The 144,179-nt window shown below is 46.2% G+C and overlaps 3 protein-coding genes across 3 annotated transcripts; all 3 read right to left on the bottom strand.

Moving 5' to 3' along the window:
* Positions 1-9,778: 9,778 nt before the first annotated feature.
* LOC137525335 (tripartite motif-containing protein 60-like) lies at positions 9,779-11,338 on the bottom strand. Its single transcript, XM_068246389.1, has one exon. The coding sequence runs from the start codon at positions 11,336-11,338 to the stop codon at positions 9,779-9,781; it is 1,560 nt and encodes a 519-aa protein (XP_068102490.1).
* Positions 11,339-31,461: 20,123 nt separating this feature from the next.
* LOC137525334 (E3 ubiquitin/ISG15 ligase TRIM25-like) lies at positions 31,462-32,820 on the bottom strand. The gene has a single exon (XM_068246388.1). The coding sequence runs from the start codon at positions 32,818-32,820 to the stop codon at positions 31,462-31,464; it is 1,359 nt and encodes a 452-aa protein (XP_068102489.1).
* Positions 32,821-59,789: 26,969 nt separating this feature from the next.
* Positions 59,790-126,692, bottom strand: LOC137525373 (NXPE family member 2-like). Its single transcript, XM_068246436.1, has 5 exons — positions 126,612-126,692; positions 86,509-87,227; positions 74,792-74,853; positions 65,526-65,744; positions 59,790-60,359 (listed from the first exon to the last, which is right to left on the bottom strand). Exons 1-5 carry the CDS (start codon positions 126,687-126,689, stop codon positions 59,812-59,814), a joined length of 1,626 nt encoding a protein of 541 aa, XP_068102537.1. The 5' UTR covers positions 126,690-126,692; the 3' UTR covers positions 59,790-59,811.
* Positions 126,693-144,179: the final 17,487 nt, after the last annotated feature.

Below are 144,179 nucleotides of genomic sequence, written 5' to 3'. Positions count from 1 at the left end.
GCCTGCGTTGCCGTGTCCTCGATCCCGCTGATGTCATCAAGAGCGCACAGCACAGGCCCAGTATGGTCTGTGTCTGCGCAGTACACTCCTAGTGACATCAGCGGGAGCGAGGACACGGGCATGCAGGCGCAGTGGTTTTCAGACTTTAAAGTCAGAAATTCCAGAAGTGAACCGGAGGCGGGGCCGGAGCATCGGTGAGCGGCTGCGCCAACACAGGATGTCTGCGGGGACCATTAGAAGCCCCGGGTAAGTTCAGCTCATTTTCCCCCGACCCCCCCCCTACAGTATCCCTTTAATATGGTGAGTGATTTTTTCAAGAGCAAAGGAGTGTCCGCAACACTACACTATGATAATGATGATAAGAGTGTGCAAGGGCTCAAAAAACATGTAAAAATTTGCAAGAACAGAAAGCCCATAAACAGCACCACTCTAATGAAATGGTAACATTTATTCAAAAAATATATGTATAATATTGATACAAAATGACATCTTATAGTTCCAAACAAAAAAATAAAAACAATTAAAACCGACCAATTGGTCCAAAATGGTTACAGCTGCCTACAATCATGTCTAATGAATATAAAGAAATACAATTCACCACATGAATAAAATTGCAAATGTGGCACAGAATAATATCTGTATTATGACCGCCTCAGTGTGCATCTAAACAGAGCACACTCAAGGTTGAACCCGGGTTCAGTAAAACACACAATAAATGTACATATCCACATACAAGTGCAAGGGGAATAATATAACGGTTAATCCCTATTGAAAAATATAAATATGAACCAGTGCCAACTGCTATATATATATACACTCTAGGAGCAGCCTATGGAAAAGTGCATAGTGAAAATGATAAAAAGGAGAAAGAGGAAGATACTTAGCCCGGGCAGACCAAGGGGGGCGAAGACAGCGCAGCTGAGATGAATAAGGTCCCTTCAGAACAGTCCCGCAAGCTCCGCGGGCGTCACCCCGCTTTTAAAGGAGAGGAGAGGAACACAACAACAACTCGGTGTTCCTCTCCTCTCCTTTAAAAGCGGGGTGACGCCCGCGGAGCTTGCGGGATTGTTCTGAAGGGACCTTATTCATCTCAGCTGCGCTGTCTTCGCCCCCCTTGGTCTGCCCGGGCTAAGTATCTTCCTCTTTCTCCTTTTTATCATTTTCACTATGCACTTTTCCATAGGCTGCTCCTAGAGTGTATATATATATAGCAGTCTGCACTGGTTCATATTTATATTTTTCAATAGGGATTAACCGTTATATTATTCCCCTTGCACTTGTATGTGGATATGTACATTTATTGTGTGTTTTACTGAACCCGGGTTCAACCTTGAGTGTGCTCTGTTTAGATGCACACTGAGGCGGTCATAATACAGATATTATTCTGTGCCACATTTGCAATTTTATTCATGTGGTGAATTGTATTTCTTTATATTCATTAGACATGATTGTAGGCAGCTGTAACCATTTTGGACCAATTGGTCGGTTTTAATTGTTTTTATTTTTTTGTTTGGAACTATAAGATGTCATTTTGTATCAATATTATACATATATTTTTTGAATAAATGTTACCATTTCATTAGAGTGGTGCTGTTTATGGGCTTTCTGTTCTTGCAAATTTTTACATGGTGAGTGATTTTTATTAACCAGCAGGAACATTGGGGCTCAAATCACTTTAAAGGTGGTCACACACCATACTATTTAAAAAAAAAAAAATTATTTTCAATTCAAAAATTACAATAATTTTTTTCTGATTGTTTGTAACATTTAAGAAATATGACCAATGTACCACACACGTGTTTTCAATTATTCGACAATTATGAAAAAAAAAAACAGGAAAACTCTGAAAAAAATTGCTTAGGTCCAGATATTAATACGTTGGCAATCTACCCTACACAATTCAGTTTTTCTAAAAACTAGAAAAATCCACCACTCCTGATCGATTTACATCGGAAAAAAAGAGGGAAATCTGATCAGGTTTCTCGCTCGATTGAAAAATAAGCTTTCAAATTTTTGGGGGACAACTGATCATTTTTATTGAGTTGCCGTAAAATCGGATAATTGTATTGTATGGTGTGTAGACTTAAAGGACAGCTGAAGCGAGAGGGATATGGAGGCTGCCATATTTGTTTCCTTTTAAAGAAACACTGAAGTCTCTGAAAATGCAGCTTTTTATTGCAAAAAGCTGTTCAACATTATTGCGGTAACTAAAACATCGCATCCCCGCGGCTGAAATCTAACTAAATCCCCCCAAACTCCCCTCGCAAAATCCACGGCTTTCTTGGTCGTGGATTTTGCTGCCCCGGGAGGCAGAGCTTTCAGCTGTAGCTCTGCCTCTGTGCGCGTCTATCAGCGGCGGATCTCCGCCTCTCCCCGCCCCTCTCAGTGAAGGAAGACAGAGGGGCGGGGAGAGGCTGCAATCCGCTCTGAGGGACGCATGTAGAGGCAGAGCTACAGCTGAAAGCTCTGCCTCTTCACGGAAGCACTCCCTGCAGTGTGCCCTGGGGAGTTTGGGGGGATTTAGTTAGATTTCAGCCACGGAGATCAGCGTTTTAGTTACCGCAATAATGTTGAAAAGCTTTTTGCAATAAAAACTTGAATTTTCAGAGATTTCATAGTCTCTTTAAACAATACCAGTTGTCTGGCTCTCCTGCTGATCCTCTGCCTCTAATACTTTCAGCCATAGCCCCTGAACAAGCATGCAGCATTTTAGGTGTTTATGGCATTATTGTCAGATCTGACCAGATTAGCTCCATGCTTGTTTCAGGTGTGTGATTCAGACACTACGGCAGCCATACAGATCTGCATGACAGCCAGGCAACTGGTATGGTTTTAAAGGAAAAAAATATGGCAGCCTCCATATCTCTCTCACTTCCTTTGCCCTTTAAAGAGAACCCGAGGTGGGTTTGAAGAATGTTATCTGCATACAGAGGCTGGATCTGCCTATACAGCCCAGCCTCTGTTGCTATCCCAAACCCCCCTAAGGTCCCCCTGCACTCTGCAATCCCTCATAAATCACAGCCACGCTGCTGACAAACAGCTTGTCAGAGCTGGCTGTGTTTATCTCTATAGTGTCAGTCTGCTGCTCTCCCCGCCTCCTGCAGAACTCCAGTCCCCGCCTGCATCCCTTCCCTCCCTGCTGATTGGAGGGAAGGGACGGGGGCAGGGACCGGAGCTATGCAGGAGGCGGGGGAGCAGCTGAGACTGACACTACAGATGTAAACACAGCCTCACAGCACGGCTGTGATTTATGAGGGATTGCAGAGTGCAGGGGGACCTTAGTGGGGTTTGGGATAGCAACAGAGGCTGGGCTGTATAGGCAGATCCAGCCTCTGTATGCAGATAACATTTTTTAAACACACCTCGGGTTCTCTTTAACTTCACTTTTTTCTTTATTTACTTGCTGCAGTTCTCTACAACTGCCAGCATCTCTGGAACTACCGAATGTTTCGCAGTTTTCACCACAAACAAGCCTTTGTCGCGCTTTTCTTCACTTGCTCAGTTCCTGTTGTCGATTTTCCCATCTGATTTCAATCGAATGGAAAAAATGGATGCGTTTATGGCCAACTTTAAGGAAACGTTTCAATAAGACATGGACCCATTTATAAACAAAGCTAGAAGATGTTAGTAGTAGGTATTGCTTCGCTTCTGTCATCTCTCTGTATTCACCTGCAAGAGATGGCAGAAAAATCAATATGGCCACTTGTCTGTGGCAGGGATGACCGCAAAGAGGTATCGGCGGCTGTTGTACTCTTTCCATTGTCACACAATGTCCAGCAGAACTATAAACAAGACGTTGTTATTCTGCATTGTCAGTAAGGTATGAGCAGCAAGCGGGCACCGCTAGGGATTATGGGAAGTGTAGTCTTGTCAGGCAGTCAGTAAGGTATGAGCAGCTAACCGGCACCGCTAAGGATTATAGGAAGTCTTGTCAGCCAGCCAGTCAGTAAGGTATGAGCAGCTAACCAGCACTGCTAAGGATTATGGGAAATGTAGTCTTGTGTCAGGCAGTCGGTAAGGTATGAGCAGCTAACCAGCACTGCTAAGGATTATGGGAAATGTAGTCTTGTGTCAGGCAGCCAACTGATACAGGAAGCCCCATTAAGTCCTTCCAGAAGCTCTGCTGTCCGTATAAGTCGCTGGGACTTGAGCGCTTATGTCATCAGGGTGTTCACAACTATTTTAAGGTATTTGCAGGTTTGATCTCTTAAAGCAGACCTGAAATATGAAACAGGAAGGAATCGGTGGTCGGCGTTGTTGCGAGCAGTGACAGCTCTCCGTGGGCTCCAGCGTCCTTACCCCCCCACTCCGGCACCCTGATTATCCTGGCGCACACACATCATTTCCCTCCCGTTCCAGCACCCTGATTATCCGGGCGCATGCGCGTCATCCTCTCGCATGAGCGATTCCTGCAAATTTGTGCATTTGCATCCACTGGGCATGCTCAGTTTGTGAACTCGTGTGCATGCCCAGTCCGTAGGCACTCCTTCACGGTCGTGTGGGCACTTCCTGTTTAGAGCATTCGACTGTTTGGTGGGGGAGGGACACTGGAGCCCACAGAGAGCTGTTAGCGCTTGCGATAACTTTTAGGAATGCTGCCCATTATTTAATTTTCAGTTAAAATTGTAATTCGGACTTAACCCGAATATAGGAAGTTTAGCAATGCTCATGGGAGATTTGCATGGACCCCGGAGTAGCTGTTTGGGGTGGGGCGGTGACTGGCATGTTGGGAAAATGGACAGAACCTGTGTTTGGGTGCCAGGCTCACAAGACAGGCGCCTTAGTTTTGACTGTGTGCGTGGGGGTCACTCATACAGATTGTTGTGGGGGAAATATCTGTGTTGGGAGGAGTTAATGGGGATGGGGGTAGAGGGGGGTGTTGATAAAAAGTTGTAGCTGCAGTATAAGGAAGCTATATAAAAGCAAATGATCAAAGTGCAGCTGATTCTTAGTTTTTTTTATATATACAGTTGCTGCTGAGTCTCCTTTTTGCACCCCTAGCCCTTCCCCTGCCAGCTAGTTGTAAGGATTCTAACCGGCACCCAAACATTCGATTTAGTACTGGTCAGAGGCTGACCAGAAACTCCCGATGGTAATTTTGTTTCCTTTCCAAACACCAGGAACTCAGTACAGGCTGCTGTGTCCTCGGGGGAAAGAATCTGAGGGTAATATCAGTAAATCACGTGGGCTTTTCGCCTGAGCCCGTCATAAGTTAAACTGGTCACTTCTTCATCAAATTCAAGAAGTGTTTGATGTCCTCAGAGTAGACCTGAGACTTGTACGCATTTTAGACTGTTTTTCATCTGGCAGGGACGGGGGCACAATCCCTCAGGGGATGGTTTGTGGCTGGTGCTTTATAAACCTGTTGCTAACCTGCAGACTAGCGACATGGGCTGTCACTAAGAAAGGGGGCGGAGCAGTGTGAGGCATACAACGGAAAGGAGTAGAGTGAGGGCGGGAACAATAGCGTCAGGCTGCGCTCAGGGGAGAGAATCTCATTGACCTATCACGACGGCCGTACACATGACAGTTTCTCACCCAAGGCAGTCTTTAGTGATTATCTTGGCCGAGTTTAATGTAAAGTGTGTATGCCTTTACTGCACTCTGCAATGTGCTTCTTAAAGGGAACCTAAACTGAGAAGGATATGGATTTTTCCTTATAAAATAATACCAGTTGCCTGACTCTCCTGCGGATCCTGTGTCTCTAATACTTTCAGCCACAGCCCCTGAACAAGCATGCAGATCAGGTGCTCTGACTGAAGTCAGACTGGATTAGCTGCCTGCTTGTTTCAGGTGTGTCATTCAGCCACTACTGCAGCCAAAGATCAGCAGGACAGCCAGGCAACTGGTATTGTTTCAAAGGAAACATCCATATCCCTCTTAGTTGAGGTTCCCTTTAATGGCTCAAAATCGAGCCGTGTGTTCCCAGCATTACACAACTGTATGGAAAGATATAGGAATCTCCATCTCATTCCCCCTTCCAGGTGTGAATCAGTTAGTGTTAGGGTTATTTCAATTCCTACTGTTTTCTATACAGTACGGTATTCCTATCGATCCCCATTAGGAGTGGTCAACTCCTGGCAAATGCTTCTGAGTTGTTGCAGGATTGTGCAAATTGATGCAGCTTGACAATGGACCAATTGAATGAAGCCGAGATGCAATTCGATTGGTCCGATTTCAAACTGCGTAAATTTTGCATGTAAAATTTGCATAATCCAGCATTAAAGGACCACTATTGCGACAATTGTAAAATTTAAAATACATGTAAACATACAAAAAAAAGAAGTCCGTTTCTTCCGGAGTAAAATGAGCCATAAATCACTTTTTTCCCATGTTGCCGTCACTTACAGTAGGTAGTAGAAATCTGACAGAACGACAGGTTTTGGACTAGCCCATCTCCTCATGGGGGATTCTCAGGGTTTTGTTTCGTTTCAAAAGCACTTAGTGAATGGCAGTTGCTCCATCCAACTAGTAAAAAAAGTGTGCAGCGAGCAGGGAAGCTGGCCAGCATCATTGTATAAATCTTTTTCAGGGAATGTCTTTTTAAAGAATAAAAGCTTTGCTGAGAATCCCCCATGTGGTGATAGACCAAAACCTGTCTGTTCTGTCAGATTTCTACTACTTACTGTAAGTGACAGCAACATAGGAGAAAAGTCATTTATGGCTCATTTTACTCTGGAAGAAACTTACTTCTTATTTGTATTTGAGATGTATTTTACATTTTACAATTTTTGCTATAGTGGTCCTTTAACTCAGAACTATTTGGATTGTCACTGACCGTCCCCGCTCCCCAGCATCCACCCGATACAGTCAGTGTCAGCTAGACGTGTCTTTCAGTTTGTGCCTCGATCTATTAACCTTTCCTGTTACTTTCCTGTTACTTCTGATTTGTTTTTAAGTGCAGGGTTTCACCCAGGATGTGGGTTTGTACAGGGGTTTAATGATACCTCATTGTAAGCTGGCTCTGCTGTCTTAGCAGGATCCACGAAGGCATTACTGATGACTTGGCTGCAGTGTTTTATACTTTGTATTTATTGTGGGCGGCCCTGCGGCCATTTTGTAACCACAACTCCTCAGGTACTGTATGTTGTGCTCCAGTCCCAATGTTATATCCGCATGTACAGGGTGTATAGAATTGTTAATACAGAGCTGATGTGTACACCAGTCCTGCCGTCCTGTCTTTCTTTATATACGATGATTGGGTAATAAGTGGTACTGCTTTTTAGGCTGTAATAATCTGAGTAGCCAAGCATCAGGAGATGATGGGAAAATGCAACCAAGAGACCAATCCCTCTCTGATCCAGTCTGATTAGAGAGAGATCTGTCAGCTGCCCATACACAGCAGGCTGATTACCGACCAATTCTCTCGAAAATCCGCCGCCTCAACGCTGTTCCCCTAATGGAGTGATCTGCAAACTTGGCTCTCCAGCTTTTAAGGAACTACAAGTCCCACAATTGTGGGAATGACAGCCACAATCGTGATTAATAAAGGCAAATGCATTGTGGGACTTGTAGTTTCTTAAAGGGACACTATGGCGAAAAATGTAAAATATGTGCAAACATAGACAAATAAGAAGTACATTTTTTCCAGAGTAAAATGAGCCATAAATTACTTTTCTCCTATGTTGCTGTCACTTACAGTAGGTAGTAGAAATCTGACAGAAGCGACAGGTTTTGGACTAGCCCATCTCTATATAGGGGGTTCTCAGCAAGGCTTTTACACTTTACTTTATATAAAATAAAAAAAAAAATAAAAAATGCAAACACACACATTAACATAAAACATGACCTAAAGCGCAGATTTTCATGTTATATTATGTGTGTACCTACCTTCAGACAAGTTTTTATCATCCTTGTTGTAGGAGAAAAAGTACACAATGTGGAAATATATATTATATTTCAAAAACAAATATCCTCCCCAACGAGACATTGTAACAAAAACACAATTTAAGTTTTATAATAAATGGCCAAATAGAAGAATTTGTGTTTTTAATCTACAATAGAACTGTTTATTTTACAATATTAATACCTAAAAGCTGAGAAAGGCTCCCTGCGCACTGCATGGGTTTCCCATTCTGATTTTTAATCGGTTTTTACATCCGATTCTGATTTTTAATCGTTACTGCATGCTGCGTTTTTTCCTGTTGATTGCATTCAGGGAAAATCGGAATTGAAAATCGGAAACAATCGCAAAACTGATTTACAGTGTGCAGGGAGCCAAACTGTAATATTTTTACCCATATTTTTCTTCTATTCGGATTTCACATGCATAGGTAATGAAATAATTCCTGGGGAAGGGAAAGCACCCAAAGAAAGTCTACTCTGTCCTTGGAAAAAAAAAATGTATATCACGGTGTCCAAAGTAGTGATAAGATCAAATAAGGGCATGGCTAAAATGTCAAAACTGCTCTAGTCCATAAGGAGAAAACAGGGCTAGGTGTTAAAGAGAACCCAAGGTGGGGTTCTGACAATGCTATCTACACACAGAGGCTGGATCTGCCTATAAAGCCCAGCCTCTGTTGCTATCCCAATCCCCCCTAAGTTCCCCCTGCGCTCACCCATAAATCACAGCCGCGCTGTGCGGGCTTTGTTTACATCTGTACTGTCAGTCTGCTGCTCCCTCCTCCTCCTGCAAAGCTCCAGTCCCCGCCCACGTCCCTTCCCTCTAATCAGTGTGGAGGGAAGGGACGGGGGCAGGGACCGGAGCTATGCAGGAGGCAGAGGGAGCAGCAGACTGACACTATAAAGGTGAACACAGCCCGCTGCGTGTCGACAGCGCGGCTTTGATTTATGGGGGATAGCAGAGCGCAGGGGGGTTTAGGAGGGATTGGGATAGCAACAGAGGCTGGGCTGTATAGGCAGACCCAGCCTCTGTGCAGCTAGCATCGTCAGAACCCCACCTCTGGTTATCTTTAAGCAGCTACCATACAGATTTCAGCATGCATGTGTGTTGCTAATTTTTTCTGAAGTAAATCGGGGCATTCGATTCCCACAATTACAATCTGATTCTCTGTGAAACATAAAAAATAAAATCTGCATTTCAGTGCAATTGCATTTCCATTCCATGTCATTGAATGGAATCTGGAAATGCACTACAAGAACACGTAAAAACCACAGTAGAAAACAAATCACTCCCTCCAAGAATGAGTGGAACGAAGCGACAGGTCCTCTTCACTCCTCTATCAAAAGTTAACCCGAGGTGAGAGTTATATGGAAGCTGCCATAATTGTTTCCTTTTACACAGTATCAGTTGCTTGGCTGTCCTGCTGGTCTTTTTGGCTGGAGTAGTGTTTGAATCACACCAGAAACGAGCATGAAGATAAACTTGTCAGATCTGACAATAATGTCAAACACCTGCTCTGCTGCATGCTTGTCCAGGGGGTGTGGCTAACAGTATTAGAGGCAGAGGATCAGCAGGACAGCCAGGCAACTGGTATTGCTTCATAGTCAAGAAATATGGCGGCCTCCATATACCTCTTACTTCAGTTTCAGTCCTTTAAACCGTTATAACTGTTGCTCTAAAATAATGTCCTGAACCAATACGTTACAAAATAATGCTGCTCTTTGAATCAACCCCATTCTTCCTTGTCTAGAAGTTTTCCTTCAATGCAAGGGCACTTATTGGATTATGTGATTATTTGGGAAAGGGAATAGTCCTGGATTTTCAGAACTTTTTCCAGTAAAGTAAGTTTTTCATTGAAGTGACTATTAGCACTCCTAGCCAATCATTGCAAAAGATTCTTAGTATTACAGCCTGCCAAGTTTGGACATACCAGGTCTACGTTTTGATCCTAATGCTGGAATTTTCAAAAACATAGAAGGCGGCATGAAGGGGTTCCGTGAAAGCAGTGAGAAAGGAGTACAGGTGTCTCATTGGTTGCAGCTGATAAAAGGACAGACGTCCAGCTTCATAATCCAGATACAGACCAAGACTTTCCAAAGGATGATCAATCTCGATCTTTTCGGGAGTTCTGTTGTACAGAGCATAGAGGCCGCTACGGAAAGACAATCCCCACGACTTTTTGTTGTAACCAATGTAGGAACCGTCTCCATCAGTTTTCCTCTCTATGCTGTGATAGGCCACGCCAATAATCCAACACTTCGCTTCGCTCACATCCACTTCCCAGTAATGTTTGCCGCGTGAGAAGGAAGACTTGCTTAAGATTTGCCGAGATTTAAACCTCTTTGGTCCGTCGGGGTACTTTTTTGGGGGTTGGGAAGAAGATACGTTTTTTAAGTCCCTGGAAACGTGAATCTTATGGTGTGCCGTGTTTGGGTCCAGTAATATGTCGGAGGATTGCAACTTTTGTGGAAACATCTGCTTGGCTTTGTTGCACAAAATGTTCTCAATGTTCAGAAGACCTCGGTGCAAGACCAACGACACTGGCACTTCATCTAGAGAGCCTGTTTGTGGCAATGACTGGTTGTTTCTGCTGTTATAAGTTGGACATTCTCTCTTCAGGACAGTCAGTGGATCAACGATGGCACAGAATTCTTCAACTTGAAGGATCCTCTTAGACAACTCGTCCTTTTGTATTTCCAGCTCTTGCGTTAAGTGAGAGATCCCCAGTGATATGAGACTCTCCTGCTTACAGATTTCACTTAAGACTTCATCCTCCAAAGCCTTCACTTGCTCTGTGATCTCCTTGAACAAAGAAATGACCTGTTGAGAGAGGGCAAACACCTTATCATGCAGCTTTTTTTGACGTTCTTCAAGAATCTGGAGGTTTTTTTCAGTCCTCTCTTTTTTGGTTGACAGCTGATCAATGGCATGTCTCAGGTCCTCTTTCTTCTTCTCAGAAGCCTCATTCAGAGACTCCACCGGGTGTTCCCTGTGTTCACCTTCCAGCCGGCAATGCACACAAATACATGATCCATCTATGGAACAGTAATACTCCAGTATCTTCTTGTGCAGGGTACATTTTCTGTCCTGGCAGAAAACTATGGGTTCTGTTAAGACATGGTCCAGGGAGGTGTTGTGGACACCCAAGTGAATCTCACACAGAGAAGCCTCGCACTGCAGACAGGTCTTAATGGCTGGAACTAGTGTGTGGATGCAGTAGGTGCACAGGATGCCATTGTCCTCCGGCTGCTGCTGGGTTGACCGGAAATGTTCTACGATGTTCCTCAGCCTCATGTTCCTCTGGAGTTTTGGGTGGTTTGGAAACTGCTCTCGGCATTCAGGACAGGTGTAGAAACCACACTCTTCTTGGGTGACAAAAGTATCTTGGATGCATTCCTGGCAAAAGCTGTGTCCACACGTCAGAGTGACCGGCTCGGTGTACATCTCCAAACAAATACTGCAGTTCAGTTCATTCCTCCAGTCAAACAGCGCCATTTTACGTACAAGAACTGCAGTCTTAGAAGAAGCTAGGCAAAATGTTGTTTGCAGAGAAAAAGCAACTCTTGCTCTCCTGAGAAGAATCTCACTCTACCGGCTTTGAAGCATTTACTATCACGTGATTGTGACTGGGGCTTGTGTGTTTTTACATAGTTACAAGGCTATCTAAGTTGAAAAACTGTGTCCATCAAGTTCCACCTCCTAAATCCCCTCCCTGACTGAGTGAAGGTATCCTCTTCGCAGTGGCGTATAGGCAAGACAGCGCCCATTTCAAATACAAAAATAACTTTAGTCGGTTAACTCTTTGGTGCCCCAGCACCGTGCATACAATCATGCGTACCATGTGCTCTGTCACTGTGCCTGTCCCCTCCCCAGCCTACACCTCTCTGACACTGCGTCTGTCCCCTAGAGATGCTCTGAACAGTTTGCCGGTGAGCAGTATTCTGCAAACATCGGCTGTTCTCATGAGCGGCGAACATTTGGTGTGTTCGATTTGCCCCTATACATTATTGAGCTAAACTTTCACCCCTTACCTCACAGCAGACATATTGCAGCCAATCAGCTAGCACCCCCTCCTGGACCCCCCCACCCCCCTATCAAAAAGCAGTTGCAGTGCCATATTGGATTCATTCTCTGCTGGCTGCTGACTGTTAGTGAGAGAGGGACAGACTCGCTGCAGATAGGTAGGGAAAGCATTCTCTAGGCCTGTTCTCTTGTTCCTCACTTCCTGTGAAAGCAAACAGCCCTTTTGAGAGCTAGCACATCCGCCTCCTGTGTTTTTTTTTGTTTTTTTGTTTTGTTTCATTTTTTTGTTGTTGTGTGCGACACTCTACAGCCCACTGACACACAGAGCTGTGTGCACACTACTGCTGTTGTTGTTGTTGCCTCATTAAGTTGCAGGCACCGAACCACTCCAATGCATTATTGTTATTTCACTGTATTCTGATACTAGTATTGCATTTCTCTGTGTGAGACACTCCACAGCCCACTGACACCCAGAGCTGTGCATAATGTGATTTCTGCCCATTAGGATTTAAAACCCGATTTTGCGTCAACTCCATAATTTTGAGTGAGACTTTTGGCATTGATCCCCCTCTGGCATGCCCCTATCCAGGTGTTAGACCCCTTGAAACAACTTTTTCATCACTTTTGTGGCCAGAAAAGTTTTTGTAAGGGTTTTTTTATTTTTAAATTCGCCTGCCCATTGAAGTCTATGGCGGTTCGCCAGATTCGCCTGTTCACAAACATTTTGCAGAAGTTTGCTGTTCGCGAACAGACAATTCTGTGTTTGCGACATCTCTACTGTCCCCTTCCCTGCTTACACCTCTCTGACTCTGTGGCTGTCCCCTCTCCTGCTTACACCTCTCTGACACTGTAGCTGTCCCCTCCCCTGCTTGCACCTCTCTGACACTGAAGCTGTCCCCTCCCCTGCTTGCACCTCTCTGACACTGTAGCTGTCCCCTCCCCTGCTTGCACCTCTCTGACACTGCAGCTGTCCTCTCCCCTGCTTGCACCTCTCTGACACTGCAGCTGTCCCCTCCCCTGCTTACACCTCTCTGATGCTGTGGCGGTCCCCTCCCCTGCTTACACTTCTCTGACACTGCAGCTGTCCCCTCCCCTGCTTACACCTCTCTGATACTGTGGCTGTCCCCTCCCCTGCTTACACCTCTCTGACACTGCAGCTGTCCCCTCCCCTGATTACACCTCTCTGATACTGTGGCTGTCCCCTCCCCTGCTCACACCTCTCTGACACTGCAGCTGTCCCCTCCCCTGCTTACACCTCTCTGACACTGCGGCTGTCCCCTCCCCTGCTTGCACCTCTCTGACACTGCAGCTGTCACCTCCCCTGCTTACACCTCTCTGATACTGCGGCTGTCCCCTCCCCTTCTTACACCTCTCTGATACTGCAGCTGTCCCCTCCTATGCTTACACCGCTCTGACACTGCAGCCGTCCCCTCCCCTGCTTACACCTCTGACACTGCGGCTGTCCCCTCCCCTGCTTACACCTCTCTGACACTGCGGCTGTCCCCTAGAGATGCCCTGAACAGTTCGCTGGTGAGCAGTATTCTGCAAATATCGGCTGTTCTCAGTAGCGGTGAACAGCGAACTTTTGGTGTGTTCTATTCGCCTCCTATACATCATTGAGCTAAACTTTCACCCCTTACCTCAGTCAGCAGACACATAGCAGCCAATTAGCTAGCACCCCATCCTGGACCCCCCCACCCATCTATCAAAAAGCAGTTGCGGTGGCCATCTTGGATTCATTCTCTGCTGGCTGCTGACTGTTAGTGAGAGCAGGGTCAGACTTGCTGCAGATAGGTAGGGAAAGCATTAGCTAGGCCTGTCCTCTTGTTCCTCACTTCCTGTGAAAGCAAACACCCCTTTTAAGAGCTAGCACATCGGCCTCCTGTGGTTTTTTTGTTGTTGTTGTTTCGATTTTTTGCCCACTGACACACAGAGCTGTGTGCGCACTGCTGCTGTTGTTGCCTCATTAAGTTGCAGGCACCGAACCACTCCAATGCATTATTATTTCACTGTATTCTGATAGTACTATTGTATCTCTCTGCGTGAGACACTCCACAGCCCACTGACACCCAGAGCTGTGCATAATGTGATTTCTGCCCATTAGGGTTTAAAACCAGATTTTGCGTCAACTCCATAATTTTAGGTGAGACTTTTGGCATGGATCCCCCTCTGGCATGCCCCTATCTAGGTGTTAGACCCCTTGAAACAACTTTTTCATCACTTTTGTGGCCAGAAATAGTTTTTGTAAGTTTTTTTTTTTTTTTTTTTTTTTACCTCCTGAGCGATAATCCCGAGCTGAGCTCGGGGTATATCGCGCAGGAGGATTTCTCAGGCCCTGGTGGGCCGATTTGCATAATTTTTTTTTTGTTACACGCAGCTAGCACTTTGCTAGCTGCGTGTAACTTCCGATCGCCGCCGCTCGCCGCCGATCCGCCGCCGCTCGCCGCGCCGTGCAGTCCCCCCCCCTCCCCGACCCCTTGCGCAGCCTGGCCAATCAGTGCCAGGCAGCGCTGAGGGGTGGATCTGGACTCCCTCCGACGTCACGACGTCCATGACGTCGGTGACGTCATCCCGCCCCGTCGCCATGGCGACCGGGTAAGCCCAGCAGGAAATCCCGTTCTAAACGGGATTTCCTGCTTACTCTGATCGCCGAAGGCGATCGGAGTGGGTGGGGGGATGCCGCTGCGCTGCGGCTATCATGTAGCGAGCCCTGGGCTCGCTACATGATTTAAAAAATAAAAAATTTAAAAAAATAGTGCTGCGCCACCTCCTGGGCGATATAATTGTATCGCCCAGAGGGTTAATCCGCTTGCCCATTGAAGTCTATGGCGGTTTGCCAGATTCGCCTGTTCGCAAACATTTTGCAGAAGTTTGCTGTTAGCGAACAGAAAATTCTGTGTTTGCAACATCTCTATTGTCCCCTTCCCTGATTACACCTCTCTGACTCCGTGGCTGTCCCCTCTCCTGCTTACACCTCTCTGATGCTGTGGCTGTCCCCTCCCCTGCTTACACCTCTCTGACACTGCAGCTGTCCCCTCCCCTGCTTACACCTCTCTGATGCTGTGGCTGTCCCCTCCCCTGCTTACACCTCTCTGATGCTGTGGCTGTCCCCTCCCCTGCTTGCACCTCTCTGATGCTGTGGCTGTCCCCTCCCCTGCTTACACCTCTCTGATACTGTGGCTGTCCCCTCCCCTGCTTACACCTCTCTGATACTGCAGCTGTCCCCTCCCCTGCTTACACCTCTCTGATACTGTGGCTGTCCCCTCCCCTGCTTACTCCTCTGATACTGTGGCTGTCCCCTCCCCTGCTTACACCTCTGATACTGTGGCTGTCCCCTCCCCTGCTTACACCTCCCTGACACTGCAGCTGTCCCCTCCCCTGCTTTTACACCTCTCTGATACTGTGGCTGTCCCCTCCCCTGCTTACACCTCTCTGATACTGTGGCTGTCCCCTCCCCTGCTTACACCTCTCTAACACTGCAGCTGTCCCTGCCCCTGCTTACACCTGCCCCTCCCCTGCTTACACCTCTGCGGATACTGCGGCTGCCCCTCCCCTGCTTACACCTCTGACACTGTGGCTGTCCCCTCCCCTGCTTGCACCTCCCTGATACTGTGGCTGTCCCCTCCCCTGCTTACACCTCCCTGATACTGCGGCTGTCCCCTCCCCTGCTTACACCGCTCTGACACTGCAGCTGTCCCCTCCCCTGCTTACATTCTCTGACACTGCAGCTGCCCCCTCCCCTGCTTACACCTCTCTGACACTGCAGCTGTCCCCTCCCCTGCTTACACCTCTCTGACACTGCAGCTGTCCCCTCCTCAGCTTACACCTCTCTGATACTGTGGCTGTCCCCTCCCCTGCTTACAAATCTCTGAACCTGCGGCTTTCCCGTCTCATACCTCTCCTGAAGAATTAGGCCAGTACAACTGGAAAAAAGTGCCCTGGGTCTTGAAAAACCTCGAAAAAGGCTGGTGAATGAGAGAGGTGAAAGGTGAGTAGCACGCATGATCCGCAGCAATAGAAGGGTAACAACATGACAAATTCCAGCAGGTGCAGCACAAAGCATTTCCAAATGCACAACAAGAAGCTTGCAATAAACCATGTACAGTTAGTCATTAAATGTATCACCGGAATCAACGTTTATTGGTTTAAAGAGGAGCTGTCAGCCATACTACCTCAGAAAAAAAACACAAATATTAGTAAATACTTGCTCTGCTTACATAACGGATGTATTGCACTGACCATGTTTTGATTTCAGTGAGTTTTATAAAGTAATAAAGAGAATTCTGTTTCTATTTTGGAATGCCTGTGTCTGAAGCCAATCCTGATGTCATTTCCTCCCTTACTCTTTCCTCTCCTCTTTCTGATTTAGTATGCATTGCCCGCCCTCCTCCCAGTCTTCAGACATTCCCACACACCTCTGCAGAAAGTAGTTCATCCTCACAAATCATTGAGTGAGTAATTTTGCAGACCTGGTTTATTTGTATGGATCGGATTTCAGCTGAGTCACTTTGTCAGCTTTTCAGCACAAGAAATAGTGACCAATCTTCAGCCAGTCAGGCTGCGTTAGTAAAGAACAACAAAAACCCCAGCATGCACTGCAACTTCTCTTTTGTGGCAGATGTACCAAATAAGAGCCAAGGGACCGGGTAAATGATATTCTATTGAGAGCAAAAAAAACATCCCCTGGAGGGTACTCACCTCGGGAGGGGGAAGCCTCCGGATCCTATTGAGGCTTCCCCCTCCCCTGTAGTAGTGTTGGGCGAACATCTAGATGTTCGGGTTCGGGCCGAACAGGCCGAACATGGCCGCGATGTTCGGGTGTTCGACCCGAACTCCGAACATAATGGAAGTCAATGGGGACCCGAACTTTTGTGCTTTGTAAAGCCTCCTTACATGCTACATACCCCAAATTTACAGGGTATGTGCACCTTGGGAGTGGGTACAAGAGGGAAAAAAATTTAGCAAAAAGAGCTTATAGTTTTTGAGAAAATTGATTGTAAAGTTTCAAAGGAAAAATTGTCTTTTAAATGCTGAAAATGTCATGTTTCTTTGCACAGGTAACATGGTTTTTACCGCCAGGCAGTCATAAATGTAATAAAGAGAAGAGGTTCCATAAACAGGGACCGGTAACGCTAACCCAGCAGCAGCAGCAGCACACGTGATGGAACAGGAGGAGGCGCAGGAGGAGAAGGCCACGCTTTTTGAGACACAACAACCCAGGCCTTGCATGAGGACAAGAAGCGTGCGGATAGCATGCTTTTTACCGCCATGCAGTCATAAATGTAATAAAGATAAGAGGTTCAATAAACAGGGACCGGTAACGCTAACCCAGCAGCAGCAGCAGCACACGTGATGGAACAGGAGGAGGCGCAGGAGGAGAAGGCCACGCTTTTTGAGACACAACAACCCAGGCCTTGCATGAGGACAAGAAGCGTGCGGATATAGCAGCAATGCTTTTTGCCGCCATGCAGTCATAAATGTAATAAAGAGAAGAGGCTCAATAAACAGGGACCGGTAACGCTAACCCAGCAGCAGCAGCAGCACAGAGCACACGTGACGGAACAGGAGGAGGCGCAGGAGGAGAAGGCCACGCTTTGAGACACAACAACCCAGGCCTTGCATGAGGACAAGAAGCGTGCAGATAGCATGCTTTTTACCGCCATGCAGTCATAAATGTAATAAAGATAAGAGGTTCAATAAACAGGGACCGGTAACGCTAACCCAGCAGCAGCAGCAGCAGCACAGAGCACACATGATGGAACAGGAGGAGGCGCAGGAGGAGAAGGCTACGCTTTGAGACACAACAACCCAGGCCTTGCATGAGGACAAGAAGCGTGCGGATATAGCAATGCTTTTTGCCGCCATGCAGTCATAAATGTAATACAGATGAGAGGTTCAATAAACAGGGACCGGTAACGCTAACCCAGCAGCAGCAGCAGCACAGAGCACACGTGATGGAACAGGAGGAGGCGCAGGAGGAGAAGGCCACGCTTTTTGAGACGCAACCCAGGCCTTGCATGAGGACAAAAAGCGTGCGGATATAGCAATGCTTTTTGCCGCCATGCAGTCATAAATGTAATACAGATGAGAGGTTCAATAAACAGGGACCGGTAACGCTAACCCAGCAGCAGCAGCAGCACAGAGCACACGTGATGGAACAGGAGGAGGCGCAGGAGGAGAAGGCCACGCTTTTTGAGACGCAACCCAGGCCTTGCATGAGGACAAAAAGCGTGCGGATATAGCAATGCTTTTTGCCGCCATGCAGTCATAAATGTAATACAGATGAGAGGTTCCATAAACAGGGACCGGAAACGCTAACCCAGCAGCAGCAGCACACGTGATGGAACAGGAGCAGGCGCAGGAGGAGAAGGCCATGCTTTTTGAGACACAACAACCCAGGCCTTGCATGAGGACAAAAAGCGTGCGGATATAGCAGCAATGCTTTTTGCCGCCATGCAGTCATAAATGTAATACAGATGAGAGGTTCAATAAACAGGGACCGGAAACGCTAAACCATCCCAGATGTTCATTGGTCATGTTACTTGGTTGGGGTCCTGGAGTGTTGCGTAGTCATTTCCAATCCAGGATTGATTCATTTTAATTTGAGTCAGACGGTCTGCATTTTCTGTGGAGAGGCGGATACGTGAACCTTGCAGGCAACGGCATTCTTCAAGCTTCGGGTTATTTTGCTGACCACGTGCTCATGCAACTCAGGCACTGCAGAGCGCGCAAAGTGGTAGCGGCTGGGAACCACGTAACGTGGGATGGCCACTGACATCATGCCCTTGAAGCTGTTTGTCTCCACCACTCGATATGGCAGCATTTCGCAGGCCAGAAGCTTGGCTATGCTGGCTCTTACTGCCACGGCCCGGGGGTCATTTGCTGGCAATTTCCTCTTGCGCTCAAACATCTCCGAGACAGACAACTGAACCGTAGGGCTGCACAACGAAGGGCTGTTGGTTGTTGTGTTTGATGAACACTGGGAGACCTCAAGAGCACTACTCCGGAAAGTGACAGTGTCAGCGTCATCTGATTTTTTGGAATGTTTTGAACCACGCAATGGCTGGGCTACTGCTGCTGCTGAGGCGGGTCTGGTGGTGAGTCTGGTGAACCCAAGGGAGGCAGTGTTGCTGGTGGTACCCTGTCCTGCCGCGTTTGCCCACAGAGTGGGATGTTTGGATAGCATGTGGCGGCTCATGCTGGTGGTGGAGAGGTTGTTAATACTTTTCCCCCTGCTCAGGCGGGTCTTGCACACCTTGCAAATCGCCATGGTAACATCCTCAGTGCAGTCTTCAAAGAAAGCCCAGAATTTGGAGCACCTGCCTTGCTGGCGATTTCTGTTTGCGCCTCTTTTGCCTCTCACTTGAACTTCCACGCTTGTGGTGCCTGAAATTGCGCGCCGCCTACCTTGTGGCACAAGGCGAACTCGTGCAGCAGTGGGTTCTTCAACAGACTCATCTGTGCTGCTGCTACGACGGCGATGTTCTCGTTCACAAACAAAATCTGGGTCTATGTCCACATTGTCCATACCCTCCTCTTCCATCTCCTCAAACTCGTCATATGTCATTGTGGGGGGCCGCCGCCGTGGAGTACAGCTCCCCAGCACAACCGTCAGGGGAAACACCTCTTCCCTTGCCCCTCCCTCTTTCACCGGATTTCTTCCTCATTTCACTTATCCTTACAGTACACGCTGACTGGCAGCAGTACAGTGGCAGTACAGAAATGCTATACAGTGGTGGGTGAGCGGTGTACCACTATTGCCAGCAGCGACACAGAGCACAATGCTATACAGTGGCGGGTGAGCGGTGTACTACTGTTCCCAGCAGACAAAGAGTGGCAGTAAACACAATGCTATATAGTGTGGCTGAGCCGTGTACACAGAGTGGCAGTAAACACAATGCTATATAGTCTGCTATATAGTCACCCCGAACGGGGTGATGTTCTGCAGCACCCGAACAGTGGCGAACACTGTTCGCCCAACACTACTGGGAACGCAGATTTTAGTACCTAAACACACGATACAACATGTTTTCCGGGGTCGGACTCTGAGGCACATACAGATGGTCCCGATCATCATCCTCATCATACAACTCTTCTCCTGAGTCTGACCCACCCACCACCTCTGCCACCCCAACATCCCCAGACACAGTCACAGACCCCTCATCGTCCTCAACATTAACTTGGGATGCTGGCCTGAGCCCGACCTCCTCCTCCACATCAGGCCCCATCATCCCCTCAATGGCAGCCCTCATTAATCGCTCTGGCGCCGGACCGATGGACACAACGTTCTCCTCCGGGGAGGGCTGCTGCTGACCACTGGCTGCTGGGGTGGATGTTATAGCTTGCGTGGGGCGTTGGCTGTTGCTGTTGTTGGGAGTGCTGCTCACAGCGGAGGTCTCTGAGGAACTCATGGTGAGCTCATATAGTGGTTGACGGTGAGTGGAGTATTACTGATCCCAGCAATATACACACTGACTGGCAGAGTACGCAATGCTATATAGTCTGGCTGAGCCGTGTACACAGAGTGGCAGTGAACAATGCTATATAGTCTGGCTGAGCGGTGTACACAGAGTGGCAGTACACACAATGCTATATAGTCTGGCTGAGCCATGTACACAGAGTGGCAGTAAACAATGGTATATAGTCTGGCTGAGCGGTGTACACAGAGTGTCAGTAAACAATGGTATATAGTCTGGCTGAGCGGTGTACACAGAGTGTCAGTAAACAATGGTATATAGTCTGGCTGAGCGGTGTACACAGAGTGTCAGTAAACAATGGTATATAGTCTGGCTGAGCGGTGTACACCGAGTGTCAGTAAACAATGGTATATAGTCTGGCTGAGCGGTGTACACAGAGTGTCAGTAAACAATGGTATATAGTCTGGCTGAGCGGTGTACACAGAGTGTCAGTAAACAATGGTATATAGTCTGGCTGAGCGGTGTACACAGAGTGTCAGTAAACAATGGTATATAGTCTGGCTGAGCGGTGTACACAGAGTGTCAGTAAACAATGGTATATAGTCTGGCTGAGCGGTGTACACAGAGTGTCAGTAAACAATGGTATATAGTCTGGCTGAGCGGTGTACACCGAGTGTCAGTAAACAATGGTATATAGTCTGGCTGAGCGGTGTACACAGAGTGTCAGTAAACAATGGTATATAGTCTGGCTGAGCGGTGTACACAGAGTGTCAGTAAACAATGGTATATAGTCTGGCTGAGCGGTGTACACAGAGTGTCAGTAAACAATGGTATATAGTCTGGCTGAGCGGTGTACACAGAGTGTCAGTAAACAATGGTATATAGTCTGGCTGAGCGGTGTACACAGAGTGTCAGTAAACAATGGTATATAGTCTGGCTGAGCGGTGTACACAGAGTGGCAGTACACACAATGCTATATAGTCTGGCTGAGCGGTGTACACAGAGTGGCAGTACACACAATGCTATAGAGTCTGGCTGAGCGGTGTACACAGAGTGGCAGTACACACAATGCTATGTAGTCTGGCTGAGCGGTGTACACAGAGTGGCAGTAAACACAATGCTATATATAGCGTGGCTGAGCGAGGTGCACAGTGGCAGTACACACAATGCTATATAGTCAGGCTGAGCCGTGTACACAGAGTGGCAGTACACACAATGCTATATAGTGTGGCTGAGCGAGCGGTGTACTACTATTCCCAGCAGACACAGAACAGTAAACACAATGCTATATAGTGTGGGTGAGCGAGCGGTGTACCACTATTCCCAGCAGACACAGAACAGTAAACAGAATGCTATATAGTGTGGCTGAACGAGCGGTGTACCACTATTCCCAGCAGACACAGAACAGTAAACAGAATGCTATATAGTGTGGCTGAGCGAGCGGTGTACCACTATTCCCAGCAGACACAGAACAGTGAACAGAATGCTATATAGTGTGGCTGAGCGAGCGGTGTACTACTATTCCCAGCAGACACAGAACAGTAAACAGAATGCTATATAGTGTGGCTGAGCGAGGTACACAGAGTGGCAGTAAACAGAATGCTATATAGTGTGGCTGAGCGAGCGGTGTACTACTGTTCCCAGCAGCGACACACAATGACTGGGGGGGACCCTGGCTAGCGTGGCTGGAGAGCGAACTACCCTGCCTGCCTACCCAAAGCTAAACCCACAGAGAAATGGCGGAGATATGACGTGGTTCGGGTATTTATTTACCCGAACCACGTGACCGTTCGGCCAATCAGAGCGCGTTCGGGCCCGAACCACGTGACCCGTTCGGCCAATCACAGCGCTAGCCGAACGTTCGGGGAACGTTCGGCCATGCGCTCTTAGTTCGGCCATGTGGCCGAACGGTTTGGCCGAGCACCGTCAGGTGTTCGGCCGAACTCGAACATCACCCGAACAGGGTGATGTTCTGCAGAACCCGAACAGTGGCGAACACTGTTCGCCCATCACTACCCTGTAGCTGCAGGAAATCCAGCGCTGGCTCCCCCGAAGCATCCCGGAATCCTCCCCCGACAAGCCTGACAAGCGCTGATTTATATACCTTGCCTGGTTCCAGCGGGGGCGCTGTTGTAGCTTAACGGAGATAGGTGGAAATGGCCAATCTCTGTCGGGTCCGCTCTACTGCGCAGGAGACTTGCGCCTGCGTGGTAGAGCGGCCCGACGGAGATTGGGTATTTACGAGCGGAGAGCCGATACTGCGCGTGCACTGGAGCCGGGAAGGTAAATATTTACATCCCCGCTGTTCGGGGAGCTTTATCGCCGCCGCCGTGTGACCGAGGAGGACGGGGGAAGCCTCAAAAAGATCCGGAGGCTTCCCCCACCCGAGGTGAGTACCCCCCAGGGGAGTTTTTTGCGTTACAGGTTTTCATTAAAGAGTGATTTTTAACTTTTGGATTGCCTGATTAGCATCCTTATTACTTGTTTACCAGATAAAAATAGAGAATTGATTTTATGCCCGACAGCTACTCTTTTACCTCCTTAGTGCTATGCCCAACACTGTGTCGGGCATACCGCTCTGTCCTCAGGAGTGCCCCAGGATGAAGGTATTTGCTGTAATGGCTGCAAAACCTGTAACTAGCACTAGGCTAGCTAATACAAGTGTCCAGCACCCCCCGATCCAGCCAGTTTATACATTACCCAGCCTGGCTCTAGCATAGCAATCGGCGCAGCCTCCCCGCACAGCTCCGGTCTCTCTATGGAGAGGATCGGGTTTGCGCATGATGTCGGCGACGTCATGTGCGATCCTCCCCATAGTGAACACTGGAGCTGTGCAGGGAGGCTGCGCCGATTGCTATGCTAGAGCCAGGCTGGGTAATGTATAAACTGGCTGGATCGGGGGGCGCCGGACACTTGTACTAGCTAGCCCAGTGCTAGCTAAAGGTTTTGCAGCCATTACAGCAAATTCATTCATCCTGTGGCACAAAGTAATAAGGCTAATGTCTGCAAAGTACATACAGAGTTACCGGGGTGCCTGGCACGGGCGACCCATTGTACGCTATGGCGTTATCCTATCAGCTAGCTAGAGTCCATGGCTATGACCTGGGGAAAACCCGGTATGAGGAAGTGATCACACAGTCTGTGGGGAAAACCCTTCAGTACAGAGATCAGGATAAACCTGTGCACGACCTCTCACCGGCTGGCAGGAGAAAGGAGGGGAGAGGTGAACCCTGTGCTGTGCATATCGCAACTTCTATAGATAATAGTTTTATATTCCTGCCTATAATAGTCATATCATAGTCCTATGTCAATGTATGTATATAGTGCTAATTTAGGTGGAAGCCAGCTAACCTATCTGTAGGTTTTTGGGATGTAGGAGGAAACCAGAGTGCCAGGGGGGAGCCCACACAGACAGGGGGAGGACACACAAACTCCTTGCAGATAGTGCCATGGTTAGGATTCAAATCGGGCCCAGCACTGCAAGGCGTGAGAGCTAACCACTAGGCCACTTTGCAAAAGTTTGTTGCCTGTTTAGTTTTTTTCTTCTCCAACACGACTGCAGCACAAAAATGAACGATGGCATGAAAATATCGCTGTATAAGCAAGAATCGCATCCATACACTTATAGCTTGCCACCTGATTTGCTAAAACAATTGATTTCACTCAGGTAGGAATTACAGTAATACAGAGAGGATTTGATTGCTTCCACACACCACAACATACATTTTCAATCGATTCCAGCAGGCAATCGATCAAAAGGCAATCGAAAAGGAATGCTTTTTTTTGGTTCCCTGCAGATTTGATCAGTCTGATCTGTGATCGAATCTCCCTGGAAAATTGCTAAGTGTATGGACACCTTTAGTAGCTGCTGTAAATTGAAGGTGAGAGATTGCTACATAATAGTAAAGATTCAATGGTGCTGTGCTGCCCCCTGGTGGCTGAAATAAAGTAAAGCAGCCTTTAGATTTTTTCTGCTTGGCTGTTATGCTGTCATGTAATTCACTTTTCACTACTTTATGGCATTTAAGTGTTTCTGTCATATTTGTTTACAAACTTTGTTGAAAAAAATCATAACGTCTTTCTTTCCTTTTCTTATTTCCTTTTTTTTCCTCCTTTTTCATCTTTACCATGTAACTATTACACATGCAGTGCTGAGGGGGCGCCAGTGGATATTTGGCACAAGGGCCTATAGCTTTGAAGCTACACCGCAAAGTGGTTCATTCGCCCGTTAGGTTTTAGAGCATCTGCAAGGATCTTGTAAAAGTTTTTAAAGTGACTGAAATCATTGAAGGCTTACTAATGTGATTGTGTGTATGGGGGGGGGGGGGGTCTGGATAGCCTTTTTTAAAGAGGACCTGTAACCATAAACAAGGATTGGACTTCACCCTAATCAGGAGCTGATACCCCCCTTTCCCATGAAAACTCTCTACCTTTTCTCAAATACATTATCAGGGCGGTCTGTACGGCTGATATTGTGGTGGAACCCCTCCCATAGTGTGATGTCAGGACCTAGGTCCTGACAGTTTCCTGTCTTTGAACCTTGTTGCGTTGTGAAAAGAAAGGCAAACCAGTATCTCTCTCTGTGCATATGTATAGCTATAAAAAACAACCTTTTAGCCTATCGCATTGTTAGGGGGGGGTGATTATAATGGCAGTTGGGGGTGACTGTTTGTTTTTTCTTACCTCCCAGTAGTAAAGATAATGTCCTGCAGGCTCATGGTGGATCAGACAACATGAACAAATTACATGGTGAATATCACTGATCTCTCTCCTTTTTTTTACTTCTCATTTTGCAATGTATCAACCCCCCCCCCCCCTCTTTTGGCTATAGTTCCTCTTTGCGTCCAACTAGCTGAACCTATGGAGCTGAAAACGGTCTACGTGATTTCCTGGAGGCTATCAGCCAGTCTGACGTCACCCCGGCTCCCTGTGTCCAATCCTAATTACTGTTCTTGGTGACAGTTACTAGGGAGGGTCATAAAATCTCACTCCTTCAGAAACGTACAGTTTAATGACTACGTTTTCCTGTGCAAGAGGAGAAATATCTGTTACATCTGATGCTAAATTTATCCACACAGACTTATACACTCAGTTCCCAGGGCATCTCGCTGTCCTGTTCAAGTGCGTCCCTGAACTTTGATTACGCGATAATGTGAGTGGCTTCAAGGGTCACTTGTCAGCGGAGAAATATAGGAACTTTCTGACAAGTATTTAAAAGAGAACTGTAGTTGAGCTTATTCATACAGCACTGGAGAACGTACGGTGTAAAGCAGCAGTGGGGGGTTAAGGGGAGGAGAGATGTCACAGCCTGACAGCCGTTTCGTGTTCCCCAGAAGCGGCTGATGAAGCAGTAGGACTGAGAAACAGCTGCTTTTACACCATATGTACTCCAGCACTCAGGGACGGATTTGTGCTTTTAACCGCCCAAGGACAACTGTCACCAGCCACCCCCTGATTTGTGGGTGTGTGTGTGCGTGTGCGCGTGTGTGCGTGCGCGTGCGTGTGTGTAAGTAAATTGAATGTGGATGTGCCTGTGTATTTGGGGGAGCATAGGGAGGGGGCTTGAGATTTCCACCGGGGCCCCAAGGCCCCTTAAACCAGCCCTGCGGTGAGCGATCCTAAGTCGGGGACACACGGATCTTTTCTCCCCACTTTGGGGGGGGGGGGGGGGAATGTGCCTTAGGCCTGGGACCCACTAATGGCACATTTCTGAGGCCTTGTTCACATTATAGGCGTTTCTGTAAAAATTTAAGTGCGGGCGACTTTCAAAATCGCACTGAAAGCACTTGTGCAGTGATTCTCTATGAGAGAGTTCATATCTGAGCGGTTCGTTTGCGATCCGCTTAGAAAAGCAGTGCTTGGGCTATATTTGAGGCGATTTGCCTCAATGGGAGGTATAGAAAAAATGCAAAACGCTCACAAAATCGCTTTGGCAAGCGTTTTTTTTTTTAAAAATACATCGTATTTATTGTTTCCGGATTTTTTTCCGGATCAAAAAACGTAAGCGCTCTGCAAAAGTGCTTACAAAAATGTCTATAAAACCAAAAAATCGCCAGAAACCTCTTAAAAAATGCGGGGGAAAAAAGGCCACCGCGGACGGACATGCGAGCCGAACGCAATGTGCACAAGGTTGATTTGTAAAGCTTTTGCTATGGCAATGCTGTGGGTGATTTATAAAAAAAACAAAAAAACAAAAAACACATCCCTCAAGTGGGATCACACCCATAGCGTTACATTAGCAAGAGCTTTTTTACATCGCAAGCACCTTCAAAAAGTTTAGAAAAGTCCTGCTAGTGGGTTCCAGGCCTTATAGTCCGAAAAATGCAGTACTTTGTCCCCCACAGTTTGGAAAATCCCACCTTACAGAAATCACGAGGACACAAGCTCGCCATTACTAGAGTCAGTTTATTGGCAGAAGAACAGACATGTGACATTCATGCAATTCACAAATAGATGACTGGAAAGTTTAAGAAAAAAAATTTAAATGTACATTTATTGAAAAAGAACACCAACACCCTGTCCCGTGTATAAAAAAGAATATTCCAACCTCATTTATGGTATGATAGAATTATGCAGATGCCAGCAATCAGAATTTGGAATGGAAAGTAGCAACAGTCAACGTTTGCTTTTTTTTGGCATACCTCCCAACTTTTTGTGATAAGAAAGTGACACTTTAAGACCCGCCCATGCCAAACCTCCAACCACGCCCCCACCACACCCTTCGACATGCATATCAGAAAGAACTCAGAATCAAAGGATGTAGTTTTATCATTCAAACCACACTGGTCCTTTGTATCATCATTACTTTTTCATTTTGACATTTGATAATAAGAAATATATACATTTAATTAAAGGGAATAAAGTTGAGGTTCAATTAAACATTTTTCAGTAGAAAAAAAATAAATATGTATATTAACTCAGATCTCTACATTGGTACTGAAAGAGGGAGAAATGAGGGAGAAAGATGGACAGAGAGATTTGGTTCCTAAAGAGGGACAGTTGGGAGCTATGCAGGGGCCAGGCTGGGCCGAGGCAGAGGCGAGAGAGGCTCCAGTCTCAGGGCACTGTGTAGGAGGGGACTCAGGGCTGGGCAGAGGCAGAGGCGAGAGAGGCTCCAGCCTCAGGGCGCAGTGTAGGAGGGGGTACAGGGCGGGGCAGAGGCAAGAGAGGCTCCAGCCTCAGGGCACAGTGTAGGAGGGGGCTCAGGGCGGGGCAGAGGCAAGAGAGGCCCCAGCCGCAGGGCGCAGTGTAGGAGGGGGCGCATAACTCACTCAGCTATCATTCCCCTATTGTGTTTGATGCAGAGAGAAATAAGACAAGGGGATACATGGCAGTGACTGCAAGCCAGATAACCAGAGATTAAGGTGTTGAGGGCCCTGGGGCACCTCTTAGTCTAATAGCAATCAGTGTGTGGTGACTGGGGTGGGAGGGATCATGGGAAACCACAGTTGCTCACTTAACGCTGTATTATCGCACATGCCTTCTGTTTTAATAAAGAAAAATTATATTCAGCATTGCTTTTTAGTAAGAGGGCTTTTCAGTCTCTTTTAGCCAGTTATACTTTCCTAGTGGTCCTGGGTGACCAAGAGCTTTCTGGGTATTCTGTAGTGTCTTGTGATGTCACTTCCTGCAGGGTAATAACTCCACATGGTTCATTTATAGCATGTACAGTAGGACAACAATGCTTCCCTATTGGCTCTGTGAGAAAATACTCTTCCTCTGGTCCTCACACTACAAAACCTGTGCAAATCCAGCTGCGCTCAAGGAGAAATTTACCAAGCAAGACTATAGGCCTGTGCCTAGAGGCGCTTAGTGCTACCCCCCCCCCCCCCCCCCCCCCCCCATGGTTCCTTCTTTAACCCTATCTCAAGATTTAAAAAAAGTAAGTTCTGGTTGGAATTTAACCTCAAGAAAATTGAATTCATTTAATTATGGTTCAAAACCTTAATTCTAATAACGCAGCATAAAACAAACACCTAGTTACTAATGCCCCAAAAAACATAAATAGTGCAAAAACAATACAGTGTACGCAGTTTTGATTCTGCTATGCTATGAAAAAAATCATTATATACATAAACTGTATGATCAGATTCACAAACTACCACGCATATACTCCCCAGTAGGTATATAGAGCATATTCTAAATCTAAAATAAAATTAAAAAAAAAACACAGAAAAGAAAAACTTATTAACCATTTCAGCCCGTGGGTATTTTTCAACTTCTGCTCCAGAGCAATTTTTACCTCCCATTCGCCAATAACTTTATCACTAATTATCACAATGAATTGATCTATATCTTGTTTTTTCCGCCACCAATTAGGCTTTCTTTGGGTGGTACATTTTGCTAAGAATTATTTTTTTTTATAAATGCATTTTAAGAGGAATATTAAGAAAAAAAATGGAAAACATTCATTATTTCTCAGTTTTCGTCCATTATAGCTTTAAAATAATACATCCTACCATAATTAAAACCCACATATTTTATTTGCCCATTTGTCCCGGTTATTACACAATTTAAAATTTTTCTCTATCCCAATGTATGGCGCCGATATTTTATTTGGAAATAAAGTTGCATGTTTTCAGTTTTGCATCCATCACTATTTACAAGCTTATAATTAAATTTTTTTTTTCATAATATACCCTCTTCACATGCATATTACAAAAGTTCAGACCCTTAGGTAACTATTTATGGTTTTTTTTAATTGTAATTTTTTTTCATTAAAAATTTTATTTTCGGTAATTTTTGGTGTGGGAGGTAAACAGTTAATTTTAAATGTAATAATGTGGGTTTATTTAAAAATGTATGTAGATGTAGTTTTACTATTTGGCCAAAAGATGACCACAGTGAGATTTTTTTTTTTTTAGCCCTGGAAGCGAAGTGCATAAGGAGGACGGGAAACTTTGTTTCATCAGAAAGACGGCGGTTTCTGATAAGAAGCTGTCGGTATTTCTACTGGGGATCAATGAATGGGAACCATGTTCTCATCATTGATCTCCGGTATAACGAGAGGCGCTGCAGCGCTACAGCAGCTGCCTGGATGTGACAATCACGTCCAGGCGGCTTAAATGTTTAAACATTTCTTGAGGCTTCAAATCACAACTGTCTGATGTCATCAGAAAGGTTAAAAGTTTCTGTCTGAAAGACACCATCTTTCTCTTGGACCTGCTTGAAAACTACAACACCTCAATCTGTGCCACACAATGTCCTTCAATCTGTGTGGGCATTGTGCGGTGCTCTGACTGATTTGCTGTGGACTATATAGTTGAAATATATTAGGAAGCGTAGCACATGTAGGAGAGTGGACTGAATATTTGTCAGCGCGCTGGTGTAAAAACATCTATACTGCTCAAATACTACTTTAACCACTTAAGGACCACAGGCTTACACTCCCTAGTGACCAGGCTATTTTTTTTACAATTTAGGCCACTGCAGCTTTAAGTGCTCGCTCCCGCCCGCCTTTTCTTCCCACCAACAGAGCTTTATGTTGGTGGGCTCTGATCACTGCTCCTGTGTTTGTTTGTTTGTTTTTATTTTTTAATAAATGTATGCATTTTTTTTAATTATTATTCCCATTATTCCCATCCCTCCCTTCCAATCCCAGCGATCGGCTGTCATAGGCACCAGCCTATGACAGGCGATCGCTCCTGTGCCTCCCAGTACAGCGCTGTCATAAATCGCAGTGCTGTACAGTGTAAATAGAAGGCAGTTTCGCCGTCTAACAGTCTCCTAGCAGCGATCGCGCATTGGCGTACGCGATCACCGCAAAACGCTGTCCCAGGACTTCATGCCAATTGGCGTTGAGCGGTCGGCAATTTGTTGAAGAAAAACAGTAAACTAAAAAGCCTTTTCAGACTCATACACAAACTGTGTCTGAAGAAGGCTGATTAGCTGAAAGCTTACTCTTTCTCTTTTAAGTTAGCCAATAATTGGTAGCATCTTGATTAACAACTTCCTGCTTTTGTTGGTAAACTCCCATACTATATGGAAGTGGTAATATTGGCCAATAAAAATTGGATGTGTGTATGTACCCTGTGTAGAAGATATCCTGCAAGAACCCATACATGCATGAGGAAGACTTATAAAATTCTGTCTCTTATTAATTTTCTGCACCTATTTTCAACACTAACTTCACACACGCACGCACGCACGCACGCACGCACGCACGCACGCACGCACGCACACACACACACACACACACACACACACACACACACTCCTAAAGTCAGATGAACAAGGAAGCTGCCATTATGTACACTTGAAATAGGTAGTGATTGCTGAGCTGACCTTTTTGCTTCTGTAGTATCCGAGTTGACCTCCAAGAACAAGCATGCAGTCACCGGTATTAAGCCTGGCACACACTTGCAATTACTGTCACTGCAGAACTTGAGATTCAATTGTTTGGGTGATAGCTCATGGCCAAGGCTCTACAGACGTGTCGCTAGTCTGCAGTCCAGTGACATGGCTGTGGAGGCGCTGAATGGAGCAGCATCCCGTGTGCAGGGTGAGTAAAAGAAAAATGAGTTTGGGGGTCGCTAGGGCATCGGTCACCATAACATCGCTTAAGATCAGCCATGCTGGATCTTTAGGCGGTGTCTGGGGATCCCATACACACAGTAGACCCTCACTCAAGGCCAGGGCCGAGGCATAGGCTGGAGAGGCGTAGGAGGGGGCGCAGAATTCATTCTGCTGTCATTCCTAATTGTGTATGAAGCAGAAAGAAATAATAAATGGGGATACATGACAGTGACTCCAAGCCAGATAACTAGATATTAAGGTGTTGGGGAGGTTGTGGGCCCTGTGGCGCCTCTTAGTCTAATAGCAATCAGTGTGTGACGGGCGGCTGGGGTGGGAGGGATGGAGGGGCGCACTTTGCTGTCTCAGCCTTGGGTGCTGGAGGACCTTGTCCCGGCTCTGCTCAAGGCGGTCTTTATTGCCTACTCCGGTCACGTTTACTAAAGTGTGTGTACATAGTATTAGACTACCTGATCTGCGTACTTGTTCTTGGGTGTTTAGAAATATTAGAGGCACAGCATCTACACCGCAGATGGGTCTAGGGTTTACTTCATTTCTAAAGGAAGTCAGAAATGGCATCCTTCCCATTATTTTGATCTTAGGAGTGCTTTTAAGATTTAAAAATCCCAAAGTCCACAGAAGCTGCAACCTATGAAAACGTATGTTTCAGTCAATGATTCGGATGGAGGTGTCATCAAATATATAGAAAGCAGCACGAAGTGGCTCTGTGAACTTGGTGGTGAAGGTGTGCAAATGTCTGGTTGGATTCAGCTGATAAAAAGATATGTAGCCACTGTTGTAGTCCAGATGTATCCCAACCGCCTTCACCGCAGAGTCACTGGTAACCGTGTTCTGGACATTGTTATGGGATGTACCCAGAAACTTTTGGAAAAACAAGGTCCAGGACTTGCTGTTGTATCCGATGAAGGACTCGTTGCTGGCGATCTTCCTCTCGATGCTGTTGTAGGCTACTCCAACAATCCATCTCTTGGCTTCGCTCACGTCCACCTCCCAGTAATGCTGATCTGATGTAAACAGATTGGTGCTTAAAACCTGGCAGGATTTAAACCTCTCTGGTGTCTCTGCGTACTTCTGAGAAGCAGTAGAATGAGACGCAGATTTTAAGTCATCAGACAAAATTATTTTGCTGTGGGCTGTGTTGATGTCCAGAGAAAGGTCGGTCTTCTTTACGCTGGAAAACTGTCGTATGGCCTTCAGATCAAGCACGCTTTCAGCAAAGCTTTGAAGGCCCATGTGTAGAATAAGAGAAATGGGACTTTCATCTATACTTGAAGCTATGTGAGCCTCGCTATCGCTAACACTGATCTTACGAGAGTTCCTACGCTTGATCTCTTCATGAGGAGTCCCCCTGAGCACAGTTAGAGGGTCTGTCACATCACGTAGCTGCTGAATGTCACCTATTTTCTGGGAGAACTCATCCCTCTTCTTTTCATGCTGCTGGATTAAGGCATTGACCCGGAACATGGCCTGCTTCTCCTGCCTGGAGACTTCACTGTTGGCTCTTGCCTGTAGGGCTTCAAGCTGCTCCTTAATATCTCTAAAAAGAGCATCCACTCTTTCACTTACCCCCGAAGAAGCTCCTTGAATGCTTTCCCGCTTCTTCAGGAGATTTTCAAGCTTTTTCTCATTGTCTTCATTCTCTGAAGTCAGGCCATTGATGGTATCATTCAAACTCGCCTTCCTCTTCTCATAGGCTTCCTTCAAGGGGTCCACTTTGTGTCCTCGATGGTCCCCAACAATGCAGCATGACACACAGATGCAAGCTCCATCTTTGGTGCAGCAGAACTCAATCAGCTTATCGTGGGTGGGGCATTTCAAGGTTTTGATGGAAGTGGTGGGCTCCACCATGACATGCTCAGAAGACTTGCTGTGGGCCTTAAGATGCTCCTCACACATCGAAGCCTCGCAGTGAACGCAGGTCTTAATAGCAGGTACAGGTGATTGGACACAATACGTGCAGGACGGGCCCTTCTTCTCTTGCTGAGCAGAAGCTGCTGTTTCCATCGTCTTCCTTCAACGTTGACGTTTGGTGTTTGAAGACTTGGAGAACGTTTCCGAAGCTTTGGATGTGGTGGTTCTCTCAGATGCTGGCAGCTTCAGGACAGAGCTATAATTCCTGGCTCTGGAATGCAATTACGGTTCAGCCTCTTCAAGTCGCCAGCAATAAAATGGGTGTCACAGCGACAGTTGAATGTATTTATGTAATTACCATCCAGCTATTACGTCACATGACAGCCAAAGTCCAAGAACAGTCACTGGACAAAAACAGTTTCACTTCTGGAGAAGAAGAGTCCGTGAATGCGTTGCGAGGCTAGTTATCCACTTTGAGAATCCAAATACTGTCCACACTGATGTCTCCTTCAAGACTTTCTCTTGACTTTTCTTGATAGAATTACTATGACTTATAGTTTATCCACTTCCCTAGCATAGGTTTTTTTACCCTTAAAAACCAGAGCAATTTTCACATCCCGCTCCTCTCATTCTGTAACAGTCTCTGGAGATGCAGCTGCGGGCAGTCAGGATACCCCCCCCCCCCCCCCAGCTGCTTCGGTTTCTCTGTCGGGCGTCCCTCTAGCACGCCGAGGAGGGGACTGTCAGTGGCTCACAGGGTGGCTTTGTCACGCGCGCGCACAGACAGGACCTTTATGCTGGGAGGAGGCGCGTCAGCTGACCTGCCGGTCGGCTGACGTCAGAGGAGTCTCTCAGCGTTTCCGATTGGCTGATGGGTGTGGGCGTGGCCGAGGGGTCTCCTCCGCTTTTTAAGCCTCCAGGAGTCACTTGCAAACTGTCTGCTGTTGCGAATGCTTCGTGTGAGCACTCAGACCTTAGATAGATCCGGTGTGCTTTGATCCGGGAGGAAACCGGGGATTTCACACAAGTCTAGGATTTATTATTACTATTGTTATTATATTGCTTGATAACCTGTGTATGACTCTGGCTCTCTTCTGACTTCGCTTTCGCTTAATGATTCTGTACTTTAGCCCATCTGATCCTGTTGCTGACTCTGCCTGAAATATCTCTATCCTTCTGTCTGCCGATTTTGTACTGTATCTGCCCGCCTGTTGCCGAACCGATCTGTCTGACCACTCCACTCACCAGTGAGCCCTTGTCACTGGTGAGGTTCCTTACTGATAGCACCCGCCACCGCCAGCTCCTCTGGTCAGGTTCTGCCAAACTAATCAGTATTACAGTTGCACCAAGCACTAACACTTTTGCAATGACTTTGTTAGCTATACTTGCATTATTGGTGATTCTGCAGATCACCATATAATCAGGTATAGTGCCTGGCTTATTGGTGATACTGCAGATCACACAATAACCAGACTCCTGTATTGCTACACCAATCGTTACACATTCATACGCCAATGACTTCATTGCTACTTCTCACACCAACATGATCTAGATATTTTTTTTTTTGCAACCAATTAGGTTTTCTTTGGGTGGTACATTTTGCTAAGAATTATTTTATTTTATATGCATTCTACACATTTTACAGTGACTAAGAAGAAAAAAAATGAAAAAGTCATTATTTCTCAGTCTTCAGCCATTAGAGTTTAAAAATAAAAAGTGGTACTGTAGAAAAAACCCAAACCGTGTATTTGCCCATTTGTGGATATTAAAACATTTAAACGATGTCCCTAGTGCAATGTATGGCGACAATTTATATTTGGAAATAAAAGTGTATTCTTTCCATGTTGCGTTTCTGTATATATATATATATATATATATATATATATATATATATATATATATATATATATATATATATATATATATATATATAGTTAAAAGCCCTTATTAATAAATTGCAATTAATATACCTCAGTATACCATCATGACATACTTATTAAAAAAGCTGAGTACCTAAGGTAAATATTTAATCATTTTTTTTAAATGCTGGCATTTTTTTACATGTGTTTTATGGTGGTAATAATGGGGGAAAGAGGGGAAAGGGGGATAATGTTTTAATCAATTATGGGGGTTTTATTTTTATTTATTTATTTTTTGGGTGTTCACAGTCAGATTTAAAAGAAATGTGATATGATGGGCTTTAAATTACAGCTATAGCAAATGATAAGCTTGTGTCAAAGGGTGTGTCTTGTGGGTATGTTTGAAAATTTCCAGGCTTGGGGCTTGACGGACAGGCTATAGGAGAGAGTTCCAGAGGAGAGGTGACACTTGTGAGAAGTCCTGGATGCGACAGTGAGAGGAGGTGACCAAGCTTTATAACAAGAGGGTCTCTTGGGAGGAGCGAAGGCTCATCTCACTTATGCCAAAAATCATGATGACCCCCAAAACATGATGATCCCCAAGACTCCTCAACCAATTGTGACAAAACAAAAGTTGAGCGTTTTGGAAGGTGTGGTTCATCCTGTTACAAATGGCGTTGAAGTAACCTCACATTTGTAAGAAAAAGAACATTGTGCCACCAGTGAAACATGGTGGTGGTAGGGTGATGGTCTTGGGCTGCTTTGCTGCTTCAGGATCTGGACGATTTGCTGTGATTGATGGAAGTATGAATTCTGCTCTATACTAAAAAAAAAAAAAAAAACTGAAGGAGAATGGCCCTTATTAAATTAACTTTTTCTCCTGGTTTTTCGCCCAGGAGATGTTTCATCTGATATACAAAATAACTTTTCGGCAACTAACAAATGAAAAAGCACAAAAAAATAGTCAGTTTGTGACCTCAAGCTGAAGCGCACTTTGGTTCTGCAGCAGAACAATGAACCAAAATACACCAGCAAGTCCAACTCTGGTTGGCCTACAAGAAAACTAAAAGTTTTGAATTGTCCTTCCTAGTCAAAGTCCAGACTTGAATCCAATGGAGATGTTGTGGCATGACCTTAAAGGACACTACACACAGTGTAGTAATTTAATATTTAGCTACTCCAGTGCTGCTCCAGGCCTCTTCTGATCTTCCAGACAGACTTTATGCTGCATACCTCTGGCTCTGAATACATGTCACATGATGGGAAGCTGGAGAGATGTATGCAAGCACAAAGCGTGCAGCAGCCAGGAGGAACAGAAGAGATTAGATGCAACGCCGGAGCAGGAAATATTATACCACAACACTGTGCTACTGTGCAATGTGGGGAGAGGGTGTCGGGGAAGGAAAGGTGTCTAGGTTTGTGTTTCACCAGCCACATGCGGAGGAGGGGGGGGGGGGGGGGTGGGGGTGGAAAGGGTTGGATCCATGGAGGTGGCCCCATGCTATTTAAGTTGTGTACAGTCGGTTGTTGCTGCACCCCAGCACAAATGGACGATGTTTCGACCAGAAATACAGCTATCGGTGTGCTCCTCTGGACAGAGGCGTTTCTGGAGGAGTGCAGGCATGGATCATGCCATGGGCGCCACAGCATCATGGGTCTCATGCCTGCCCCTGTGCTGCGTCGCCATGCCTAGCCCTGTGCTGCTCTGCCATGCTTGCCCCCATGCCTCCCCCACCACTCAGACCTCAGATCAGTTTAATTCTGTTATCTGGGGAACATGGCTACTTAACTCATGTATGTAGGGGGCGCACTTGGCTCAGTGTTAGTAAAGCAGGAAGAGAGGGAATAAGAAGAAATATTTCCAAAAAAGTAACTTCAGCAATATACCAAGCCAAAAAACCCAAGCAACCATTACACATGTAATGAGAACGTATGCTGTTTTTAGAGGGGGGAGGGGTCTCTGACCCCGGGGGCCGGGGGTGCAATTTCAGTGTTTCAGACAGTGTCTCACGGGGGCCACATAAAATGGCAAGGAGGGCCGCATTCGGCCTGGGGACCTTGAGTTTGAAACCTGTGCTCAGGGGCGTAACTAGAAATCATTGAGGCCCCCCCCTGCGGCTTCTCCCCCCACGGGCCCCCCTGCAGCTGCATCCATTGCAGGGGCGATTGTTACGCCCCTGCCTGTGCTTTAGACGATAGATGAAATTTAAGGAACTCGGGAACAGCCTTTAACTCGTAAACGTGACTTCCATGACTCCTGTGGAATGCAATTATGAAAGTTATAATTAGGGAACAAAGTCCATCCACTGTTTACCTGCATAACGTTCCCTTTTCTGGCGGTATACAGCGGGATTATGAGTCATTGATGGCGGGAAACAGCGCCGTGCTATGCGGGAGGTGACTGCTCTCTGCAAGGCATCGTCCTTGGCAAGCCTTCTTATCAACTCACCTCCAGTTCATTCTATCTCCATCACATTCCTCACTCTTGTCACTTTTATTGTGTAGACTTCCAATGACGTCTGTTCTTAACTTAGCTCTCCTTTCTGTATTGCTCTTTATCTGTGTAAATGATCGTGCCATAAAGCTAGAAATGTCAACCTAGTAATTACATGTATGGTATTAAACCTGTAGGCAAGAAAATGTGCATATATATACAGTAACTATATACAGGGGTGTAACTAGAAATCACTGGGCCCCCCTGCAAGACTTTGGATGAAACTAATACCCCCCGGATTTACACTTTTCACCACCCTAGGCCCAACTTTCATCAAGTGCCCCTTGCATGTCCAAATAGGACTTGCACATACAATAGCAGAGCATATGATTAAATACATCACAGAACATGAGATGGTGATGCGGTGAGCTGTGGTAAGTATATTTTCAGAGAATCACAATCCAGATAAGTAAACTTATTCACATTGCTTAAAATGGACCCAAATCAATAATACATTTCTTTTTACTAGGCAAGTCATAATAGCTTACTAATAGCTCTCCCAAATGACCACACTTTTATTGAATTTACTATTTTGCTAGTAGCCCAAAGTAAAAACTAAACTTCAGGTAGGAAAGATGGGCAGTAAAATCAATGTCTGTGCCTAACTGCACCAGAAAGGAAGTTGAGGAGCAATTAGTGAGTATTGGAGGATTCCAAAATGAGGTATCAGCAAAATCTTTCACTGCTGTTACACTGAGAAAGGTTTAATGCATACCTTAATTAAAATGTCCCCCAAAGTTTTTGAATTTAAAAAAGTGGGAGGCATTTAAAACACACTTCCAGACACACCCCCTTTTCACACCATATGAAGATAGCATCTGGAAATAAGTAACTTCAGTTTAGAGGATGGAATGAAAGTAAACCTGCAGTGAGGACACTAACGGCAGATTTGATACTTACCTTTGTTATAGAGGAAAGGTTGTGGATAGCATAGAGCCTCTGTCTGGCCTGTCATTCTAGCGCTGTCCTCTGGTAAAGCTATTCATGACATTCGGTGGAACAGCTCTCCGGAACTACTTGTGTCCCTGATTAGGTCCAAGGATGAGCGCAACCCTTCTGCACATGTGCAAGTCTAGCCCTGCACATGGGCAAGCCCAGCCCCGCACATGGGCAGTGGTGATGCCCTCGTCCTCTGAACTAATCTGGGACATAACTAGTTCCAAAAATCTATTTGGTGGAATACCTCTAACGGAGAACGTTGCTGGAATGATGGGCTGGATGGAGCAATGGGAAGGCTCTATATTATTCAGAGCATTCCCTATGCTTCAGTAAGTATAAAGCCTGAAGCACTTTTTCTCACTTCAAGTTTGCTTTAAAGGACTTACGAGGCCAAATATCGAAATTTTGGTCATTACCTGTTTCATATTAGAATCCATAGATGATTTCCTCCGCTCCCTCTGTCCCATTCCGCCTTAAATGTATTTATTACATGTCCCCCAGGCTGCGACCCGACCCCACAGCACGGGTCGTCTCGTATGCCACAATCAAGATGGCCACCGCCAAGATCCGCGCCTGCGCAGTACGCATGGCGGAGAGTGCGGCTGTGCAGCTCTCCGCCCTCGCCCAGCCGCGTACTCGATGTCAGCGTCCTCCTAGCGTGGCAGCGGGCGCGCTCACATCGATTATGCTGACATTGAGTACGCGGCTGGGCGAGGGCGGAGAGCTGCGCAGCCGCACTCTCCGCCATGCGTACTGCGCAGGCGCGGATCTTGGCGGCGGCCATCTTGATTGTGGCATACGAGACGACCCGTGCTGTGGGGTCGGGTCGCAGCCTGAGGGACATGTAATAAATACATTTAAGGCGGAATGGGACAGAGGGAGCGGAGGAAATCATCTATGGATTCTAATATGAAACAGGTAATGACCAAAATTTCGATATTTGGCCTCGTAAGTCCTTTAAATGTATTGAGGCTCTAAAAATGTTTTAAGTAGTTAGAGACATATTTACAGTACATACATCTGCACATAACTCCTGAAAGAGACACAAATGAGACAGAAAGACAGAGGATTTGGCTCCAAAAAAAAAAAAAAAAAAAAAAAAAAAAGGACAGCTGGGACTTGTGTCCCCTTACAATACTTTTAAAGCGAACTGAGCAACTAAATTATCTGTAATAATAATAATTCTATTATTTTATATAAAGCTTTTCTGCTGTTGGACTCAAAGCGCTTGTGAGGCAGCCCTAGAGTGCGCTCAGTAGGCAGTAGCAGTGTTAGCCTTGCCCAAGGACTCCTTACTGCATAGGTGCTGACTTACTAAATAGGAAGAGCCGAGTTTTAAACCCAGGTCTTCTATGTCAGAGGCAGAGCTCTTAATAGAAGTGTACCTTTATAACCCATATGCGTGAATCCGGCTCAGATAGTCAGAGCTGACCCAGATTTCTGCATACCGCAAAGGGTTAACAGAGCGTTCTCGAAGAATTAGCATAATTACAGTAGCGGGCTGTGTAACCAGCTTGGTGGCAGATCTTTGAATTGTATGTGTGTGGTGAATCCTTTGGCATCCGAACGCCTCTCCGCTAGTCAGTTCATCAAATTGCGAAGTCAGGTTTACGCTTCGTGATGAGCAAAATGACCGTGTGAGAGGATTTCTGACTCTGATAGATTGACCCACCCGCAGACCGGCCTTGCGGTATGTGACACATACATACGATTTTTTATATATACTAGGTGACCTAAGCCCGTTTAAAAAGGGGCTTTAGGTCTGTGTCGAATCCCGATCCCATCTCCTCCCCTCCCACCTCCCCTCTACTTCCCTCCCACTGTCTGCCGCAGTGTCACCGCGCATGCGCGCACCCGCCGCGTGCACATTCCGCCCGCATGCCGCCTGCTGACCCGCCGCAGACCTGGCCGCCTGCTGACCCGCCGTACGCCTGGCCGCCCGCTGACATGCCGCCGGCTCTGCTCCCTGGTTCCACGCTATCCCTGTGTAGCGTTGTCCGTGTTGCGCAGTGCGCACATGTGCACAACGGTTCAGCACGGACAACGCTACACAGGGACAGCGCACGGACACAGGGGTTTTATTATATAGGATATATACACACAGTGGGATGCAAAAGTTTGGGTGACCTTGTTAATCGTCATGACTTTCCTGTATAAATCGTTGGTTGTTAAGATAAAAAAATGTCAGTTAAATATATCATATAGGAGACACACACAGTGATCTTTGAGAAGCGAAATGAAGTTTATTGGATTTACAGAAGTGTGCAATATTTGTTTAACCTATTCACGTTCCGTCGTTTTCACTTGAGAAATGTTCACCTCCAATTCATTAGCCTATAACTTTATCACTACTTATCACAATGAACTGATCTATATCTTGTTTTTTCCGCCACCAATTAGGCTTTCTTTGGGGGGTACATTTTGCTAAGAGCCACTTTACTGTAAATGCATTTTAACAGCAAGAATAAGAAAAAAACGGAAAAAAATCATTATTTCTCAGTTTTCAGCCATTATAGTTTTAAAATAATACATGCCTCCATAATTAAAACTCACGTATTGTATTTGCCCATATGTCCCGGTTATTACACCATTAAAATGATGTCCCTATCACAATGTATGGCGACAATATTTTATTTGGAAATAAAGGTGCATTTTTTCCGTTTTGCATCTATCACTATTTACAAGTTTAAAATAAAAAAAATATAGAAATATATCATCTTTACATTGATATTTAAAAAGTTTAGACCCTTAGGTAAATATTTACATGGTTTTTTTTTATTATTGTAATGGTGTGTTTTTTTATATTAAACATTTTATTTGGGTAGTTTTGGGAGGGTGGGATGTAAACTATAGGTTTATAATGTAAATGTGTGTTGATTTTTTTTTTTTTTACTTTTAGTTGTAGTATTACTTTTTGGCCACAAGATGGCCACATGAGTTTGTTTACATGACGTCACTCTAAGCGTAACACACGCTTAGAGTGACGCATCGGGGAGGTAACAGTCAGAAAAGGCGCAGCTTCCGAGAGAAGCTGTCGCTTTTTCAGCGGGGGAGAGGAATCAGTGATCGGGCACCATAGCCCGATTCACTGATTGCCTGGCTAACGAACCGTGGGCCGGGAGCGCGCGGTAGCGCGCATGGTTCCTGGACGAAGTTTCTACATCCAGGAACTAAAATAGGTTAAATACAATTAGGCACGTGCATAAGTTTGGGCACTTTATTTATTTATTTATTTTTTATTGATTTCTAACACCTGGAGGGGGGCATGGCGGAGTGAGATAGACGCCAAAAGTCCCGGGGAAAAATCTGGATTTGACGCAAAGCAGCGTTCTAAGGGCAGAAATCACATTGAATGCTAAATTGCAGGCCTAAAGTGCTTTAAAACATTTTGCATGTGTATGCATCAATCAGGGAGTTTAATTAGAGTACTGCTTCACACTGACACACCAAACTTACTGTGTAGTGACGGCCGTGCTGGACTGGTGCGCACCATGGCGAGAGTGCAGGCCGTGGCGGTTTTCAAGCACATACGGTCGCCGGGCTGAGGTAGCTGAATGACAGAACAGTGATTTTCCAGCTGATCAAATTTGGTCTGTCCACAATGAAGGTGTGCCCCCTCCCCCACCCCTGACACACCTCATATAGCCGTCGGTCATTGCCTCGTTGTGATACACAAGCCCCTTCACCGCGGCAAGGTAATGATCACGAAGGGGAATTGGCACATGTACATGCCTTTTGTTTTGTTGTTGCAGCTGAAAAATTAGGCAGTCATGTACACGCACCAGAAAAATTATTATAGCAGCCGCTGCTAGCAACGGCCTTAAATATTCAGTAATCCGCCTGGAGTCCTGGAGCCTGTTGGTGATGGTGGAGAAGGCAGTTAACCGACCTGTGGACAGAGATGCTGTGTGGGGACTGACTTAGTCTTGGGGCAGGCAGTCACACGACGTGCAGGCAGAGATGCTGTGTGGGGACTGACTTAGTCTTGGGGCAGGCAGCCAGTCACACGACGTGCAGGCAGAGATGCTGTGTGTGGGGACTGACTTAGTCTTCGGGCAGGCGTGATCGTGCTTTGCAGACCAGGTATCTGTGGTCAGATGGACGCTTGACCCAATGCTGTGTGCCAGAGATGACACCACTTGCCTTTCAACATCACGGTACAGTTTAGGTATCGCCTTTTTTGAGAAAAAATTGCGCCCTGTTATCTTCCTTTGCAGTGTGTTGCTTTGCTTTTGTGTGCTGCTTTTCCTCAGGTGGTCATCCCATCCCATTGCAGTTTGTGCTTTGTAATCATGTGCCTTCGTAAGGTAGTTGTCCCAACGCGGGTCTTTCCACGGCATTGCTCTCATCTGAGGCAGACACACAAAACAATTTCCACACCGCTGAGCCCTGGGTTGATGGCACTTTGGTGGTGGCGGCCGTGTTAAGTGGGGTGCCAGAATCAGAGCAAGAGGAGGAAGATATGTTATGCTTCCGTGCGGAAGCTGAGAAAGATGAGGTGTTCTGTGTTAAATAGTCAACTACATCCTGACAATATTGGGGGTTGATGGCACGTGCCTTCTTCTGAACACTGTACTTCACCCCACGTCGAGGGCCGCACAAAATCACGACAGCATGACCTCGAACAGACCTGCCAGGTGGCCTGCCTCTGCCTTTTGTTTTGTCCATATTGGGGGGGATGAAGTGAAAGGTATGCACTGACTTGACTAATACAATGTGCAGTCACACAGGTGCAGTTAACAGGTATGCACGGAGTGCTATATCACACTGCATGCACTCACGTAGATAGGTGGGTGCACTGAACACAACAGGCAGCTATATGCAGTAATGGGTATTACAATGTGCACCTGTCACACACAGACAAGTAGCGGACAGGCACAGTGACACTGCGTGCGCTCAACTCATGTAGGTAGGTGGGTGCACTGTGAACAACAGGTAGGTAGGTAAAACAACTTTCCAGCACATTGCAATTGAAAATACCAAAAAGTAAGTGCAAAAGTACTAATTATTTTGAGTATTTTTTTGCACTAGTTAATAGCACGTTTGCACAGTAGCACTTTTTTGGTGTAACTGGCTCTGACCCTGCAATTCATTTTTTTGCATTATTGCACACAATATTGCATTTGTTGTATTTTTTGCAATTTCTGCATTTCTTGGATTTTTTTTTTTGCACCATTAAATTGCATTTTTGCACTGTAGCACATGTTTCTGTAAGCAGCCCTAGATATAACCATTTATGATTAATTAGATACTAGGAACAGTTCAGTTCATGTGATATTCAATTAGTTGAATTGCTTATTTTGGTTGTATGAATTCCATGATTGCATAATAATGATGGTCCTACAATTCTTTGCATTGTAGATATTTTTATATATATTTATACTAGGGATGGGACGAATCCACAATTTCTTCGAATCCGAATCCGGATCCGAATCTAAAAAGGTTCTCGAATATCTCGAACCTTTCGAATCCCGAATCTAACGAATCCTGCGCATAAGAATTGTGGGATCCATGGTATAGTTGCCCGCAGTATAAGGTACCCAGGCATAGGTGCCCGCAGTATAGGTAGCTAGGTAAAGGTGTCTTCAGTATAGCTACCAAGGTATAGGGGCCCATACTATAGGTTGCAAGGTATAGGGGCCTTCACTATAGGTTGCAGGGTATAGTGGCCTTCAGTATAGGCAGCAGGGTATATGGGCCTTCAGTATAGGTAGCAGAGTATAGGGGCCTTCAGTATAGGTAGCAGGGTATAGGGGGCTTCAGTATAGGCAGCAGGGTATATAGGCCTTCAGTATAGGTAGCAAGGTATAGTGGCCTTCAGTATAGGTAGCAGGGTATAGGGGCCTTCAGTATAGGTAGCAGGGTATAGGGGCCTTCAGTATAGGTAGCAGGGTATATAGGCCTTCAGTATAGGTAGCGGGGTATAGGGGCCTTCACTATAGGTTGCAGGGTATAGTGGCCTTCAGTATAGGCAGCAGGGTATATGGGCCTTCAGTATAGGCAGCAGGGTATAGGGGCCTTCAGTATAGGTAGCAGGGTATATGGGCCTTCAGTATAGGTAGCAGGGTATATGGGCCTTCAGTATAGGTAGCAAGGTATAGGGGCCTTCAGTATAGGTAGCAGGGTATATGGGCCTTCAGTATAGGTAGCAGGGTATAGGGGCCTTCAGTATAGGCAGCAGGGTATAGGGGCCTTCAGTATAGGTAGCAGAGTATAGGGGCCTTCAGTATAGGTAGCAGGGTATAGGGGGCTTCAGTATAGGCAGCAGGGTATATGGGCCTTCAGTAAAGGTAGCAGGGTATATGGGCCTTCAGTATAGGCAGCAGGGTATAGTGGCCTTCAGTATAGGCAGCAGGGTATATGGGCCTTCAGTATAGGCAGCAGGGTATAGGGGCCTTCAGTATAGGTAGCAGAGTATAGGGGCCTTCAGTATAGGTAGCAGGGTATAGGGGGCTTCAGTATAGGCAGCAGGGTATAGGGGCCTTCAGTATAGGTAGCAGGGTATAGGCGCCTTCAGTATAGGTAGCAGGGTATATGGGCCTTCAGTATAGGTAGCAGGGTATAGGGGGCTTCAGTATAGGCAGCAGGGTATATGGGCCTTCAGTAAAGGTAGCAGGGTATAGGGGCCTTCAGTATAGGCAGCAGGGTATAGTGGCCTTCAGTATAGGCAGCAGGGTATATGGGCCTTCAGTATAGGCAGCAGGGTATAGGGGCCTTCAGTATAGGTAGCAGAGTATAGGGGCCTTCAGTATAGGTAGCAGGGTATAGGGGGCTTCAGTATATGCAGCAGGGTATAGGGGCCTTCAGTATAGGTAGCAGGGTATAGGGGCCTTCAGTATAGGCAGCAGGGTATATGGGCCTTCACTATAGGTTGCAGGGTATAGTGGCCTTCAGTATAGGCAGCAGGGTATGTGGGCCTTCAGTATAGGCAGCAGGGTATAGGGGCCTTCAGTATAGGTAGCAGGGTATAGGGGCCTTCAGTATAGGTAGCAGGGTATAGGGGCCTTCAGTATAGGTAGCAGGGTATAGGGCCCTTACTATAGGTTGCAAGGTATAGGGGCCTCCACTATAGGTTGCAAGGTATAGTGGCCTTCATTATAGGCAGCAGGGTATAGTGGCCTTCAGTATAGGCAACAGGGTATAGTGGCCTTCAGTATAGGCAGCAGGGTATAGGGGCCTTCAGTATAGGTAGCAGGGTATAGGGGCCTTCAGTATAGGTAGCAGGGTATAGTGGCCTTCAGTATAGGTAGCAGGGTATAGGGGCCTCCACTATAGGTTGCAAGGTATAGTGGCCTTCATTATAGGCAGCAGGGTATAGTGGCCTTCAGTATAGGCAGCAGGGTATAGTGGCCTTCAGTATAGGTAGCAGGGTATAGGGGCCTCCACTATAGGTTGCAAGGTATAGTGGCCTTCATTATAGGCAGCAGGGTATAGTGGCCTTCAGTATAGGTAGCAGGGTATGGGGGGCTTCAGTATAGGCAGCAGGGTATAGGGGCCTTCTGTATAGGTAGCAGGGTATAGGGGGCTTTAATATAGTTAGCAGGCTATGGGGGGCTTCAGTATAGGTAACAGGCTATGGGGGGGCTTCCGTATAGGTAGCAGGCTATAGGGGGCTTCAGTATAGTTAGCAGGCTATGGGGGGCTTCAGTATAGGTAACAGGCTATGGGGGGCTTCAGTATAGGTAACAGGCTATGGGGGGCTTCAGTATAGGTAGCAGACTATGGGGGGCTTCAGTATAGGTAGCAGGCTATGGGGGGCTTCAGTATAGGTAACAGGCTATGGGGGGCTTTAGTATAGGTAACAGGCTATGGGGTGCTTCAGTATAGGTAGCAGGCTATGGGGGGCTTCAGTATAGTTAGCAGGCTATGGGGGGCTTCAGTATAGGTAGCAGGCTATGGGGGGCTTCAGTATAGGTAACAGGCTCCGGGGGGCTTCAGTACAGTGAGCAGGCTATGGGGGCTTCAGTATAGTTAGCAGGCTATGGGGGGCTTCAGTATGGGGGGCTTCAGTATAGTTAGCAGGCTATGGGGGGCTTCAGTATAGGTAACAGACTATGGGGGGCTTCAGTACAGTAAGCAGGCTATGGGGGCTTCAGTATAGTTAGCAGGCTATGGGGGGCTTCAGTATGGGGGCCTTCAGTATAGTTAGCAGGCTATGGGGGGCTTCAGTATAGGTAGCAGGCTATGGGGGCCTTCAGTATAGTTAGCAGGCTATGGGGGTGCTTTAGTATAGGTAGCAGGCTATGGGGGGCTTCAGTATGGGGGGCTTCAGTATAAGTAGCAGGCTATGGGGGGCTTCAGTATAGTTAGCAGGCTATGGGGGGCTTCAGTATGGGGGGCTTCAGTATAGGTAGCAGGCTATGGGGGTGCTTTAGTATAGGTAGCAGGCTATGGGGGGCTTCAGTATGGGGGGCTTCAGTATAGGTAGCAGGCTATGGGAGGCTTCAGTATAGATAGCAGGCTATGGGGGGCTTCAGCATGGGGGACTTCAGTATAGTTAGGCTACGGGGGGCTTCAGTATGGGGGGCTTCAGTATAGGTAGCAGGCTATGGGAGGTTCAGTAGAGGTAGCAGGCTATGGGGGGCTTCAGTATAGGTAGCAGGCTATGAGGGGCTGCAGTATAGGTAGCTGGGTAATCCTCCTCCCTCCCCCCGCAGCCTCCTCCACTTGTCCCCCTGCATAAATAAGGAGAAGCAGCCTCTCACCTCCAGCATCAGCGTGGAGCCCAGAGCGGCAGACTTCTCCCTTCACTTCCTGGTTCCCCCTAGTGGCCACCTGACCGGCTCTTACTGATGACGCGTAGTAAGAGCCGGTCACTAGGGGAAATAAGGAAGTCTGGAGGAGGTCTGCCGCTCCGGGCTCCACGCTGGAGGTGAGAGGCTGCTTCCTCTTATTTATGCGGCGGGCGAGCGGAGGAGGCTGCAGGGGGAGGAAGGAGGACAATTGCGGACGTAAGCGGCGGATGCGCGGCGATGCAGCGTCGGGATGCGGCGGATTCGGCGATCAGAAAATGGCGTCGGGATTCGAATCCACGAATCTCGAATATTCGAGGGATTCGTGGATTTGCCGGATTCGTCGTCCCATCCCTAATTTATATATTTTAATTGTTTTTATTGGATGTGTCCTTAAATAAAATCAATATATTGATTTAACATACATTGGCTTGGTTTTCTTTTGCTTGCAAATTTTATGGATGTCTGTAGTGTTTTTCAAAATTGTTGGTAGTTTACTCTAGTAGGTGAGTCCTTGAGAAAGAGACCTGGTGCTGTCTCAAAACATTGGAATGTTTTATATGCAGACATAAAGATTAACCCTTTCGGGACTGGCCGCCTAACCCCCCTTCAGGACCAGGCATTCTTGCAGAATGGGGAGGGGGGGCGTTTGGGGGGGTCAGGCAGCCGGATCCCTGCAGAGTCTTGCTGGGCTGTCTTCTCCCTGTGTGGCCAGGTGTCCCCCCTTGTCAGCAGCAATCACTCACCCTCCAGGCTCCAGCGACGAGCCGCAGCAGACCCCTCCGCTCTGGCCGGTATCTCAGCTCCTACTGCCACTCAGTTCCGGGTTGCGGCTTGATGACGTCATCAAGCCGGGACCCGGTGCTGACGTCAGAAGGTGCAGAGATGCAGGCAAAAACGGTGGGGAGCGCCGATCGTCACGGGAATGGCAGGGAGGTGAGGTGAGTGGATCCTCTTCTTTCCCCCCCTACCGCCGCAGCTGTCAAATTGATCTCTACGACTGGGACGGAGATACGCGATGGCTGCTGATCACTGAGGGGAGATGCCAGCTGTCATACGACAGCTTAATCTCCCCTCTCCGGTACGCACGATCGCATCGGGACGGTTCGTTAGCGCGGACGTTGAATCGACATACAGTCAGGACAGTAGCACCACCTGCTGGACGTAGATTCAACGTACGTCAGTCCTCAAAAGGTTGAGTTGTATTCTATATCTGGAGTGTCAACCATTCACTCTGATTACATGTCCTGTAACGCTCTTATCTGTTAATGGCTCCAGCGAGGGCTCAGGCAGCACTGGGCTGCTGTAGGAAGCTTCCTCTTCCGATTTCTGCAGCGGCAGCCCCAGCAACCCTTCGGCTGTGATTTGCCTCCAGCCTCCCCAGGGGGACGCGCCCATCCCAGAGCAGTTCTTATAGGTTGAGGAGGTGGGTTTAGAGGGTGTCAGCTGAGATACTGGTCAGCTGACACTTTTCTGCTGGAACCTTTGCTGATTGGCCAGTTCCTTTTCTGGGCTGGTCTGTGATCTTTTCCACTTGTATAAAAGCTCTCGTCATTCAGTTGCTCTCTGCCCGTGATAGCAATCAGTACGCTGGTTTTACTGGGCACTTTATCACTCCGTGATAATCATATTGTATTTCAATGCGACTGCCAGACTGACTTAGATACGACCTAAGCTTTACTGACCACTCTCTCGCCTAGTTCTTTGTACTGCAACCATCTGATCTAACGTGTATGGTAGCCTGTTACCGACTCTGATTCTACCTAATACTCTGTACTGCAGCCATCTGATTTAACGTGTATGACCTTAGCCTGCTACCGACTCTGATTCTGCCTAATACTCTGTACTGCAGATATCTGATTTAACGTGTATGACCTTAGCCTGTTAACAACTCTGCTGAGAGTTGTTGTCATGGTTGTTCCAGCAGGGCAGTTTCTAGGATGAATAAGTATCATTGGCTCCTGACCCTGTAATCACTGTGAGCCAATCACTGGAATCAGTTAATATGTACATTTTCAGGAAGCAGGGAATGTATATTTCGATCATATTTAAAGAGACACTGAAGTGAAAAAAAAACTATGATATTATGATTTGTATGTGTAGTACAGCTAAGAAATAAAACATTAAGATCAGATACATCAGTATAATTGTTTCCAGTACAGGAAGAGTTAAGAAACTCCAGTTGTTATCTCTATACAAAAAAGCCATTATCCTCTACGACTTTTCAAAGTCGCGGAGAGGGCTGTTTTCTGACTTTTATTATCTCAACTGTTAGTTAACTATTTACTTTTTCTCTGCCAGAGGAGAGGTCATTAGTTCACAGACTGCTCTAAAATAATCATTTTGAATGCTGAGTGTTGTGTAATCTGCACATATTAGAGAATGATGCAATGTTAGAAAAAACACTATATACCTGAAAATAAAAATATGAGAATATTTTCTTTGCTGCTAATCTTCTAGTAATTATTCATAGTACACAACCAATTCACTATATCATATATTTTTTTTCGCTTCAGTGTCTCTTTAAGAGTTTTGTTTATACCTTATTGATGTAGTTTTATAGTGTGACCAGAAGATGGCAGCATTCTCCATGCAATAATATAAATAGAATTGCTGCACATACTGTAAACTGATTGATGTACAGTAATGTGGGTTTAGTTTGAATACATTTATTTTACTTTGATATAAGGTACTATTTGACTGCAGTATAACTGCCTGTTTTGAATTTTGCACCAAATAAGGATTGATATTATTATTATTAATATTATTTGTTCTTATATACAAAACATTATTGACCTCTGTAGATAATATCTATCTAAATGTAAATTATCTGTGTCGTTTATTTAAATGCAAATATATCTTTTCAACGCGATTGTGTTTAATAAATAAATAGCCCGGGCATGCTGGGGTACGTATAGGCGTAGAATGATACGTGAACAGCGAGTGCAAACTCCCATCAGGGGCTTCAATCATGATCAGGAGGACATTGAAATGGGGACATTCAAGAGGAACTGCAGCAAAGCATAATACATCACTTATTTTTATTTATTTTTTGTTACAATATTTATTTATAGATTCATAGTCAGATATAGATTTATAGTCAGTGTTTGCCTATTGTAAAATCTTTCCTCTCCCTGATTTACATTCTGACATTTATTACATTTTGACATTTATTACAGATCACTACATTTTCAGTCTTGTCAGGTGATCTCTTCAAAATGTTTGTGTACTGCAAGTTCTAAAGCCAGTAGAAAGTGTATCTGGTCTCTCAGAATATTGGGGGGGGGGGGGGGGGGAGAGGGGTGTCTGTATCGCTAATCAGCCTAGGCATCATCACTAGGAGGGTGGGGCTGCATACCAATATCCAGCAATATATATGTAATAGAACGCGGAAAAGCCGCCGCGTCTACTGGCAGCAAGGCGACTGATTCCGCGTCCAGCGCGGCGGTTTGCACGCAGAAGCGTGCAGCCGGTGTGGCTGGGTCTGTTAGTTCACACAGGCTGAGGAATATGCGCGCGCGAAGAGGCAGAACCTTTATGACAGCCGAGGAGGGATCAGCTGACCACGTTGGTCAGCTGACCTCAGAGCAAGTGACGATTGGTTGATCACTGATGGGTGGCGCCGGAGAGCGCCGCTCTATATATAGTTACTGCTGGTCAGTCTCAGGTTGTCTGCCGTTGTGAACACTTACGTGAAAGCACTCAGACCACAGTCAGATCCTACAGTGTGTTAGAACCAGGAGGACCTGGGAATTCGCACTTAGCCAGATTACTTCTGTATTATCATTGTGTTATACTTCAGACTAGTTCCAGGGTGTTGAGACCACAGACCTCACACCCAAGACTAGGGACTCTGTATTATCATTGTGTTATACTTCAGACTAGTTCCAGGGTGTTGAGACCATGGACCTCACACCCAAGATTAGGGAGGGACTCTGTATTATCATTGTGTTATACTTCAGACTAGTTCCAGGGTGTCGAGACCACGGACCTCACACCCAAGACTAGGGACTCTGTATTACCATTGTGTTATACTTCAGACTAGTTCCAGGGTGTCGAGACCACGGACCTCACACCCAAGACTAGGGACACAGTGTACCATCATATTATACTTCAGACTAGTTCCAGGGTGTCGAGACCACGGACCTCACACCCAAGACTAGGCATTGTTTGATATCTGTTATGACCTATTGCACTTCTGACTATCCCTCTGCTTTCTGATTTGGTGCCGACGCATATCTGATTATCAGTTGCCACCCGGCCTGCCTTTGGTTACCGAATCAGCCTTCTGTCTTTGTACTTTGTCTGCTCGTATGTTGCCGACCTGGCTTGCCCGACCTTGAGAGCTATCTCTCTCCATAAGAGATAGTCTCCTGACCTACTAGTGACATCAACCTTCCAGGTGTCACTCAGTTAGGTTCCTCCTACTTTCAGCCTGGGGCTCCACCCCGTAGGAGGTCCCAGGCTGCTGGAAAGTTTCCATACTTCCCAGAGGGCAGTATCACTCATACTGCCGAAGACCACCTGCTCCTCGGGTGGTCCAACTCAAAGTCATTACTGTTGCACCAAACACTCACATTATATAGGTGTCCAGAGGGTAGTTATACTTGGATTATCGCTGATTCTGCAGATCATCAATAATCAGGTATATATCTGTATTCTTGGTGATACTGCAGATCACCAATAATCAGATTCTCTCTGTGTGCTGACACCAATCGTTACAGAACGGCAGACCAAACCCAAATGGACGCACTTAACAGCCGTCTTAATGCACTTACCACCTCGGTGGAAAATTTCATCCAAGTGCTGGACAGTCATCAGACCCAGATCAACGCTTTGTCTGGGTCTGCACAAGCCCTACAGACGGCTGTGAACACAGTGCGATCTCCTCCAAGTACAGACTTACGTATGCCTGTACCCGAAAGGTTTTCTGGCCACAGATCTGACTTTGAGAATTTTAGAAATCGAGTGTTATCATACTTTGAGTTGAGGCCTACTTTGTCAGGAACTGAGTCCCAACGGGTAACTTTTATAAAGACCCTGCTGTCGGGGATTCCCAAATGTGGGCATATAGCTTACATGCAGAGCATGAGGCATTATCATCAGTTCAGGAATTTTTCAAAGCTATGGCTATAATTTATGATGACCCGGACATTGCCTCTACCGCTGAGCGGAAGCTCAAGACTTTGCGGCAAGGATCCGGTTGAAATTTACGCAGCTGAGTTCAGGAAATGGGCAGTTTCAGCTAGATGGGGGTCATTAGCACTTCTGGACAATTTTTTGTCAGGATTGTCAGATGCGGTCTCTAACCTAATGCTGGGTCATCCTGAGCCAATGTCTATTGATGAGGCCATTTCACTAGCAGTCAGGGTTGATCGTCGTCTACGTTACCAGAGACAGACTCGGAGTAGGAACAATGTGAGATATGTTTCCTACGCCTCTTCTCCACCCGTTTCACCTCCACCAGAACCAATGCAGATGGTTGGTCAAAATTGTCCCGGGTGGAGCTGAATCGCAGAAAAACAGCACAGCTCTGTCTATACTGTGCAGAGGAGGGTCACAGAGTGCAGAATTGTCCCAAGAAGTTGGGAAACGCTGCCGCCTAGGTGTAGTTGGAGGTAATACCCTAGGCGCACAGTCTTTACCTCTAGACGATAAACGTTTGCTCCTCCCTTGTACTATATCTTGGGAAGATCAAACTGTTGCCACTGAGGCCTTCCTAGACTCTGGCTCAGCAGCCAATTTTATGGATTACGAATTTGCAAAGAAATTGGGGATTCCTATTTCCCCTTTGAATCAACGGATTCTGGTCACTGCAGTGGATGACTTTCCTCTGCAGAGTGATTACCCCCTGTCTCAGACCCCAGAGGTAAGGGTCACGGTGGGGGTATTACACAAAGAGAGTCTGCAGTTTCTGGTTTTACGTATGAGAACTTCCACAATCCTTCTTGGCATGCCATGGTTACAACTTCACTCTCCTCAGATCAATTGGGCTTCAGGTCAGCTAACGAGCTGGTCTACCCATTGTCATCATCATTGTTTAGCGAAAGTAACCTTGGGTAACACCAATATTCAGGTGGAAGGTTTGCCAAGCCAGTATTCAGAATTCACGGACGTGTTTTGTCCCAAATCAGCAGACAAACTTCCTCCTCACCGTCCTTTTGATTGTCCCATCGATCTCAGGTCTGGTTGTATGCCCCCTAGAGGTCATCTCTATGATTTGTCTGGGCCAGAGAAATTTGCTATGCAGGAACACATTCGAGAAAATTTAGCTAAAGGTTTTATTCGTCCCTCTCGGTCACCAGCAGGGGCAGGATTCTTTTTCGTGAAAAAGAAGGATGGAGGCCTCCGTCCATGCATTGATTATCGGGGCTTAAATAAGATCACAGTAAAAAATCGTTATCCTTTGCCTTTAATTGACGATTTGTTTACCCAGGTCACCAATGCTAAGATTTTCTCGAAGCTGGATTTGAGGGGTGCATACAACCTTGTGCGTATCAGGGACGGAGATGAATGGAAGACGGCCTTTAACCTCCTTGGCGGTAATCCCGAGCTGAGCTCGGGGTATGCCGCCGGAGGTCGCCGCTCAGGCCCTGCTGGGCCGATTTGAGTTCTGAAAAAAGCAGCACACGCAGCCGGCACTTTGCCAGCCGCGTGTGCTGCCCGATCGCCGCCGCTCCGCGGCGATCCGCCGCGTGCAGCGGCGAAAGAGGGTCCCCCCAGCCGCCCGAGCCCAGCGCAGCCGGAACAAACAGTTCCGGCCGGCGCTAGGGGCTGGATCGGGCGGCTCTGACGTCAGGACGTCGACTGACGTCCATGACGTCACTCCGCTCGTCGCCATGGCGACGAGGAAAGCGAAACAAGATAGGCCGCTCATTGCGGCCTATCTTGTTACTTTCGATTGCCGGAGGCGATCGAAAGTACGCTTCCGGAGCACCCTCTAGTGGGCTTTCATGCAGCCAACTTTCAGTTGGCTGCATGAAATATTTTTTTTTTAATTTAAAAAAAACCCTCCCGCAGCCTCCCTGGCAAAATAAATAAACCGCCAGGGAGGTTAACATGCCTGACGGGCATTACGAGTACCTAGTGATGCCCTTCGGGTTGTGTAACGCCCGACCGTCTTCCAAGAGCTGATTATCGAGGTTTTCAGAGAGGTATTGGGTAGATTCGTCTTGGTGTACTTAGACGATATACTGATCTTTTCATCCAACCTCTCAGAACGTAGGAGACATGTTAGGTTTGTGCTACAGAAGTTGAGACAGAATATGCTGTATGCTAAACTGGAAAAATGCATTTTTGAAGTGACCTCTGTCGCCTTTCTGGGGTACATAATCTCTACCTCCGGTCTCTCTATGGACCCGGGAAAGGTTTCTGCTGTCTTGGACTGGCCTCAGCCTGTTGGACTGAAGGCACTCCAGAGGTTCCTGGGGTTCACCAACTACTACAGGAGGTTCATAAAGGGGTACTCTATGGTGATCTCACCTCTCACCAGTCTCACCAGGAAAGGGGCAGATACTCACCACTGGTCTCCAGAGGCCCATGCTACTTTCTCCACTCTGAAGAAATTGTTCTGTTCTGCACCCATTTTGAGACATGTAGACGTCACTTTTCCCTTTATCGTGGAGGTTGATGCCTCAGAGGTAGGGGTAGGGGCTGTGCTGTCTCAGCGTTCTGGTTTGCAGGGGAAACTCCACCCTTGTGCCTATTTTTCCCATAGGTTTTCACCCGCAGAGAAAAACTACGATATAGGCAACCGGGAACTTCTAGCCATCAAGTTGGCCTTTGAGGAATGGCATCATTGGCTAGAGGGTGCAGAACATACCATTACAGTTTACACTGACCACAAAAATTTAGAGTACATTGAGGGTGCTAAGAGACTTAGCCCCCGACAGGCCCGGTGGTCATTATTTTTCTCGAGATTCAGATTTGTAATCACGTATACCCCTGGTAGTAAGAACATCAAAGCTGATGCCTTATCCAGGTGTTTTGAGCCTGAGACAGCACAGCCCTCAGCCCCTGAGACCATTCTACCTCAGAAGATGGTCCTGGTGGCTACTGAGACCTGGAAAGACTGGACTGTTACTTTAAGTCCATTCCAGCAGGATGTTCCAGAGGGGAAGCCTGAGGGGGTCCTGTTTGTACCATTGCCTTTTCGCCTACAACTGTTACAGCTGTTTCATTCCCACAAGAATGCTGGGCATCCTGGGGCCACCAGAACTCAGGATCTACTTGCTAGATGTGCTTGGTGGCCGTCATTGGCAATAGACTGTAAGGAGTTTGTGAGAGAGTGTGCAGTGTGTGCTAGGAGCAAACCCTCCCGTCAGGCACCTGTTGGAACATTGCAGCCTTTACCAGTTCCGAGTGAGCCTTGGACCCATTTGTCCATGGATTTTGTGGGCGAACTCCCCAGGTCTGAGGGCATGACGGTCGTTTGGGTGGTAGTCGATCGATTCAGTAAGATGGCCCATTTTGTCCCCCTGAAAGGACTCTCCTCAGCCCAGGAATTGGCTGATCTCTTTATCCAGCACATTTTCCGGCTGCATGGCATTCCGGAAAACATAGTGTCAGATCGGGGAGTCCAATTTGTAACTAAGTTTTGGAGGGCATTCTGCCATCACTGATGGGTGGCGCTGGAGAGCGCCGCTCTATATATAGTTACTGCTGGTCAGTTTCAGGTTGTCTGCCGTTGCGAACACTTACGTGAAAGCACTCAGACCACAGTCAGATCCTACAGTGTGTTAGAACCAGGAGGACCTGGAAATTCACACTTAGCCAGATTACTTCTGTATTATCATTGTGTTATACTTCAGACTAGTTCCAGGGTGTTGAGACCACGGACCTCACACCCAAGACTAGGGACTCTGTATTATCATTGTGTTATACTTCAGACTAGTTCCAGGGTGTCAAGACCACGGACCTCACACCCAAGACTAGGGACTCTGTATTACCATTATGTTATACTTCAGACTAGTTCCAGGGAGTCGAGACCACGGACCTCACACCCAAGACTAGGGACTCTGTATAACCATTGTGTTATACTTCAGACTAGTTCCAGGGTGTCGAGACCACGGACCTCACACCCAAGACTAGGCATTGTTTGATATCTGTTATGACCTATTGCACTTCTGACTATCCCTCTGCTTTCTGATTCGGTGCCGACGCATATCTGATTATCAGTTGCCACCCGGCCTGCCTTTGGTTACCGAAACACCCTTCTGACTTTGTACCTTGTCTGCTCGTATGTTGCCGACCTGGCTTGCCCGACCTTGAGAGCTATCTCTCTCCTTAAGAGATAGTCTCCTGACCTACTAGTGACATCAACCTTCCAGGTGTCACTCAGTTAGGTCCCTCCTACTTTCAGCCTGGGGCTCCACCCCGTAGGAGGTCCCAGGCTGCTGGAAAGTTTCCATACTTCCCAGAGGGCAGTATCACTCATACTGCCGAAGACCACCTGCTCCTCGGGCGGTCCAACTCAAAGTCATTACTGTTGCACCAAACACTTACACTATATAGGTGTCCAGAGGTTAGTTATACTTGTATTATTGGTGATTCTGCAGATCGCCAATAATCAGGTATATATCTGTATATAGATATAGGAAGTGTTCCCAATGCTGAAACCAGGATAATTACCATACAAGTGGGCATCCTGATTCCTGAATAATATACATTTTGCTATACATCACTACAGGGCCTCTTTAATAAAAGGGTATGTGTTCATTGTTAAATGGAAGGTCCAAGATATGTAAAAAGTAAAAATCTACTTACCTGGGGCTTCCTCCAGCCCCTTGCAGCCGTCCTGTGCCCTCGCCGCAGCTCCGGTGGATCTTGGTCCACTCCGGTGCAGACCTGGCGAGGTCGGCATCTGCTTGCGCTTCACCGTGAGGCTCAGTGAGTCGCATTGACATCATCCGGACTGTACTGTGCAGGCGCAGAACTACTACTACTACTACTACTACTACTACCTGCGTAGTACAGTCCGGATTACGTCAGCGCGACTACGTGAGCTGCACGCTGTAATGCAAGTAGCCTTCTTGTACCCAGAGTCAGGGAGCGGAGCTGCGGCGAGGGCACAGGATGCCTGCCAGGGGCTGGAAGAAGCCCCAGGTAAGTAGATTTTTACTTTTAAATCATCCTGGACTTTTCCTTGGATTAGGAACACATGAAGCTGTTTTTACTCTGCATGTGTGCATTTTTCTTACCTGTTAACGCTTTGTGGGAGTGGGTAAGAGGTACACTGATGGTTTGAGGGTGGACAGCTGGAGCCAAGCAGGTCACTGCGGTGCCGGGACTGCAGCGCGTAGCGCCTGATGTAGGGGTGTCTATAGCTGCTGCAATAATATAATACGCACCCGCATAACTGTAATTTGGGTACCAGCAATAGGCAGACCCCAAATTAAGCGCTATAACAACACATTGCAATGTTCACTTGCATTAAAAAAGATAAAAATCTTAAAATTATAGAAAGCAGAGTAAGGGATCACTTACCTCCAATATAAGTCACAAGGGGCCAGACACACTAGACTGCGGTAAAATTGCTATCGGGATGGTTCTTAGGCAAAACACATATACCAAGCACGATGATAACACATTTCATAAGGAAAATATTTTACTAGATGTACAGTGCTTAAAAAAAAACACACAATAAAGCTAGTCTAGTATGGTCTTCATCACTTTAAAATGGAGAAGCAACAAAACCGATTCTATAGTCAAATCTTTCTACTCTGACCGGTTGATAATATAAACACAGGTGCGTAACAATAGACCCTGCAAGGGATGCCTCCGCAGGGGGGCCCAGACACCACAGGGGGCCCATAAGGGAAAAGTTTGAGAGACTGACAGCTAAGGGCATGGAGAAAAAAAACGTATTCTGCTCTCACACCATAGTTATATTGACTGCATGTGTCCACCACACAGATAAGGAATCACACACACTTTGGAATTTGTACACTGTCCCTGCTCCCTAGGGTTCGTAAAAAACATCTTGTCTCTCACTGCTGCAGAGTTCTAAAGACTTGATGTACAACCTTAGAAACAAAGGAGCACATTTGAAAAAAGTTGTAGACTTTCCCTTTTCAGCAAAAGGATTCCCAGATTCTTATCACACGGGCTAATGACTGTATGGCCTCTGAATACTTTTACAAGGCAATGGAGTGGAGATTGATGTCTTAAGGTAGCCATACACTGCTCGATTTGCCATCAGATTCGACGAAACAGATATATCCCTCTCTGATCGAATCTGATCAAAGAGGGATCGTATGGCTGCCTTTACTGCAAACAGATTGTGAACCGATTTCAGCCTGAAACCGTTCACAATCTGTTGTGGTGGTGGTGCTGCCGCTCCCCGCCCGCCCGCATACATTACCTGCTCCGCTGGCGTGACTGCCCCCGGTCACCGCTGCTCCGTCTCCGCTCTGGTCTCCAGGTCCGGCATGCTTTACTTCTTCCTGCCCGGCAGGAAGTTTAAACAGTAGAGTGCCCTCTACTGTTTAAACTTCCTGCCGGGCAGGAAGAAGTGAAGCATGCCGGAGACCAGAGCGGAGACGAAACAGCGGTGACCGGGGGCAGTCGCGCCGGCGGAGCAGGTAATGTATGCTGGCTCTATTGCGTCGGTCGTCGGCTACTCGAGCGCCGCTAGCGACGCGCTCCCTACCCGCGGGCGATCGACGTTAATTTTCCGCACGGAGCGATCGACGGGATCGGACGAAATGGATCGAAATTCGGCGTGTAGCGGGAACGATGTGACAGCAGATTTGATCCCAGTGATCGAATCTGCTGTCGATCTGGCGGGAATCGGCCTAGTGTATTGCCAGCTTTACTGTTGCTGCCTCATTGAGAGCTTGTTGTCTCACAGTGAGTCCCAGATCCTGTAATAAGAGTATCAATCAGTGACATTCTGAATGTTTTGCCAAAGTTACAGTGATACTATATCTTATGTTCAGCATGTCATTGTTGTTCCTCCATATAGCATGTGCTCTCATGAAGTAAAATAATACGGCTGTGTGTGTGTGTATGTATGTACTGGGAGTAGAGCTGCCACAAGGGACTTGTCGGCTGCAAGGAGCTGGAGGAAGCCCCGGGTAAGTAGATCTGCGGGTAGCATAGATAGCCTGACGTTTCCTTTAAGTCTAGGTGTTTTTCTCTGCATGGGGAAAAAACATTGGTCCTCAGTTTTCCTGTGCAGAAAGCGAGGGGAGTGGGGGGCCCCATCCAAAGATTCGCACAGTCCCCCCCCCCCCCCCGCACCTCAGGCTCTCCCCTCAGCTTGCTCCCCTCCTGCGATTATCAGTGGCAGCGGTTGGCGGCAGGAACACATACCTCCATGCGTTCCTGCGCGCTGGTGGTTCTGATCTCTAAGTGTCTGATGCTACTTCCTGTTTAAACAGGAAGTAGCGTGAGGCACTTAGAGATTGGACCTCCGCGGTACGGAGGTATGTGTTCCTGTCGCCGCTGCTGCCACTGAAAATTGCAGGAGGGGAGCGCACTGAGGGGAGAGCCTGAGGTGAGGGAGGTAGGGGAATGTCCTACGTCCCTGCCGATGTGTGGCCATGCTTTCCCCTCATACTGTGACCCCTCCTGCCCCTCAAAACGGCCCTGAGTGGGCTGGGGGGGCATCCAATTTGATTTCTAAATACACTAGGGTTGTACAGCAGACATGGTTTGCGTGTGGAGGCAAAACGTTTTTGCAATCTCTTTGGAAAGGGGTCCTTCACAGCTTGAGTGGTAAAAATCTGGAATGCCTTACCTCAGGAAGTAGTTATGGAAAAATCTACAGTATATCTGAATTTAAAGAGGGCTTGGATGCTTTCCTTGCACTGAAAGGCATCCACGGCTATAATTACTAGGTAATTCCCGGGAGAGTTGATGCAGAGATTTATCTGACTGTCATCTGGAGTGGAGAAGGAATTTTTTCCTTTTAAGGCTAATTGGTCCAGGCCCTGTAAGGTTTTTGCCTTCCCCTGGATCAACTGGGATATGTGCGGGTTCAGGATGGTGTTTTTAAAAAAAAAATTCTGATTGGACTTGATGCACGGATGGGTTTTTTTCAAGTAAACTATGTAACTGTAACATATGGCAGCCTCCATATGTCCATCACCTCAAGTTCCCTTTATCACCTACTGGTTCATGGACAAGCAAAACTGAACGTTAGACTTAATATACTGGCAAACGTGTGCCCTGGAGGGTGGACCGTCACCGTAGCGGCAGCCACGGTCATGTCCCAAGCGTCCACAAAGCCGACATCGATGCCCTGGAACACCTCTCTGAGCACCAGATACTGGCAGTAGCCGTTGAAGTCTCCCTGCATTTCCACCGGAGCATAAATATCTCTCGTATTCTCTGATTTAATGATGACTTTGGTGTCCGGGCTTCGGAGGAACAGCCTCTCCACTGCTCGGCGGATATTGAACGCCCGTTTAATGAAGATTTTGAGCGGGAAATGTCTAAAGTGCTGGCCCATCGTAATGACGAAGATGGTGTCCTTTCCCCCAGCGCGCTGGTCGATCTGTCGGCTTGTATACTGGTCGTCTTTGAAGTAGTAGAAGCTAGGGTGTTCCAGGGGAAAACCGTGTCTCTTATAGGAGATGTACATATCCTTTTCCAGGTTTACGGCCTCCAGGGCTAAATTCCAACCGCCCCATCCTGATCCGTGGTAGCGGAAATATTTTGCAACTGGGAAAAACAGACACAACCATTAAGGATAAGAGATATATTTATTTTTTATAATATGTCTATTATTTATGTTTTATCTTTCAATTTATTTTCTCATCATCATCAATGTCATCTTCTTTGTTTATATGTCAGCTAACCTACAAAGCTCTAAATAATCTCTCTCCCCGGTACATCTCCTCACTAGTTTTCAGATACCAAACCCAACCGCAATCTCAGATCTGCTCATGTCATGACCTTCTTCTATCCTCCTCTAGAATCACTTCCTCGCATTCATGTATACAAGATTTCTCTCGTGCCTCACCCCTTCTCTGCAATCCCCTTCCTAACCACATCCGTCACTCTCCAACCTGAAATCTTTAAAGAGAACCAGAGATGAAGCACACTCTTGTATTTTACCTTATAAATCAGTGGGAACATGACAGTAAACACCTAATCTGCTCTTTGTTTCATTGTTCTCTGTTTAATCTGACTGTTATCACCTCTGATAAGAATCCCTGACTGAGCACTCAGTCTGGCTTTGCTACGGAAAGATTAAAGCTGAGTCTGTCTTCTCTGGTGTCTTTTTAAGCCCAAGCCTGCCCCCTTGTGGCTCTGCTATAATGACTCAGCTATAATTATTCCCTGCAAAGCCAAACTGAATGCTCAGTCCGGGATTCTTATCACAGCTGATAACAGACACTTTTAGCAGTGAGGATGAAACAGAGCAGGGTAGGTGTTTTCTCTAATGTTCCCACTGATTTCTATGGTAAAATACATGAGGGTGCTTCATCTCTGGTTCACTTTAAGTGCTTCCTCAAAACTCACTTTTTCCACATATGCTTTAACTTACACCATTCCCCTTCAAATTCTGGCCATGTTGTGCTTTCTAAATATAACTTAAAAACACACTGCCTCTAGGTATATATTTTGTATATTACACCTAGAGATGGCCTGAACGGTTCACCGGCAAACTTGTTTGAGCAGATCTGAGCGGTTCGCGTTCGCGGTGAACTGCGAACAAATAGCGAGTTCGAACAGCCCCCTATACCCCATCATTGGGCTACATTTTGACCCTCTACATCACAGTCAGCAGACACGTGGCAGCCAATCAGGCTGCACTCCCTCCTGGACCCCCCACCCCCCCTACAAAAACGCTGCTGCGTTGGCCATCTTCTCACTCTGTCTGCTCCCTGCTTAGTGAGAGAAGGGAGAGACATTACTGCAGAGATAGGGAAAGCATTAGTTAGATCTTGTTAGCTTGCTCCTTGCTGATATTTGTTGCTGAAAAGCATCCCAAAGAAGCTCTTTTGAGAGCTAATGTTCTTGTGATGTGTTTTGTTTTTTTGTGTGTGTGCCACTGACTGCATATACAGCCCTGTCTGTTGCAGCTGGCCCTTGCTATACTGTGCCAGGCCCAGCACACTGTATTATACCAGTCAGTGCATACATTTCACTACATCTGTGACTGCACACTGTTTTATATACCAGTCAGTGCATACCTTTCACTGCATCTGTGTGACTGCACACTGTATTATACCAGTCAGTCACTGCATACCTTTCACTGCATCTGTGTGACTGCACACTGTATTATACCAGTCACTGTTGTTCTGTCATTGAGATACCTCAGCCTGACCATATGGGCTTGAAAACCGCCATCACCTGCACTCTCGCTATCATGCGCACCAGTACAGCACGGCCATCACTACACAAACAGCTGTTTGCGGTGCGTTACACAGTGAATTTGGTCTGTCAGCGTGAAACAGTACACTACTTACACTACCTGCTGATCCATGTATAGACACGCAAGATGTTTTCAAGCACTTTATGCCTCCAATTTAGGAATGCAATGTGATTTCTGCCCTTTAGAGATTATAACCCTGCTGTGCGTCAAATCCGTAATTTTCCCCGGGACTTTGGGCATGTATCCCACTCCGCCATGATCCCCTGCAGGTGTTAGACCCCTTGAAACATCTTTTCCATCACTTTTGTGGCCAGAAACAGTCTTTGTAATTTTTGAAGTTCGCCTGCCCATTGAAGTCTATTGTGGTTCACCGAGTTCACCGGTTCGCAAACTTTTGCGGAAGTAAATCTAAAGGGTTCGGGCCATCTCTAATTACCACCTCTTGCTTCCTCCCTATTCCTTTAGATTGTAAGCTGAAAAGGGCAGGGCTCACCCACCCTTTTGTGTCTTTCCAATACATTTTGATCACCATGTTACATTTGTCACTGTAGTTACTCTGTCTTACAATTCTGTATAACGTACCAATGTCTACAGTATATTTTGTGTATACCATTGTCTGTATCATTATGTACCCCATGTTTGTTCACAATGCAGCACAGAGGCGCTTGGTTCTAGTTCCACTTACTCCCTATTTTGCCCGATGAAGCGGATCATACCTGCAAAACGCGCTGCACTGTGTTGTGAAATAAAGTCAACTTCAGCCTGAAATTTGTCAAAATCGAGTCTCCTTTGGGAAGGCAAGTCCACCACTGCCTACTTTTTTAAACTGTTTTAGTGCATTTTACTCTATGTTTGACGCCTCAAGTGTACCTTCCGCACGTGTAATTCTACCTCTGGAGGGACCTCCAGAGGTAGAAGAGAGAACTACCTTTTGGCCGGTGATTTCAAAATTTCAAAAACTATAACTTTCTAATTTTCAAAATGATAAAAATTAAAAATCAAAAACTAGAACTAATTTTCAAAACTATTATAAACTGTGACAGTCTGTCAGCTAGAGCACGGAGATCTGATTACGTGTTTATCTGCAGTACCACCACCAATGCAGGTATATGAGAGCAAGGTAGTCAGTATCTTTCTGATGGTAAATCAGCAGAAGGCTCACTACTGATGTTTAGGGCCTGAACGATCAGACAAGATAAGTGTCACACCCAGGACCTTGATTACTGGGGATCCGCAGAATCACCAATAATACAACGACAGACCCGATTATATAGCAATCTGCGGAATTGCTAATAATGCGGGCTGATCAAAACAGGGTAATCGACAAACAATATTGCGGTAACAATAAATGCAGTAAAAATATCCACCACACAGCGATTCCTCAGAGGTGTGGTTACTTCTGAATGGGAACCCCGTGTGTGAGATCCTCCAATGGGCCAGAGGAGGAGTCTCGGCCTCTAGCAGTAACGATCTGCTAGGTCAAGCGTCTCGGAGAGAGAACCCTACAGTGGGAGACGTTCCACTGAAGGGAGAAAGGTCAGACAGGCAGAGGTTCGGCAACAGTACAGGCGGCAACAGTACAGAGACGTGAGACGAGAGAATAGTCAGAAACCAAGCCAATAGTCGATAACAGGCGGGCTGGCAAGGTACAGAAACTGAAGGCTGATTCAGAGTCGGAGAACAGGCAGGGTCGGCTACTTGAATCAGATAGGCGGAAGTACAATAAGGATTAGAGTAAAGGATAGTCAGAGATAGCCATAGAGAGTCATACACAGGTAAACAATCATATACAATCCTAATCTGAGGTGTGAAGTCCTTGGTTTCGACACCTGGGATCTAGCCTAAGGTCTGAGCGCTAACACAGAAGTATTCACGACAGCAGACAACTTGCTACTGACAAGCAAGTCCTATATGTAGCCAGAGAGCTGCCCAGCGCCGCCCCAGAGCCCCAGCCAATCCAAGGACCCGCTGGAGTCAGCTGACCGGTCTGGTCAGCTGACTCCCCTTCTAGAGGCATAAAGTTCCTGTCTCCTCGCGCGTGCGCACGTAAGGCGGAGACTCTGAGCCGGCGAGGGAGCGGACGACCCCCCCAGGCAGCAACTGTGCGGCGGAGTCCGCCGAGCTCACGGACTCCGCCGCCTGCACTAATACGCCCGCCGGCAAAGATGCGGAGGCTCCCGCTTGTGATGTGGAACCCGCCGCCACGTGCGTTCTGCAGTTCCGCTAGTCATTACATAAACATTTCAAAAACTGTAGCTTTCTAATTCATTGGGCGCCCAAATTTCTGCTTTGGGTGTCCAACTGCTGATATTTCCATTAGGGCCTATAGGTCTATGCCCAAATCGTCCATTAGCCAGCCGCAGGTGCCCACATTTGCTGCATCCATGGTCTCTGGTTGGAACTACTGACTCTCATATCTTCCTGTAGACTTATTTTTCTAAACAAGTACTATAGGGAGGATGGTAATCAGGCCCGTATTTACATCACAAGAGCCTATAGGCACAGATGTTCTGGCTCGCTACACTTCACCCACCACAAGCCTACAAACCCCGCCAAACTGCACTGCAAATGTGCTGGCTGACCCCGCTGTCAATTCTCCCTAACTTACCCTGCCCGGTGTAGGTAGCCACAGTTGTCTCATAACACTGAGTGTACCCAGTCCCCAGTATTAGTTAGCTAGAGATGCCCCTGGATGAAAGGAGAGCTCATCAGTGGAATGGCGAGACCCAGGTGAGTATCCTCTCATTTACGCTCTGCTCAGGACTCTGCATAGTGAAGGAAGGAGGGAAGCACTCGGGGATGGGAGATAGCCGCCTTTCCATCATCAGGCTCCTGTAGGCATATGCCTACAGTGCCTTATGGTAAATCCGGCCATGATGGTATTATGGTACATATTATAGCCTTACCATGAACTTACATTGCTTACTGTTACACGACTTTTAAAAAGAGTTCAAAGGACAAAAGGGCTACTATCACGGAAAATTTGAAACACGTGGAACTGTACATTTCTCCCAGAGTAAATTACTTCTTTCCCTATGTTGCTGTTACTTACAGTAGATGGCAAAAAGATGACTGATTTGGCAGATTTTGGACTAGTCCATCGCCTCCTGGGGGATTCTCAGTAGCATCCTTATTCTTTACAAAAGCACTTAATGGAAAGGATCCATACAAAGATGGTAGTCTGTCTCCCTACTCACGTGTACACTATTTTAGCAGTTGAACTGAGCACCTGAGCACCAAGTGCTTTTGTGAAAAAATAAATAACTGGGAATCCCCCATGAGTAGATGGACTGGTTCTAAACCTGACAGATCTGTTAGATTTATACTACCTACTGTAAGTGAAAGCACCATAAGAAAATAGTACTTTATAGTGCATTTTACTTAGAATTTTTTGTTTTTACATTCTATATGTATAAATTTTAAATTTTACAATGTTCATGATAGTTGTCCCTTTCAGCTTTTTCTTCTTGCCACAATTTGTGAAGTTTCTGTACGGGAAATCTTACTTTTGTTGCCCTCCGTGAAGTACATGATAAACTGTCGTAAAGTTGAGTCTCCAATCAGAAACAGCTTCTTCTTCTCCAGACACCCAATGAAGTCCTCCCCAGTCTTGTAGACAGTCATGTTGCAGTAGACGGGACGCCACACATTATCATAAAAATATCCGCTTGGAAGAGGAGAGGCCATTCCTGTCCTGCATTTCGGCTTTTTAACATGTTCAACGTCTGTAAAAAAGAGATCATATAATAGAAAAAATCAGCAGAGGCAGGGGCATAACAATAGGGGGTGGGGTTCAGCAGGGCTACTCTGGGGCCCTCTCAGGGCCATTTGGGGGGGGGGGGGGGGGGAGGAGGGGTCGCAGCATGAGGGGAGAGCACATCGGTGGGAAGGGGAACCACTCCCCCCTCCCTCACCTCGGGCTCCCCTCCAGCATCTATCACAGTGGCAGCAGCAGCGGCAGGCAAGAGACATACCTCCATCTATTGTAGAGGTCACAGAGCTCTAAGTGCTTCATGCTACTTCCTGTTTAAACAGGAAGTAGTGTGAAGCAGTTAGAGATTGGAACCTCTGGTGGTGGATGGAGGTATGTGTTGCTGCCGCTGCTGCTGCCACTGTGATAGATGTTGGAGGGGGAACGCTGAGAGAAGAGCCGGAGGTTAGGGAGGGGGAACTGTCCCCCCTCCCCGCCGATGTGCGGCCATGCTCTCCCCTCATGCTGCGACCCCTCCTGCCCTCCTAAACGGCCCTGAGCAGGCACCCGGGGAGGGGGATCCAAATTCTTGCAGGGGGGCTCGGTGACTTCTAGTTACACCCCTGAGCAGAGGGTGAATATTTCATGATATTTATACAGAGTATAGGCACAATTTCACGAGGGGCTCCATGCTACTGCACAGGCGTGGCTATGTCCCACAGGAATGGTATGGCTGCGCTCATGCAGGAAGAGGAGTGTGGCCAGGAACTTCCAGAGGGTTCTAGGCAGCTGTGGAGATCTGTAGGTGGACACAGGAAGCCTCCTTCAATGCGTCTCTTTTTTGGTTTATAGTCTAGCTTGGGTTCTCTTTAATGTCTTTTTCAGACTGTACTGCTTGCTCCTCACCAAGCACAGCCTCCGGTCTGTCAGCCACCAAACAACATGACAGCGTTTGTTGCCCCACACTCGTTAGCATTCGATATGCAGTGTGGTTACTCAGCAACAAGAATGTTGCATTTGAGTAGGGCTGTGGCAATGCTCAGATGTGACTCCATGCAATGGATGCCTTCCATCTACCCATACTGAGTATTTCCCAGTGCATGATGGGTGCACAGAAGTAGCTGACAAGTGATGAAAGCACAGCCCCGTTTCTAGGGGCGGGCGAGGTGGGTGTCTGCCCGGGTCACAGTGAGTGGAGGTGCAGTGATGAAGGGGGGAGCCACGTGCACACTGGGACTTAGCCACGGGGAGGAGGCCTAACCCCTCCCTCCCTCAGGCCAGCCCTCCATGCTCCCCCCCCCCCCCCTTACTTCAGTGTTATAGCGCAGCGGGAAGCCTCTTAGAAAAAATTCACCTCCTTCCGGGCTCCAAGTGAAGTTCACTTCCTGCCGGGCTCCTCTGACTGCACCGCTGCTAATCAGGAAGCAGTGAGCAGTGAGGCGGGCTCCCCTCCCTGCGGCTGAGTCCCAGTTTGCCCACAGCTCCCCCTCCATTACCTGTACTGGGGCACCTATACCTGGCTAATTATACTAGGGGCACCTTTACCTGGCTATCTGTACTGGGGGCACCTACACCTACAGTATACCTGGCTACCTATATTGGAGCACCTATACCTGGCTACCTATACTGGAGGAACCTATACCTGGCTAACCTATACTGTGGGCACCTATACCTGGATACCTATACTGGGGGCACCTATGCCTGGCTACCCATACTGGGGAACCTATACCTGGCTACCTATACTGGGGGCACCTATACCTGGCTAACCTATACTTGGACAACTATACCTGGCTAATGTATACTGGGGCACCTACACCTGGATACCTATACTGGGGGCACCTATACCTGGCTACCTATACTGGGGGCACCTATGCCTGGCTAGGTATACTGGGGCGCCTTTCCCTGGCTACCTGTACTGGGGGCACCTATACCTGGCTACCTATACTGGGGCACCTATACCTGGCTACCTATACTGGGGAACCTATACCTGGCTACCTATACTGGGGGCACCTATACCTGGCTAACCTATACTTGGACAACTATACCTGGCTAATGTATACTGGGGCACCTACACCTGGCTACCTATACTGGGGGCACCTATACCTGGCTACCTATACTGGGGGCACCTATGCCTGGCTAGGTATACTGGGGCGCCTTTCCCTGGCTACCTGTACTGGGGGCACCTATACCTGGCTACCTATACTGGGGGCACCTATGCCTGGCTAGGTATACTGGGGGCTCCTATACCTAGCTACCTATACTGGGGGCTCCTATACCTGGCTACCTATACTTGGGGCACCTATACCTAGCTACCTATACTGGGGGCACCCATACCTGGCTACCTATACTGGGGGCACCTATACCTGGCTACCCTATACTGGAGGATCTATACCTGGCTACCTATACTGGAGGCACCTATACCTGGCTACCTATACTGGGGGCACCTATACCTGGCTACCTATACTGGGGGCTCCTATACCTGGCTACCTATAGTGGGGGCACCTATACCTGGCTACCTATACTGGGGGCTCCTATACCTGGCTACCTATGCTGGGGGCACCTATACCTGGCTAACCTATATTGGGGCACCTATACATGGCTAACCTTTAGCGGGGCAACTATACCGGAATGCACTACCTGCAGTCGCCCATGTTAAACAGGTCTTAGGATTCAGCATGTCATGGATGATGTGTATAATGAAGCAGAATGTAAATGGGAGAAAAAGTAAATCCAGACGTTTGGCTCATCTCTTTGGAAGAAATATGTCTGACATGAAATAACCACCTAAAAACATTAACAAACCAGGAGACTTCTGGATGTTGTATGATCAGGGCGGGATTTACCATAAGGCACTGTAGGCCAGGGCCGACTTTGTACTCTTTACCGCCCAAGGCCAATGTCACCAGCCACCCCCCCTAGGTAGCCTGATGACCCCCCCCCCCCAGTATAGGTAGCCAGATGACCCCTACCCCCCTTCCCTCTAGTATAGGTAGCCTGATGACTCCCTTAATCCCTCCCTTTCCCATTCCCCTCCTTTCAGTACAGTTCACCTCAACACTGCAGCAGCCATCAGTGTCACTCATTTCTCAGCTTGTCTCCAGTGCAGAAGCTTCCTCTTCCCCTCTGTCTCCAATGCTGCCCAAGTCTCTAGCCACACGCCACAACACCAATGTGCTTAGAGAGCAAGGTGGCTGCTCCACAGGCGGCTAGCAGCAGAGCGATCAGGCGCTCACCTGATCTCCCTGCATTGCAGCATATGCAAGCTTGCAAATCCTGCATCAGTTTAGTCTGCTGCTCTGGTGCCCTTGCTTACGGTGACCATACATCCCGCTTTACCTGGCTTGCCTTCGGGGGGCGCTGTCCCAGGCTGCATGAGGTCCCGGGAAACGTCCCGCTTTTAGCAGCGGGACGTCCCGGCCTCGGGACTCTGGCCACCGTACTGAATGAACTAGCCGCAGCGTCTCATAGACGCTGCGCTAGTTCATTCCCCGCAGCCCCGCTCCAGCAGCCTGCATTGTCCTCCGGCAGGCACAGGCAGGGCAGGGCTACGAGAAGATGGCGTCCAGAGGCGGAGCCCTGTACTGGAGACTATTTGTGTCTCCAGTACAGGGCTTCGGGCGCTATCTTGCCGTAGCCCTGCACTGCCTGTGGGCACAGGAGATTGGAGGAGGATCGTCCGGGGGAGCTGCACACACACACCAGAGGCCGGCTGCGTGAGGGGACTTCTGTCAGATGAGTAAATTATTTTTTTTTCCAGGTGAAATGTGCTCACATTGCGTTTTGTGCTGACATGTTTGCCCCATTGCATTTATTTTGTGCTGAAATGTTGCCCGCAATACGTTTATTTTGTGCTGACATGTTGCCCGCGATGAGTTTATTTTGTGCTGACATGTTGCCCCCATTGCGTTTATTTTGTGCTGACATGTTGCCTGCAATGTGTTTATTTTGTGCTGAAATGTTGCCCACAATGCGTTTATTTTGTGCTGAAATGATTACCGCAATGCGTTTATTTTGTGCTGACATGTTGCCCGCAATGCGTTTATTTTGTGCTGACATGTTTGCCCCCATTGCGTTTATTTTGTGCTGAAATGTTGCCCGCAATGCGTTTATTTTGTGCTGACATGTTTGCCCCCATTGCGTTTATTTTGTACTGACATGTTTGCCCCTATTACGTTTATTTTATGCTAAACGTTGCCCGCAATGCGTTTATTTTGTCCTGACATGTTGCCCACAATGCATTTATTTTGTGCTGACATGTTGCCCACATTGCGTTTTTGTGCTGACATGTTTGCCCCTATTGCGTTTATTTTGTGCTGACATGTTGCCCACATTGCGTTTATTTTGTGGTGTCTGGGGTAACTGTTGCTGCATTTATTATTTAATGGTCATAGTTGACTATGTTTGCTGCTTTGGGGTTACGGTATACTATTACAGTGGTTCCCAACCTTTTCCGGGCCAGGGAACACTTTCTGACCATATTTTTCTCCGGGGAACGGCGGCGGGGGGGGGGGGGGGGGGGGTTGCGGCGGCGCGGGTGTTTGCGCGACCTAGTGGACAGTGCCGTGCTATGGGGGGGGGGGGGGGGGGGGGCGGCTGCATAGCTAGCATAGTTGCCCCAGTATAGGGAGTTTAGTTGCCCCAGTATGGTTAGTATAGTTACCCCAGTATAGTGCCCCAGTATAGCTAGTATAGTGCCCCAGTATAGCTAGTATAGTCCCAGTATGGATAGGTAGTGCCCCAGTATAGCCAGTAAAGTGCCCAGTATAGCTAGTATAGTACCCAGATAGCTAGTATAGTGCCCAGTATAGCTAGCATAGTGCCCAGTATAGCTAGCATAGTGCCCAGTATAGGTAGGTAGTGTCCCAGTATAGTGCCCAGTATAGCTAGTATAGTTGCCCCCAGTATAGCTAGTTTAGTTGCCCCCAGTGTAGGTAGTTTAGTTGCCCCCAGTATAGCTAGTTTCGTTGCCCCCAGTATAGCTAGTTTAGTTGCCCCCAGTATAGCTAGTACAGTTCCCCCCAGTATAGATGCCCAGGAGGGGGGGAAGCAGCGCTAGAAGGAGGGGCAGTGGAGGCAGCGGTGGGGAGGGGGGAAATATCCCCCCCCCTCCCTCACCTGGGACCCCTCCTTCTGCCTCTCTCCCCCTCCGTTTAGCGGTGGCAAGTGCGGCTCGGCGGCGGGGAGGCATACGGAGAATTACTCACCACTTCTGCGTTCCAAGCGCCGGCAACGTCATGTCGTCACACATCTCCGCCTTCAATACCGCCCACTGTGCTTCCGCTAATCAGGAAGAACAGTGGGCGGCATTGAAGGCAGAGATGTGTGACGACTTGACGTTGCCGGCGCTTGGAACGCGGAAGTGGTGAGTAATTCTCCGTATGCCTCCCCGCCGCCGAGCCGCACTTGCCACCGCTAAACGGAGGGGGAGAGAGGCAGAAGGAGGGGTCCCAGGTGAGGGAGGGGGGGGATATTTCCCCCCTCCCCACCGCTGCCTCCACTGCCCCTCCTTCTAGTGCTACTTCCCCCCTCCTGCACCCTAAAGTAGGTACAGGTCTGGCGAGAGGCCAGACCTGTACGGCACACCGGGCAACATGCCGCGGCACACTAGTGTGCCGCGGCACACTGGTTGGGAAACACTGTACTATTAAATAGCATCACACAGTTTCTGCACACCCATGATGCGAATCCTCATTTAACCACATCATGGCGTAAACACTGCTTACTTATGCCTCGCTGTTACATCTTTATGTTAGCTCCCCCCATACAATGTCATGGCCATGCCCACTTTTCGCGCCCCCACTTGTCGGCGCAGCCCTCCCATTTTACGCACCCCCCACCCCTCTGCACAGTGGTTGCAGGAACAAAGTTAAAAGTGCGTTAAAAGAAGTTTTAATTAGCAATGTAATGTTCAGTGATAACTGTAATGCCAAACAGAGAATGATGATGGCAGGAGATACTGATAGATGTACAGAGATGTTACATCCCCCTGTAAGCAGCAATGTGGTGATTAATCGTAACTGTAATGCTAAACAGAGAATGATGATGGCAGGAGATACTGATAGATGTACAGAGATGTTACATCCCCCTGTAAGCAGCAATGTGGTGATTAATCGTAACTGTAATGCTAAACAGAGAATGATGATGGGTAACAGTAAAAAAGGGCGCAGGAGGCTAGTGGACAAATCGGGCGCCGCCATTCACTCCCATAATAAATATCGTTTAATGGGCGCCCGATAGGAAAAAAGGGCGCCGGAGAAAAATAACGTTTTAAAAGCGGCGCCCGGAGACTTAATGTTTTATTACTGCTTCTCATGATTACACATTATTTAATGATTTATACATTTTTTAATATTATTTTTAAACAAAAAACAGTACAATATTTTTTTCAAACATTATTTTTAAACGAAAATTTTTTTTTTTTTTACATTATTTTTAAACGAAAAAAACGCACAATATGTTTTTGAAACGTTATTAATGCTTATCACAGGGGGGTCTTAGGTTTAGGCACCAACAGGGGGGTCTTAGGTTTAGGCACCAACAGGGGGGTCTTAGGTTTAGGCACCAACAAGGGGGTCTTAGGTTTAGGCACCACCAGGGGGGTCTTAGGTTTAGGCACCAACAGGGGGTCTTAGGTTTAGGCACCAACAGGGGGGGTCTTAGGTTTAGGCATCAACACTGGGGTCTAGGGGTTAGGGGTAGGTACAGGGAGGGTTACTTAGTAATTTTTTTTTAAACGTTATTATACGTTTCACTATTTAAACGAAAGATTAACGTTTTTACAATTGCCGATTTAATGCACATTATTTAATGATTTATAACTTTATAAAACATTAACTTTAAACGAAATACAGTACAATACATTTTTAAACGTTATCCATGCTTATCGTTTAAAACCCTGCGCCCTTTTTTCCCAGCGCCCCTTTTTAACGTACGCATGATGATGGCTGGAGATACTGGTAGATGTACAGAGATGTTACATCCCCCTGTAAGCAGTAATGTGGTGATCAGTGGTAACTGTAATGCTAAACACAAAATGATGATGGCAGGAGATACTGATAGATGCACAGAGATGTTACATTCCCCTGTAAGTATCAATGTGGTGATCAGTGGTAATTGTAATGCTAAACAGAGAATGATGATGGCAGGAGATACTGATAGATGTACAGATATGTTACATTCCCCTGTAAGTATCAATGTGGTGATCAGTGGGGATTGTAATGCTAAACAGAGAATGATGATGGCAGGAAATACTGATAGATGTACAGAGATGTTACATCCCCCTGTAAGTAGCAATGTGGTGATCAGTGGTAATTGTCATGCTAAATAGAGTATGATCATGGCAGGAGATACTGATAGATGTACAGAGATGTTACATCTCCCGGTAAGTAGCAATGTGGTGATCAGTGGTAACTGTAATGCTAAATAGAGAATGATGATGGCAGGAGATACTGATAGATGTACAGAGATGTTACATCCCCCTGTAAGTAGCAATGTGATGTCAGTGGTGACTGTAATGCTAAACAGAGAATGATGATGGCAGGAGATACTGATAGATGTACAGAGATGTTACATCCCCCTGTAAGTAGCAATGTGGTGATCAGTGGTAACTATAATGCTAAACAGAGAATGATGATGGCAGGAGGTACTGATAGATGTACAGAGATGTTACATTCCCCTGTAAGCAGCAATGTGGTGATCAGTGGTGAGTGTAATGCTAAACAGAGAATGATGATGGCAGGAGATACTGATAGGTGTACAAAGATGTTACATCCCCCTGTAAGCAGCAATGTGGTGATCAGTGGTGATTGTAATGCTAAATAGAGACTGATGATAGCAGGAGATACTGATAGATGTACAGAGATGTTACATTCCCCTGTAAGCAGCAATGTGGTGATCAGTGGTGAGTGTAATGCTAAACAGAGAATGATGATGGCAGGAGATACTGATAGGTGTACAAAGATGTTACATCCCCCTGTAAGTAGCAATGTGGAGATCAGTGGTGATTGTAATGCTAAACAGAGAATGATGATGGCAGGAGATACTGATAGGTGTACAAAGATGTTACATCCCCCTGTAAGCAGCAATGTGGTGATCAGTGGTGATTGTAATGCTAAATAGAGACTGATGATAGCAGGAGATACTGATAGATGTACAGAGATGTTACATTCCCCTGTAAGCAGCAATGTGGTGATCAGTGGTAACTGTAATGCTAAATAGAGAATGATGATGGCAGGAGGTACTGATAGATGTACAGAGATGTTACATCCCCTGTAAGTAGCAATGTGGTGATCAGTGGTGAGTGTAATGCTAAATAGAGACTGATGATAGCAGGAGATACTGATAGATGTACAGAGATGTTACATTCCCCTGTAAGTAGCAATGTGGTGATCAGTGGTGATTGATACTGATAGATGTACAGAGATGTTACACCCCCCTGTAAGTAGCAATGTGGTGATCAGTGGTGAATGTAATGCTAAACAGAGAATGATGATGGCAGGAGATACTGATAGCTGTACAGAGATGTTACATCCCCCTGTAAGTAGCAATGTGGTGATCAGTGGTGGTTGTAATGCTAAACAGAGAATGATGATGGCAGGAGATACTGATAGATGTACAGAGATGTTACACCCCCCTGTAAGTAGCAATGTGGTGATCAGTGGTGAGTGTAATGTTAAACAGAGAATGATGATGGCAGGAAATACTGATAGATGTACAGAGATGTTAAATTTTAAAGATCCATATTAAAATAGATAATCATATTAAATATTAAGTGAACTGTTTTTCAATCGATTCAACTTTTTGCCTTATACAATCTTTTTTTTTCGAAACCGCGTCAATCTTGAACACACGTGTGTGGTACCTCGAGCAACGTCCTCAGAACTTTGAATCAAGTGAAACATTAAATCGATCTCATCGATCGCATGGAACAAAAATTGTAAAAAAAAAAAAAAAATGTAACGTATGTGGCCACCTTTACAGTGATTTAAATTTATGGCAAGTTTGCATTATAGATAAAAAAAACAAAAAAACTTTTTACAAAAAAAAAAAAAAAAAGAAGAAAAAGAAGAAGAAATGACTTACTGCCACAAGTGTTGATTGATATAGTGTCATATGTCTGAGGAATTTCAATGTAAATATTTGACCTTCAGGAATGATCAGAAAGACATAAGAAATCAGAATTCTTCAATCAATTAGCAATGGTGATAGTTAAAAAAAAAAAAACATATTCAAAACAAAAGACATTGGCCTCAATTCACTAAGCTTATCTCCTGTCTTTAATAACTCTTCTAGAATTGTTACCATGGTGATAAGGCATGTAGTATTCAGGAAACATTTTACCTCAGGCAAACCTAAAGTTAACTCTTCTGTCTTTAAGTTAACTCTCCAATCCTTAAAATAACTCCATAGTTAAAGACAGGCTGTTTATTAACTGCATGTGAAAATAACTACAGAGGAGGTAACTTAACTACAGAGGAGGTAAATTAACTACAGGAGAGGTAACTTAACTACAGAGGAGGTAACTTAAGGAATGAAGAGATAAGATAACTCTCTCTTATGTGGAGGTAAGTTTTCTCCTGCCTTATTATCTCCAGCATGATCTTAGTGAATTAAGGCCATTGTCCTCAATTCACTAAACTTATCTCCTGTCTTTAATAACTCTTCTAGAGTTGTTACCATGGTGATAAGGCATGTAGTATTCAGGAAACATTTTACCTCAGGCAAGCCTAAAGTTAACTCTTCTGTCTTTAAGTTAACTCTCCAATCCTTAAAATAACTCCAGAGTTAAAGACAGGCTGTTAATTAACTGCGTGAGAAAATAACTACAGAGGAGGTAAATTAACTACAGAGGAGGTAACTTAAGGAATGAAGAGATAAAATAACTCTCTTACTAGTGGAGGTAAGTTTTCTCCTGCCTTATTATCTCCAGCATGATCTTAGTGAATTGAGGCCATTGGCCTCAATTCACTAAACTTATCTCCTGTCTTTAAAGAGAACCCGAGGTGGGTTTGAAGAATATTATCTGCATACAGAGGCTGGATCTGCCTATACAGCTCAGCCTCTGTTGCTATCCCAAACCCCCCTAAGGTCCCCCTGCACTCTTTAATCCCTCATAAATCACAGCCACGCTGCTGACAAACAGCTTGTCAGAGCTGGCTGTGTTTATCTCTCTATAGTGTCAGTCTGCTGCTCTCCCCGCCTCCTGTAGAACTCCAGTCCCCGCCTGCATCCCTTCCCTCCCTGCTGATTGGAGGGAAGGGACGGGGGCAGGGACCGGAGCTATGCAGGAAGCGGGGGAGAAGCTGAGACTGACACTACAGATGTAAACAGAGCCTCACAGCACAGCTGTGATTTATGAGGGATTGCAGAGTGCAGGGGGACCTTAGGGGGGTTTGGGATAGCAACAGAGTCTGGGCTGTATAGGCAGATCCAGCCTCTGTATGCAGATAACATTCTTTAAACACACCTCGGGTTCTCTTTAATAACTCTTCTAGAGTTGTTACCATGGTGATGAGACATGTCGTATTCAGGAAACATTTTACCTCAGGCAAGCCTAAAGTTAACTCTTCTGTCTTTAAGTTAACTCTCCAATCCTTAAAATAACTCCAGAGTTAAAGACAGGCGTGTGAAAATAACTACAGAGGAGGTAAATTAACTACAGAGAGGGTAAATTAACTACAGAGGAGGTAAAATAACTACAGAGGAGGTAAATTAACTACAGAGGAGGTAACTTAAGGAATGAAGAGATAAGATAACTCTCACTGTGTGGAGGTAAGCTTTCTCTTGCCTTATTATCTCCAGCATGATCTTAGTGAATTGAGGCCTAAGTGCCTGATCACTTTTCTCCTAAGTTTTCTCCTAGGAGATAATTTGATCCTGAGCACAAGATAAAAAATGAAATCGGTACTTACCTGGGGCTTCCTCCAACCCACCGTAGGCTGCGAGGTTACCAGGCGACACCCGGGTGTCAGTCCGACACTTCATGACCGGTGACGCTCTGCGTCATCACGACGGTCGGCGTGACAGTCCTGCACATGCGCGGTTCAGAGTTAGAAAACACGTATGCACAGGACTGTCATGCCGGCTGCCATGATGACGCATAGCGTCCTTTGTGAAGAGCGTCACCGGTCACGAAGTGTTGGGCCGACACTCTGCCCGGGTGTGGCCGGTAATTAAGTCGCCAGCGGGACCGGGAGAGGAGCCAGGAGGACGCCGGGGGTGGACTGGAGGAAGCCCCAGGTAAGTACCGATTTCATTTTCATCTACTGCTCAGGGTCCCCTTAAAATAACGTTTGCACCCTGCAGTTGAAAAAGTACCAAAAAGTAGGTTATAAAAATGTTACTTGCTGGTGACACTGAAGCAAAAAAAAATAATAATTATGAAATAATGATTTGTATGTGTAGTACAGCTAAGAAATAAAACATTAGGAACAGAGACATAAGTCTAATATTGTTTCCAGTACCGGAAGCGTTAATAAACTCCAGTTGTTATCTATGCAAAATCGAGCCATCGAGCTCCACGACTTTCAAAGTCTGTCTTCTGAAGCTTGTTATCTCAAGTCTCTGTAAATGTATTGTTTTTTTTTTCCTGCAGAGAACAGTTCAAAAGTTCACTGGCCTGCTCTGTAAAAATCATTTAGAATGCTGAGTAGTGTGTAAACTGCAAATATTACAGAATGATGCAATGTTATAAACACTGTATAACTGACAATAAAAATATGAGAGTATTTTCTTTGCTACTAATGTTCTAGTAATCATCCGTAATACACAACCAATTCATTATATCATAATTGTGTTTCTGCTTCAGTGTCTCTTTAAAAGGCATTTTATTTTTAATGGGAAAATATCACCTAGGACAGGGATACCCAGCTCCAACCCTCAAGGGCTGAGATCCCACACAACCTGGAAAGGTGCGGTCCATCAGGTAGAAGACATTTGCTATTTCTCTGTCCAGCCTAAACTCTGGCATGGATATGGCCCTCGAGAACTGGAGTTGGGCATCCCTGACCTAGGAGAACACTTAGGAGAAAAAGTGAATCGTATCTGGCCCTAATTATTTAATAATCAGCAGTAGTGTGCCCCAAACTTGAATGCAGACCATAGTACTTACCCTAAGATAGAACTGTCAACTGCAGGACCTTATATAGACAGGTGTGCGCCTTTCCAAGGCATGTCCAATCAACTGAATTTACCACAGGTAGACTACAATTCATCTGCAGAAACATCTCAAGGATGATCGGGGAAACAGGATGCACCTGAGCTCAATTTTGAGCTTCATGGTAAAGGCTGTGAAAACTTATGTTCATATGCAATTCAGTTTTCTCCTAGGTAATATTTTCACAATTTGTCATAAAATGCATTTTAGACCACCAGCAAGCAAAAAAATACTCAAAATAAATTTGATAGTACTTTTTTTTTACTTATTTTGGGGTACTTTTTCAACTGTAAAATGTTGAAAATTTAGTTTACAGAGAAGATGAAAATTATCTCCCAGGAGATAACTCATGTGAAAAAATGTATTGCATATGGGCCATGATGAGTACGTTTTTTTAAATGTTTATCTGGTTCCGGACTGACGCAATTGAAATCTACGTCCTGCATATGGCTGCGCGGATCTGAGGACGTAGATTTTAACACTTATCGCCGTGCGGTTCCCCCGCTCCCACCGATTGCGCCGCTGTCTCCCCGCCGCGGATCACTCGCCCTGCCGTCTATATGACGGCAGAGCCGCGTGAGCCGGCCAGGAGCCGATTTCATTGGTTCCTGGCCCTGTCATCAATGTAAGCCAATGGTCACTGTAAGCCAATCCCATTGGCTTAAATTGATTGAGTGCGCACAGCACTCTGCCTTTATAGGGACGGCAGAGAGAGCGACCTTCGGCGGGGATAGAATGGCGTGACCGGCGGGGGCGAAGGATGATTTCGGCGATTCGTCGGTATGCTCCGTTTTACCGTGCCAGCAGTCTCTGGTCCTTAAAGGACTTACGAGCCCAAATCCGTAAAAAAAGGTCTGTACCTGTATGACGTTTGAAGGCACGAAGGACGCCATCCGCGCCCTCCGTGCAGCTCTGCCGGGTCCCCGCTGCTTGTCCTCTCCCCGGCCGGACGCCGACCCCCCAGTCCGGGTCGGGCTCTCTTGCCTCCTCAAATATGGCCGCCGGAGGAGACCGTGGCTCAAGGTCCTGTAATCCTCTGGGAAGTCATCACACCTTGTAAGACTGATGTTGATGAGCTCATGGCATATCGTATACCTGGGGAAGTCACACATGTCTGATCTGCCACTCCCCGTTACCTGATCAACTTGTGGAGCATGCTGACTGTGGAAGTCCTCTGGTGCATGAAGGTGATGAGTACCGGAGTTGTATGATGTTGCAGGCGGGTTTAGCTGTAATGTGTTTTATAAGCTTTTGGTTGGCTGCTGTTTGAACTGTGGCTCGTTTCTACAATTCACCTTGTCAGTGATACGAAGTGATGTCTTTGGCCGTGTGGCCACACTAGTGTGGTGAATCTGAGGTACTGCGGTGTGTTCAGTTTACTATCAATGTCAAGCGTTAGGACTTTGTTCTTAATAGGAGGCAGTGTTGCTAACCTTTCACAATATTTTTTACTGACAAATACCTAAAAATTTACTGACAAAAGATTGTTTTTACTGACAAAATCCCCTGCGCCAAAAATGGGCGTGGTCACGCAACAGAATGTGGGCGTGGTCATGGGTGGGGCCAAATAGAAATGATTTTAGTAGTGCTGTAAAAGGTCTGCAGGGGAAGTTTGAGCTCTGCCATAGTGTTTCCCCCCCTTTCCCCAAAATACATGTAATCTTACAGCATTTCACCAAAAATCCACGTAATCTGGCAGAGGTTCTTCCAAAATACAGATAATATGGCAGTGGTTCCCTAAAAATAGATGTAATCTGGCAGCAGCGATTCCCCCAACATACACATAATCTGGCAGCAGTTCCCCAAAATACATTTAATCTGACAGCAGTGGTTCCCCAAAAATAGGTCTATGAGTCCCCAGGTCTATAGGTGTCCCCAGCATAGGTGGCCAGCGGTATAGATGTCCCTAGAGCAGGTAGCCAGGGGTAGAGATGTCCCCAGAACAGGTAGCCAGGGGTATATGTGCCCAGTATATGTAGGCAGGGGTATATGTCCCCAGTATATGTAGCAAGAGGTATATGTGCCCAGTATATGTAGCCAGGGGTATATGTGCCCAGTATATGTAGTCAGGGGTATATGTGCCCAGTATATGTAGTCAGGGGTATATGTGCCCAGTATATGTAGCCAAAGGTAAATGTCTCCAGTATATGTAGCCAGAGGTACAGTATATATCCCCAGTAAATGTAGGCAAGGGTATATGTGCCCAGTATACGTAGTCAGGGGTATATATGCCCAGTATATGTAGCCAGAGGTATATGTCCCTAGAATATGTAGGCAGGGGTATATGTCCCCAGTATATGTAGGCAGGGGTATATGTCCCCAGTATATGTAGTCAGAGGTATATGTCCTCAGTATCTGTAGGCAGGTGTATATGTCCCCAGTATATGTTGGCAGGGGTATATGTCCCCAGTATATGTAGTCACAGGTATATGTCCCCAGTATATGTAGTCACAGGTATATGTCCCCAGTATCTGTAGGCAGGTGTATATGTGCCCAGTATATGTTGGCAGGGGTATATGTGCCCAGTATATGTTGGCAGGGGTATATGTGCCCCGTATATGTAGTAGGGGGTATATGTCCCGATTTGTGACCTAGGCGACTTCTCTTCTCAGTGACAATGCCTCCAGCTGTGCTGCAGGACCTTTGCCTGAAATGCCTGAAATGCCCACACACCTTCCTGAACTGCTTCAGGACCTCCTGTAAGACTGGGTACTTCCACACAAATCTTTGGATTATTAGATTCAGCAGTTGGTGCGGGGTCAGCCACTGATCCACATGTTTGTTCACAGCAGCCAGGAGAGCTGCTCCAGTGTTACTCTCGGCTTTGGTGCAAGACATGTCTAAGATGGCGTGACACCGTCATACCTGGCATGCAGCATAGGCCCTGGGGAGCTGGGGGTGTGTAGTTGGAGAGGCGATCGCAGCAGCAGTAGAGTAGCACTGTCACTCAGCCAAGGAGGAGGACGATGACAGCGAAGAGGATGTAGCAGGAGGAGTAGGAGCAGAAGGACAGGAGGTGGCAGCAGGCCTGCCTGCAAGCCATGGAGGTGTTACAACTAGGTCCGCAGCACACCCACATACTCCCTGCTTGCCAGCGGTCACCAGGTTGACCCGATGTGCTGTATAAGTAATGTACCTGCCCTGACCGTGCTTTGCAGACCAGGCATCCGTGGTCAGATGGACCCTTGACCCAACGCTGTGTGCCAGAGATGACACCCCTTGCCTTTCAACATCATGGTACAGTTTGGGTATCGCCTTTTTTGAGAAATAATTGCGGTCTGGTATCTTCCACTGCGGTGTCCCAATCGCCACAAATTTTCGGAAGGCCTCAGAGTCCACCAGCTGGTATGGTTTGTGCTTTTTCATCATGTGCCTTCGTAAGGCAGTTGTCCCTACGCGGGTCTTGGTCTTTCCAAAAAATTTCCACACTGCTGAGCCCTGAGATGATGACACTGTGGTGGTAGCGGCAGCAGCTGACCTTGAAGGGCATGTTGGCTGGCTGTCCATAGATGGCGATACATGCCGAACACTGCCACTAGCTGTTTCTGACGACGAGCTCCCCTTGCTTCTTTCAGCAACTCGTCTCCTCCTACTCCTCTCTGACTCTCCCTCTGAACTGTCCCCCTTTTCATCTCCTCTAATGGGAACCACATGACATCCATGGCAGTATCATCATAATTATCATCCTAATCATCCTCCACAGCTTCGCTTCTATCAGACACCTCAAAAACTGCACCAACAGCAGGTACTTCATCATCCTCACACCTTACGTCCATAGTGACACCTAATTCAGACATATGAGGTGGTGTAACTCGCTTAGAGCCTTCATCTTGTTGTAACAATAATGGCTGTGAATCAGTTAATTCCCCACAAAATAACTTCTGCGAAGTGTCAAATATAGCAGATGTGATGCTAGTAGAAGCGCTGGTGGCTGCGGAAGATGAGATGTTCTGTGTTAAATAGTCAACTACGTCCTAACAATCTTGGGAGTTGATGGCACATGGCTTCTGAACTCTGTACTTTGGTCCAGGGCCGCACGAAATTATGTCAGCATGACCTCGAATAGACATGCTGGTTGGCCTGCCTCTGGCTCTGCTTGTTGTTTTGTCCATATTGGGGGGATGAAGTGAAAGGTATGCACTGACTTGATTAATACATTATGCAGTCACACAGATGCAGTGAAAGGTATACACTGACTGCTGGTATAATACAATGTGCAGTCACAAAAGTGCAGTGAAAAGTATGCACTGACTGGTATATAAAACAGTTTGTAGTCACACAGATGCAGAGAAAGGTATGCAGTGACTGCTGGTATAACAATGTGCAGTCATACAGGTGCAGTGAAAATGGATGCACTGACTGCTGGTATATAAAACAGCGTGCGGGCACACAGATGCAGTGACTGGTATATAAAACCGCGTGCGGTCACACAGATGCAGTGAAAGGTATGCAGTGACTGGTATTATATTACAATGTGCAGCAGTCACACAGGTGCAGTGAAAAGGTATGTAGTGACTGCTGGTATAATACAATGTGCAGTCACACACATGCAGTGAAAATGGATGCACTGACTGGTATATAAAACAGCGTGCTGTCACACAGATGCAGTGAAAGGTATGCAGAGACTGCTGGCATAACAATGTGCAGTCACACAGGTGCAGTGAAAGGTATGCAGTGACTGCTGGTATAACAATGTGCAGTCACACAGGTGCGGTGAAAATTATGCAGTGACAGTGGTATAACAATGTGCAGTCATACAGGTGCAGTGAAAGGTATGCAGTGACTGCTGGTATAACAATGTGCAGTAACACAGGTGCAGTGAAAGGTATGCCGTGACTGCTGGTATAACAATGTGCAGTCACACAGGTGCAGTGAAAAGGTATGCAGTGACTGCTGGTATAACAATGTGCAGTCACACAGGTGCGGTGAAAGGTATGCAGTGACAGCTGGTATAACAATGTGCAGTCATACAGGTGCAGTGAAAGGTATGCAGTGACTGCTGGTATAACAATGTGCAGTCACACAGGTGCAGTGAAAGGTATGCAGTGACTGGTATATAAAACAGCGTGCGGTCACACATATGCAGTGAAAGGTATGTAGTGACTGCTGGTATAACAATGTGCAGTCACACAGGTGCAGTGAAAGGTACGCAGTGACTGCTGGTATAACAATGTGCAGTCACACAGGTGCAGTGAAAAGGTAGGCACTGAATGTGCTGGGCCTGGCACAGTATAGCAATTAGCTAGGGCCAGCTGTGACAGAAAGGGCTGTGTCAGTGGGCCACACACACACACACACACACACACACACACACACACACACACACACACACACACACACACACACACACACACACACACACACACACACACACACAAAAACACATCACAACAAGAACATTATCTTTTAAAAGAGCTGTTTTTGGGTGCTTTTCAGCAATAAATATCAGCAAGGAGCAAGCTAACAGACCTCCTAACTATCGCTTTCCCTCTCTCCAATGTTTCTCCCTTCTCTTACTAATATCAGCAGCACACAGAGTGAGAAAATGGCTGATGCTGCTGGAGGGGGGGAAGGGGGGGGGGGCTCCAGGAGGGAGTGCAGCCTGATTGGCTGCCATGTGTCTGCTGACTGTGGTATAAAAGGTCAAAGTTTAGCCCAATGATGTAGTGTAGGGGGCGGGACGAACTCGCATAAAGTTCGTGTTTCGACACGAACATGAACTCGCGTTCAGGGCCGGCGCTACCATAGAGGCAGAGGAGGCAGCTGCCCCAGGGCCCCAGAGCTTGTAGGGGCCCCCAGTGGCTACAAGAGGAAAACATTTTTTTTAAATCGGCCTTATAGTTTTTGAGAAAATCGATTTGAAAGTTTCAAAGGAAAAAAAATACACATTTAAAAACCTGCCGACTTTAAAGAGACTCCGTAACAAAAATTGCATCCTGTTTTTTATCATCCTACAAGTTCTAAAAGCTATTCTAATGTGTTCTGGCTTACTGCAGCACTTTCTGCAATCACAGTCTCTGTAATAAATCAATGTATCTTTCCCCTGTCAGACTTGTCGGCCTGTGTCTGGAAGGCTGCCAAGTTCTTCAGTGTTCTGGTTCTGCCATGAACTCCCCCTTCCAGGCCTCTCTATGCACACTGCCTGTGTGATATTTAGATTAGTGCAGCTTCTCTCTGCTCTCATATCTTTTACAAGCTGGATAAATCCTCCTCTGAGCTGGCTGGGCTTTCACATACTGAAGAATTACAGACAAGGGCAAAGCTGTTTGCAGGAGAAAAACGAGCAGCCTGAACTGCAGGTGGAAAGAAACACACAAATGATCTCTTGAGATTCAAAAGGAAGGCTGTATACAGCCTGCTTGTGTATGAATGTATTTTCTATGTGTGGACATACTGTACATCAACCTACTTCCTGTTTTGGTGGCCATTTTGTTTGTTTATAAACAAACTTTTTAAAACTGTTTTTAACCACTTTTAATGCGGCGGGGAGTGGCGAAATTGTGACAGAGGGTAATAGGAGATATCCCCTAACGCACTGGTATGTTTACTTTTGTGCGATTTTAACAATACAGATTCTCTTTAATGGTTGATAGCAAATCCATCTTAAATGCTAGAAACCCTAAATTTGCAGGATATGTTAAGGAGATCATTAGGAATAAGAGGAAAAAACAATTTTTCAAAAAGACCTTATAGTTTTTGAGAAAATCGATTTTAAAGTTTCGAAGGAAAAAAGTATACTTTTAAATGCGGTAAATGTCACTTTTAGTAGCAAACCTAACGTTAGTGTAATTTTACATGCATCAAACGAAAGCGCAATAAATTTGCTGACGGGGTTTCCAGGGGGTCTATACGCAGCCGCAGCGCTTTGGCCAGGGATCGCTATACAGCCGCAATATGGCTGTATGAAGATCCCTGGCATTTGTTCCTATTTTCCCAATTTTTTTTTTATGTTTAGAGTGTGGGAATTTAAAAAAAAATAAAAATTATGTGGGGTCGTTGCCGTGTCCTCGATCCTGCTGATGTCACCAGGAGCATACTGCGCAGGCACAGACCATACTGAGGCTGCGCAGTACGCTCCTGGTGACATCGGCAGGATCGAGGACACGGCAATGCAGGTGCAGTGGTTTTCAGACTTTAAAGTCTGAAATTCCAGAAGTGAACTGGAGGCGGGGCCGGAGCATCGGTGAGTGGCTGCGCCAACACAGGATGCCTGCGGGGGACCATTAGAAGCCCCGGGTAAGTTCAACTAATTTTCCCCCGACCCCCCTACAGTGTCCCTTTAAGCTAAATGTTGATTTTTCTATTAAGGTTATATACACTACTTATACTTTGAGACTCCTTCTATTATCAGTCGATGACTAGTGGTAAAATCTTTGTACTTGTGTACCATTTTGATTTCTTTACTGTTGTATGCTTTACATGCCGGAGTGCTATTGCCTTTTTGGTTTCTCTCCTCATTGTATTGATCTTTTTTCCTTAATAAACTTGAATTGTGAAAACATTTTTTTTTCTATTTTGGATTTTGAGATGATATTTGCAAAAATACATTGTGTTTTTGCCATGGCGTCAAACAAAGCAATTTTTTATTTCTCATGCGAAAATTTACGAAAAAATCATTATTTTAAAAAATCCACAAAAAGAAGCTAAAAATTGTTTTTAGAGCAAAAGTTCACAAAAAAATTCAAAAATAAAATGACAAACTTGATGCGTGAAGGCGGACCCGGAAGCTGGTTCCTGCATGCTGCCCCCCGTGCCTCCTCATTCTTCCTCTCAGGTGTTGGTGAGAAGTGACCCGCATGCTGCGTATTAGCAGCCCTACAGGTATCCGTGTTCTGCAGCTATCGAGCTTGGAAAGAAACTGGCACCAAAGTGGTTGAGTTGTCTTGGCGACATCCCACGTGTCTACACGTATGGAATGCCGTTACTGTTTTATGGTCAATTTATGGCTATCGCTGCAGCTTACCTGATTGAGGTTTGACCTAATATCCAAAAGGTCTGTAATGAATGCGTAGATGTTTATAATACATAGAGGAATGCATAAATATGCATACGGGGTGACATCTAAGTTCATGCCATTAAATTCAGGACTCTCTCTATCCACCATACACGTTTGTGGAGCATTATTTCTTTATTGGGCCTGAAGATAACACAATATAAAAATATAAGATTGTATACATACTCAAGAGTTCTCTAAATAGGAGTGCACTCTGAGACGGACTTTCGGCCTAGGGCCATATTAATGTATGCTTCCACATTTTAACGTGGTTTTTTTTTTAATAACTAGTAGTGCATAGGATTGTAATTTTTGATATTGGTGATTAAAGTTTTCGTATGTTCATACTCAGAGCTCCAAGTTTTTGTTGTTTATGAAAATTACAAACTTATTACAAAATTAATGTCTATGGCATTTTCACTCGAAAGTCGAATTTTACATTATAGTTGCAAAAATTAATGTAAAAAGAACATCTGCATTTTCACACAACACTGGTCAAAATAATTGTTTATTTCAGCACAGAGCCATGCTGGTTTTTTTTTTTTTGGTTTTTTTTATTGTAGGTTCGGTTTATGTTACCCATGTATGTGACAGGTTCCCTTGAGATGTTTTTGGTAGATATAATTTGTAAAGACAACAATTCTATCCTACCTTTCAAAGAGTTTACTTTCCTCCTTGGTAATATGAGGTATTTCGAGGTCATAGCCCCTCATTTCATTCAGGCTCTCGCAAGTAAAGTTGGGTGCTTTATAGCAGTAATATTCTTCTTCATACAAGGGGTCTATGTATTCACAGATCTCTTTCCCCTCTTCCTTGTACAGCTTAAATGCACATTTAGTCACTGCCTGTTTGCCAAGCATTTCAAACTTCCCCTCAAACCCCAGAACTCCTTGGCTTGCGTGCCTCGCTCTCCAGAGAGCTGCCACGCCTTCGCTAGGATGAAACAGCACAATGGAGGTCTTGGCTTTTCCAGCCCAAAATAAAGTAAAGTTAACCAGATATGAGCCGCTCTTGAGATCCTCCAGTTGTCCAGAAACAGAAGCTCCAAGCTCTGGGGAGAAGAGCCTGGCTCTTAGGAAGTCCCCACCATAGGTCTTCCTGTTGCCCAAGTAGTCATACATGTCAATCTGGACCACCAAGTCTTCTCCAACACAATACTGTTCCTTGGGGTTCACTATGAAGGCCTTGCTCATTTTGGCACTTGAGGTTTTGGTAAAATTTGTGAAGGGAGCTTCGGGGATGAGTCTTTCAATCTTTTCATACATGGCATCTATTTTCTCTTGGAGCTGTGTTTTCTTAGGGGGCTGGCTCATTAAATGTAGTTTCTCTCCTGTGTGGTGGTATATCCCTTGAAAATGCTTGCTAGAAACCTGCAAAGAAATAACATTAAAAAATATCTCACAATAGGTTAAAATTTTTACCAAAAACATTTTGGTTTCCTGGCATATTTATTTCTTAAGATACTCACCCATTAATCGTGCAAAATAATTGGCATCGTTTAATTAACCATTCCACCTCATGATTCAGAATTGTCTGCCTTTCTCTCTCCAACTCCTTACTTGACTCCCTTCAATCTGGATTCTGCACACACCATTTCACTGAAACTGTCCTCACTAAAGTTGCTAATGAACTACTGGTAGCTAAATCTTAAGGCCAGTTCTCCATTCTAATACTCCTCGATCTCAAGGCTTTGTTTTTGGGCCACTTTTTTTCTCAATCTACACCCGTGGCGTGGGACAACTAATTCCCTCTTTTGGTTTCCAGTATCAGCTCCATGCGGATGACACCCAAATCTATCTCTCAGCTCCTGACCTGTCCTCGCTACTAGAGTCCCCGACTGTCTACGTGTCGTTTTTGCATTCATGTCCTCCCGCATTCTTTAAAATCAACATGAGTAAAACAGAAATTGTGATTTTTCCACCATCGCCATCTATGCCCCCACCAATTGCAATCATAATTGTAGACAAGGGCGTGGTTTGCACACGGTGGAAGATGGAAGCCTAAGTTCAGAGCTCCTGCCGAGACTCACAAATCCCCGCAGCTAACACCCTTCCAGCGCTATGCTATCGAAACAAAAACATCCAGGAAGCTTCACAGACACCCAGAGAACAAAAGGTGTGCAGCCAAGCAGAAACATTCCAGACATATTTCGCTTGCAGAAGACGGACAACTCCCGGCGTGAGACATCTAAGATGACGCAGACACCTGCACCAGCAGAAGGCCCGCAGACCAGCTCTGCTACAGAACCTCTAGTGAGCCACGCTGACATGTTTGCTTATATTAAACAACTTCCCACGATGGCTGACATGAACAACTTAGCTGCAGACATTAAAAACAGTATGATGGGTGCAGTGTATGAGCTCAAGGAGGATGTACAGGGCCTAGTGAAGCGGATTGAGGATGCAGAGAGGGCGGGAGATAATAGAGATGCAGCCATTGAGGAACTACAGCAAGCAACAGTTTCTCATAACTTGCATTTAATTGAGATGAACAGATATATGGAAGACCTAGATAATAGGGGACGACGACACAACATCCGTGTGAAAGGAGTACCAGAGTCTGTGCAGCCCAGCGACATTAACGCTGCCCTCCTTTCTATCTTTGACAGGCCTAAGGACACTGCCATAGACATAGAACGTGCTCACAGAGCTTTAAGGTCGCGTGGTGCAGATGGCGAAACTCCTAGAGACATTGTGAGCTGTTTGGTTAACTTCATGCTAAAAGAAGAAATAATGCAAAAAGCAAGGGGACAGGACACCATAATGTTTAATGAAACAGAAATCAAATTATATCAAGACCCCTCACAGATCACATTAAAGTGAACCTCCGGACTAAAAATCGACTCAGCAGCACTGAAAAGGCCTGGTGTTTCTTTAACAGTTTCACAGCATGAGAACTTTGTTTCTCTTATACAAACCTCATTTTTAGCTGCATAGAAGAAAACTGCCCGGGCTTTTTTCCCCTGATGCTGTGCAAAGCATGATGGGATTTCTGATGTCGTTGCTCTCGTTCTGCTGTTTTGGTGCAAATTTTTCTTTTTTTACATTTTGAATTTGACATTTAAAGCCTAGTGTGTGCAGCTGGGAGGGGTAATCAGGACACAGAACAGTTGGAACTGTGTCTCCTGCTCCCTGTCACCTCCTTTCAACCAAAAAGATGGCTGCCCCCATGACAAAGATGGCAGCCCCCATGAATCACAAACATTTGCCTGTTCTTTTAAAACAGGGTGGGTAAGAGATTATATTACCTATCTATTCTAATTAACATAACTAATGTAACTTAATGACAGTATGTTTGTTTAGGCTGAAGTTCCCCTTTAAGGAATAGGAGAGCCCTCGCTCACACAGCATCACGTACAAATGGAAATTTCCTTTCGGTCTGCAGGCCTCACGAGATGGGCGCATAGCGGTTCTGCGTCTTCCGGGTGATGTTCACAAGTTCTGCAAAATCCTACGTATATCCTCTGTTCATTTACCTGACTTTTACGCAGATTTCCGTCTACCCGTAATCATGGGACACATGTTTAATGAAGGAGCCATCATCCCAGCAGGAGATATATGGCCTAATAAGCCTGGACTCAGACCCTCTTACCGCTCTAAGAAAAATGGCGATACTGATCGTAACAGGTCCAGAGATCGTTCTCCCCTCGCTCCTGACCGAGATACCTCCACAGATAGAACGGGAGATGTGGACTGATATACCTCCAAGCTAATTACATTCGCTGTGTTAGCCTTTACTTACTTGCCCGTCTGAGTCTCAGCTCGCTGGGCTTTTGGGTGTCATGATTATGGCTCTAAAATGACTGGTTGCCTGTGTTAGTAAGTTTATTTTTTTCATCACTACTCTTTCTGATTGCACTATTTCTTGTTCCAGGATATTAATATGCTTAGTGGGGTTCATAGAATACTGTCCACTCTCATGTGCTTATAAAATGATTCCTCAGGCTGAATAGCTACTCTAGAACTTTGACTTAATACTGTTATAATTAGACTGTTTCAGCACAAGTAATAGGATAGATTTTAGTCTATTGTCTAGTGTGATAGAGTTATATGATAATACTGATTCACTATGAAGCCACATCTGAATGTTTGACCTATTTTTGATAAGTTTTTTTGTTCACAGGTGCTTGATAGCATACACTTAGATACTAGGGGGAATGTGAGATCTCTATATATGGAGTGCTTCTCAGAATTACTTTTTGTTCCCACTTAAATATCATAAGTAGTTATCTATTCTATTGCATAAAAACAGACTTCCAAAATTCACGGTGCGTATGATCATTTTTCCCCCACAGAGGTGATTATACCCTTTTTACTTTTTTTTAAAAAAGAGGAGTATAATAAACTCACCACCTCACACCTGCCCCTCATATTTTCTTTGGGTCCTTATTCTTTTATAAGTACCCGGGGCTTACTAACTCCATCACCTGTAGTCTTGACATTCTTAAGAACACACCAAGCAACCTTCAGGAATTGCAATCTACCTGAGCTTGTACTGTACTGTATTTTTCTTTCTCTATACTTTACTGTTTATTTATTTTTATCTCCAATCCTGCTCTAAGCCCTCTACCTCTGAGCAGGGACAATGGATATTTGAATCACATCCTATTATGTTAGGGGCCTTAACACCCCTGAAAAAAGAAGCACTCTTTTTAGAGAACTTACTTCCTAAGGTACTGATATTGGTCTAATCCAAGAATCCCATTTTAAACGTGATAGCGTACCTAAAATCTAACCTAAAACAAGTCTTTCCCTCACATTTTTCACTCCACTAATCCCAATGGGAAATGATGAGCCGAAATTTTCGAAATTTCGAACTGCTTTAATTACGAATGCGAAATTTAACATTACGACCCAAATTCGTAATTTCGTAATTAATTTTCAAATCGTAATTTACAATTTCGTAATCGAAATTTCACTCCCGTAATGACGAATTTCGTGTCTCCAACCGAAATTTTACTTTTTCAGGTTTGTAAGGGTTTCTATCCCTCTAGATGCCTAAAATGAATAGGCTGGCCAGCCCTCCTCCTCCTCCTCCTCCTCCTCCTCCTCCCTCTCTCTCTCTCTCTCTCTCTCTCTCTCTCTCTCTCTCCAGAGATTGTAGTATTTCAAAACCATACTCACATTCATGACATGTCCAGGGATCAAACCCAGGCCAACCACATGGAAGACAGCTATGCTCACCACCATACCACCAAACACACACTAAATAGACTGCTAACCTAAATCTTACTTGTAGACAGTCATATGAGACACATGCTGGGTGCAGGGCTTTGTGATTGGACCATGCGATAGAGTGAGGTGCAAAAATGAAATCATGCCTAGCAGAGGATGGTTTCACAGTGCTAAATGCTAGGCTGGCTGTGGTGCAATTGGTTAGTGCGTTTGGCTGGTAACAGCAAGGTTACAGGTTCAATTCCATCCAGGCATGTCTTTTCCTTTTGCGTTCAACAGTTGTCCAAACAGAGCCAACAGAGCCCCAGATAGCCATGTAGAGTTAGGTCACAGCTAGCCTGGCTGTGGTGCAATTGGTTAGTGTGTCTGGCTGGTAACAGCAAGGTTACAGGTTCGATTCCATCCAGGCATGTCTTTTCCTTTTGAGTTCAACAGTTGTCCAAACACCGAGCACAAAGTTTTGCATGCGTAAAGTTTTACGCACGCAAAATACCCCATGGGGTTCAATGGCGCAGCGCGCGCACGCAAAAGGAAAAGACATGCCTGGATGGAATCAAACCTGTAACCTTGCTGTTACCAGCCAGACACACTAACCAATTGCACCACAGCCAGGCTAGCTGTGACCTAACTCTACATGGCTATCTGGGGCTCTGTTGGCTCTGTTTGGACAACTGTTGAACGCAAAAGGAAAAGACATGCCTGGATGGAATCAAACCTGTAACCTTGCTGTTACCAGCCAGACACACTAACCAATTGCACCACAGCCAGGCTAGCTGTGACCTAACTCTACATGGCTATCTGGGGCTCTGTTGGCTCTGTTTGGACAACTGTTGAACGCAAAAGGAAAAGACATGCCTGGATGGAATTGAACCTGTAACCTTGCTGTTACCAGCCAGACACACTAACCAATTGCACCACAGCCAGCCTAGCTGTGACCTAACTCTACATGGCTATCTGGGGCTCTGTTGGCTCTGTTTGGACAACTGTTGAACGCAAAAGGAAAAGACATGCCTGGATGGAATTGAACCTGTAACCTTGCTGTTACCAGCCAGACACACTAACCAATTGCACCACAGCCAGCCTAGCTGTGACCTAACTCTACATGGCTATCTGGGGCTCTGTTGGCTCTGTTTGGACAACTGTTGAACGCAAAAGGAAAAGACATGCCTGGATGGAATTGAACCTGTAACCTTGCTGTTACCAGCCAGACACACTAACCAATTGCACCACAGCCAGCCTAGCATTTAGCACTGTGAAACCATCCTCTGCTAGGCATGATTTCATTTTTGCACCTCACTCTATCGCATGGTCCAATCACAAAGCCCTGCACCCAGCATGTGTCTCATATGACTGTCTACAAGTAAGATTTAGGTTAGCAGTCTATTTAGTGTGTGTTTGGTGGTATGGTGGTGAGCATAGCTGTCTTCCATGTGGTTGGCCTGGGTTTGATCCCTGGACATGTCATGAATGTGAGTATGGTTTTGAAATACTATAGATCTCTGGAGAGAGAGAGAGAGAGAGAGGGAGAGAGAGGGAGAGGGAGAGGGAGAGGAGGAGGAGGAGTTGGTTGGTTATTCATTTTAGGCATCTAGAGGGATAGAAACCTTTGCAAACTTTAAAATACTAAATTTCGTAATCGTAATTACGAAAATTTGCGTAATTTGCGAAAATTACGAAATTTCGATTACTGCTAAAATCGTAATTGTAGTAATTTCGCGAAATTTCGGAAATTCGTAATTAGGTCATTACGCTCATCCCTAGTCACAACTATTATTCACAAGCGCCTTAATTTTGACTTAGTTGACATTATGAAGGATGAAGAGGGCAGGTTTCTGTTTATCAAAGGCAATATTTCTGGGGAAACATACACTGTGGCAAATTTTTACCTACCAAATTCAGGTCATTACAAATTCATAAAAAAGCACTCTCTAAATTAAAAGGTTTTTGTGACGGGATTTTGATTGTGGGCGGAGATTTTAATGTGGTTGTAGATCCTAAATTGGACTCGTCCAATGGAACTTCCTCTCTTCCATTTCAAACGCTTCGGCTTATCAGACATCAATTTAGCTCATTACAACTGATTGACACCTGGAGAATAGTTAATGCATCTGGGAGAGATTACACATTCTACTCTGGGCTTCATAAAAAATATACTAGAATTGATATGATCTTCATTATGCAAAGAGATCTCGAAAAACTGATTGACTCGGTTATTGGACCCATGTCGATTTCGGATCATGCTCCTGTACATACTAAACTAAGAATTGGTCCTCCTTTGAAAAAAAACATTGGACTTGGAGACTTAATCCTCATCTATTGTCAGATCAGACTAGAATCCAAAAAGTCAAATCTGCTATCAGGGACTATTTCCATAGTAATGGACAGCCAGATGAAAATCCCCTCTTAGTATGGGAGGCACACAAACCAGTAATTAGGGGAATGCTTATAGCTATGGGTTCCCAGGTTAAAAAGGAGAGAGATGCTGGTATTACTCATCAGATCGAAAAAGTAAAGTCACTAGAAGACACACATAAGCACTCTTTATCTCAGACAGACTATGAGGAGTTGCAGGTTGCTAGAGAGCGATTACTCAAATTGTTATACTACAGAGCTAACCATAGTTTCTCTATGAGGAAGAAATCCTTCTATGTGGAAGGTAATAAGCCAGGCAAATTATTAGCAAGATTACTACGTAATCGTAAAATGGAACTTCAGGTCTCTTGTATCAAGAAGAAAGATCAGACTAAAACCTACAAATTGCAGGAGATAGCAGACCAATTTGCGAAATTCTACTCTGATCTGTACAATCTCCCACAAAATTTGGATACTCAGTCTTGCTCACAGAAAATTCAGGATTTCCTCAAAAAGTTTGGCTTGAAAAAGTTGAAGGAACAAGACATGAAAGAAATGGAGGAGGAACTAACAGAGGATGAGCTTTATTTAGCATTGAAACAAACAGCATCAGGGAAAAGTCCAGGTCCAGACGGGTTTACCACACAATATTATCGCCTATATAGGGATGTACTAGCTCCTCATTTCATAAAAGCTTTCAATAACATATCTAAGAATGACAGACATTCCAAAGAACTAGTAACTGCCCATATAACGGTTATCCCTAAAGAGGGTAAAGATACTATGTTATGTGAAAGCTACCGTCCTATTTCATTGCTAAATGTTGACATTAAGCTTTTTGCTAAAATAATTGCAAATAGGCTACTTCCACATATCCCAGAACTTATCTCTCTGGACCAGGCTGGATTTGTCCCTGGACGTGAAGCCAGGGACAACACAGTGAAAACCATTAATATTCAGCATTGGCTTTCTCGGCGACCGGTGGAGGGGCTACTTCTCTCCACCGACGCCGAGAAGGCCTTTGATAGAGTGTCTTGGTCTTATATACATTCCCTTTTGGAAAGTTTGGGCCTGGGTCCATCTATGAAAAAATGGATAGCTCTATTGTATAGTGACCCTTCTGCCTGTGTCAGGGTGAATTGTACTCTTTCTAAAAGCTTTCAGTTGAAAAATGGCATGCGGCCCTCTCTCTCCGCTAATCTTTATTTTATCTTTGGAACCATTTTTGAATGCTGTGCGATCTAATGTAAATATCTCTGGAGTGCAAATAGGTGAAAAAGAATATAAATTAGCAGCATACGCTGATGATATGATTTTCTACATAACAAAGCCTTTCGTTTCGATTCCAAATTTACTACAAGAATTTGCGCTTTTTGCAGATATATCCAACCTAAAAATTTACTTCTCCAAGTCGTTTGGAATGAGCCTGACACTTCACCCTGACACAAAAGCATCCTGTATTCAAAACTTTCCTTTTAAGTGGGCAGATAAAAGTTTTACATATCTGGGGATCCAGATCACTTTTAGAACAGACAAATTAACCACTTAAGCCCAACTGGACGAGATTTCTCGTCCAGTTGGGCTGCGCGCACTCCCGCGGGTCGTGCGCGCTCCCGCGGGCCCCCCCGTGCGCGCCCCCGCTGCTGGCCGCTAGATTACCGATCAGTGAAAGGGATTATAAATCCCTTTCGCTGATCGGACCCCCCCGGAGAAAAGCCGACAGCGTCTCTTCAGATGCTGCGGCTTTTCTGAGCTCTGGGCTCCTTTCTTCTGCCTGGGAGCGAGATCGATCACTCCCAGGACTTTTTGATTCTGGCCATCTTGTGGCCAAATAGCAAATTACACCTGTAAAAAAAAAAATTCAAATTAAACATATAAATATATTAAAAAAAACCTGTTTACCTCCCACACCAAAAAATACCCACATACAAGTTTAAATAAAAAAAAAATAAAAATTACAATAATAATAATAAAAAAAAAAAACATAAATAGTTACCTAAGGGTCTGAACTTTTTAAATATGCATGTCAAAGGAGTATATCAATATGATTTAATAAATTATGGGCTTCTAAACAGTGATGGATGCAAAACGGAAAAAATGCACCTTTATTTCCAAATAAAATATTGTCGCCATACATTGTGATAGGGACATCATTTTAACGGTGTAATACCCGGGACATATGGGCAAATACAATACGTGAGTTTTAATTATGGAGGCATGTATTATTTTAAAACTATAATGGCTGAAAACTGAGAAATAATGATTTTTTTCCATTTTTTTCTTATTCTTCCTGTTAAAATGCATTTACAGTAAAGTGGCTCTTAGCAAAATGTACCCCCCAAAGAAAGCCTAATTGGTGGCGGAAAAAACAAGATATAGATCAATTAATTGTGATGAGTAGTGATAAAGTTATTGGCAAATGAATGGGGGGTGAAAGTTGCTCGGATGTAAAAAAATGTCAACCCTTCGGGCTTAAGTGGTTAAAAGAAAGTAACTTTGACCCTTTGCTTCGGCATGTCCAGCACACATTGGAGAACTGGCAGCGTAAGCCATTGTCCTGGTTTGGACGAATGGCTAGCCTAAAGATGACGATATTACCTCGCATATTGTATTACTTCTCTACTATCCCACTCTTTCTTCCTAAACTCTGGTTTGTGAACTTGCAGAAAGCTTTCACTTAATTTATTTGGGGACAGAAACCTGTTAGAATTAGAAAAGATAAACTATCTTATCCTAGAGACAGAGGAGGAGCAGGACTTCCTGACATTTGGAGATACTACCAAGCCTCCATGATTAGCAGAATTGTGGATTGGCATTGTAATGAAGACTCTAAAGATTGGGTGAGGCTAGAAAAAGATTTCTTTGGCCAAGACATTAAGTGGTGCCCATGGAATCCTAAACTAGATTACAAATTCTCAGCCCTACAATACATTAAATTTCATCCATTAATTAATGCTACCTTATTGACCTTTCGAAAGTGCTGTTCAGAAACAAAAGTCTCGACTATACCTGGCCCTTTAACTTCATTGAGAACAACCAATAATTTCCTTCCTGGACACCAGACAGATTTTATGCCCCACTTGAACCTACGAAAGGATCTCCTTATAAAAGATCTAGTGGATGGACAGACTTGTATCCCCATAACTACTCTGGAAACTGACTCAGAAAATAAGATCCCTTTTTGGCAATACTTCCAATTAAGAACATTCCTTTCAGCAAAAGACCTGATTAAGGTAGCCCAAAATAAACTTACAGACTTTGACTCCTTGATTCTACAGAACACTCCCCAGAGAAACTTAGTCTCTAAACTATATAAATCCCTTCTGGACTTATCTCAGCAGCCCATATTTTTATTTAAAGATGAGTGGGAACGCAGATTAAAAAAATCGTTTGATGAAGATGACTGGGAAAAAGTTTGCATTATGGGATATACAGTAAAGCTCAGTAAGTGTACTGACTCAAGAGATAAACTTTAAACTGCTAGCTCATTGGTATAGAACACCCGTCTTTCTTCATAAGTGCTTCCCTCAGGTCTCTGATGTGTGCTGGAGGTGTCAAAGTGCAAAGGGTACTCTTCTTCACATTTGGTGGGATTGCCAATCAATTGTTCCCTTCTGGACCAGAGTCCAATCATTAATAGCTACTATTGCTAGTGAAAAATTAGAATTTCTACCAGAAGTATTCTTATTACATCTTTCTAGAGAGAGCATGCGTTCATACAAAAAATCTCTTGTCAAACATTTGCTCAATGCAGCCAAGTCATGTATACCTCTCAAATGGAAATCTACTGACCCTCCATCGATCTCCCTTTGGTTCCAAAAGATAGAACAGATTGAAAAAAATGGAGCAATTACGCCACTCCATCACAGAGGAGGTTGAAAAATATGTGATTATGTGGGCCCAATGGTTTGACTTCTTAGATAGCCAGGAATATCGAGACTTAATGATAGATAGGCAATCAAGGCCTCCCCTCAAAGCACATCTGTGTTTAGGCCCAACTGTTATCCCACCCTCCCAGATATCATAAAATATATCAAACTTCATTATGGACCTAATCAATAGCTTTAATTTTTGATCATTTACATTCTCTATTAGGTTGCTTCTAATTAAGATGGTATTTTCTATGGTCAAGACATATACTATGCAGGTGTTATTTTCATTACAATGTGCACAGATGTGTATTCTCTTTATCTCTACTCATCTATATCTCATAATTAAACAACCACCAGCTCTTATGTGAATATATAATTATGAACAGTTAAGATTTATAGTATAGTACTTTCTATCTATTATGTTTATTATGGGACGCTTTGTCTCTTTTTTCAGTACTATCTTCTGTATTACCTTTGTCCCTTAAGTGTGAAGTCTGTTCTTATCAGAAGATATGTATGTACACAAAATGGTCATGCTCTTGATTATATGTGGAACATACCTGACCATGTATATATATGTGGTTGTTGAACATCTTCCAATAAAATATAATTGTTTGAAAAATAATTGTAGACAATACCCCAATAATCTCGACCTCTAATGCCCGCTGCTTGGAGGTTATACTTGACTCTGAGTCTGAGCCCTCCTTTAAACCTCACATTGCCTCATTAACTATCGCCTGCTATTTCTAGCTCAAAAATATATTCCATATTCATCCCTTCCTTACACAAGAGGCCACTAAAATGGTTGTACATGCCTTAATCATCTACCTTCTAGACTACTGCAACACCCTCTGTGGTCTACCAAAGAATAGGCTAGCACCTCTTCAATCCCTTCTTAACTCAGCTGCCCACCTCAGTCACCTCTCCACCCGCTCCTCTGATGCAGCCCCACTGTGCCGTTCCCTCCCTATTACCCGGAGAATCCAGTTCAAACTCCTGACTCTAACATACAAAGCCCTTCATGAGTTGTCCCCCCCACCCCCATACATCTCCTCACTAATCTCTACATATTGTCCCTCCTTCTGTCCTACCAAGAAATTAGACACTAGCCGAAATGGATTACCAGGGAAACAAATATATATACACAATGTCTAAGACATTGTGTATATCTACCAAGAAATTATCCTGGTCTCTAAGCTGCTCATCTCCTCTCATGCTCGCATTCAGGACTTCACAGGAGCGTCATCCCTCATCTGGAACTCTCTTCCACAGCCGATGCGTCATGCTCCAAACCGGGACATCTTCAAACACACTCCTAAAACACACCTGTTCAGACAAGCTCGTAACATTGTATATGTAATGGATAGCAGAGATGCCGCCGCGGAGACAAGCGGCATGGCGGCTATCTCCACGTATCAGCCGGCGGCTTCGGCCGCGCAGTTACATGCTGGTGCTCTGCCTGGTCCTTCTATTGCACATAGATTGAGGGCTACGCGTGCGCGCGCCAGGCGTCAGGACCTTTATGCGAATAGAAGGGGAGTCATCAGCAGATCTGCCAGGTCAGCTGACTCCAAACGCTATCTCGGATTGGCTGAGTGACTGGGGCGGCGCTGCGGAGCATCTGTGTATATATAGTGGTAGTCTGTCAGGTGCTCCGTGTCTGCTATTGCGAATGCTAACGTGTGAACGCTCAGACCTAGTCAGATCCCAAAGTGTGCTAGAACCAGCCGGAGCTGGGGATCCACACTTAGCCAGATTCTGTTGATAGCTTTAAGTACTAATTCATTGTATTATCTGTTATGACCTTCTGCTTCCATTGACTATTCTCCTGCTTACTGACTCTGTACCTCTGCTCATCTGATTCATGTTGCCGACCCTGCCTGAACCTAACACTAAATAAGTCTTCTATCTTTGTACCTTATCTGTCCGTACTTTGCCTACTCTGCTTGTCTGACCTTTCTTGCCTCACCAGTGGGCCTAGCCACTGGTGAGGGATCTGTGGCATTTTACCTGCTCCTCAGGTGAAGCCCAACTGCAGCACTGTCTGTAACACCTGCTCCTCAGGTGTCCCTTGGCTGCAGTGTAGTCTTAATCACCTGCTCCTCAGGTAGTCATTTCTCGCAGCACAGTCTGTAACACCTGCTCCTCAGGTGTCCACTAGCTGCAGTATAGTCCTTATCACCTGCCCCTCAGGTGAATATCCTTTGCAGCACTGTCTGTATCGTAAACATGTTACGTTTGTTTTGAGAAAATTAAGACAGAATTCGCTGTATGCAAAGCTAGAGAAGTGCCTCTTCGAGGTCATGAAAGTCCCTTTTTTGGAGTACATTATCTCCACTTCTGGTCTCTCCATGGATCCAGAAAAAGTCTCTGCTGTTTTAGAGTGGCCCCAACCTCTAGGTTTGAAGGCACTCCAAAGATTTCTTGGCTTCGCCAACTACTACAGAAAGTTCATCACGGGATTCTCGTCTGTAGTGTCACCCCTTACCAATCTCACCAGAAAAGGGGCTGACACTTATCACTGGTCGGCAGAGGCACAGACCGCCTTTGCCACGTTAAAGAAACTGTTCTGCTCTGCACCCATTCTGAGACACGTGGATGTCACCTTCCCCTTTATTGTTGAGGTCGATGCGTCAGAAATTGGGGTTGGGGCTGTATTGTCTCAGCGCTCTGGCCTTCAAGGCAAACTACACTCATGTGCCTTCTTCGCTCATAGGTTCTCCCCTGCCGAGAGGAACTACAATATTGGCAATCAGGAGCTTTTGGCCATTAAGTTAGCCTTTTAAGAATGGCGCCATTGGCTGGAAGGGGCAGAACATACAATCACGGTTTACACAGATCATAAAAACTTGGAGTACATAGAAGGGGCCAAAAGACTTAGTCCCCGTCAGGCCCGCTGGTCCCTATTCTTTTCAAGGTTCAGATTTATCATAACGTATACACCAGGTAGTAAGAACGTCAAAGCGGACGCTCTATCTAGGTGTTTTGAGCCTGAGACAGTTCAGCCTTCAACCCCTGAGACCATCTTACCCCAGAAAGTGGTCTTGGCAGCTACTGAGACCTGGGAGGACTGGACGGTTACTCTGGGGCCTTACCAACAGGACATTCCAGAAGGGAAGCCTGAGGGGGTTATGTTCGTACCACTTCCTTTTCGCTTGCAACTCTTACAATTATTCCATTCCCATAAGAATGCTGGGCATCCCGGGGCTGCCCGAACCCAGGATCTACTGGCCAGATGTGTATGGTGGCCTTCACTGGCACTGGATTGTAAAGAGTTTGTGAGAGAGTGTTAGGTTTGTGGCTTTGTGCTAGAAGTAAACCCTCTCGCCAGGCGCCAGTGGGTACATTGCAACCCTTACCAGTGCCAAATGAACCCTGGACTCATTTGTCCATGGACTTTGTAGGAGAACTCCCCAGATCTGAGGGTAAGACGGTCATTTGGGTGGTAGTTGATAGGTTCAATAAGGTGGCTCATTTCGTCCCTCTGAAAGGACTCCCCTCGGCCCAGTAGTTAGCTGATCTCTTCATTCAGCACGTGTTCCGGCTGCATGGCATTCCGGAGAACGTGGTGTCAGATAGGGGAGTCCAGTTTGTGTCGAAATTCTGGAGAGCCTTTTGCCATCAGTTAGGTATGGACCTTTCGTTTTCATCAGGCTACCACCCACAGACCAATGGTCAGACCGAAAGAGTTAACCAGTCCCTGGAACAATTCCTCAGGTGTTATGTAGCAGATGCACAGTCAGATTGGGTAAAGTTTCTGCCGTTCACGGAATTTGCGCACAATAATGCCTCTTTAGAATTTTCCCATTTTCAGGTGGTATCTGGAAAGTTTTCTCCTTTACCTGTGGCATCTACTTCTTTTCCAGCCCTGGAGGATTGGCAAAGGGCATTAAAAGAGATTTGGGTGTTAGTTAAGAGGAATTTGGGAAAAGCTTTCCAGACTCAGAAGAAACAGGCGGATAAGAGGTAGTCTGTAGAGTGGAAGTTTTCTCCTGGGGACATGGTGTGGGTTTCTACTCGGCATTTGGCATGAAACAACCATCACCTAAGTTAGGACCCAGATTTGTAGGCCCATACCCAGTGTCCAGAAAGATTAATGATGTCACATATGCGATTAATCTCCCAGCGAGTATGAGAGGTGTGAGATCCATGTTTCTCTGTTAAAACCTGCGGTGCGTGTGGATTCCTTCCCCCCCCCCCCCTGTGATGGTTGACGATCAACCGGAGTATGAGATCGAGAAGATTTTGGATTCTCGATTAGTGTAGAATTCTGTACAATACCTGGTCCACTGGAAGGGGTATGGCCTGGAGGAGAGAACTTGGGTGCCGGATTGTCGCATGCATGCTGAGGATTTAAAGAAAGAGTTTCATGAGTTACACCCTGAGAAGCCGGGTAGGAAGTGTCCGGGGTCCACTCCTCAGGGGGGGAGGGGTACTGTAATGGATAGCGGAGATGCCGCCGCGGAGACAAGCGGCATGGCGGCTATCTCCACGTATCAGCCGGCGGCTTCGGCCGCGCAGTTACATGCTGTTGCTCTGCCTGGTCCTTCTATTGCACATAGATTGAGGGCTACGCGCGCGCGCCAGGCGACAGGACCTTTATGCGAATGGAAGGGGAGTCAGCTGACCTGCCAGGTCAGCTGACTCCTAACGCTATCTCGGATTGGCTGAGTGACTGGGGTGGCGCTGCGGAGCTGCTATGTATATATAGTGGTAGTCTGTCAGTTGCTCCGTGTCTGCTGTTGCGAATGCTAACGTGTGAGCGCTCAGACCTAGTCAGATCCCAAAGTGTGCTAGAACCAGCCGGAGCTAATTCATTGTATTATCTGTTATGACCTTCTGCTTCCATTGACTATTCTCCTGCTTACTGACTCTGCACCTCTGCCCATCTGATTCATGTTGCCGACCCTGCCTGAACCTAACACTGAATCAGTCTTCTGTCTTTGTACCTTATCTGTCCGTACATTGCCTACTCTGTTTGTCTGACCTTTCTTGCCTCACCAGTGGGCCTAGCCACTGGCGAGGGATCTGTGGCATTTCACCTGCTCCTCAGGTGAAGCCCAACTGCAGCACTGTCTGTAACACCTGCTTCTCAGGTGTCCCTTGGCTGCAGTGTAGTCTTAATCACCTGCTCCTCAGGTGGTCATTGCTCGCAGCACAGTCTGTAACACCTGCTCCGCAGGTGTCCACTAGCTGCAGTATAGTCCTTATCACCTGCCCCTCAGGTGAATATCCTTTGCATTTGCAGCACTGTCTGTAATACCTGCTCCTCAGGTGTCCACTGGCTGCTGCAGTGTAGTCTGAATCACCTGCTCCTCAGGTGGTCATTGGTCGCAGCACAGTCTGTAACACCTGCTCCTCAGGTGTCCACTGGCTGCAGTATAGTATTTATCACCTGCCCCTCAGGTGAATATCCTCTGCAGCACTGTCTGTAACACCTGCTCCTCAGGTGTCCACTGGCTGCAGTATTGTCTGAATCACCCGCTCCTCGGGAGACTACCTATTCCTCATTACTGTTGCACCAAACACTATCTCACATTGGTAGTCCTGTGTCTGGCTATACCAGCATTATTGGTGATTCTGCAGATCACCACATAATCAGGTATAGCACCTGTATTAATGGTGATACTACAGATCACCAATAATCAGAAAATCTGTTTAGCTGACACCAATCGTTACAGTATAGCCACTATTTACATATCTGTTCACAATGTAATCAGAGGCAAAGGCTCATTGACTCACCTTCTCCCCTCCCCCCCCCCCCCCCACACACCCACGTCTCCTTATCTAGTGTGTTCCCAAATACCCTTTAGATTGTGCTCTTGCAAGGGCAAGGTCATTCTCCTAATGTTTACTGTTTTTGTGCTGTTTGTGTTGCTTGAGACTCTGCTGTACATTTTCTGGTTATACCTATATTCCCCCTTGTCGTCTTATTGTGCTTTGTGAAGCGCTGCAGAATATACCGCCGCTATTAGGGATGCTCATTTGGATTCCACGGAAATGCAATTTCCAAAATTCCGATCGGAAATTGCATTTCCGCATCGGAATGCGGAAATCGGTAATGCAAGTGCAGTAGGCGGATTTCCGCCGGAAATCGCGGAAATTCCACCCGACTTTAACATCGATTTTCTCAAAAACTATAAGGTCTTTTTGAAAACTTTTTTTGCATCTTGTTCACAAGATTCAGTTTAATAAACCCTGAAAATTTGGTATTTCTAGGACTTAAGGGGGCTTTGCTATTAACCGTTAACGTCGGCGGATTTTTACTATAAGGTAAAATGCAGAACATCTGCCTATTTTCTGCATTTTACATTACAGTAAAAATCCCCCGACTTTAGCGGTTAATAGCAAAGCCCCCTTAAGTGCTAGAAACACCGAATTTACAGGGTTTATTAAACAGAATCTTCTGAACAAGATGCAAAAAAAAGTTTTCAAAAAGGCCTTATAGTTTTTGAGAAAATCGATGTTGAAGTCGCGCCGAATTTCCGCGATTTCCGACGGAAATTCCGCATTGGAATGCGGAAATTGGTAGCGAAAAGCGGAATCGGTAATTGGCAATGGCGGAATGCGGATTTACCGCGGAATCGGAAATTGGCATTCCGACCATCCCTAGCCGCTATGTAAATAAAAAGTATAATAAAACAATAATAATAAGGAATGTGAAATAATTGTAACTCAAACGTCAATCTGTACTTTAATTGTGGATCCACTTATGAACCTGACCTTAGCAACGTTGTGTGATAATTGTCCTTTTCTCAGTCTTTTCCTTATTTTATTACCCCTGTTGTTATCTTTTCACACATGTCGGTGCAATGTGCCTCTCTCTGCTGCCCATCACTTTTTGCTGTGACCGCATGCACACTTCTCCCTTTCCCGAGATGCACATGCACAAATTACGTCTTTCATCATCTCCAATCGCCTGTTGTACTCTTCCAAACTGCACATGTCTCAATGTCTCAATCTTTGCAGCCTTTACTTTTGCCTCTATCTCCGCCCACTTTTTGTACCGCCCACTACCAAGCTCACAGCCTTCCCGTCCACCTCTATCTCTACCCATGTCCGCCCACACTTTTTGTACTGCCTGCCGCCGACCTCACAGCCTTCTCGTCCACTGCTATCTCCACCCACACTTTTTGCACAGCCTGCCACTGACTTCACAGCCTTCACATCCACCTCTATCTCCGCCCACACTTTTTGCACCGCCTGCCGTGGACTTCACAGCCATTACGTCCACCTCTATCTCCGCCCACACTTTTTGTACTGCCTGCCGCCGACCTCACAGCCTTCCCATCCACCTCTATCTCCGCCCACACTTTTTGCACCGCCTGCCTCCGACTTCACAGCCTTCACGTCCACCTCTAACTCCGCCCACACTTTTTGCACCACCTGCCGCCGACCTCACAGCCTTCACGCCAACCTCTAACTCCGCCCACACTTTTTGTACTGCCTGCCGCCGACCTCACAGCCTTCACGTCCACCTCTAACTCCGCCCACACTTTTTGCACCACCTGCCGCCGACCTCACAGCCTTCACGTCCACCTCTAACTCCGCCCACACTTTTTGTACCGCCTGCCACTGACCACACAGCCTTACATTTAAATGGAAAAATCAACTCTGCAGGCAGAGATGCTGTCTGTGGAGCGACTTAGTCTTGGGGCAGGCAGTCACACGGCGTGCAGGCAGAGATGCAGTGTGTGGGGACAGACTTAGTCTTGGGGCGGGCAGTAGCCCTCCGGGATCCATGCCTCATTCATTTTGATAAAGGTGAAGTACTGAACACTTTTGTGACTTAGGCGACTTCTCTTCTCAGTGACAATGCCTCCAGCTGCGCTGAAGGTCCTTTCTGACAGGGCGCTTGAGGCAGGGCAAGACAGAAGTTGGATGGCAAATTGTGACAGCTCTGGCCACAGGTCAAGCCTGTGCAACCAGTAGTCCAAAGGTTCATCGCTGCTCACAGTGTCTACATCCACACTTAAGGCCAGGTAGTTGGCTACCTGCCAGTCGAGGCGTCGGTGGAGGGTGAATCCGAAAGGGCTAAGGCGAGACGTTGGACTAAATAATGTCTGCATGTCCGACATCACCATGAGATCGCTAGAGCGTTCTGTCCTTGCCTGTGTGGACATAGGAGAAGGATTACTGGCAGTGGTACCTTTATTCCATTGTGCTGTGACATCACCCTTAAATGCACTGTAAAGCATAGTTGCCAGCTTGTTCTGCAAGTGCTGCATCCTTTCTGCCTTCTGGACTGGTGATTTGGAAACATGTCCGCCACTTTGTGCCTATACCGAATGTCTAGTAGCGTGGCCACCCAGTACAGCTCATTCCCCTTAAGTTTTTTTTATACGGGGGGTCCCTCAACAGGCTATACAGCATGAAAAATGCTATCTGCACGAATCTGGATGCAGACGTACTATCCATCTCCTCTTTCTCTTCCTCAGTGACGTCAGCTAAGTTCTCCTCCTCCCCCCAGCCACGAACAATACCATGGGACGGTTGAGCAGCACAAGCCCCCTGCAACGCCTGCTGCGGTTGTTCTTCCACCGCCTCCTCCTCCAAAAAAAACCCCTTCCTCATCATCTGACTCCTCTTTCCCACACGACTCCTCGTCCCCCCTCTGTGATGCCGCAAGTGTTGAGGAATCATCTGCTTCTGCTGAAAATTGATCCCACAACTCTTCCTCCTGTTCCTGTTCACGCTCCTCCACAGCTTGATCCACCACTCTACGCACGGCATGCTCCAGGAAGAAAGCATATGGGATCAAGTCGCTGATGGCGTCTTCACTGCGACTCACCAGGTTTGTCACCTCCTCTAACGGCCGCATGAGCCTGCAGGCATTTCGCATGAGTGTCCAGTACTTCGACCAGTACTTCCCCATCTCCCCAGAGCATGTCCTTTGACTGTAGCTGTAGAGATACTGTTTGACGGCTTTCTCCTGTTGTAGCAGGCAGTTGAACATCAGGACAGGAGTGTTGAATTCCAGTGAGTCGGGCTATCACAATCAAGCGTCTCACCGGCAAGTTGTTTCTCCACTGAATATCTGCAAAGCGTGCCATGGCCGTGTAAGACCGCCTGAAATACCCATACACCTTCCTGGACTGCTTTAGGACGTCCTCTAAGCCTGGGTACTTAGACACAAATCTCTGAATTATGAGATTCAGCACATGTGCCATGCAGGGTAGATGTGTCAACTTTCCCAAATTCAAAGCCGAAATGAGTTTGCTGCCGTCATCACACACCACGTTGCCGATCTCCAGTTGGTGTAGGGTCAGCCACGGATCCACCTGTTTGTTCAGTCAGCCAGGAGAGCTGCTCCAGTGTGACTCTCCGCTTTGAGGCAAAACTTGTCTAAGATGGCGTGACACCGTTGTACCTGGCATGCAGCATAGGCCCTGGGGAGATGGGGCTGTGTAGCTGGAGAGGAGATCGCAGCACCAGTAGAGTTGAAATGCCACTGAGCCGAGGAGGAGGAGGAGGATGACAGCGAAGAGGATGTAGCAGGAGGAGAGGAGGTAGCAGCAGGCCTGCCTGCAAGCCGTGGAGGTGTCACAACCAGGTCCGCTGCACAGCCACCTACTCCCTGTTTGCCAGCGGTCATCAGGTTGACCCAATGGGCTGTGTAAGTAATGTACCTGCCCTAACCATGTTTGGCAGACCAGGCATCTGTGGTCAGATGGACCCTTTACCCAACGCTGTGTGCAAGAGATGACACCACTTGCCTTTCAACTTCATGGCACAGTTTGGGTATTGCCTTTTTTGAAAAATAAGTGCGGCCTGGTATCTTTACTGTGGTGTCCCAATAGCCACAAATTTTTGGAAGGCCTAAGAGTCCACCAGCTTGTATGGTAATAGCTGGTGAGCTAATAGTTCCGCCAAGCCAGCTGTCAGACGCCAGGCAAGGGGGTGACTGGCAGACATTTGCTTCTTTCGCTCAAAGGTTTCCCTCACGGACACCTGGCTGCTGCTGTGGGCGGGGGAGCAGAAACCTCTCAAGGTGAGAGGCGGAGTGGAGGAGGGTGGCTGTGATTGTGAAAGTGCAAGGGAGAAAGCGGCTGAAGATGCTGCACCTGAAGGAGGAAGAGGAGAAGGAGGGTGGCTTTTCTTTTGTGTGCTGCTTTTGCTCAGGTGCTCTTGCCATTGCAGTTTGTGCCTTCGTAAGGCAGTTGTCCCTACATGGCTGTTGGCCTTTCCACGGCTCAATTTTTGGTGGCAGAGAGAACAGAAGGCATTGCTCTGATCTGAGGCAGACACACAAAAAATGTCCAAACCGCTGAGCCCCACTGGGGTGATGGCACTATGGTGGCATCAGCAGCTGACATTGAAGGGCATGTTGACTGGCTGTCCATAGGTGGCGATACATGGCGCCGGACACTGTCACCAGCTGTTTCTGCTTTTTTCAGGAACTTGTCTTCTCCTACTCTTCTCTGACTCCCCTCTCTGAACTGTCCCCTTGGTCATCTTGTCTATTAGGATCCCACATGGCATCCGTATCATCATTGCAAATTTGAATAATAGTCGCGCCAATGGTCCATACATGATCACTCCAATCTGTAGAACCTTAAAAATAAGAGCACAGCAGAGCAGACCTCCTCATAGTGAGTATTGCCTCAACAGTACACCGTTGTGCTTGCACACACTGCGTGAGGGAATATAAGCTGTCACCAAAGCACATGGGAGATCACACACACCCTTTGTGCCCCTGCTCACCGGATTGTTTCTTTCACTTCTGCTTATGAGGAAATCCGTCCTGTATATAACCTAAAAACACCAAAGAGCTCCTCATCGCATAAAACCGCTTTAATAAGACACCCAATGGCCCCCCAAGTTAAAACTGCGTACATAAAATACACTTGCACAATTGCATATCACAATACCAGGGGCCCCTGATGAGTCACAACCCACGTGACGAAACGTGTAGGGCGGAGCTTGGAGTACGCACGCTGTTCAACCACCGAGAGAGACGTGGCCTGGGCATGTGAGAGGTGACCGGCGCCGGCGGCGATGTGGTATTGTGATATGCAAATGTGCAAGTGTATTTCATGTACACAGTTTTAACAAGTTGGGGGCCTTATTAAAGCAGTTTTATGCGATGCTGTGCTCTTATTTTTAAGGTTCTACAGATTGGAGTGATCGCGTATGGACCATTGGCGCAACTATTATTCAAATTTGCAATTGTGACTGGGACTTGTCTCTGTGTATAGTCAGCAGCCCCATAAGTGATTGAGGACTGAGCGCAACATCACGGTGAAAAAAAAATATCTGTATCATCATAATCATCCTCCCCAGCTTCGCTTGCCTCAGACACCTCATAAACTGCGCCAACAGCAGGTACTTCATCCTCCTCCTCACACGTTAAGTCCATAGTGTCACCTAACACACACATATGAGGTGGTGTAACTTGCTTAGCGCCATAATCTTTTTGTAACAATAATGGCTGTGAATCAGTTAATTCCCCACCAAATAACTCCTGTGAAGTGTCAAATATAGCAGATGTGGTGCTAGTAGAAGCGCTGGTGGCTGCGGAAGATGAGATGTTCTGTGTTAAATAGTCAACTACGTACTGACAATCTTGGGAGTTGATCTTCTGAGCACTATACTTTGGGCCAGGGCCCGCATGAAATCACATCAACACAACCTCGCACAGACCTGCCGGGTGGCCTGCCTCTGGGTCTGCTTCTGGCTCTGCCTTTGCCTGTTGTTTTGTCCATATCGTGGGGGGGAGGGGTTGTGTAAGTGAAAGGTATGCACTGACTTGACTAATACAATGTACAGTCACACAGGCGCAGTGAAAGGTATGCAGTGACTGGTATTACAATACAATGTGCAGCTGTCACACACGTGCAGTTAACAGGTATGCACAGACTGGTATATTAAACAGTGTGCAGTCACGCAGATACTGCGAACAATTATGCATTGACTAGTATTCCAAATTTACAGCTGTCACACACACACAGGTACCGTCAACAGGTGCAGCGACTGGCAAGGGTAACCTGGATATCCGACCTTTTTTCAGCTATCCAATTCGGATTTTGGATTTCTGTGGAAATCCGGATACCTATCTGCGGATATTTGGTGACATACCCGGATATCCGGCGGATATCCGGCGGATATCCGGATCCGAATACTGTAACTAAGGAGATGACATCATTGAGCCAATCAGAGGGCTCCCAGCAGAAGCCCTAGCAACCAATCACAGAAAGGAACCCTGGCCAGCCCCCCTGTATAATAAGGAGGGCTGCCATGATGAGAAATCTTGTTCTTGCTTGTGAATGCTCACTGAGAGACATGCTCCAGTGCTGCTGGCCTAGCAAGTGCTGTATACAGTGATAAACCTAAAGCTGTTCAGTGATTAATCCCTTCACTATCACTACACTATTGTTATATTGTTAATTAGACTAGCTAGCTTGATTTCTTTCAGTGAGTGACAGTCAGAGTGTGTGCTTCAGTGCTGCTGGCCTAGCAAGTGCTGTACACAGTGATAAACCTAAAGCTGATCAGTGATTAACCCCTTTACTATCACTACACTATTTTTGTATTGTTAATTAGCTTGATTTCATTGTGTGACAGTCAGAGTGTGTGCTGCAGGGCTGCTGCAGCTGCTATGTGTCTGTGTGTGTGCTGTGCACAGACCAGGCCAGCTGCTGCCTGCTGGCCAGCTATTAGCTTTAGCTAGCTATAGTATAGGTTAGGTTAGGGATTAGGGAATAGGATTACTGTGTTATTGTGTAGTTAGTACTGTAGTACTGCAGTCAGAGCTAGTAGTTGTTAGAGTAGTAGTACTACTGTGTTAGCTTACTACAGAACAGCTGTGCTGCTGCGCAGTGCCAGTGTGACAGTTAGTGTCTTCTCCTCTGCTGTCTGACTGTCACTCGGCACATGGCACTTGACTTGGCACGTGGCCCTTGACACTTTGACATGCTGGTTGCCTCACTGACAGGTGAATTTTCCTGTGATCTGTTGTGTACACTTTGTTGTTGAGTCTGTAAAGATTGGTGTGTCAGGAGAGTTGTCTTGTGGACTTGAAGGTCTTCGGTTCATACGTGGTGGCATTGGAAAATAGTATGGGTTTGCAGGGTTCTGAGCAGAATGCCGCATAGTTGGATAGGCATAATTGTGTTGCTCGTATATCTGTTGACCATAATATGAAAAGTGCAACGTGCTAAGTGCAAAGTGCAAAGTGCCACGTGCTAAGTGCAAAGTGCCATGTGCAAAGTGCCATGTGCCAAGTGTCACGTGCCAAGTGACACTTGGCACATGGCAAATAATGACATACATAGGCCTCAATTCACTAAGATAGTGCTGTTGATAAGGCAAGAAGTCCCCAGTCCCCCACCGCCAGCTAGTTTAGTTTTTGCCGACCTCGGGATCGGCGGGCCGCATTGCGGACATTTTTATACATTCCCGCTGGTGCAGGAACATTAATATATACATTTTTACGCGTTAGAGTTGCAACGCGTAAAAATGTATGTGTTAATGTACCTGCACCAGCAGGTATGCGTGCAAAGTTACACGTGGCGGTCCGCCAACTCCGAGTCAGCAAAAACAAGACTAGCTGGCGGCGGGGGACTGGAGTAGCAGTGAGTGACTACGAGGGCACAGAATGGCTGCATGGGGCTGGTAGAAGCAGAACTAGCTGGCGGCGGGGGACTGGAGTAGCAGTGAGTGACTACGAGGGCACAGAATGGCTGCATGGGGCTGGTAGAAGCCCCAGGTAAGTGAAACTCGTTTTTTTTTTTTTTTTTGCCTGATGATTCCTTTAAGGTTATTAGTCAGTTCGGCCTATCTGGACGAGCTTCCTGGTCCAAATAGGCACTGCTGCTGCCGCTGGCTCGTGTGCGCGATCGGGCGCGCCCCCGCTGCCCGCCGCTAGCCCCCCGATCAGTGAATGGGAATATAATTCCCATTCACCGATCTAACTTCCCCGCAGAAATACCGACGCTTTCTCTCCAGAGATCGCGGTATTTCTGCCCCCAGGAAACTTGTCCCGATCATTTTAGTTCCTGGATGCGAGATCGTTCGCATCCAGGACTTTTTTCACTGTGGCCATCTTGTGACCAAATAGTAAACTGCACCCACATACATTTTTAATAAAAAAAAAATATTATTTTACATTTAAAATTAGCAGTTTCCCTCCCACACCAAAATTACCCACATACACTTTTTTTTATAAAAAAAAAAAAAAAAAATTACAATTAACCCTCCTGGCGGTTTGTCAAAATCCGCCAGGGGGCAGCAAATACGTTTAAAAAAAAAAATGTTCATGTAGCGAGACAAGGTCTCAGCGGCATCCCCCCAGCCCCTCCGATCGCCGCTGACGTCAAAGGGGACTTCGATCCACCCCACAGCGCTGCCTGGCACTGATTGGCCAGGCAGCGCACGGGGTCTGGGGGGGGGGGGCTGCTGCGGCGACGCGTATAGCGGCGGATCGGCGGGTAGCGGCGGCGATCGGGCACTGCACGCAGCTAGCAAAGTGCTAGCTGCGTGCAGCAAAAAAAAAGAATTATGCAAATCGGCCCAGCAGGGCCTGAGCGGTGCCTCCCGGCGGCATAGCCCGTGCTCAGCACGGGCTTAACGCCAGGGAGGTTAAAAAAAAACAAAAACAACATAAATAGTTACCCAAGGGTCTGAACTTTTTAAATATGCATGTCAAGAGAATATGTTATTATATTATTTAAAATTATAAGCTTATAAACAGTGATGGACGCAAATTGAAAAAATGCACCTTTATTTCTAAATGAAATATCGTCACCATAAATTGTGATAGGGACATCGTTTAGATGGTGTTATAACCAGGACAGATGGGCAAATAAAATACATGCGTTTTAATTACGGTAGCATATATTAATTTTAAACTATAATGGCCAAAAACTGAGAAATAATGATTTTTTTCCATTTTTTTCTTATTCTTCCTGTTAAAATGCATTTACAGTAAAGTAGCTCTTAGCAAAATGTACCCCCCAAAGAAAGCCTAATTGGTGGCGGAAAAAACAAGATATAGATCAATTCATTGTGATAAGTAGCAATAAAGTTATAGGCGAATGAATGGGAGGTCAACGTTGCTCGGATGCATGAGATTTTCGGCACTGCGGTGCTGAACCGGTTAAAAGGCGTTGGGTAGGACATATTGGCACCCGAAAAGAAGTATTTCTCCTTAAAGGTCTGGGCCATAACCTTACCAGGAAATTGTCAAAACTGTTCGGACAAAGCATTTATGTTAAATGCAGAAAGATTTATGACACACGTGTTTGAAAGGCAAATCTTTTTGTGTTTACAGTTTATATTTTATTAAAAAAAAAATTTGATTCAAAAAGTTATGGAGTCAGTTACTGACATAAGATAAAAAAGAAAAGAAAAGAGAAAAATAAAAACATTTTCAAAAAAAAAGTCTGTTTATCTTTTTAAAATAATACGTTTAACATTTACAGGTGGATGCGATGTTGAAAACTTTGACTAATTAGAGTTGCATAGCCTTTTAACTTTGGGTGTAGTGGGTGCAAGTTGATTTCCTATTGCTGTTGCTAAGATAATTGGTGCAAGATATGTTCAAATTAGACTATACTAACATCTCTCGATATAATTATACTTTAACTACCTAACGACCACATTAGGCCAATGGGCGTGACTGCTGCGGCAGCCCCAGGACCACCTAACGCCAATTGGCATCAAGTCCTGGGGCCGGCTACTGCAGAAGATCGCGCGCATCTCCTGCTTGAGAGGCGGAGCTCCGCCTTCAGTCTCCGATCGGCAATCGCTGCTCGGGAGATTGTTAGACGGTGTAGCTGCCATCTATTTACATAGTACAGCGCTGCGATCTGCAGCAGTGCTGTACTAGGGACAGTCGTGTGACACGGGGAGCTCTATTGGGAGTAGCAGTGTTAGGCCAGAGCTGCAGACACTAGGGGGCGCTCTATAGGCAGTATAATGTTGAACTGAACAGAGGCGCCAACAGGTTAAAAACAGTAATTAAAATGTTTAAAATCGCTTAGGAGGCTGTGGTGGACTTACCTCCCTCAAGCAGACACAAGCAACTGTGTATTTCAAAAATAGAATTTATTGGTACACTCCAGGGTATTGTTTACAATGCGTTTTGCAGGTCTATACCCGCTTCATCAGGCAATAGAAGTAGGAGTACACTATTAGGGATAAAAAGGCACGCATTTGGTATATGATCTGACAAACATAAAAATATACAGATATTTTTCTTAGAAACTGTTGATATAGGTAATTTTTGAGGAAAAATAGAGGTGGGAGTTATTGTTTGTGAAAAAGGGAACAGCTGGGTCAGGTTAGGACCCATTTAGCATAAACTACTATGTGAAATAATATGAGCAGGGTCTGTGCGGAGGGAGGGAGTGGAGAGGGGGTCGGTATAGGTAGAATAGTTCTGTGACTCAAGGAGCTATGAATAGAGTAGTATTGGTGTTGGGGAAAGGGCAAAGTACAACTGGTAGAGTTGAGAACGTGGGGGGAATTTGAAGTGGGTATATATATATATTAAAGGGTGGATTGGGAAGCGGAGGAATAACGTAAAGAGCATTAGGGGGGGCGGAAGATGGGAACAGTATTGGGTAAATGAAAATACAAAAACACAAAACGTTAGACTTACCAGCAGAGTGTCAGAATTGCACCTGGCGCCTTTGTGCCTAGGTGTTTCTGACCTGCTGTTTATGTAGTGGAACGAACGTCCTTCATTGGATAATTGTTGGCTGGGCGGGCCCTGTTAGCCACGTCCGCAATGTAAGCGGCCATTGTGAGGCGTCATCTGGCGGCGCCAGTGCGTCGCCATGACGCCACGTAGGGGGCAGCGTGGAACGCATGTTGATTTCCGTTTCGGGAAGAGTAGGAGCGGTGCGTCATTTCCGTGTGGCCTGTAGGATGGGGTACTCGCTATGCGCATGCGCAGGTTTACCCTGCGCCATTTTGGATAGGGGAAAGGTTGCCAGCAAGGGTTTCCGTATGGTAAAAGCGGGGGCCAGGGGTACATAATATGTTCAGAAGGATTAATGGCGTGCTTGACATGTTAGGGAAAGTAATTGGCTATAAGTTTTGAGGTGGCAGCCTTATAGATATAAAAAGACGTGCTGTGTCTATTGTGAACAGTGAATGATTTTTAACAGAGTGTATTGGAGACCTCTAGTGGACAAAACTTAGTAATGTACTCATTTTTAGGATAAATCAATGGACATTGTCCTATTAATATAAACGACATGCATAGATACACATAAAATATATATACACACATATATAAAAAAACTTTCGGATTCTTTGTGCGAAACAATGGACAGATGTAAATATACAAGTAAGCAACAAAATACAAGTAAACAAAACCTGATTTTAGTAAAAATCATGGGGAAAAAACAGTAGATGGTACAAAAATTGTATAAAAACATTGGAATAAAAAGCGTTTCATATAGATTCTTTGAAACAGGGGTTAATGGCTTCAGTATTATGTTGAAATTATTGTTATATACATCAAGCTCAAATGTGATGATAATGTAAAAAGAACACATTTTTTTTACTGAAGCAGAAATTGATAAATATACAAAATTGAATAAAATTAAAATAAGAATAAAAATAGAAATAAAAATAAAAATGATAAAAGAGGCGACTAAGAAGATAAAAAAGCAGAACTGATCAATGAATTTTTTCTAATTGCTCGTTGAGGCCCTCTGGTGTGAGGGTCTTTAGTATTTGAATCCAGTACATCTCCCTCGCCCTCAGTTTTTCAAAAGCGTCGTGTTGTTGTTGTGAGACGGATTCAATAAGTGTAATACGGAACAAGGAAGGGTCGCTGTGGTGATGAGTGCCGAAGTGCTTTGATACGCTGTGAAGTGGAAATTTTTTGAGTATGTTTCTCTTGTGTTGGCCAATTCTGGAGCGTGCTAATTGGGTAGTCCGGCCCACGTACTGAAGGTGACAGGGACAGGTGATAATGTAAATGACGTATCTCGAGGTACAGGTTAGATGATTTCTGATAGAGTATTGAGTCTTGGTGGTTTGGGATTGAAAGATGGGAGTGGTTTGTACAAACTGACAGGCCGTGCACCTGGTATTGTTGCAGGGCGCGCATCCAGGTGCATGTTGGTTATTTGTGTGGTTATTGGTAGTGTGCGTTTTTAGTCGGCTGGGTGCCAGAAGATTTTTTAGATTGGGTGCTCTTTTAAATGTAATGGCCGGGGTAGGTGAAATGATTGGGCGGAGGTATGGGTCCTGAAGTAGGATTTCCCACCTATTTTTCAAGATGGAGCTGATCTTAGGGTGTTGAGCATTGAATTGGGTGATGAAGCGGGGGCAATCAGAGGTGCATGGTTGTTCCTGATTGGAAGGTGAGTTCGTGTTTCTAGGTTTTTTTGCTCTGAATATGGCATCCTTGATCAATTTTTTGGGGTAATTCCTTGCTTTAAATTTATTAGCAAGAATGTCGGACTGTGTGTTGTAGTCGTTGATGTCAGTGCAGTTTCTGTGGATTCTTCTGAACTGGCTGTATGGTGTATTTATGGTCCAGGGGCGATAATGAAAACTGTCGAAGTGTATGTAGTTATTGGCATCAACTGGTTTGAAGTATGTTTTAGTTTTGATGAGATTGGATTCAGTGAAGAGTATTACATCTAGGAATTCGATGCTTATTGGGTCATGTTTTGATGTGAACTGCAGCCCAGCTGGATTGCAGTTGAGGTAATTGAGAAAGAGAGGGATGAGGTCGGTATTGCCATTCCAGATGAAGATGAGGTCGTCAATGTAACGTTTATAAAATATAATGTTATTTGAAAAGGGGTTGTCAACTTGCATTTTTTGGAACTCAAAAAGGCCCATGGATAGGTTTGCGTAAGAAGGAGCGAAGGAAGAACCCATCGCTGTACCGTTGGTTTGGTGGTATACCTTATCTCTGAATGTAAAGATATTGTTTTGTAAAATGAATTCAGTGCAATTGGCTAAAAAGGACTGTTGACTGTGGGGCATTAGAGGGTTGGTAGACAGGAAGTGTTTGATGGCTGAGATGCCGTATGAGTGTGGTATATTTGTATATAAGGAAGTAACATCACAGGTGAGCCATGAGTAATCTTCCTGCCAGGGAAAAGGGCTGAGGAGTTCAATGAGATGAGTGGAATCTTTTAGATAGGAACTAAGTGATTGTACATATGGTTGAAGATGTTGATCAACAAACCGTGAGAGATTACTAGTGGGTGAATCTATGCCGGAGATGATGGGGCGTCCTGGTGGTTTAGCGAGAGATTTGTGAATTTTGGGTAAGTAGTAAAAGAATGGAGTTTTTGGATGTTGATTTATAATAAAGTTTCTCTCATTTTTGGAAATAATATTATTGCAGAATGCGTTATTAATGAGAAATTTTAAATTCGAGTTGAGTTCGGGGGTCGGATCTGTGTCAAGGATTTCGTAGTAGTTGGTGTCGCCGAGTAGGCGTTCTGCTTCCTCTACATAAACAGTTCGTTCCACTACATAAACAGCAGGTCAGAAACACCTAGGCACAAAGGCGCCAGGTGCGATTCTGACACTCTGCTGGTAAGTCTAACGTTTTGTGTTTTTGTATTTTCATTTACCCAATACTGTTCCCATCTTCCGCCCCCCTAATGCTATTTACGTTATTCCTCCGCTTCCCAATCCACCTTTTAATATATATATATACCCACTTCAACTTCCCCCCACGTTCTCAACTCTACCAGTTGTACTTTGCCCTTTCCCCAACACCAATACTACTCTATTCATAGCTCCTTGAGTCACAGAACTATTCTACCTATACCGACCCCCTCTCCACTCCCTCCCTCCGCACAGACCCTGCTCATATTATTTCACATAGTAGTTTATGCTAAATGGGTCCTAACCTGACCCAGCTGTTCCCTTTTTCACAAACAATAACTCCCACCTCTATTTTTCCTCAAAAATTACCTATATCAACAGTTTCTAAGAAAAATATCTGTATATTTTTATGTTTGTCAGATCATATACCAAATGCGTGCCTTTTTATCCCTAATAGTGTACTCCTACTTCTATTGCCTGATGAAGCGGGTATAGACCTGCGAAACGCGTTGTAAACAATACCCTGGAGTGTACCAATAAATTCTATTTTTGAAATACACAGTTGCTTGCGTCTGCTTGAGGGAGGTAAGTCCACCACAGCCTCCTAAGCGATTTTAAACATTTTAATTACTGTTGCCCTTTCCCCTTACAGAAGCTCAACACCAGGAAGGCTCCAGGCCCGGACGGCATATCCCCAACCTGCCTGAAAATCTGTGCAAGCCAGCTGGCCCCGATCCTAACCTCTATCTTCAGCAGATCCCTGACAGTGAGCGAGGTCCCTTCCTGCTTCAAGAAAGCGAATATCATTCCGGTCCCCAAGAAGCCAGGTGTTACGGATCTAAACAATTACAGACCGGTTGCCTTAACTCCGATCATCATGAAAACCTTTGAAAGACTGGTCCTCCCCTATCTGAAGGGGTACACCGCCACCAAAACAGATCCCCTGCAATTTGCATACAGGCCAAACCGGTCCGTGGAGGACGCCATCAACATCAGTATAGCACACGTCATGAAACATCTGGATAAACCCAACTCCTACGCCAGGATCCTGCTTCTGGATTTCAGCTCCGCTTTTAACACCATCTGTCCGACCATCCTGTATGACAACCTAGCACGACTTGGCGTTGACCCTAATCTGTGCGCCTGGATCAAGGATTTCCTTACGAACAGGTCACAGTTAGTCAAGATCGGCGGCTGCTCTTCCAGTGCCAGAATCACCAACACCGGTGCCCCGCAAGGATGTGTGCTGTCCCCGATTCTCTTTTCACTGTACACAAACAGCTGTACCTCATCCGCTGACTCTGTCAAGGTCATCAAGTTTGCGGATGACACCACCATAATAGGCCTCATAGATGAAAACGGTGAGCACGATTATCACAAGGAGATTGAGCGAATCCTCGGGTGGTGTAAGGAAAACAAACTCGTATTAAATACAGCAAAAACTGTGGAACTAATTGTAGACTTCAGAAGAAACGCTCCGGCTCCCAATCCGGTCTCCATTAATGGTACCGAGGTCTCGAGAGTACACAGCGCTCGGTTCCTTGGTACCACCATCACGGACAATCTGAAGTGGGATGTAAACACCTCCGTAATTCAAAGGAAAGCCCAGCAGAGACTGTTCTTTCTCAGGCAGCTGAAGAAGTTCGGGATGTCACAGGAGCTAATGATCAGCTTCTACTCTGCCACCATCGAGTCTGTCCTTTGCTCCTCCATCATTGTCTGGTACTCCGGGGCTAATGCAAGGGACAAGCACAAACTCCAAAGGGTAATCAGTGCTGCTGAGAGGATCATCGGGTCACCCCTGCCACCCCTGGACATCCTTCAATCATCAAGAATGAGGTCCAGGGCAAACAAGATCACTCAAGACCCCTCCCACCCGGGCAGTTGCTTCTTCGCCCCCCTTCCTCTAGGTCGCCGTTATAGGTCCATCCTCACTAAAACCACGAGGCATAAAAACACCTTCTTTCCCCAAGCGGTTGCCCTACTTAATTCATGCACTCTCCCAACCGACATCCCCTAATCTTCCTCTGCCACCCCCGTGCGGAATACGAGCACGGAAGGAACTATCTCCAGCTGGCCACGCTGCACCACATGCCACCGTACAAATGTATGTTGTATGTTGTACATAAGATAGTCCTGCCCATCTGATCCATGAACTGCTGCTGCCTGTTAAATTGACGTCAGGGTGTCTCTGTAGCTAAGATCTGTACCATGTGCTGTTTGCCAACTGCTGCTATTGATCGTCAAACTGTTGTAGTGTGTATGTAGATATCATCTGTTTATCTTCTTTTCACCAAGTTGTTGTCAAGCCAATTGCCGTTGTGTCCACAAAAAATTCCAGGTGCGGCTCCTGTCGCACTTGGCGAATAAAGTTGATTCTGATTCTGTTAACCTGTTGGCGCCTCTGTTCAGTTCAACATTATATCAAATATCCACCCTTGGTGGAGGGGGATACCCCTTTCTTTCTTCACGTCTACAGAGAGCGACTTCTTAATCCTGAGTGGGGACAGGTCAATCTCCTCACCTGCTTATTCAGTGATTACCTGGAGGTAACCCTGGTTTGTGAGTATAAATTTTACTCCTTACATATACCATTTATCTTGACCTACTACACTATATTGGGCTCTCGGTTCTCCCTTCTTATCTATAGGCAGTAGCAGTGTTAGGCCAGAGCTGCAGCTGCTAGAGGGTGCTCTATAGGCAGTAGCAGTTTTAGGCCAGAGCTGCAGCCACTAGGGGGTACTCTATAGGCAGGAGCAGTGTTAGGCCAGAGCTGCAGCCACTAGGGGGACTCTATAGGCAGTAGCAGTGTTAAGCCAGAGCTGCAGCCACTAGGGGGCGCTCTATAGGCAGTAGCAGTGTTAGGCCAGAGCTGCAGCCACTAGGGGGTACTCTATAGGCAGGAGCAGTGTTAGGCCAGAGCTGCAGCCACTAGGGGGACTCTATAGGCAGTAGCAGTGTTAGGCCAGAGCTGCAGCCACTAGGGGGGCTCTATAGGCAGTAGAAGTGTTAGGCCAGAGCTGCAGACACTAGGGGGCACTCTATAGGCAGTAGCAGTGTTAGGTCAGAGCTGCAGCCACTAGGGGGAGCTCTATAGGCAGTAGCAGTGTTAGGCCAGAGCTGCAGCCACTAGGGGACTCTATAGGCAGTAGCAGTGTTAGGCCAGAGCACTCTATAGGGTGCGCTCTATAGGCAGTAGCATTGTTAGGCCAGAGCTGCAGCCACTAGGGGCGCTCTATAGGCAGTAGCAGTGTTAGGCCAGAGCACTCTATAGGGTGCGCTCTATAGGCAGTAGCATTGTTAGGCCAGAGCTGCAGCCACTAGGGTGCGCTCTATAGGCAGTAGCAGTGTTAGGCCAGAGCTGCAGCCACTAGGGGGGCTCTATAGGCAGTAGAAGTGTTAGGCCAGAGCTGCAGCCACTAGGGCACGGTCTATGGGCAGTAGCAGTGTTAGGCCAGAGCTTCAGCTACTAAGGGGTGCTCTATAGGCAGTAGCAGTGTTAGGCCAGAGCTGCAGCCACTAGGGGGCACTCTATAGGCAGCAGCAGTGTTAGGGAGACTTGCCTAAGGTCTCCTACTGAATAGGTGCTGGCATACTGAACAGGCAGAGCCGAGATTTGAACACAGGTCTCCTGTGTCAGAGGTGGAGCCCTTAACCATTACACTATCCAGCCACAACAAACTACAGGAAAATTCACCTGTCAGTGAGGCAACCGACATGTCACAGTTATTGTTTTTACATGTGTAGTGTGTAATGTAAATAAGGACAAATAATGACATACATAGGCCTCAATTCAGTAAGATAGTGCTCTTGATATGGCAAGAAAAAACTTAACACCACATATGTCCTACTCAACACCTTTTAATAACCTTAAAGAGGAACTCCAGTGAAAATAATGTAATAACACAATAAAAAAAGTGCTTCATTTTTACAATAACTGTATAAATGATTTAGTCAGTGTTTGCTCATTGTAAAATCTTTCCTCTCACCGACTTACATTCTGACATTTATTACATGGTGACCAGGGCAGTTTCTAGGCTAAAATGCACCCAGGGCGAGGGTGTAAAAATTGCACCCCCCCCCCAAGCAAGGTATGGGTGCCCGCAGTATAGGTTAGCCAGGTCTAGTTGCACTCAGTATAGGTCCCCCCAGTATAGGTAGCCAAGAATAGGTAATCCAGTATAGGTAGCCAGGCATAGGTGCCCCAGTATAGTTGCCCCCAGTATAGGTTAGCCAGGTATGTGCCTCCAGTATAGGTAGCCAGGCATAGGTAAGCCAGTATAGTTGCCCCCGGTATAGGTTAGCCAGGTAGGTCCCCCCAGTATAGGTAGCCAGCTATAGGCCTCCAGTATAGGTAGCCAGGCATAGGATAGCCAGTATAGTTGTCCCCGGTATAGGTTAGCCAGGTAGGTGCCTCCAGTATAGGTAGCCAGTATAGTTGCCCCCAGTATAGGTTAGATAGGCAGGCGCCGTCGGTATAAGTTAGATAGGTAGGTGCCCCACTACAGATTAGCTAGGTGGGTGCCTCTAATATAGGTAGCCAGAATAGTTGCCCCCAGCATAGGTTAGATAGGTAGATGCCCCCAGTATAGGATAGTTAGGTAGGTGCCTGCAATATAGGTAGCCAGTATAGTTGCCACCTGTATAGGCTAGCTAGGTAGGTAGGTGCCCCCAATACAGGTTAGATAAGTAAGTGCCCTACAGCATAGGTTAGATAGGTAGGTGCCCCCAGTATAGGTTAGATAGGTAGTTGCCCCCAGTATAGGTTAGATTAGGTAAGTTCCTCCCAGTATAGGTTAGATTAGGTAGGGTCCCCCAGTATAGGTTAGATAGGTAGCTGCTCCCCAGTATAGGTTAGATAGGTAGGTGCCCCCAGTATAGGTTAGATTAAGTAAGTGCCCCCCAGTATAAGTTAGATTAGGTAGGTTCCCCCAGTATAGGTTAGATAGGTAGCTGCTCCCCAGTATAGGTTAGATAGGTAGCTGCCCCCCAGTATAGGTTAGATTAGGTAGGTGCCCCCCCAGTATAGGTTAGATTAGGTAGCTGCCCCCCAGTATAGGTTAGATAGGTAGGTGCCCCCCAGTATAGGTTAAATAGGTAGCTGCCCCCAGTATAGGTTAGATTAGCTAGGTTCCCCCGGTATAGGTTAGATTAGGTAGCTGCCCCCCAGTATAGGTTACATTAGGTAGGTGCCCCCCAGTATAGGTTAGATAAGTTAGCTGCCCCCCAGTATAGGTTAGATCGGTAGCTGCCCCCCAGTATAGCTTAGATTAGGTAGGTGCCCCCCAGTATAGGTTAGATTAGGTAGCTGCCCCCAAGTATAGGTTAGATAGGTAGGTGCCCCCCAGTATAGGTTAGATAGGTAGCTGCCCCCCAGTGCAGGTTAGATTAGGTAGATTACTGTGGGCAGGTGATGTAGCTGCTGCTAGCTGTTTTGGCCGTTGGAGACAGCTGTAAACAGCTATTTCCTGTCTGTGAACCTTGTTACATTGTGGCAAACTGTCAAAAGTACCGCGGTCCTCAAAGCTTCTTGTGGGAGGGGTTTCACCACAATATCAGTCATACAGCGCCCCCTGATGGTCTGTTTGTGAAAAGCAATAGATTTCTCATGTAAAAGGGAGTATCAGCTAATGATTGGGATAAAGTTAAATTCTTGGTTGGAGTTTCTCTTTAAGGTAATGCTTTTTATATATTAGTCTCACTCTGGCCTCAATTCACTACATTTACAATTGTACACACACAAACCATTACCTGCTTGTATATTATCATGTTTGCATTTTTTACAATTTTTTTTTATAATTTTAGGCCCATATACCTATGTATGTACATTTATATATCTACATAGGCTTTTGTTTTGTTTATTGGTGTGTATGTCTTTATACTTAGCAGCACTCTTACCACTTTTAACACTCAAGAGCATTTGTTGCTATACTTCTACTACCCATACACCTCAGACGCCACCAGATTTTGTGTTTATGTAAACTATATATATCACACATTGCTATGGTATATGCCGTGTCTAAAGTCCAATTGTCTCTGACCCTAAAGGTGTATACTTCTGACTGCCTGATGAAGGAGGGTCACGCCTGTGAAACGCGTTGCAATTAATTGTAGAGTGTATCAATACATTTCTTTGTTAGCCGTCAGTACGTTTGTTTGTCGTGTCCTTCAGAGTAGGTAAGTTGATCACTGCCACTCCCTAATTTTTAAAATGTTTAGCCTATTTTACTCTTCTGGCGCCTCTGTTTCACATTAACCAAGTCCACCCCAGGTGGAGGGGGATACCCCTTTATTTTCTTCCTATCTACAGAGAGTGACTTCTTAATCCTGAGTGGGGACAGGTTTATTCTTCCCACCTGTATTGACAGTGGTTGCCTAAATGGTAACCCTGGTGAGTATAATTATACTTACCTTTATTTTTTTTCCCATGTCCCAATACATACTACAACATACTGGGCTCTCTTTTTTTTTTCAGGTGCTGAAAAAGTTATTTTGCAAATTGAAATAAGATGAAAAAATTATCTACTGGAAGAAATCTTTGGAGAGAGGTTCATTGAATAGGACCCCGTGCCGCTCTTCTGCGCATTCCCGGCTGCAAAGTCTTCCTTATTCCCCACCACTAGATGTCAGCCTAGAGCCATGTTAAAGGGAACCTTAAAGGGAACCTTAACTGAACGGGGGGGGGGGGGGGGGGAGGGGGGGGGGGGGGTAAAGAGTGACGTCAGACGTTATGTGCCGACATCACATGCTATGCGCCAGTTACACATACGGAATACCGCCCAGAGGTTACGGGACAGCACGCGGAGGCTGCAACAGGACAGGTAATGTATAAATGCACATGGGGGGCACATTTATACATTGGGGCAGCGGGCTCAGGCGATTCCCTGAAGATTTCATGCTGAAATTAGATGGGAATCGGCCTATAGTGTATGGGCAGAATTGAGAAGAGACAAATTTATCTCTAAACAGATTCGATTAGAGATATTTTGTCTTTGTCGAATCTACCCATAATCTTTAGGTCTATGGGCATCTTAACTAGTCTACGACCGCCCCACGTCCCAATGGGCGTGCTCGCGTGGCGGCAGCCCCTGGACCGCCTAATGCCAATTGGCATCAGGTCCTGGAGCCGGCGAATGCAGGAGATCGCACACAGGCTGCGCGCACATCTCCTGCTTGGGGGTGGAGCTCCGCCCCACCTTCAGTCTCCGAGAGACAATCGCTGCTCGGGAAACTTAGACAGCGTAATCGCCGTCTATTCACTTGTACAGCGCGGCGCTCCACAGCAGCGCTGTACTGGGGACAGCCGTGTGACACGGCTGTCCCCGCCTGAGGCTGGGGAGTGATCGGCTGTCATAGGCTGAAGCTTATGACAGCTGATCACCCTGATTGGCTGGCGGGGGGAGGGAGGGAGCAGTGGAAATGTAATTTTTTTTTAAAAAAAAGCAAAATTTATTAAAAAAAATAAATACAATTAATACTGTTTTAAATAAAATAAACAACTGCGGAGCGATCAGACCCCACCAACAGAGAGATCTGTTGGTGGGGGGAAAAGAGTGGCGGGGATCACTCATGTGCTGTGTTGTTCGGCCCTGCAGCTTGCCCTTAAAGCTGCAGTGGCCAATTAAGTAAGAAAATAGCCTGGTCTTTAGGGGGGGCTTAAAGCGGAATATAACCCTGCATTTCAACTTTGCTCTAAAACATTATTTACAGCATATTATATGCAAAAAGCATTTTTTTTTACTAGACCAGCATTGGAAGGGTTAAACACAGAGGTTTCAAGTTCCGTGGAGAGATATGCAGAAGTTCAGATTGTTACATTCTATTTAGTTATATGTATCTATTGATAAATGTTACACACTCTTTGGCTGTCCTCCAAGCTCCTTCTCAGTCAGAGAGATGAGTCACATTCAACACTTAGATACATTTATGTAAACAAAATGTATCTATTTCAGCTTCCGATGCGGTCTGCAGAAATCTCCAGGAACTTTAAAGCCCTGTGTAACCCTTCCAATGCTGGTCTAGTAAAAAAAAAAATGCTGGTTGCATATAATATACTATAAATAATGGTTTAGAGCAAAGTTGAAATGCAGGGTTATATTCCGCTTTAACACTGCAGTCCTCAAGTGGTTAAATGTTTAAGATTGGTTGGTGTGCCCATACAGGATACAATATCTTGTATGTACAGTTAACGATTCTGCAGGGAAATCGAGGTAAGTTTGCTGCCACCACTCTCCGGATAGAAACGAGGTGAAGCGACCTCGGCTAGCTATTCCTAAAAGGAAGAAGCTGTCACTTGCATTCTAGCTATCTAATCGACAATGTATAGAAAATAAGACAATGCGGTTTTGTGCCTCTTCTTGAGGACAGAGTTCTGGCATAGATCAGCGTATTCGGGTAACAAAGGGCAAAACTGGAATGAGTAAATCCTTAGTTTTGTTATAAAAAAAAACTATACACACACAAATATCCATTGGAGCTGGCAAATAAATATTTATTTATACAGTTTTCCATTGTCTAGTCCCCCCCCCCCCTTATATACAGTTCCCTGGTGTCTAATGGCCCCCTCCCTCTCCTGTACAGTTCCCTGGTGTCTAGTGCCCCCTCCCTCTCCTATACAGTTCCCTGGTGTCTAGTGGTCCTCCCTCCCCTATACAGTTCCCTGGTGTCTAGTGGTCCTCCCTCTCCTATACAGTTCCCTGGTGTCTAGTGGCCCCTCCCTCTCCTATACAGTTCCCTGGTGTCTAGTCCTCCTCCCTTCCCTATACAGTTCCCTGGTGTCTAGTGGTCCTCCTTCCCTCTCCTATACAGTTCCCTGGTGTTTAGTGGTCCTCCTTCCCTCTCCTATACAGTTCCCTGATGTCTAGTGGGCCTCCTTCCCTCTCCTATACAGTTCCCTGGTGTCTTGTGGCCCTCCTCCCTCTCCTATACAGTTCCCTGGTGTCTAGTGGTCCTCCCTCCCCTATACAGTTCCCTGGTGTCTAGTGGTCCTCCCTCTCCTATACAGTTCCCTGGTGTCTAGTGGCCCCTCCCTCTCCTATACAGTTCCCTGGTGTCTAGTAGCCCCCTCCCTCTCCTATACAGTTCCCTGGTGTCTAGTGGCCCCTCCCTCTCCTATACAGTTCCCTGGTGTCTAGTGGCCCCTCCCTCTCCTATACAGTTCCCTGGTGTCTAGTAGCCCCCTCTCTCTCCTATACAGTTCCCTGGTGTCTAGTCCCCCCCATCATACAGTTCCCTGGTGTCTAGTGCCCCCCCTCATACAGTTCCTAGTGCCCCCCATACAGTTCCCTGGTGTCTAGTGCCCCCTATACAGTTCTCTGGTGTCTAGTGCCGCCCCCCATACAGTTCCCTGGTGTCTAGTAGCCCCCTCCCTCTCCTATACAGTTCCCTGGTGTCTAGTGGCCCCTCCCTCTCCTATAAAGTTCCCTGGTGTCTAGTAGCCCCCTCTCTCTCCTATACAGTTCCCTGGTGTCTAGTCCCCCCCATCATACAGTTCCCTGGTGTCTAGTGCCCCCCCTCATACAGTTCCTAGTGCCCCCCATACAGTTCCCTGGTGTCTAGTGCCCCCCATACAGTTCTCTGGTGTCTAGTGCCGCCCCCCATACAGTTCCCTGGTGTCTAGTGCCCTGCCTCCCCTTATACAGTTCCCTGGTGTCTAGTGCCCCCCCATACAGTTCCCTGGTGTCTAGTGCCTCCCCTCCCCCTCCAATGGATACTCACATTTACCCTGGTGGGCGAAGTTTACCATCCCTGCTGTATAAGATGAAAGACTGTTGGCACCACCACCACCACCATAGCATACAGTAATAGTACAGGGTAATCTCACCTGTAACATGTTCCTGTAGTACAGGATACTCGTCAGGAATATGGTCATCAACACCAGGAAGGGTTTACGTCTGGCCATGGCTTCCTAGACCGCGAGATCACTGCGGGAAACAGACAAAGGGTCATTGTCGCTTCAATGTAAGAAGCTGCCATAAATATATATTAATGGAGTTATTTTGTGCTATGATTATGGAGCTTGAAGTAAACCTGAGAGGAAAAAACACAAGGATTTATACTTACCTGGGACTAGAGTTTTCATCGCCAGGGGACAAAGCCCCCCTCTGGGCATAATGGGCATGGCCATGCACAAGAATTTGGTCATGGTCATGGGTGAACCAGATGTGCCCACGCCCACCTTTAGATAGCCAGATGTGCCCCCCTTTCTCTGCGGATGTTAATGCTTCTGCACTCCTCTGCAGAAGGAGGAAGAAGAGAAGCAGGAGCACTTCGGGCAGCCAGCGAGCCACCTCTCACGCACATGGGGGTGCAGCGGCTCACAGTGCTTCACCCGGGGACATATGTCTCCCCTTGTTCCCCCATAGCTACGCCTCTGCTGGTACTTCCTCCAGCCTCCTGTAGTACGTGGGCTCCCGTGCTCTCCCGCTGTCAGCCTCACATGCGTGACAATGGCCACGCGCCTTCTTGGCGGGGGCTGTGCAGTTAGTTAAGGCTTGGAACTACGCAGGTGCAGAACGCTTCCGGTCACGGCCATTTTTTTTCAGTTGGTCAGAGCAATTAGCGTTCAGTAACGGATCAGTGAATAATGGCGCACGGCGCTTATGCCTAAAAATGGCGCCGCATTAAAAAGATACGCTTATCACTATTTATCGTTAGTACTGCATAATGATGGCGCACAGGGAAAAAAGAAGAAAAACGGCACACAGTAACGTTATTTATCAATAGCGCCATTCATATGCCAAACAGCAGACGTTATTTCCCACAGTAACGTTATTTATCAATAGCGCCCTACATAAGCCAAACTGCAGACGTTATTTAACTGCAAAACGGTGAATGGATTTAATGTAACACTGTCAAGGTTAGGGTTAGGCACCACCAGGGGAGATTTAGGGTTAGGCACCACCAGGGGGGTGGTTAGGGTTAGGCACCACCAGGGAGGTCTTAGGGTTAGGCACCACCAGGGGGGGTGGTTAGGGTTAGGCACCACCAGGGGGGTGGTTAGGGTTAGGCACCACCAGGGGGTTGCTTAGGGTTAGGCACCACCACCAGGGAGGTCTTAGGGTTAGGCACCACCAGGGGGTTGCTTAGGGTTAGGCACCTCCAGGGGGTGGTTAGGGTTAGGCACCACCAGGGGGGTGCTTAGGGTTAGGCACCACCAGGGGGGTGCTTAGGGTAGGCACCACCAGGCGGGGTCTTAGGGTTAGGCACCACCAGGGGGGGTGGTTAGGGTTAGGCACCACCAGGGGGTTGCTTAGGGTTAGGCACCACCACCAGGGAGGTCTTAGGGTTAGGCACCACCAGGGGGTTGCTTAGGGTTGGGCACCTGCAGGGGGGGGTGGTTAGGGTTAGGAACCACCAGGGGGGTGCTTAGGGTTAGGCACCACCAGGGGGGTGCTTAGGGTAGGCACCACCAGGCGGGGTCTTAGGGTTAGGCACCACCAGGGGGGTGGTTAGGGTTAGGCACCACCAGGGGGGTAGTTAGGGTTAGGCACCACCAGGGGGTTGGTTAGGGTTAGGCACCACCAGGGGGTTGGTTAGGGTTAGGCACCACCAGGGGGGTGATTAGGGTTAGGCACCACCAGGGGGGGTTAGGGATAGGTACAGAGAGGGTTCTGTGTGTTAACGCTAAATAACGATAAAGCTTTAACATTAAATAGCGATAAGCGACAAACGGATTAGCAGCAACACTGTGCGCCATTATTCGCAGGCGCCATTTTCAGATGGATCCTTCAGTAATGCTTTTGAATGATGAGAGAGACTAGTCTAAATCCAGTCTACATTGTCAGATTTCTATAGTTAGTGTAAATGACTGTAAGGATCCCTCCTGCCAGTTGCAGCAAAGCTGCAGCCGAGCAGTTTTGATGTTTCTGCCTGCATTTGGTTGCTTGGTTTTTGTTTGCATTTGCCGTTAGAGTCTTGGCTCAGCTGTTTGCAAGCACACTGCAGTTCAGAGTAGCTCAGGATGTTGTCATGAATCCACCTATGGCTGGCTGCAGTTGAACTGCACTCAGACAGTCATGGATTTCTTACATGCATGTCTTTGCATAATCTGGCATGCATTTGTAATGAGAGTTCCGCCCATTCCCAGACAGCTTGCAGCTTTCAATCAGTGTAGCACAGGATTGCATGATTACCATTCAGCTGTGTGGGAATTTGCATGTCAGTTTCCATTGGCTGATGTCCACATAAAAGCCTGTCTCTCATTCCAGACCTCGCCCGACATAGCGTACAGATTGCCAGAGTTGTTGCTGGGTCCATGCTGTGAATGTGTATTTTGTATTGCTTTGCTTTGCATTGCCTTGCCTGCCTGGATGGTCAATGCACCCACGGGGGTGCAGTGGGGTCTTACCACCCTGCTAGCTGGTGACTTCCTACACCACGTTGGTGACAGGTAGTTATCCTGCTTGCTCTGTTCCTGAGGATGTGACTGATGCAGCAGTTACTATTAGTTACGCTCCTACCCGTTTGTCTTGTTTTGTATCTGTGTGGATGTTTGCTACTGCTAGGCAAACATTCCTTCTGTCTGTCTGTTCCTGCTAGACCTATTTCCTGTGTACGTAACTATAGGCTGCGGTTGCTATTAGTTACGCTCTTTCTTGTCTGTGTTAATAAATATCTCTACTCAAAGTAAGTTGTCGTCTGTGAGGTAAGCCGCCTCAACCTTCTAGTTTTTAGTGTTTTTAACTCTTTTATACTCAATTGGGCGCCTCTTTACCCCCTTCTGTGTCATACTCCCCTCCACCGTCCAGTGAGGGGAGTCCCATACACCAAACCTGAGGTGGAACCAACACCACCTCACGGTTTCAGAGTGCATGAGGTTCTTTATCAAGAGAGCGACCACTTCCAGGATTGCTGGCATACCTGAGTGCAGTCAGGTATAAGACACTCCACCTGCTTCGAGGGGTCGGTTACCCCATGTGCAACCCACCTTTGTGAGTATTCCCTTTTTGAACACTCTTACTTATCCACCTATCTGTGATATACTGTACAATTTGGGCTCCCGTTGTCTGTTTCTTTTCCCAGTACCCTATACTATCTTGTCTGTGTTGTTTAAGTCAGTGTGGATGCTTACTATCCCTAGGGCAACGATTAGACTTGCAAGCATTCCATCTGTCTCTGTGTTGTCTGTCTTGTTACTCAGTCAGAGGATCAGGCCGCGGTTGCCCTGAGCAACCATTGTGTCTTGTCTGTTAACCGCCAGTCTCTTTGTCTGTCTGTTGTCCGTCTTGTTACTCAGTCAGAGGATCAGGCCGCGGTTGCCCTGAGCAACCATTGTGTCTTGTCTGTTAACCGCCAGTCTCTTTGTCTGTCTGTTGTCCGTCTTGTTACTCAGATCAGAGGCTCAGGCGGTGGTTGACCTGAGCAACCATTGTGTCTTGTTTATTTGTGAGCTGCGGTTGCTCTGGGCAATCTTGCTCCCTTGTTCATACTTCTGTGATAATCTGTGTAGCCTCTTCCATCACCCAGCTACATAGTCTTGTTTATCTGGTGTTACTCTGGCTTTCTTGCCCTCAGCTGCTATACCTTGCACCTCCAAGGCCTGGATGTAACCGAAGTCGGGCAGGTGTTGCTCTTCACCTCCCGTTCTAGCGAGGACGCGCCACATAGGGTGAAGAAGGTGGTGGTAGATTGGGGCATTGGAGCTGAAAAGAAAGCTGGAGATCTGCCTGGCATTACAGTATGTCGGACCAGACACAAACCCACATGGAGGAGGGCTCTGACACAGTGAGTTATGGTTCTTTGTTTTTTAAAAGAATTGAAAAAAAGTTTGACTGTGAAACAACAAGCACATTTTTGCCTGAATTGGTTAGATTTTTGCTAAACCCAGAATTTCAAGCTACATCTTTCTCTACCTGGGCTGATCAGATAGCTTACATTCTGTTTAAAGAGGAACTCCAGTGAAAATAATGTAATAAAAAAAAGTGCTTCATTTTTACAATAATTATGTATAAATGATTTAGTCAGTGTTTGCCCATTGTAAAATCTTTCCTCTCCCTGATTTACATTCTGACATTTATCACATGGCGACATTTTTACTGCTGGCAGGTGATGTAGCTGCTGCATGCTTTTTTGGCACTTGGAAACAGCTGTAAACAGCTATTTCCCACAATGCAACAAGGTTCACAGACAGGAAACTGCCAGGAGTACCACGGTCCTCAGAGTTTCTTGTGGGAGGGGTTTCACCACAATAGCAGTCATACAGCGCCCCCTGATGTTCTGTTTGTGAAAAGGAATAGGTTTCTCATGTAAAAGGGGGTAACCGTATCAGCTACTGATTGGAATTAAGTTCAATTCTTGGTCGGAGTTTCTCTTTAAAGGTAAACTTTTTGATTGGGAAGTTGATGTTTTGAATCACACTACTCTGAGAGAAAAACCTGTAGAATTTATAGCTTTTTGTGATCCATCACTGGCTGAGAATATCTTCATTACCATATTTTCTTATTGAACTTCTGGCGGCTAGTCAGTCAGTTGTATTTAAAATCAATCAGGATGCAGGTTATTCCAATCAGTTTTCTCAACCCGCAGTGTCGTTGCCCATAGCAACCAGTCATGTGTGTAGTCGCACTAACTTTACACGTTCCATATTTGATCCAGTGATGCTGAGAATTCCTAAGCAATTCCCTTCTGTAAAGAAAGATGCCAATTCTGTTTTGTTATTGCCCTTAGCAACTGCGCATCAAGTCCCTAGTAATGATCCAGTTAGTCAAGTTGATTCCCTGTTAGAAGTAAACCCTGCTAGTTCCCTGCAGTCAGTTCAAGCTGTAGATTATGCTCAGAGTAATTTTTCAGCTCCTGACATGGATGAATAGGATCCTCCATTTGAAAAATGGGAAATTGAAGCATTGATTTATGATTTGGAGAAGGATCGGGAATATTTCTATGAACTTTACACTGCTAAGAGTGACATAATTTTGCATGCATGCATTGAGTCTGCTTTTTCTTTAGTTGAAATTAATCTGTGTGTGCGTGACTTTGTGATTCCTGATTGATGCATGGAATGAGATCTTGTATGATTGCTCTGGGAGTCAGCAACACTCAGTAACCAATGTCTCTCCGTTACCCCTAGCAACAGCATCACATGCTAGCTTTGTTTCTTTACAACCAAGAGAAGATGCACGCCTTGCTTTTCTAACTCGTTATAATGGAGGCAAGAAGTGATTTCCGACTTTCTTGCAGAATTGCAAAGTTTTGAATGCATGTCCTTTCTTCAGATCAGCTACAGCAGTTCAGCAGTCCAGGTATATAATACCTGCTTGATAGCAAGATAAGAACTTGGGCTAAGGAACTTGCTAATGAAAGCGAGGAGGTCTTGCATGACCCCCTGGAATTTGTTAAATGGATCGCAAAACTTTTTGCAAAGAAAAACAAACAAATTCCTTCTGATATGTTTTCTGCTCCCTGTGAACTGCAACTTTGTCAGTTACTGATTGTCCCAGCCCTTCAGTTCCTGAGTCTCAGCAATCCTGTTTGGTAGCCTTAGAACCCCAGCATCTGAATTGACTGAGTCTGACTGTCACTGACTAAAATCAAAATACAAGCTAGCTAACTACAAAACAATACAATACAAGTGTAGTAAAGGTGTTTAGGAGCAAAAACGCTAGGTTTAGAACGTTTGAAAAGCACTTGCTTGGCCAACAGCACTGGAGATATCTCTCAGCACAGCAGTCACAAAAGCAAGGAGGAGATTTTGCAAATATGGCCCGCCTTATATAGAGGAGGGTGTGCCCATGGTCCCGCTCTCTGACTGGTTGCTTGGGCGATGCTTGGGCCTCGGCTGGAGCTAGTGTTGGGCTGTAACTCTGGTTTGCAGAGATGTAGGGACCCCATCTTTGGAATCCAAGTCTAACAATATGTCTTCTACCTGCATGAGACATTTCGTGAAATTCAGACGTTGCTAACGGCCATGGCTGAGATTTATGTAAGTCACCATCACTACCATTGAAATTGCCCAAATAAACAGGTTTTTGTGACCCTAGGCTATGACCTCTTTGGCCTAGGGGCCCGAAACTCACCAGTCATGTTCCCCCTAAGGGTCCCTACAATGCTAGAAAATTTGCCACTGCTGAGCAATTGCCCTTTGAAAAGATGTGAGATTTTGGAAAGTGAAATAGGGAGGCAATGAAAGTCTATGGGGGATTTTACCAATTTTGGACCCCTGCAACTCTGGTTTGCAGAGATGTAGGGACCCCATCTTTGGAATCCAAGTCTAACAATATGTCTTCTACCTGCATGAGACATTTCGTGAAATTCAGACGTTGCTAACGGCCATGGCTGAGATTTATGTACGTCAGCATCACTACCATTGAAATTGCCCAAATAAACAGGTTTTTGTGACCCTAGGCTATGACCTCTTTGGCCTAGGGGCCCGAAACTCACCAGTCATGTTCCCCCTAAGGGTCCCTACAATGCTAGAAAATTTGCCACTGCTGAGCAATTGCCCTTTGAAAAGATGTGAGATTTTGGAACTGTAAATAGGAGGCCCAATGAAAAACCTATGGGGGATTTTACCAAATTTGGAGCCCTGTAACTCTGGTTTGCAGAGATGTAGGGAACCCATCTTTTGAGCCCAAGTCTAACAATATGTCTTCTACCTGCATGAGACATTTCGTGAGATTCAGACGTTGCTAACGGCCATTGCTGCGATTTATGTACGTCAGACTCACCACCATTGAAATTGCCCAAATAAACAGGTTTTTGTGACCCTAGGCTATGACCTCTTCGGCCTAGGACTGCATTGAACGCGACCCACGCATTGTGCGCATTCTGGACAACACCAATTACTGTTTATTGTTTATTGAGCCTCTCATCTGTATTGCATTTATGACTGCATGGCGACAAAATGCAAATTGCTATCCGCACGCTTCTTGTCCTAATGCAAGGCCTGGGTTGTTGTGTCTCAAAGCGTGGCCTTCTCCTCCTGCGCCGCCCTCCTCCTGTTCCATCACGTGTGCTGCTGCTGGGTTAGCGTTACCGGTCCCTTTTCCTGGAACCTCTTATCTGTATTACATTTATGACTGCATGCCGACAAAAAGCATGTTACCTGTGCAAAGAAAACAGACATTTCCCGCATTTAAAAGACAGTTTTCCCTTTGAAACTTTAAAATAGATTTTCTCTCAAAAACTATAAGCTCTTTTTGCTAATTTTTTTTTTCCTCTTGTACCCACTCCCAAGGTGCACATACCCTGAAAGTTCGGGTCCCCATTGACTTCCATTATGTTCGGAGTTCGGCTCGAACACCCGAACATCGCGACCATGTTCGGCCCGAACCCGAACATCTAGATGTTCGCCCAACACTACACGTGACCCGTTCGGCCAATCACAGCGCTAGCTGAACGTTCGGGGAACGTTCGGCCATGCGCTCTTAGTTCGGCCATATGGCCGAACAGTTTGGCCGAACACCATCAGATGTTCGGCCGAACTCGAACATCACCCGAATAGGGTGATGTTCTGCAGAACCTGAACAGTGGCGAACACTGTTCGCCCAACACTAGCTGGAGCTCTCTGATTGGCCCAGTGATGTCAGCACAAAGCATTTCCATGGTAACGACTTGTGATCACGAGTCGATCTTCGAGTACAATCACGAGTCCACTCGAAGCTGACTCGCATGCAGCGACTCGCAATCGCGAAAAAAGCTCGTGATCACGAGTCACTCGAAGAAGAGCACCCCTGTTCTGGTGAAATGCTGCCCATGTTGCGATTATTTTCTGGTGAAATGCTGCCCACTGTACGATTATTTTCTGCTGGTTCTAGCACCTATGTTCTCAAGATGTGGTACGCGTTACCCCAGGGGGTACTTCTGATGGTTCCAGCGGGTACTCGGGCTTAACCAAAAATAACAAATTTAAAGTTTTAGAAAATGATAAATCTTATTTAAACAACACCAAATTAGTGTTTAAGCTAAATAAAAGCAATAGTAAATGCTTAGAAAATGGTTAGAACCAATTATGTACTATTATTAAATATATATTTGTCAAGGGGTACTTGTGATAATGTTTACTATGCTAGGGGGTACTTGGTGAGTACAGGGTTTTAATAGGGGTACATACCAATATAATGTTGAGAAACACTGTTCTAGCGCATGCTACTTCTATAAGTTCTAAGATTAAGGAAGTTAACGTTAAATTGCTAACAAGGTGGTATAGAACTCCTGATAGATTAGCTACTATATATCTTGATATAAGTGATAGGTGCTGGAGGGGCTAAAGGAACATTATTGCACTTAGTTTGGGAGTGTCCGATAATTGCGAGTTTTTGGGAAATAGTTTTGGAGTGCATTAATAAGATTATTGATACCAATATTATTTGGGATCCCTCCACAGTGTTATTACATGATACATTGAAGTCAATTAGTAGTTATAAGAGATTGTTGGTTCCCCAATTACTGATTGCGGCTAAAAGTTTGATTCCAGCTAGGAGGAAATGTCAAGATCCTCCAACCCTTAAAGTGAGCCAGAGACGAAGCACCCTCATGTATTTTACCATATATATCAGCGTGAACATTAGAGAAAACACCTACCCTGCTCTCTGTTTCATTCTTCACTGCTCAGCCTACTTGTTATCAGCCCTTATAAAATCCCAGACTGAGCATTCAGCCTGGCTTTGCTCAGGAATAATTATAGCTGAGTCATTATAGCAGAGCCAGAAGGGGGCAGGCTTGGGTTTGAAAATACATCAGAGAAGACAGACTCAGCTATAATGATTCCTGAGCAAAGCCAGGCTGAGTGCACAGTGGGGGATTTTATCAGGGCTGATAACAAGCAAGCTCAACAGTGAAGAATGAAACAGAGAGCAGGGTAGGTGTTTTCTCTAATGTTCCCACTGATCTATATGGTAAAATGCATGAGGGTGCTTCATCTCTGGTTCACTTTAAGGATTGGGTGGGAAAGTTAACGTATTGAAATATGCGAAGAACCAGATAGCGCTCCAGCAGGATAGACTGGAGATGTTTAATGATAAATGGTATAGATGGTTTATGTTTCAGATATCGTCTGATTATGAGATTTTGATGAGGGTGTAGGGGGAGGAGTCTCCTTGGGAAAAAATTGGAATTGGGATTGTAGAGCTGAATGATATCTCAGTTCTGTTGAAAAGTTATATGAGATTTTTTTTTTTTTCAATATAGATGATTGAAGGGGGAGGATTGGTGAGGATGTCTTTTGTTTGATTTATTGTTTGGATTTTTTGTTAAAGAACGAGCGACACCCATGCTAACCTAGAAATAAAAAACACATATATAAGTAGATAAATACTACTTGTACTTACAGAACAGATGTATTGTGCTATCCATGTAATGATTCCTGTGAATTTTATAAAGGAAAAGCAGAAAATCCTGTTCTAGGCAGTGGCCATCTTGCCAAGCTAATGCTGACATCATATCCTCCCTGACTCTTGTTTTCCTCCCTCCCTTCTCTTGCTCATTGTGTATTCATTAGCTGCCCTCCTCCCAGAGTCTTTTTTTTGTGTTTACACATCCAATCACTGAGTCACATCAGCCTTGCTTGTACACACAAGTGATCAGCTAGGCAGGGAAATAAATGGAAGAGGAGGAATAAATTATAGATAAAAAGAACTCCCAGCATTCAAAAGAACTCCCAGCATTCAACTTTTTGGCGCTGTTTGGCACTAGGGCCAGTGCTCCTAAAGTATGTGATAACTACAAACCATAACAGCAGAAAGAGTTTTGAATGTAGGATTAGCATCTTTATCACTTAATACACTCAGATCTGTTGCTGTTGAAATTTGATTGTTATGGTGACACACCCACTTTAATAGGGAATGTGGGAGAAAATGGAGAGAAGGGTGCTCTATGATATTACTGACAATGGTATTTTTACATTCTGTTTGTTTTGTGGATGCTATTACTTTTCTTCCAATAAACTACATTATATGAAGCAATGAAGCAAGAACGCCATCGACAACGATGAGTAGACTTTAAATCAGGTAACCTTTCAGAGGATATGCAACAGATGGAGGTCCCAGTAATAGATCTGATGACGACTGCTCAGAACAGGAAATGCCAAAGATTTATCTCCAAGAGGCTTTGTCCCCTGGCAGAGGATACGGATGCTATCACAGCAATGTGGAACTTCAAGCTGGGCTACATGTTTCCACCCACTCCATTGATCAACAGACTACTGAGAAGACACAGGAGAAAGTGACAATGATGGCCATCATACCATTCTGGACTCATCGTCCATGGCTTCCGTTACTGTGGGAGGTGAAGATCAAACCACCGTAGAAATTACAGGCAACAGCGGAGACATTGATGCAAGGTCCTATTTGTCACCCAGATGATCCACACACAGACTAAATTTGACGGCATGGCTATTGAGGAGGAAAGGCTAAGAAATGCTGGTAGTTCGGAGAGTGTAATAAAAACAATATTAAATCAAGAAAACCCTGGACAAATAAGCTTATTGAATATGGAGCAAATTCATAGACTACGCAAAAGCGAATGAATTTGACCTAGAACATCCACAAGCTTGTCATATTCTGGCTTTTCTACAGTCAGGTTTGAAAAAAAGTCTAAGTTATGCAGCATCCTCCTGGCTCCTCTCCTTGTGCCTCCGCCGGCCCCCGTTACCGGCAACACCCGGGCCAGGTGTCGGGACGGTTTTTCTTGGTTAATGACGCATGGCGTCATCACGACGGCTGCTTCCGGTCATCACAGCAGCCGGCGTGACAGGTCTGTGCATGCGCAGGTTTTCCGTGCATGCGCAGACCTGTCACGCCGGCTGCTGTGATGACTCGAAGCAGCCGGCGTGATGACGTGGAGGCACAAGAAGAGGAGCCAGGACAGGGGCATAACTAGAAATCATGCTTACCTGAGGAAAATGTATACGTGCTCTAACACCAAGTTTTAATCCTAGCAAGTCTGGCTCTGCAAATCTGGCTCAATGGGCTATTCATGAGGCAATGCTCATGCAAATATGCATTTGCTTTCGCACGCCAAACTATGCAGGGTCAAAAAACGAATTGGGAAGCCTCCCCGTGGCGCTCCTGGATAGTGCTTATGTGGCATGAACTAATTCCCGCAGGGCGACCGCTTTGCGGTATTCGTTTTTCTGACCCTGCATAGTTTGGCGTGCGAAAGCAAATGCATATTTGCATGAGCATTGCCTCATGAATAGCCAATTGAGCCAGATTTGCAGAGCCAGACTTGCTAGGGTTAAGACTTGGTGTTAGAGCACGCATACATTTTCCTCAGGTAAGCATAACTAGAAATCACTGGGCCCCCCTGCGATACTCTGGATGGGCCCCCTCCCACCAAAACAAATCTACAAATGTTTGTTTGCAAAACTATGTATGATTCCTTATCAGTTGGGCTGAGCAGATACAGTCATTAGAACAATTGTGCAGACAGCAGAAAGTTTTTTTTTTCTCTTCGTGCCCTTAGTTGTCTGTCTCTCAGAACGGGGCTTCCTGTGGCTTCTGGGCCCCCTGCGACTGCATCCCCTGCAGGGTCTATTGTTACGCGCCTGAGCCAGGAGGATGCCGGGTGGACCTCGCCGCCTACAGTGGGCTGGAAGAAGCCCCAGGTAAGTGTAATCTTTTAATTTCAGGCACTGCTCGGGGTCCCTTTAAAGGTCCACGTGACTGCCTTGTTTGCATTAACGAATGTTAGATGGGCATTCATCCATTTTTGAAAGGAGTGTTGAAAATTAAACCACCAAGAAAGACTGTGTTCCCTAAATGGGACTTACCAGTAGTACTAGAAGCATTGACAGGTCCTCCTTTTGAACCTCTAGACTCTTGCTCACTATGGAACCTAACCATTAAGACGGTCTTCCTGAGTGACCATACACAGTATCATCAGCCAGAAGGGTGTCAGAACTCCAGGCAATTGGAATCGAGGAGACTTTCTTATGTTTTTTTCCTGACAGAGTGGTTATTAGACCAATACAACATTACATACAGAAAGTTTCAACTTTGTATCATTTTTAATCAGGTCTAGACACTACCTACATTCCAGGATACAGAAACGCAACTACCACCCAATTTAGACGTGGGTCATCTACTAAAATAATATCTTACAGTCATATCAACCTTCCAAAAGTTGGAAAGACTATTTGTTATTCCAGCCGGATATAAAAAAGGGCAACCGGCATCCTTCAGGACAATCGCTTCATGGATAGTGAAGGCGATACAATCTGCATACAGGGCTGTCAACCTGGAACCTCCAACCCATGTGTCGGAGCATTCAACGAGGTCCATCTCAACATCCTGAGCAGCATACGCTAAGGTGTCAGCAGACCAGATATGTCAGGTGGCCAACTGAAATAGGATCCACACATTTATACAGCATTACAGAGTAGATCCAGCTGCAAATTCTACTGTAAGTTTCGGAAGGACTGTTCTAGCCACACATACTTTGAATAGCTGAGACGATAAGCTAATACAGATTTATTTTGGGCGCACCAGCAAAAAGTTCTCAATCCCTATTATTTTCAATTTATTATAGCTAGATCCCAGAGGTGCTGCCATGGAAGCCTAATGGCCCGTTCACACTTGCGGGAGTGATTTTCCGGCGATTAACGTGGAAAAATCACTAGACACTGCGGCGGTTTTGGAGCGATCGCGATTAGCGTGCTTTGCACGCTAATCACGATCGCTAATCGAGGAACGCTCATCGCCGGCAAACCTCTGCATGCAGCGCAGTTGCGGTTATCGCTAACCTCAACCACGGCAGTGAGAACACTGCCACTCGCTACATTGTGTAGCGGTTTTTGCAAAACCGCTAGCAGTTTGCCGTGAGCGGGAATCGCGCGATTCCCGTTCAGGTGAGAACGGGCCCTAAGGAAAACAGAAAATTGTATACTTACCTATCGGTAATTTTCCTTTCCTGATGCATCCATGGCAGCCCAGGGCTCTCACCCATAGCTCGGTGAGTCCGAAAGTACATAGACAGGGTGGAGTTAGCCTACCTTGAATTTATCTAGATACCTGTCCTATCTGGGTAGGGGGAGATGGCCCGAACGGTTCGCTGGCTAACGCTTCGCGGGCGAACTTCGGTAGTTCGCACTCTGGCCAGGTTCGCAGTAGTCCAGCATGGCCGTCACTACACCAACAGCTGTTTGCGGTGCGTTACACAGTGCGTTTGGTGTGTCAGTGTGAAGCAGAACTCTAATTACACTCCCTGATTGATGTATACACATGCAAGATGTTTATAGGCACTTTAGGCCTCCAATTTAGCATGCAATGTGATTTCTGCCCTTGAAACGCTGCTTTGCGTCAAATCCAGATTTTTCCCCGGGACTGTTGCCGTCTATCCCACTCATCCATGCAAAAACTCAGCTGTTAGACCTCTTGAAACATCTTTTCCATCACTTTTGTGGCCAGCATAAGTGTTTCTAGTTTTCAAAGTTCACCTCCCCATTGAAGTCTATTGCGGTTCGCAAAAGTTTGCGCGAATCGAATTTTCGCCGAAGTTCGCATTTGGGGTTGGTGAACCGAAAATCGGAGGTTCGGGCCATCTCTACTACCCACATGGAAGCATAAGGAAAGGAAAATTACCGATACGTAAGTATATAATTTTCCGTTGGGTATGCAGGTAGTGCACGCAAACGTCTGTAAAATAAAGAAGTAGATTTTACTTGGCCGTGCAGCATATAACCAGCAGTGGCATTTTTAGCAACGGCATTGGAGGCAGTTCTGGATCCAGAGCGGTTTTCTTATTTCCAGCAGAGTCCTGTGGCTGTTGAGTCTGTTTGAATTCCTGGGAGAATTCTTGGTTTTATTTTGCAGATGTTTGCTTGCACTACCTGCATACCCATATAAAGTGGTTGGAATTTTCTGGTTATAATCATACACACTTACCATGTTTACTATACTTTTGTTTATGTTCTGCCTGTCTGCAAACACAGACAAGCTGCATTGCTACACGCATCCTCCCAGGGTACCACACTCCATATTCATTTCACCTGCTCTGCTTTCCTCGCCTTGCTCAGCTTCTCATGAACTGTTCATGAGCTCTCCTGATTCTCTCTCTCCCCAGCAGCTCAAAAAACATTTAAATCCCATTGCCATTTGCTCACTGTCTCCTTAGTTAGCTGAGAGCTGCATCAGCTGTGCGGTGCGGTCTCTGTGTAACGTCGGGTGCACGGAGATCTTCAGCCAATGTAACAAGCTCGCAAGATGAGAGGATATTGGCGTGGGACATTTCCGAGGATATTGGCGTGGGAACATTTTCTTAAAGGCACAGGTAAGTATTTCTGGCTAATTAAGATCAATAAAATACTTTTTTCGTTTTCTTAATTTCATTTAACCCTTTGTGTAAATGGGTAACGGGTAATTTGTACCCCTATACTCATTTCTCCAGGAAGGAGGGGGGGGGGGGGGGGGGGGCGGGCATCTGGGACTCCCAGATGCCACCATGAACCCCCCGGGAGCCCCTTGACGATAGATTGGACAAGGGCTCCAGGGGAGGGGGAGGCTTGGCTGCTCCTCCCCTTGAGCCCTCCCATACCATGTACCATGTGGGCTGGTATAGTCAGGGTACAAAGGCCCACACGGCCGGGGGCTCCGCATTCTAGCTATCCCAGCCTGCGTAGGGGTCAAGGGGTTAAAAAGGCTTGGGAGGGGGGACCCCGCATACTTTTTTTTTTCTTAACCCTCTGGGCGATACAATTGCATCGCCCAGGAGGGGGCGCAGCACTTTTTTTTAAAATTTTAATTTTTTAAATCATGTAGCGAGCCCTGGGCTCACTACTTGATAGCCGCTGCGCAGCGGCATCCCCCCACCCACTCCGATCGCCTTCGGCGATCAGAGTAAGCAGGAAATCCCGTTCAGAACAGGATTTCCTGCTGGGCTTCCCCGGTCGCCATGGCGACGGGGCGGGATGACGTCACCGACGTCATGGACGTCGTGACGTCAGAGGGAGTCCCAATCCACCCCTCAGCGCTGCCTGGCACTGATTGGCCAGGCTGCGCAAGGGGTCTGGGGGGGGGGCTGCGCGGCACGGCGGGTAGCGGCAGATCGGCGGCGAGCGGCGGCGATCGGAAGTTACACGCAGCTAGCAAAGTGCTAGCTGCGTGTAACAAAAAAAAATTATGCAAGTCGGCCCACCAGGGCCTGAGAAATCCTCCTGCGCAATATACCCCGAGCTCAGCTCGGGATTATCGCCCAGGAGGTTAAATTGAAAACAATGAACAGAAAAATACTTTTACATACATGTTAATACAGTAACTGTCATTTTACCACATTTACCACATCGCACTTTTTTCCTCTAACTTTAACATCGATGTTCTCAAAAACTATAGGGTCTTTTCAAAAGATTTTTTTCCTCTTATTCCCACTGTTCTTCTTAACATATTTGGTGTTTCTAGTACCTAATTGGGCTTTCCTATTAACCGTTAAAGTCGACAGCCGTTCACCTGCCATAGAAGGCTATGGTGCCTGCTGCGAACAGCCGTTTCGCTTTCAAAATTTGTGAACCCAAAATTTGATTTTCGCTACATCTCTACTGGTGATATATCACCTAACCCTGGGCCACAGCCTGCTGCCAGACAAGCATTCCCCGCTCACTTGCTTCACACACCTCACAGCCCTCTGTCCACAAATAACCTCAACATCCATCTTCACCCCAACCTCATTTCCATCCATCCCACCCACAAACACACGCCCCCCCCCCCCCCCCAGATCTGTCCACAATAAACTTACAATGGTCCATGACCTCTTCCTCTCCAAAACCCTCACCTTCCTCGTGCTGACTGAGACAGAGGCTGTCCACTCCTACGGGGGCTTCACCTCAGTCATACCCCCAGACCAGACAACAGGACCGGGGGAGGGGTGGGTCTGCTCCTCTCCCCATCCTGCACCTTCTGTGTCCTCACCCCACCTCCCACCCTACAATTTACATCATTCTAGGCCCACACTATCCGCCTCTACCATCCCCTCCCAGCCATTGATGCGGTCTTATATCGCCCTCCATCGAGCTCCATTCCTCACTTTCTCAACAACTTTGCCTCCTGGCTCCCACTCATCCTCTCCTCTGACCTCCCCGCCATCATCCTTGGGGATTTTAATATTCCCATTGATTAACCCAGCTACTCACCATAGCCAACTCCCTTGGTCACACTCTTGACCTTCTACTCACTAAATCAGTCACCATTACAGACCTTGACATCATTATCCAGCCTTAAAGGGACTCAGAGCTGAATATATTAAAAAGTTTTATATATACCTGGGGCTTCCTCCAGTCCCATCTGCTCGGCTCGCTCCCACGCCGCCGTCCTCCGCTGCCCGCAGCTTCAGAACCGGGTCCTGTCACTTCCGTCAGTCGGAGCCAGTCTGAGTCTGATGTAAGAGAAGTGCGCTGTTTGCATAGCTCTCCAGCAGGCGCTGGAGAGATACGTAGAGGGCGCACTGCTGCGTAGACTGGCCCAAACTGACTTAAGTGACGGAACCCAGTTCCCAAAGCTGCAGACAGTGGAGGATGGTGGCGTGGGAACGATCCGAGCGGATGGGGCTGGAGGAAGCCCCAGGTATGTATAATACCTTTTAATAGATTCAGCTCTGGTACGCTTTAAATCCTTACCTCCCACCCCCTCTCATTCAGCTACTCCTCCAGCCTCTCCTGACCTCCTTCACGCCTACTACCATTGAAGAAGTCAACCACCTGCTGCAGACTTCCCATACCACTACTTCCCCCCTTGACCGTGTCCCTTCTGACTTACACCGTCCTCACTTCCTGGAGTTGGCCCTAGTTTAACCTCTCTCTATCCACAGGCACCTTCCCCTCAGACTTCAAGCAGGCCACAGTACTGCCCCTGCTCAAGAAACCCTCTCTCTATGTCTCACTACTCTCCAAATACCGCCCCATCTCCCTCAAAACTCCTTGAGCGTCTGGTTCACCAGAACCAGACATGTGTCTGTATGTGTGAGAACATGCACATTTATCACAGAAGCTAATGTAATTGATAGATAAAGTGTCTGCAGTGCTTTTTATCTGCATGGGGAAAACACACTCAAGTGTGCACTACCCTATTGAATAACATTGGTTCTCAGTGTACCTCATGTCCCCATGGAGGATTGACTTCTTCGCAGTGGGAGGGACGAGTACTTAATAGGTTGCATGCAAGCTGTTAATGGAAACCAACATCCTCCTCTAGTGGTAGACAGGTCATGTGTATGCTCGGTGTGTATTCGACCCCACAAGTGGGGCTTGCACTCTTTTGCAGGTAGGCACTAGTCTGTTTTTAACTAGCGCTGCTCATTTCCTTGCTGTGTACTTCATGTGCAGAAAGGGGGGGAGGGGGGGGGGCGTCCAAAGCTGGGGAGGAGGCCCCAACCGAAGTTTTGGAAGCGGGCCCAGGGATTTCTAGTTACGCCCCTGGCACTGGCAAACAGTTTGTGTCATCACTACTCTCCTGTCCCCAGCAGCACCTTT

The sequence above is a fragment of the Hyperolius riggenbachi genome, chromosome 7 (assembly GCF_040937935.1).
Source record: "Hyperolius riggenbachi isolate aHypRig1 chromosome 7, aHypRig1.pri, whole genome shotgun sequence".
Taxonomy (NCBI): Eukaryota; Metazoa; Chordata; class Amphibia; order Anura; family Hyperoliidae; genus Hyperolius; species Hyperolius riggenbachi.
This window is presented reverse-complemented; position numbering and strand designations above follow the sequence as displayed.

Bases quoted from the DNA above. Each gene is read 5' to 3' on its own strand.
- LOC137525334 (XM_068246388.1), bottom strand. From the start codon at position 32,820: ATGGAAACAGCAGCTTCTGCTCAGCAAGAGAAGAAGGGCCCGTCCTGC.
- LOC137525373 (XM_068246436.1), bottom strand. From the start codon at position 126,689: ATGGCCAGACGTAAACCCTTCCTGGTGTTGATGACCATATTCCTGACG. The intron at 65,745-74,791 runs GTAAGTCATTTC...TCTTTTTTACAG, and splicing joins ATCAATCAACACTTGTGGCA to ACGTTGAACATGTTAAAAAG. The intron at 60,360-65,525 runs GTAAGATTTCCC...TGTTTTTCCCAG, and splicing joins CTTCACGGAGGGCAACAAAA to TTGCAAAATATTTCCGCTAC.
- LOC137525335 (XM_068246389.1), bottom strand. From the start codon at position 11,338: ATGGCGCTGTTTGACTGGAGGAATGAACTGAACTGCAGTATTTGTTTG.